Source organism: Hyla sarda, chromosome 11, assembly GCF_029499605.1.
Source record: "Hyla sarda isolate aHylSar1 chromosome 11, aHylSar1.hap1, whole genome shotgun sequence".
NCBI classification, from domain to species: Eukaryota; Metazoa; Chordata; class Amphibia; order Anura; family Hylidae; genus Hyla; species Hyla sarda.
Genome location: NC_079199.1, coordinates 79,359,417 through 79,503,595, shown reverse-complemented (window position 1 = coordinate 79,503,595; position 144,179 = coordinate 79,359,417).

Here is a 144,179-nt window from a genome sequence, read left to right as displayed (position 1 = left end):
GACAGGACAGCGGGAGGGCCCCTTCCTGCCTCCTCGCTGTCCGATCGCCGAATGACTGCTCAGTGCCTGAGATCCAGGCATGAGCAGTCATCCGACAGAATCGTTGATCACTGGTTTCTTATGAGAAACCAGTGATCAACATAGAAGATCAGTGTGTGCAGTGTTATAGGTCCCTATGGGACCTATAACACTGCAAAAAAAAAGTGAAAAAAAAAGTGAATAAAGATCATTTAACTCCTCCCCTATTAAAAGTTTGAATCACCCCCCTTTTCCAATAAAAAAAAAAAACACAGTGTAAATAAAAATAAAAATAAACATATGTGGTATCACCGCGTGCGGAAATGTCCGAATTATAAAAATATATCATTAATTAAACCGCTCGGTCAATGGCGTGCGCGCAAAAAAATTCCAAAGTCCAAAATAGTGCATTTTTGTTCACTTTTTATATCATTTAAAAATGAATAAAAAGTGATCAATAAGTCCTATCAATGCAAAAATGGTACCGTTAAAAACTTCAGATCACGGCGCAAAAAATGAGCCCTCATACCGCCCCATACACGGAAAAATAAAAAAGTTATAGGGGTCAGAAGATGACAATTTTAAACGTATTAATTTTCCTGCATGTAGTTATGATTTTTTCCAGAAGTCCGACAAAATCAAACCTATATAAGTAGGGTATCATTTTAATCGTATGGACCTACAGAATACATATCAGGTGTCAGTTTTACCGAAAAATGTACTACGTAGAAACGGAAGCCCCCAAAAGTTACAAAACAGCGTTTTTTTTTTTCAATTTTGTCGCACAATGATTTTTTTTCCCGCTTCACCATAGATTTTTGGGCAAAATGACTGACGTCATTACAAAGTAGAATTGGTGGCGCAAAAAATAAGCCATCATATGGATTTTTAGGTGTAAATTTGAAAGAGTTATGATTTTTTAAAGGCAAGGAGCAAAAAACGAAAATGCAAAAATGGAAAAACCTCCGGTCCTTAAGGGGTTAAGTTGCCATATGCTGCTATTCTTTCATCGATTTGTGTTTATACACCTATGTTCCCAAACCATCATACACTCATATTGTTTTCACTTTGCCAAGTTATCGGACAACCTGGCCCCAAAATTATGGATTATAAAAGGATAGCAGCATAAGGGAAAAATACACATTTTGAACCCAAAAACCCATTTGAGTTTTTAAGTTCAAAATACAGGCCTACCTCCTCCCCTACAGCCTGCCTGTCCATCTCCAAAAATACCCTTTTTAATAATTATACGCTCCTCCTTTGCATTGAAAAAAATGCAAACAGTAAAGTTGCCAGATGCGGCCATCCTTTCATCCATTTGTCCTTCTGCATCTATTTTCCCAAACCATGCACTCATACTGTTATTATGTCGCCAAGTAATTAGACTACCTGGCCCAAAAATTTGGGATTATAAAAGGATAGCAGCATTAGTGAAAAATACACATTTTGAACCCAAAAACCCATTTGGGTTTTTAAGTTCAAAATACAGGCCTACCTCCTCCCCTACAGCCTGCCTGTCCATCTCCAAAAATACCCTTTTTAATAATTATACGCTCCTCCTTTGCATTGAAAAAAAGCAAACAGTAAAGTTGCCAGATGCGGCCATCCTTTCATCCATTTGTCGTTCTGCATCTATTTTCCCCAAATCATGCACTCATACTGTTATTATGTCGCCAAGTAATTAGACTACCAGGCCCAAAAATTATGGATTATAAAAGGATAGCAGCATTAGTGAAAAATACACATTTTGAACCCAAAAACCGATTTGAGTTTTTAAGTTCAAAATACAGGCCTACCTCCTCCCCATCAGCCTGCCTGTCCATCTCCAAAAATACCCTTTTTTAATAATTATGCACTCTTCATTTGCTTTGGAAAAACAAACAGTTAAGTTGCCATATGCTGCTATCCTTTCATCGAATTGTGCTTCTACACCTATGTTCCCAAACCATCATACACTCATACTGTTTTCACTTTGCCAAGTTATCAGACAACCTGGCCCAAAAATTATGGATTATAAAAGGATAGCAGCATTAGCGAAAAATACACATTTTTAACCCAAAAACCCATTTGAGTTTTTAAGTTCAAAATACAGGCCTACCTCCTCCCCTACAGCCTGCCTGTCCATCTCCAAAAATATCCTTTTAATAATTATACGCTCCTCCTTTGCATTGAAAAAAAGCAAACAGTAAAGTTGCCAGATGCGGCCATCCTTTCATCCATTTGTCCTTCTGCATCTATTTTCCCAAACCATGCACTCATACTGTTATTATGTCGCCAAGTAATTAGACTACCTGGCCCAAAAATTTGGGATTATAAAAGGATAGCAGCATTGTTGAAAAATACACATTTTGAACCCAAAAACCCATTTGAGTTTTTAAGTTCAAAATACAGGCCTAATTCCTCCCCATCAGCCTGCCTGTCCATCTCCAAAAATACCCTTTTTTTAATAATTATGCACTCTTCATTTGCTTTGGAAAAACAAACAGTTAAGTTGCCATATGCTGCTATCCTTTCATCGAATTGTGCTTCTACACCTATGTTCCCAAACCATCATACACTCATACTATTTTCACTTTGCCAAGTTATCGGACAACCTGGCCCCAAAATTATGGATTATAAAAGGATAGCAGCATAAGGGAAAAATACACATTTTGAACCCAAAAACCCATTTGAGTTTTTAAGTTCAAAATACAGGCCTACCTCCTCCCCTACAGCCTGCCTGTCCATCTCCAAAAATACCCTTTTTAATAATTATACGCTCCTCCTTTGCATTGAAAAAAATGCAAACAGTAAAGTTGCCAGATGCGGCCATCCTTTCATCCATTTGTCCTTCTGCATCTATTTTCCCAAACCATGCACTCATACTGTTATTATGTCGCCAAGTAATTAGACTACCTGGCCCAAAAATTTGGGATTATAAAAGGATAGCAGCATTAGTGAAAAATACACATTTTGAACCCAAAAACCCATTTGGGTTTTTAAGTTCAAAATACAGGCCTACCTCCTCCCCTACAGCCTGCCTGTCCATCTCCAAAAATACCCTTTTTAATAAATATACGCTCCTCCTTTGCATTGAAAAAAAGCAAACAGTAAAGTTGCCAGATGCGGCCATCCTTTCATCCATTTGTCGTTCTGCATCTATTTTCCCCAAATCATGCACTCATACTGTTATTATGTCGCCAAGTAATTAGACTACCAGGCCCAAAAATTATGGATTATAAAAGGATAGCAGAATTAGTGAAAAATACACATTTTGAACCCAAAAACCCATTTGAGTTTTTAAGTTCAAAATACAGGCCTACCTCCTCCCCTACAGCCTGCCTGTCCATCTCCAAAAATACCCTTTTAATAATTATACGCTCCTCCTTTGCATTGAAAAAAAGCAAACAGTAAAGTTGCCAGATGCGGCCATCCTTTCATCCATTTGTCCTTCTGCATCTATTTTCCCAAACCATGCACTCATACTGTTATTATGTCGCCAAGTAATTAGACTACCTGGCCCAAAAATTATGGATTATAAAAGGATAGCAGCATAAGGAAAAAATACACATTTTGAACCCAAAAACCCATTTGAGTTTTTAAGTTCAAAATACAGTCCTACCTCCTCCTCTACAGCCTGCCTGTCCATCTCCAAAAATACCCTTTTTAATAATTATACGCTCCTCCTTTGCATTGAAAAAAAGCAAACAGTAAAGTTGCCAGATGCGGCCATCCTTTCATCCATTTGTCCTTCTGCATCTATTTTCCCAAACCATGCACTCATACTGTTATTATGTCGCCAAGTAATTAGACTACCTGGCCCAAAAATTATGGATTATAAAAGGGTAGCAGCATAAGGGAACATTACCGTATTTATTGGGGTGTACCACGCATCCGCCTATAACACACACCCTCATTTTACCAAGGATATTTGGGTAAAAAAAGTTTTTACCCAAATATCCTTCATAAAATGAGGGTGCGTGTGTGTGCATGTGTATACCCCGATACACTGCTTCTCACCCCACAGAGCCCCCAGGAAAGGCAGGGGGAGAGAGGCCGTCGCTGCCTGCTTCTCTCCCCCTGCCTTTCCTGGGGTCTAGAGCCCTGCTACCGCCGCTTCTCTCCCCCTGCTATCGGCGCCGCTGCCCCTTCTCTCCCCCTGGCTATCGGTGCCGCTGTCCCATTGCCAGCGCCGATAGCCAGGTGGAGAGAAGCGGTGTCGGCAATGGGGCAGCTGCACCGATAGCCAGGGGGAGATAAGGGGCAGCGGCACCCATTGCCGTCACCGCTGCCCCGTTGCCTCCCCCATCCCTAGGTGTATAATTACCTGTTGCAGGGGTCGGGTCCGCGCTGCTTCAGGCCTCCGGTGTGGTTCACCTGAATCATTGCTATGCGTTGCGAGACGCAATGACGAGTGACGTCACTCGTCATTGCGCCGCGCCATGCAGCGCATAGCAACGACGCAGGGGATGCACACCGGAGGCCTGAAGCAGCGCTGACCCGACCCCAGCAACAGGTAATTATACAACGGGGGATGGGGGAGGCAACGGGGCAGCGGCGCCGGCAATGGGTGCCGCTGCCCATTCTTTCTTTCTACCTCCTCCCCTACAGCCTGCCTGTCCATCTCCAAAAATACCCTTTTTAATAATTATACGCTCCTCCTTTGCATTGAAAAAAAGCAAACAGTAAAGTTGCCAGATGTGGCCATCCTTTCATCCATTTGTCCTTCTGCATCTATTTTCCCAAACCATGCACTCATACTGTTATTATGTCGCCAAGTAATTAGACCGCCAGGCCCAAAAACTATGGATTATAAAAGGATAGCAGCATTAGTGAAAAATACACATTTTGAACCCAAAACCCCATTTGAGTTTTTAAGTTCAAAATACAGGCCTACCTCCTCCCCTTCAGCCTGCCTGTCCATCTCCAAAAACACCTTTTTTAATAATTATACACTCTTTGTTTGCTTTGGAAAACAAACAGTTAAGTTGCCATATGCTGCTATTCTTTCATCGATTTGTGCTTCTACATCTATGTTCCCAAACCATCATACACTCATACTGTTTTCTCTTTGCCAAGTTATCGAACAACCTGGCCCCAAAATTATGGATTATAAACGGATAGCAGCATTAGTGAAAAATACACATTTTGAACCCAAAACCCCATTTGAGTTTTTAAGTTCAAAATACAGGCCTACCTCCTCCCCTTCAGCCTGCCTGTCCATCTCCAAAAACACCTTTTTTAATAATTATACACTCTTTGTTTGCTTTGGAAAACAAACAGTTAAGTTGCCATATGCTGCTATTCTTTCATCGATTTGTGCTTCTACACCTATGTTCCCAAACCATCATACACTCATACTGTTTTCTCTTTGCCAAGTTATCGAACAACCTGGCCCCAAAATTATGGATTATAAACGGATAGCAGCATTAGTTAAAAATATACATTTTGAACCCAAAACCCCATTTGAGTTTTTAAGTTCAAAATACAGGCCTACCTCCTCCCCTACAGCCTGCCTGTCCATCTCCAAAAATACCCTTTTCAATAATTATAAGCTCCTCCACTGCATTGAAAAAAATCAAACAGTAAACTTGCCATATGCGGCCATCCTTTCATCGAATTGTGCTTCAACACCTATGTTCCAAAACCATCATACACTCATACTGTTCTCACTTTAACAAGTTATCGGAGTACCTAGCCCCAAAATTATGGATTTTAAAAGGATAGCAGCATAAGGGAAAAATACACATTTTGAACCCAAAAACCCATTCAAAATACAGGCCTACGTCCTCCCCTTCAGCCTGCCTGTCCATCTCCAAATATACAGTTTTTAATAATTTTACGCTCCTCCTTTGCATTGAAAAAAAGCAAACAGTAAAGTTGCCATATGCAGCCATCCTTTCATCCATTTGTCCTTCTGCACCTATTTTCCGAAACCATGCACTCATACTGTTATCATGTCGCCAAGTTATTAGACTACCTGGCCCAAAAATTATGGATTATAAAAGGGTAGAAGCATAAGGGAAAATTACTGTATTTATCTGGATGTACCACGCACCGGCCTATAATACGCACCCTCATTTTACCGAGGATATTTGGGTAAAAAAAGTTTTTTACCCAAATATCCTTCATAAAATGAGGGTGCGAGTGTGTGCATGTATATAACCCGATACACTGCTTATCACCCCACAGAGCCCCCAGGAAAGGCAGGGGGAGAGATGCCGTCGCTGTCTGCTTTTCTCCCCCTGCCTTTCCTAGGGTCTAGAGCAATGCTACCGCCGCTTGTCTCCCCCTGCTATCATCGCCGCTGCCCCTTCTCTCTCCCTGGCTATCGGTGCCGCTGTCCCATTGTCAGCGCCGATAACCAGGGGAGAGATGCGGCGACGGCAATGGGGCAACGGCACCGATAGCCAGGGGGGGATAAGGGGCAGCGGCACCCATTGCCGGCGCCGCTGCCCCGTTGCCTCCCCCATCCCTAGTTGTATAATTACCTGTTGCGGGGGTTGGGTCTGCGCTGCTTCAGGCCTCCGGTGTTCGTCCCCTGCATCATTGCTATGCGTTGCGAGACGCAATGACAAGTGACGTCTCTCGTCATTGCGCCGCGCCATGCAAAGCATAGCAACGACGCAGGGGATGCACACCGGATGCCTGAAGCAGCGCTGACCCGACCCCAGCAACAGGTAATTATACAACCGGGGATGGGGGAGGCAACGGGGCAGCGGCGCCGGCAATGGGTGCCGCTGCCCCTTCTTTCTTTCTTTCTACCTCCTCCCCTACAGCCTGCGTGTCCATCTCCAAAAATACCCTTTTTAATAATTATACGCTCCTCCTTTGCATTGAAAAAAAGCAAACAGTAAAGTTGCCAGATGTGGCCATCCTTTCATCCATTTGTCCTTCTGCATCTATTTTCCCAAACCATGCACTCATTTTGTTATTATGTCGCCAAGTAATTAGACTACCTGGCCCAAAAATTATGGATTATAAAAGGATAGCAGCATAAGGGAAAAATACATATTTTGAACCCAAAAACCCAGTTGAGTTTTTAAGTTCAAAATACAGGCCTACCTCCTCCCCATCAGCCTGCCTGTCCATCTCCAAAAATACCCTTTTTTAATAATTATGCACTCTTCATTTGCTTTGGAAAAACAAACAGTTAAGTTGCCATATGCTGCTATCCTTTCATCGATTTGTGCTTCTACACCTATGTTCCCAAACCATCATACACTCATACTGTTTTCACTTTGCCAAGTTATCGGACAACTTGGCCCCAAAATTATGGATTATAAAAGGATAGCAGCATAAGGGGAAAATACACATTTTGAACCCAAAAACCCATTTGAGTTTTTAAGTTCAAAATACAGGCCTACCTCCTCCCCTACAGCCTGCCTGTCCATCTCCAAAAATACCCTTTTTAATAATTATACGCTCCTCCTTTGCATTGAAAAAAAGCAAACAGTAAAGTTCCCAGATGCGGCCATCCTTTCATCCATTTGTCCTTCTGCATCTATTTTCCCAAACCATGCACTCATACTGTTATTATGTCGCCAAGTAATTAGACTACCTGGCCCAAAAATTATGGATTATAAAAGGGTAGCAGCATAAGGGAACATTACCGTATTTATCGGGGTGTACCACGCATCTGCCTATAACACACACCCTCATTTTATCAAGGATATTTGGGTAAAATAATTTTTTTACCCAAATATCCTTCATAAAATGAGGGTGCGTGTGTGTGCATGTGTCTACCCCGATACACTGCTTCTCACCCCACAGAGCCCCCAGGAAAGGCAGGGGGAGAGAGGCCGTCGCTGCCTGCTTCTCTCCCCCTGCCTTTCCTGGGGTCTAGAGCCCTGCTACCGCCGCTTCTCTCCCCCTGCTATTGGCGCCGCTGCCCCTTCTCTCCCCCTGGCTATCGGTGCCGCTGTCCCATTGCCAGCGCCGATAGCCAGGGGGAGAGAAGCGGTGTCGGCAATGGGGCAGCTGCACCGATAGCCAGGGGGAGATAAGGGGCAGCGGCACCCATTGCCGTCGCCGCTGCCCCGTTGCCTCCCCCATCCCTAGTTGTATAATTACCTGTTGCCGGGGTCGGGTCCGCGCTGCTTCAGGCCTCCGGTGTGCGTCCCCTACATCATTGCTATGTGTTACGAGACGCAATGACGAGTGATGTCACTCGTCATTGCGCCGCGCCATGCTGCGCATAGCAACGACGCAGGGGATGCACCCCGGAGTCCTGAAACAGCGCTGACCCGACCCCAGCAACAGGTAATTATACAACTGGGGATGGGGGAGGCAACAGGGAAGCGGCGCCGGCAATGGGTGCCGCTGCCCCTTCTTTCTTTCTTTCTACCTTCTCCCCTACAGCCTGCCTGTTCATCTCCAAAAATATCCTTTTTAATAATTATACGCTCCTCCTTTGCATTGAAAAAAAGCAAACAGTAAAGTTGCCAGATGCGGCCATCCTTTCATCCATTTGTCCTTCTGCATCTATTTTCCCAAACCATGCACTCATACTGTTATTATGTCGCCAAGTAATTAGACTACATTGCCCAAAAATTATGGATTATAAAAGGATAGCAGCATTAGTGAAAAATACACATTTTGAACCCAAAAACCCATTTGAGTTTTTAAGTTCAAAATACAGGCCTACCTCCTCCCCTACAGCCTGCCTGTCCATCTCCAAAAATACCCTTTTTAATAATTTTATGCTCCTCCTTTGCATTGAAAAAAAATTAAACAGTAAAGTTGCCAGATGCGGCCATCCTTTCATCCATTTGTCCTTCTGCATCTATTTTCCCAAACCATGCACTCATACTGTTATTATGTCGCCAAGTAATTAGACTACCTGGCCCAAAAATTATGGATTATAAAAGGGTAGCAGCATAAGGGAACATTACCGTATTTATCGGGGTGTACCACGCATCCGCCTATAACACACACCCTCATTTTATCAAGGATATTTGGGTAAAAGAATTTTTTTACCCAAATATCCTTCATAAAATGAGGGTGCGTGTGTGTGCATGTGTATACCCCGATACACTGCTTCTCACCCCACAGAGCCCCCAGGAAAGGCAGGGGGAGAGAGGCCGTCGCTGCCTGCTTCTCTCCCCCTGCCTTTCCTGGGGTCTAGAGCCCTGTTACCGCCGCTTCTCTCCCCCTGCTATCGGCGCCGCTGCCCCTTCTCTCCCCCTGGCTATCGGTGCCGCTGTCCCATTGCCAGCGCCGATAGCCAGGGGGAGAGAAGCGGTGTCGGCAATGGGGCAGCTGCACCGATAGCCAGGGGGAGATAAGGGGCAGCGGCACCCATTGCCATCGCCGCTGCCCCGTTGCCTCCCCCATCCCTAGTTGTATAATTACCTGTTGCCGGGGTCGGGTCCGCGCTGCTTCAGGCCTCCGGTGTGCGTCCCCTACATCATTGCTATGCGTTGCGAGACGCAATGACGAGCGATGTCACTCGTCATTGCGCCGCGCCATGCAGCGCATAGCAACGACGCAGGGGATGCACCCCGGAGGCCTGAAGCAGCGCTGACCCGACCCCAGCAACAGGTAATTATACAACCGGGGATGGGGGAGGCAACAGGGAAGCATCGCCGGCAATGGGTGCCGCTGCCCCTTCTTTCTTTCTTTCTACCTCCTCCCCTACAGCCTGCCTGTCCATCTCCAAAAATACCCTTTTTAATAATTATACGCTCCTCCTTTGCATTGAAAAAAAGCAAACAGTAAAGGTGCCAGATGCGGCCATCCTTTCATCCATTTGTCCTTCTGCATCTATTTTCCCAAACCATGCACTCATACTGTTATTATGTCGCCAAGTAATTAGACTACCTGGCCCAAAAATTATGGATTATAAAAGGATAGCAGCATAAGGGAAAAATACATATTTTGAACCCAAAAACCCATTTGAGTTTTTAAGTTCAAAATACAGGCCTACCTCCTCCACATCAGCCTGCCTGTCCATCTCCAAAAATACGCTTTTTTAATAATTATGCACTCTTCATTTGCTTTGGAAGAACAAACAGTTAAGTTGCCATATGCTGCTATCCTTTCATCGGTTTGTGCTTCTACACCTATGTTCCCAAACCATCATACACTCATACTGTTTTCACTTTGCCAAGTTATCGGACAACCTGGCCCCAAAATTATGGATTATAAAAGGATAGCAGCATAAGGGAAAAATACACATTTTGAACCCAAAAACCCATTTGAGTTTTTAAGTTCAAAATACAGGCCTACCTCCTCCCCTACAGCCTGCCTGTCCATCTCCACAAATACCCTTTTAAATAATTATACGCTCCTCCTTTGCATTGAAAAAAAGCAAACAGTAAAGTTGCCAGATGCGGCCATCCTTTCATCCATTTGTCCTTCTGCATCTATTTTCCCAAACCATGCACTCATACTGTTATTATGTCGCCAAGTAATTAGACTACCTGGCCCAAACATTATGAATTATAAAAGGATAGCAGCATTAGTGAAAAAAACACATTTTGAACCCAAAAACCCATTTGAGTTTTTAAGTTCAAAATACAGGCCTACCTCCTCCCCTACAGCCTGCCTGTCCATCTCCAAAAATACGATTTTTAATAATTATACGCCTCTCCTTTGCATTGAAAAAAAGCAAACAGTAAAGTTGCCAGATGCGGCCATCCTTTCATCCATTTGTCCTTCTGCATCTATTTTCCCAAACCATGCACTCATACTGTTATTATGTGACCAAGTATTTAGACTACCTGGAACAAAAATTATGGATTATAAAAGGATAGCAGCATTAGTGAAAAATACACATTTTGAACCCAAAAACCCATTTGAGTTTTTAAGTTCAAAATATAGGCCTACCTCTTCCCCTAAAGCCTGCCTGTCCATCTCCAAAAATACGATTTTTAATAATTATACGCTTCTCCTTTGCATTGAAAAAAAGCAAACAGTAAAGTTGCCAGATGCGGCCATCCTTTCATCCATTTGTCCTTCTGCATCTATTTTCCCAAACCATGCACTCATACTGTTATTATGTCGCCAAGTAATTAGACTACCTGGCCCAAAAATTATGGTTTATAAAAGGATAGCAGCATAAGTGAAAAATACACATTTTGAACCCAAAAACCCATTTGAGTTTTTAAGTTCAAAATACAGGCCTACCTCCTCCCCTACAGCCTGCCTGTCCATCTCCAAAAATACCCTTTTAATAATTATACACTCCTCCTTTGCATTGAAAAAAAACAAACAGTAAAGGTGCCAGATGCGGCCATCCTTTCATCCATTTGTCCTTCTGCATCTATTTTCCCAAACCATGCACTCATACTGTTATTATGTCGCCAAGTAATTAGACTACCTGGCCCAAAAATTATGGATTATAAAAGGATAGCAGCATAAGGCAAAAATACATATTTTGAACCCAAAAACCTATTTGAGTTTTTAAGTTTAAAATACAGGCCTACCTCCTCCCCATCAGCCTGCCTGTCCATCTCCAAAAATACCCTTTTTTAATAATTATGCACTCTTCATTTGCTTTGGAAAAACAAACAGTTAAGTTGCCATATGCTGCTATCCTTTCATCGATTTGTGCTTCTACACCTATGTTCCTGTCACGATGCCGGCTGGCAGGTAGTGGATCCTCTGTGCCAGAGAGGGATTGGCGTGGACCGTGCTAGAGGATCGGTTCTAAGTCACTACTGGTTTTCACCAGAGCCCGCCGCAAAGCGGGATGGTCTTGCTGCGGCGGTAGTGACCAGGTCGTATCCCCTAGCAACGGCTCAACCTCTCTGGCTGCTGAAGATAGGCGCGGTACAAGGGAGTAGACAGAAGCAAGGTCGGACGTAGCAGAAGGTCGGGGCAGGCAGCAAGGATCGTAGTCAGGGGCAACGGCAGGAGGTCTGGAACACAGGCTAGGAACACACAAGGAAACGCTTTCACTGGCACTAAGGCAACAAGATCCGGCGAGGGAGTGAAGGGGAAGTGAGGTGATATAGGGAAGTGCACAGGTGTAAACACTAATTGGAACCACTGCGCCAATCAGCGGCGCAGTGGCCCTTTAAATCGCAAAGACCCGGCGCGCGCGCGCCCTAGGGAGCGGGGCCGCGCGCGCCGGGACAGAACTGACGGAGAGCGAGTCAGGTACGGGAGCCGGGGTGCGCATCGCGAGCGGGCGCTACCCGCATCGCGAATCGCATCCCGGCCAGAGGCGGTATCGCAGCGCCCCGGGTCCGTGGAACCGACCGGAGCGCTGCAGTGAGAGGAGTGTAGCGAGCGCTCCGGGGAGGAGCGGGGACCCGGAGCGCTCGGCGTAACAGTACCCCCCCCCCTTGGGTCTCCCCCTCTTCTTGGAGCCTGAGAACCTGAGGACCAGACTTTTGTCCAGGATATTGTCCTCAGGTTCCCAGGACCTCTCTTCTGGACCACAACCCTCCCAATCCACTAAAAAGAAGGTTTTCCCTCTGACCTTTTTAGATGCTAAAATTTCTTTGACGGAGAAGATGTCCGAGGAGCCGGAGACAGGAGTGGGGGGAACAGATTTGGGAGAGAAACGGTTAATGATAAGTGGTTTAAGAAGAGAAACATGAAAGGCATTAGGAATACGAAGAGAAGGAGGAAGAAGAAGTTTGTAAGAGACAGGATTAATCTGGCGCAAAATCTTGAAAGGACCAAGATAGCGTGGTCCCAACTTATAGCTAGGGACACGGAAGCGGACATATTTGGCGGAGAGCCATACCTTGTCTCCAGGGGAAAAAATGGGAGGAGCTCTTCTTTTCTTATCCGCGAATCTCTTCATGCGTGAAGAAGCCTGTAAGAGAGAATTTTGGGTCTCTCTCCATATGATGGAAAGATCACGAGAAATTTCATCCACAGCGGGCAGACCAGAGGGCAAGGGGGTAGGGAGGGGGGGAAGAGGGTGACGGCCGTACACCACGAAAAACGGGGATTTGGAGGAAGATTCAGAGATTCTGAAATTATACGAGAATTCGGCCCAAGGTAGAAGATCTGCCCAGTCATCCTGGCGGGAGGAAACAAAATGTCGTAAATAGTCACCCAAGATCTGGTTAATTCTTTCTACTTGTCCATTGGATTGAGGATGGTATGCAGAAGAAAAATTTAATTTAATCTTGAGTTGTTTACAGAGAGCCCTCCAGAATTTAGACACAAATTGGACGCCTCTATCCGAGACGATCTGCGTAGGCAACCCGTGAAGACGAAAAATGTGTACAAAAAATTGTTTAGCCAACTGAGGCGCTGAAGGAAGACCAGGAAGAGGGATGAAATGTGCCATTTTGGAGAATCGATCAACGACCACCCAAATAACAGTGTTGCCATGGGATGGAGGTAAGTCAGTAATAAAATCCATACCAATCAGAGACCAAGGTTGTTCGGGAACAGGCAGAGGAAGAAGAAAACCAGCGGGCTTCTGGCGAGGAGTCTTATCCCGGGCACAGATAGTGCAGGCTCGCACAAAGTCCACCACATCAGTCTCAAGAGTCGGCCACCAATAGAAGCGAGAGATGAGTTGCACAGATTTCTTGATGCCCGCATGACCTGCGAGATGGGAGGAGTGACCCCATTTGAGGATTCCGAGGCGTTGGCGTGGAGAAACAAAGGTCCTTCCTGGAGGAGCTTGCCTGATGGAGGCTGGAGAAGTGGAAATCAGGCAGTCAGGAGGAATGATGTGTTGAGGAGAGAGTTCAATTTCAGAAGCATCTGAGGAACGAGAGAGAGCATCGGCCCTAATGTTCTTATCAGCAGGCCGAAAGTGAATTTCAAAATTAAATCGGGCAAAGAACAGAGACCACCTGGCCTGACGAGGATTCAGCCGTTGGGCAGACTCGAGGTATGAGAGGTTCTTGTGATCGGTGTAAATAATAACTGGAAATCTTGATCCCTCCAGCAGATGCCTCCATTCCTCAAGTGCTAATTTAATGGCTAGAAGCTCTCGATCCCCGATGGAGTAGTTCCTCTCCGCCGGAGAGAAGGTCCTAGAAAAAAAACCACAAGTAACAGCATGCCCGGAAGAGTTTTTTTGTAGAAGGACAGCTCCAGCTCCCACTGAGGAGGCATCAACCTCCAATAGGAAGGGTTTAGATGGGTCAGGTCTGGAGAGCACGGGAGCCGAAGAGAAGGCAGACTTGAGTCGTTTAAAGGCGTCTTCCGCTTGAGGAGGCCAAGACTTGGGATCGGCATTTTTTTTGGTTAAAGCCACAATAGGAGCCACAATGGTAGAAAAATGTGGAATAAATTGCCTGTAATAATTGGCGAACCCCAAAAAACGTTGGATGGCACGGAGTCCGGAGGGGCGTGGCCAATCTAAGACGGCAGAGAGTTTATCTGGATCCATTTGTAGTCCCTGGCCAGAGACCAAGTATCCTAGAAAAGGAAGAGATTGGCATTCAAACAGACATTTCTCAATTTTAGCATAGAGTTGATTGTCACGAAGTCTCTGAAGAACCATACGGACATGCTGGCGGTGTTCTTCTAGATTGGCCGAAAAAATTAGGATATCATCAAGATATACAACAACACAGGAGTATAACAGATCACGAAAAATTTCATTAACAAAGTCCTGGAAGACAGCAGGGGCGTTGCACAGGCCAAAGGGCATGACCAGATACTCAAAGTGTCCATCTCTGGTGTTAAATGCTGTTTTCCACTCATCCCCCTCTCTGATGCGGATGAGGTTATAGGCGCCTCTTAAGTCCAATTTAGTAAAGATGTGGGCACCTTGGAGGCGATCAAAGAGTTCAGAGATGAGGGGTAAGGGATAGCGGTTCTTAACCGTGATTTTATTAAGTCCGCGGTAGTCAATGCAAGGACGTAGAGAGCCATCTTTTTTGGACACAAAGAAAAATCCGGCTCCGGCAGGAGAGGAGGATTTACGGATAAAGCCCTTTTTTAGATTCTCCTGGACGTATTCAGACATGGCAAGAGTCTCTGGGGCAGAGAGAGGATAAATTCTGCCCCGGGGTGGAGTAGTGCCCGAGAGGAGGTCGATAGGACAATCATAAGGCCTGTGAGGAGGTAGAGTCTCCGCTTGTTTTTTGCAGAAAACATCCGCGAAGTCCATATAGGCCTTAGGGAGACCGGTTACTGGAGGAAGTACAGAGTTACGGCAAGGGTTACTGGGAACCGGTTTTAGACAGTCCTTGGAACAAGAGGGCCCCCAACTCTTGATCTCCCCAGTGGACCAATCCAGGGTTGGGGAATGAAGTTGAAGCCAGGGAAGTCCAAGGAGAATTTCCGAGGTGCAATTGGGGAGGACCAAAAGTTCAATCCTCTCGTGATGAGATCCGATGCTCATTAGAAGGGGCTCCGTGCGGAAACGTATGGAACAGTCCAATCTTTCATTGTTTATACAATTGATGTAAAGGGGTCTGGTGAGACTGGTCACTGGGATGTTGAACCTGTTGACGAGAGAGGCCAAAATAAAATTTCCTGCAGATCCAGAGTCCAAGAAGGCCACAGAAGAGAAGGAGAAGGCAGAGGCAGACATCCGCACAGGCACAGTAAGACGTGGAGAAGCAGAGTGGACATCAAGGATTGTCTCACCTTTGTGCGGAGTCAGGGTACGTCTTTCCAGGCGGGGAGGGCGGATAGGACAATCCCTCAGGAAGTGTTCGGTACTAGCACAGTACAGGCAGAGGTTCTCCATGCGGCGTCGTGTCCTCTCTTGAGATGTCAGGCGAGACCGGTCGACCTGCATAGCCTCCACGGCGGGAGGCACAGGAACAGATTGCAGGGAACCAGAGGAGAGAGGAGCCGAGGAGAAGAAACGCCTCGTGCGAACAGAGTCCATATCTTGGCGGAGCTCCTGACGCCTTTCGGAAAAACGCATGTCAATGCGAGTGGCTAGGTGAATAAGTTCATGAAGATTAGCAGGCATTTCTCGTGCGGCCAGAACATCTTTAATGTTGCTGGATAGGCCTTTTTTAAAGGTCGCGCAGAGGGCCTCATTGTTCCAGGATAACTCAGAAGCAAGAGTACGGAATTGTACGGCATACTCGCCAACGGAAGAATTACCCTGGACCAGGTTCAACAGGGCAGTCTCAGCAGAAGAGGCTCGGGCAGGTTCCTCAAAGACACTTCGAATCTCCGAGAAGAAGGAGTGTACAGAGGCAGTGACGGGGTCATTGCGGTCCCAGAGCGGTGTGGCCCAAGCCAGGGCTTTTCCAGACAGCAGGCTGACTACGAAAGCCACCTTAGACCTTTCAGTGGGGAACTGGTCCGACATCATCTCCAAGTGTAATGAACATTGGGAAAGGAAGCCACGGCAAAGCTTAGAGTCCCCATCAAATTTATCCGGCAAGGATAGTCGTAGTCCAGAAGCGGCCACTCGCTGCGGAGGAGGTACAGGAGCTGGCGGAGGAGATGGTTGCTGGAGCTGTGGTAGTAACTGTTGTAGCATAACAGTCAGTTGAGACAGCTGTTGGCCTTGTTGCGCAATCTGTTGTGACTGCTGGGCGACCACCGTGGTGAGGTCAGCGACAACTGGCAGAGGAACTTCAGCGGGATCCATGGCCGGATCTACTGTCACGATGCCGGCTGGCAGGTAGTGGATCCTCTGTGCCAGAGAGGGATTGGCGTGGACCGTGCTAGAGGATCGGTTCTAAGTCACTACTGGTTTTCACCAGAGCCCGCCGCAAAGCGGGATGGTCTTGCTGCGGCGGTAGTGACCAGGTCGTATCCCCTAGCAACGGCTCAACCTCTCTGGCTGCTGAAGATAGGCGCGGTACAAGGGAGTAGACAGAAGCAAGGTCGGACGTAGCAGAAGGTCGGGGCAGGCAGCAAGGATCGTAGTCAGGGGCAACGGCAGGAGGTCTGGAACACAGGCTAGGAACACACAAGGAAACGCTTTCACTGGCACTAAGGCAACAAGATCCGGCGAGGGAGTGAAGGGGAAGTGAGGTGATATAGGGAAGTGCACAGGTGTAAACACTAATTGGAACCACTGCGCCAATCAGCGGCGCAGTGGCCCTTTAAATCGCAAAGACCCGGCGCGCGCGCGCCCTAGGGAGCGGGGCCGCGCGCGCCGGGACAGAACTGACGGAGAGCGAGTCAGGTACGGGAGCCGGGGTGCGCATCGCGAGCGGGCGCTACCCGCATCGCGAATCGCATCCCGGCCAGAGGCGGTATCGCAGCGCCCCGGGTCCGTGGAACCGACCGGAGCGCTGCAGTGAGAGGAGTGTAGCGAGCGCTCCGGGGAGGAGCGGGGACCCGGAGCGCTCGGCGTAACAGTTCCCAAACCATCATACACTCATACTGTTTACACTTTGCCAAGTTATCGGACAACCTGGCCCCAAAATTATGGATTATAAAAGGATAGCAGCATAAGGGAAAAATACACATTTTGAACCCAAAAACCCATTTGAGTTTTTAAGTTCAAAATACAGGCCTACCTCCTCCCCTACAGCCTGCCTGTCCATCTCCAAAAATACCCTTTTTAATAATTATACGCTCCTCCTTTGCATTGAAAAAAAGCAAACAGTAAAGTTGCCAGATGCGGCCATCCTTTCATCCATTTGTCCTTCTGCATCTATTTTCCCAAACCATGCACTCATACTGTTATTATGTCGCCAAGTAATTAGACTACCTGGCCCAAAAATTATGGATTATAAAAGGGTAGCAGCATAAGGGAACATTACCGTATTTATCGGGGTGTACAACGCACCGGCCTATAACACGCACCCTCATTTTACCAAGGATACTTGGGTAAAAAAAGTTTTTACCCAAATATCCTTCATAAAATGAGGGTGCGTGTGTGTGCATGTGTGTACCCCGATACACTGCTTCTCAACCCACAGAGCCCCCAGGAAAGGCAGGGGGAGAGAGGCCGTCGCTGCCTGCTTCTCTCCCCCTGCCTTTCCTGGGGTCTAGAGCCCTGCTACTGCCGCTTCTCTCCCCCTGCTATCGGCGCCGCTGCCCCTTCTCTCCCCCTGGCTATCGGTGCCGCTGTCCCATTGCCAGCGCCGATAGCCAGGGGGAGAGAAGCGGCGCCGGTAATGGGGCAACGGCACCGATAGCCAGGGGGCATAAGGGGCAGCGGCACCCATTGCCGGCGCCGCTGCCCCGTTGCCTCCCCCATCCCTAGTTGTATAATTACCTGTTGCCGGGGTCGGGTCCGAGCTGCTTCAGGCCTCTGTTGTGCGTCCCCTGCATCATTGCTATGCATTGCGAGACTCAATGACGAGTGACGTCTCTCGTCATTGCGCCGCACCATGCAAAGCATAGCAACGACGCAGGGAATGCACACTGGAGGAGTGAAGCAGCGCTGACCCGACCCCAGCAACAGGTAATTATACAACCGGGGATGGGGGAGGCAACGGGGCAGCGGCGCCGGCAATGGGTGCCGCTGCCCCTTCTTTCCCGCTGTCTGTCGACATCGCTGCCCCATTGCCGGCGCCGTTTCTCTCCCCCAGGCTATCGGCGCCGGCAATGGGGCAGCGGCACTGATAGCCAGGGGGAGAGAAGGGGCAGCAGCGCCGATAGCAGGGGTAACCATCATACACTCATACTGTCTTCACTTTGCCAAGTAATTAGACTACCTGGCCCAAAAATTATGGATTATAAAAGGATAGCAGCATAAGGGAAAAATACACATTTTGAACCCAAAAACTCATTTGAGTTTTTAAGTTCAAAATACAGGCCTACCTCCTCCCCTACAGCCTGCCTGTCCATCTCCAAAAATACCCTTTTAATAATTATACGCTCCTCCTTTGCATTGAAAAAAAGCAAACAGTAAAGTTGCCAGATGCGGCCATCCTTTCATCCATTTGTCCTTCTGCATCTATTTTCCCAAACCATGCACTCATACTGTTATTGTGTCGCCAAGTAATTAGACTACCTTGCCCAAAAATTATGGATTATAAAAGGATAGCAGCATTAGTGAAAAATACACATTTTGAACCCAAAAACCCATTTGAGTTTTTAAGTTCAAAATACAGGCCTACCTCCTCCCCTACAGCCTGCCTGTCCATCTCCAAAAATACCCTTTTTAATAATTATACGCTCCTCCTTTGCATTGAAAAAAAGTAAACAGTAAAGTTGCCAGATGCGGCCATCCTTTCATCCATTTGTCCTTCTGCATCTTTTTTCCCAAACCATGCACTCATACTGTTATTATGTCGCCAAGTAATTAGACTACCTGGCCCAAACATTATGAATTATAAAAGGATAGCAGCATTAGTGAAAAAAACACATTTTGAACCCAAAAACCCATTTGAGTTTTTAAGTTCAAAATACAGGCCTACCTCCTCCCCTACAGCCTGCCTGTCCATCTCCAAAAATACCATTTTTAATAATTATACGCTCCTCCTTTGCATTGAAAAAAAGCAAACAGTAAAGTTGCCAGATGCGGCCATTCTTTCATCCATTTGTCCTTCTGCATCTATTTTCCCAAACCATGCACTCATACTGTTATTATGTCGCCAAGTAATTAGACTACCTGGCCCAAAAATTATGGATTATAAAAGGGTAGCAGCATAAGGGAACATTACCGTATTTATCGGGGTGTACAACGCACCGGCCTATAACACGCACCCTCATTTTACCAAGGATATTTGGGTAAAAAAAGTTTTTACCCAAATATCCTTCATAAAATGAGGGTGCGTGTGTGTGCATGTGTGTACCCCGATACACTGCTTCTCAACCCACAGAGCCCCCAGGAAAGGCAGGGGGAGAGAGGCCGTCGCTGCCTGCTTCTCTCCCCCTGCCTTTCCTGGGGTCTAGAGCCCTGCTACTGCCGCTTCTCTCCCCCTGCTATCGGCGCCGCTGCCCCTTCTCTCCCCCTGGCTATCGGTGCCGCTGTCCCATTGCCAGCGCCGATAGCCAGGGGGAGAGAAGCGGCGCCGGTAATGGGGCAACGGCACCGATAGCCAGGGGGCATAAGGGGCAGCGGCACCCATTGCCGGCGCCGCTGCCCCGTTGCCTCCCCCATCCCTAGTTGTATAATTACCTGTTGCCGGGGTCGGGTCCGAGCTGCTTCAGGCCTCTGTTGTGCGTCCCCTGCATCATTGCTATGCATTGCGAGACTCAATGACGAGTGACGTCTCTCGTCATTGCGCCGCGCCATGCAAAGCATAGCAACGACGCAGGGAATGCACACTGGAGGCCTGAAGCAGCGCTGACCCGACCCCAGCAACAGGTAATTATACAACCGGGGATGGGGGAGGCAACGGGGCAGCGGCGCCGGCAATGGGTGCCGCTGCCCCTTCTTTCCCGCTGTCTGTCGACATCGCTGCCCCATTGCCGGCGCCGTTTCTGTCCCCCAGGCTATCGGCGCCGGCAATGGGGCAGCGGCACTGATAGCCAGGGGGAGAGAAGGGGCAGCAGCGCCGATAGCAGGGGTAACCATCATACACTCATACTGTCTTCACTTTGCCAAGTAATTAGACTACCTGGCCCAAAAATTATGGATTATAAAAGGATAGCAGCATAAGGGAAAAATACACATTTTGAACCCAAAAACTCATTTGAGTTTTTAAGTTCAAAATACAGGCCTACCTCCTCCCCTACAGCCTGCCTGTCCATCTCCAAAAATACCCTTTTAATAATTATACGCTCCTCCTTTGCATTGAAAAAAAGCAAACAGTAAAGTTCCCAGATGCGGCCATCCTTTCATCCATTTGTCCTTCTGCATCTATTTTCCCAAACCATGCACTCATACTGTTATTGTGTCGCCAAGTAATTAGACTACCTTGCCCAAAAATTATGGATTATAAAAGGATAGCAGCATTAGTGAAAAATACACATTTTGAACCCAAAAACCCATTTGAGTTTTTAAGTTCAAAATACAGGCCTACCTCCTCCCCTACAGCCTGCCTGTCCATCTCCAAAAATACCCTTTTTAATAATTATACGCTCCTCCTTTGCATTGAAAAAAAGTAAACAGTAAAGTTGCCAGATGCGGCCATCCTTTCATCCATTTGTCCTTCTGCATCTTTTTTCCCAAACCATGCACTCATACTGTTATTATGTCGCCAAGTAATTAGACTACCTGGCCCAAACATTATGAATTATAAAAGGATAGCAGCATTAGTGAAAAAAACACATTTTGAACCCAAAAACCCATTTGAGTTTTTAAGTTCAAAATACAGGCCTACCTCCTCCCCTACAGCCTGCCTGTCCATCTCCAAAAATAAGATTTTTAATAATTATACGCTTCTCCTTTGCATTGAAAAAAAGCAAACAGTAAAGTTGCCAGATGCGGCCATCCTTTCATCCATTTGTCCTTCTGCATCTATTTTCCCAAACCATGCACTCATACTGTTATTATGTCGCCAAGTAATTAGACTACCTGGCCCAAAAATTATGGATTATAAAAGGATAGCAGCATTAGTGAAAAATACACATTTTGAACCCAAAAACCCATTTGAGTTTTTAAGTTCAAAATACAGGCCTACCTCCTCCCCTACAGCCTGCCTGTCCATCTCCAAAAATACCTTTTTTAATAATTATACGCTCCTCCTTTACATTGAAAAAAAGCAAACAGTAAAGTTGCCAGATGCGGCCATCCTTTTTATCCATTTGTCCTTCTGCATCTATTTTCCCAAACCATGCACTCATACTGTTATTATGTCGCCAAGTAATTAGACTACCTGGCCCAAACATTATGAATTATAAAAGGATAGCAGCATTAGGGAAAAAAACACATTTTGAACCCAAAAACCCATTTGAGTTTTTAAGTTCAAAATACAGGCCTACCTCCTCCCCTACAGCCTGCCTGTCCATCTCCAAAAATACCCTTTTTAATAATTATACGCTCCTCCTTTGCATTGAAAAAAAGCAAACAGTAAAGTTCCCAGATGCGGCCATCCTTTCATCCATTTGTCCTTCTGCATCTATTTTCCCAAACCATGCACTCATACTGTTATTATGTCGCCAAGTAATTAGACTACCTGGCCCAAAAATTATGGATTATAAAAGGGTAGCAGCATAAGGGAACATTACCGTATTTATCGGGGTGTACAACGCACCGGCCTATAACACGCACCCTCATTTTACCAAGGATATTTGGGTAAAAAAAGTTTTTACCCAAATATCCTTCATAAAATGAGGGTGCGTGTGTGTGCGCATGTGTGTACCCCGATACACTGCTTCTCAACCCACAGAGCCCCCAGGAAAGGCAGGGGGAGAGAGGCCATCGCTGCCTGCTTCTCTCCCCCTGCCTTTCCTGGGGTCTAGAGCCCTGCTACCGCCGCTTCTCTCCCCCTGCTATCGGTGCCGCTGCCCCTTCTCTCCCCCTGGCTATCGGTGACGCTGTCCCATTGCCAGCGCCGATAGCCAGGGGGAGAGAAGCGGCGCCGGTAATGGGGCAACGGCACCGATAGCCAGGGGGGCTTAAGGGGCAGCGGCACCCATTGCCGTCGCCGCTGCCCCGTTGCCTCCCCCATCCCTAGTTGTATAATTACCTGTTGCCGGGGTCGGGTCCGAGCTGCTTCAGGCCTCTGTTGTGCGTCCCCTGCATTATTGCTATGCGTTGCGAGACGCAATGACGAGTGACGTCTCTCGTCATTGCGCCGCGCCATGCAAAGCATAGCAACGACGCAGGGAATGCACACGGGAGGCCTGAAGCAGCGCTGACCCGACTCCAGCAACAGGTAATTATACAACCGGGGATGGGGGAGGCAACGGGGCAGCGGCGCCGGCAATGGGTGCCGCTGCCCCTTCTTTCCCCCTGTCTGTCGACATCGCTGCCCCATTGCCGGCGCCGTTTCTCTCCCCCTGGCTATCGGCGTCGGCAATGGGGCAGCGGCACTGATAGCCAGGGGGAGAGAAGGGGCAGCAGCGCCGATAGCAGGGGTAACCATCATACACTCATACTGTTTTCACTTTGCCAAGTTATCGGACAACCTGGCCCCCAAAATTATGGATTATAAAAGGATAGCAGCATAAGGGAAAAATACACATTTTGAACCCAAAAACCCATTTGAGTTTTTAAGTTCAAAATACAGGCCTACCTCCTCCCCTACAGCCTGCCTGTCCATCTCCAAAAATAGCTTTTAATAATTATACGCTCCTCCTTTGCATTGAAAAAAAGCAAACAGTAAAGTTGCCAGATGCGGCCATCCTTTCATCCATTTGTCCTTCTGCATCTATTTTCCCAAACCACGCACTCATACTGTTATTATGTCGCCAAGTAATTAGACTACCTTGCCCAAAAATTATGGATTATAAAAGGATAGCAGCATTAGTGAAAAATACACATTTTGAACCCAAAAACCCATTTGAGTTTTTAAGTTCAAAATACAGGCCTACCTCCTCCCCTACAGCCTGCCTGTCCATCTCCAAAAATAGCCTTTTAATAATTATACGCTCCTCCTTTGCATTGAAAAAAAGCAAACAGTAAAGTTGCCAGATGCGGCCATCCTTTCATCCATTTGTCCTTCTGCATCTATTTTCCCAAACCACGCACTCATACTAATATTATGTCGCCAAGTAATTAGACTACCTTGCCCAAAAATTATGGATTATAAAAGGATAGCAGCATTAGTGAAAAATACACATTTTGAACCCAAAAACCCATTTGAGTTTTAAGTTCAAAATACAGGCCTACCTCCTCCCCTACAGCCTGCCTGTCCATCTCCAAAAATACCTTTTTTAATAATTATACGCTCCTCCTTTACATTGAAAAAAAGCAAACAGTAAAGTTGCCAGATGCGGCCATCCTTTCATCCATTTGTCCTTCTGCATCTATTTTCCCAAACCATGCACTCATACTGTTATTATGTCGCCAAGTAATTAGACTACCTGGCCCAAAAATTATGGATTATAAAAGGGTAGCAGCATTAGGGAACATTACCGTATTTATCGGGGTGTACAACGCACCGGCCTATAACACGCACCCTCATTTTACCAAGGATATTTGGGTAAAAAAAGTTTTTACCCAAATATCCTTCATAAAATGAGGGTGCGTGTGTGTGCATGTGTGTACCCCGATACACTGCTTCTCAACCCACAGAGCCCCCAGGAAAGGCAGGGGGAGAGAGGCCGTCGCTGCCTGCTTCTCTCCCCCTGCCTTTCCTGGGGTCTAGAGCCCTGCTACTGCCGCTTCTCTCCCCCTGCTATCGGCGCCGCTGCCCCTTCTCTCCCCCTGGCTATCGGTGCCGCTGTCCCATTGCCAGCGCCGATAGCCAGGGGGAGAGAAGCGGCGCCGGTAATGGGGCAACGGCACCGATAGCCAGGGGGCATAAGGGGCAGCGGCACCCATTGCCGGCGCCGCTGCCCCGTTGCCTCCCCCATCCCTAGTTGTATAATTACCTGTTGCCGGGGTCGGGTCCGAGCTGCTTCAGGCCTCTGTTGTGCGTCCCCTGCATCATTGCTATGCATTGCGAGACTCAATGACGAGTGACGTCTCTCGTCATTGCGCCGCGCCATGCAAAGCATAGCAACGACGCAGGGAATGCACACTGGAGGCCTGAAGCAGCGCTGACCCGACCCCAGCAACAGGTAATTATACAACCGGGGATGGGGGAGGCAACGGGGCAGCGGCGCCGGCAATGGGTGCCGCTGCCCCTTCTTTCCCGCTGTCTGTCGACATCGCTGCCCCATTGCCGGCGCCGTTTCTGTCCCCCAGGCTATTGGCGCCGGCAATGGGGCAGCGGCACTGATAGCCAGGGGGAGAGAAGGGGCAGCAGCGCCGATAGCAGGGGTAACCATCATACACTCATACTGTCTTCACTTTGCCAAGTAATTAGACTACCTGGCCCAAAAATTATGGATTATAAAAGGATAGCAGCATAAGGGAAAAATACACATTTTGAACCCAAAAACTCATTTGAGTTTTTAAGTTCAAAATACAGGCCTACCTCCTCCCCTACAGCCTGCCTGTCCATCTCCAAAAATACCCTTTTAATAATTATACGCTCCTCCTTTGCATTGAAAAAAAGCAAACAGTAAAGTTCCCAGATGCGGCCATCCTTTCATCCATTTGTCCTTCTGCATCTATTTTCCCAAACCATGCACTCATACTGTTATTGTGTCGCCAAGTAATTAGACTACCTTGCCCAAAAATTATGGATTATAAAAGGATAGCAGCATTAGTGAAAAATACACATTTTGAACCCAAAAACCAATTTGAGTTTTTAAGTTCAAAATACAGGCCTACCTCCTCCCCTACAGCCTGCCTGTCCATCTCCAAAAATACCCTTTTTAATAATTATACGCTCCTCCTTTGCATTGAAAAAAAGTAAACAGTAAAGTTGCCAGATGCGGCCATCCTTTCATCCATTTGTCCTTCTGCATCTTTTTTCCCAAACCATGCACTCATACTGTTATTATGTCGCCAAGTAATTAGACTACCTGGCCCAAACATTATGAATTATAAAAGGATAGCAGCATTAGTGAAAAAAACACATTTTGAACCCAAAAACCCATTTGAGTTTTTAAGTTCAAAATACAGGCCTACCTCCTCCCCTACAGCCTGCCTGTCCATCTCCAAAAATAAGATTTTTAATAATTATACGCTTCTCCTTTGCATTGAAAAAAAGCAAACAGTAAAGTTGCCAGATGCGGCCATCCTTTCATCCATTTGTCCTTCTGCATCTATTTTCCCAAACCATGCACTCATACTGTTATTATGTCGCCAAGTAATTAGACTACCTGGCCCAAAAATTATGGATTATAAAAGGATAGCAGCATTAGTGAAAAATACACATTTTGAACCCAAAAACCCATTTGAGTTTTTAAGTTCAAAATACAGGCCTACCTCCTCCCCTACAGCCTGCCTGTCCATCTCCAAAAATACCTTTTTTAATAATTATACGCTCCTCCTTTACATTGAAAAAAAGCAAACAGTAAAGTTGCCAGATGCGGCCATCCTTTTTATTCATTTGTCCTTCTGCATCTATTTTCCCAAACCATGCACTCATACTGTTATTATGTCGCCAAGTAATTAGACTACCTGGCCCAAACATTATGAATTATAAAAGGATAGCAGCATTAGGGAAAAAAACACATTTTGAACCCAAAAACCCATTTGAGTTTTTAAGTTCAAAATACAGGCCTACCTCCTCCCCTACAGCCTGCCTGTCCATCTCCAAAAATACCCTTTTTAATAATTATACGCTCCTCCTTTGCATTGAAAAAAAGCAAACAGTAAAGTTCCCAGATGCGGCCATCCTTTCATCCATTTGTCCTTCTGCATCTATTTTCCCAAACCATGCACTCATACTGTTATTATGTCGCCAAGTAATTAGACTACCTGGCCCAAAAATTATGGATTATAAAAGGGTAGCAGCATAAGGGAACATTACCGTATTTATCGGGGTGTACAACGCACCGGCCTATAACACGCACCCTCATTTTACCAAGGATATTTGGGTAAAAAAAGTTTTTACCCAAATATCCTTCATAAAATGAGGGTGCGTGTGTGTGCATGTGTGTACCCCGATACACTGCTTCTCAACCCACAGAGCCCCCAGGAAAGGCAGGGGGAGAGAGGCCATCGCTGCCTGCTTCTCTCCCCCTGCCTTTCCTGGGGTCTAGAGCCCTGCTACCGCCGCTTCTCTCCCCCTGCTATCGGTGCCGCTGCCCCTTCTCTCCCCCTGGCTATCGGTGACGCTGTCCCATTGCCAGCGCCGATAGCCAAGGGGAGAGAAGCGGCGCCGGTAATGGGGCAACGGCACCGATAGCCAGGGGGGCTTAAGGGGCAGCGGCACCCATTGCCGTCGCCGCTGCCCCGTTGCCTCCCCCATCCCTAGTTGTATAATTACCTGTTGCCGGGGTCGGGCCTGAGCTGCTTCAGGCCTCTGTTGTGCGTCCCCTGCATCATTGCTATGCGTTGCGAGACGCAATGACGAGTGACGTCTCTCGTCATTGCGCCGCGCCATGCAAAGCATAGCAACGACGCAGGGAATGCACACGGGAGGCCTGAAGCAGCGCTGACCCGACTCCAGCAACAGGTAATTATACAACCGGGGATGGGGGAGGCAACGGGGCAGCGGCGCCGGCAATGGGTGCCGCTGCCCCTTCTTTCCCCCTGTCTGTCGACATCGCTGCCCCATTGCCGGCGCCGTTTCTCTCCCCCTGGCTATCGGCGTCGGCAATGGGGCAGCGGCACTGATAGCCAGGGGGAGAGAAGGGGCAGCAGCGCCGATAGCAGGGGTAACCATCATACACTCATACTGTTTTCACTTTGCCAAGTTATCGGACAACCTGGCCCCCAAAATTATGGATTATAAAAGGATAGCAGCATAAGGGAAAAATACACATTTTGAACCCAAAAACCCATTTGAGTTTTTAAGTTCAAAATACAGGCCTACCTCCTCCCCTACAGCCTGCCTGTCCATCTCCAAAAATAGCTTTTAATAATTATACGCTCCTCCTTTGCATTGAAAAAAAGCAAACAGTAAAGTTGCCAGATGCGGCCATCCTTTCATCCATTTGTCCTTCTGCATCTATTTTCCCAAACCACGCACTCATACTGTTATTATGTCGCCAAGTAATTAGACTACCTTGCCCAAAAATTATGGATTATAAAAGGATAGCAGCATTAGTGAAAAATACACATTTTGAACCCAAAAACCCATTTGAGTTTTTAAGTTCAAAATACAGGCCTACCTCCTCCCCTACAGCCTGCCTGTCCATCTCCAAAAATACCTTTTTTTAATAATTATACGCTCCTCCTTTACATTGAAAAAAAGCAAACAGTAAAGTTGCCAGATGCGGCCATCCTTTCATCCATTTGTCCTTCTGCATCTATTTTCCCAAACCACGCACTCATACTGTTATTATGTCGCCAAGTAATTAGACTACCTTGCCCAAAAATTATGGATTATAAAAGGATAGCAGCATTAGTGAAAAATACACATTTTGAACCCAAAAACCCATTTGAGTTTTTAAGTTCAAAATACAGGCCTACCTCCTCCCCTACAGCCTGCCTGTCCATCTCCAAAAATACCCTTTTTAATAATTATACGCTCCTCCTTTGCATTGAAAAAAAGCAAACAGTAAAGTTGCCAGATGCGGCCATCCTTTCATCCATTTGTCCTTCTGCATTTATTTTCCCAAACCATGCACTCATACTGTTATTATGTCGCCAAGTAATTAGACTACCTGGCCCAAACATTATGAATTATAAAAAGGATAGCAGCATTAGGGAAAAAAACACATTTTGAACTCAAAAACCCATTTGAGTTTTTAAGTTCAAAATACAGGCCTACCTCCTCCCCTACAGCCTGCCTGTCCATCTCCAAAAATACCCTTTTTAATAATTATACGCTCCTCCTTTGCATTGAAAAAAAGCAAACAGTAAAGTTCCCAGATGCGGCCATCCTTTCATCCATTTGTCCTTCTGCATCTATTTTCCCAAACCATGCACTCATACTGTTATTATGTCGCCAAGTAATTAGACTACCTGGCCCAAAAATTATGGATTATAAAAGGGTAGCAGCATAAGGGAACATTACCGTATTTATCGGGGTGTACAACGCACCGGCCTATAACACGCACCCTCATTTTACCAAGGATATTTGGGTAAAAAAAGTTTTTACCCAAATATCCTTCATAAAATGAGGGTGCGTGTGTGTGCATGTGTGTACCCCGATACACTGCTTCTCAACCCACAGAGCCCCCAGGAAAGGCAGGGGGAGAGAGGCCATCGCTGCCTGCTTCTCTCCCCCTGCCTTTCCTGGGGTCTAGAGCCCTGCTACCGCCGCTTCTCTCCCCCTGCTATCGGCGCCGCTGCCCCTTCTCTCCCCCTGGCTATCGGTGCCGCTGTCCCATTGCCAGCGCCGATAGCCAGGGGGAGAGAAGCGGCGCCGGTAATGGGGCAACGGCACCGATAGCAAGGGGGGCTTAAGGTGCAGCGGCATCCATTGCCGTCGCCGCTGCCCCGTTGCCTCCCCCATCCCTAGTTGTATAATTACCTGTTGCCGGGGTCGGGTCCGCGCTGCTTCAGGCCTCCGGTGTGCGTCCCCTACATCATTGCTATGCGTTGCGAGACACAATGACGAGTGATGTCACTCGTCATTGCGCCGCGCCATGCAGTGCATAGCAACGACGCAGGGGATGCACCCCGGAGGCCTGAAGCAGCGCTGACCCGACCCCAGCAACAGGTAATTATACAACCGGGGATGGGGGAGGCAACAGGGAAGCGGCTCCGGCAATGGGTGCCGCTGCCCCTTCTTTCTTTCTTTCTTTCTACCTCCTCCCCTACAGCCTGCCTGTCCATCTCCAAAAATACCCTTTTTAATAATTATACGCTCCTCCTTTGCATTGAAAAAAAGCAAACAGTAAAGGTGCCAGATGCGGCCATCCTTTCATCCATTTGTCCTTCTGCATCTATTTTCCCAAACCATGCACTCATACTGCTATTATGTCGCCAAGTAATTAGACTACCTGGCCCAAAAATTATGGATTATAAAAGGATAGCAGCATAAGGGAAAAATACATATTTTGAACCCAAAAACCCATTTGAGTTTTTAAGTTCAAAATACAGGCCTACCTCCTCCCCATCAGCCTGCCTGTCCATCTCCAAAAATACCCTTTTTTAATAATTATGCACTCTTCATTTGCTTTGGAAAAACAAACAGTTAAGTTGCCATATGCTGCTATCCTTTCATCGATTTGTGCTTTTACACCTATGTTCCCAAACCATCATACACTCATACTGTTTTCACTTTGCCAAGTTATCGGACAACCTGGCCCCAAAATTATGGATTATAAAAGGATAGCAGCATAAGGGAAAAATACACATTTTGAACCCAAAAACCCATTTGAGTTTTTAAGTTCAAAATACAGGCCTACCTCCTCCCCTACAGCCTGCCTGTCCATCTCCAAAAATACCTTTTTTAATAATTATACGCTCCTCCTTTACATTGAAAAAAAGCAAACAGTAAAGTTGCCAGATGCGGCCATCCTTTTTATTCATTTGTCCTTCTGCATCTATTTTCCCAAACCATGCACTCATACTGTTATTATGTCGCCAAGTAATTAGACTACCTGGCCCAAACATTATGAATTATAAAAGGATAGCAGCATTAGGGAAAAAAACACATTTTGAACCCAAAAACCCATTTGAGTTTTTAAGTTCAAAATACAGGCCTACCTCCTCCCCTACAGCCTGCCTGTCCATCTCCAAAAATACCCTTTTTAATAATTATACGCTCCTCCTTTGCATTGAAAAAAAGCAAACAGTAAAGTTCCCAGATGCGGCCATCCTTTCATCCATTTGTCCTTCTGCATCTATTTTCCCAAACCATGCACTCATACTGTTATTATGTCGCCAAGTAATTAGACTACCTGGCCCAAAAATTATGGATTATAAAAGGGTAGCAGCATAAGGGAACATTACCGTATTTATCGGGGTGTACAACGCACCGGCCTATAACACGCACCCTCATTTTACCAAGGATATTTGGGTAAAAAAAGTTTTTACCCAAATATCCTTCATAAAATGAGGGTGCGTGTGTGTGCATGTGTGTACCCCGATACACTGCTTCTCAACCCACAGAGCCCCCAGGAAAGGCAGGGGGAGAGAGGCCATCGCTGCCTGCTTCTCTCCCCCTGCCTTTCCTGGGGTCTAGAGCCCTGCTACCGCCGCTTCTCTCCCCCTGCTATCGGTGCCGCTGCCCCTTCTCTCCCCCTGGCTATCGGTGACGCTGTCCCATTGCCAGCGCCGATAGCCAAGGGGAGAGAAGCGGCGCCGGTAATGGGGCAACGGCACCGATAGCCAGGGGGGCTTAAGGGGCAGCGGCACCCATTGCCGTCGCCGCTGCCCCGTTGCCTCCCCCATCCCTAGTTGTATAATTACCTGTTGCCGGGGTCGGGCCTGAGCTGCTTCAGGCCTCTGTTGTGCGTCCCCTGCATCATTGCTATGCGTTGCGAGACGCAATGACGAGTGACGTCTCTCTTCATTGCGCCGCGCCATGCAAAGCATAGCAACGACGCAGGGAATGCACACGGGAGGCCTGAAGCAGCGCTGACCCGACTCCAGCAACAGGTAATTATACAACCGGGGATGGGGGAGGCAACGGGGCAGCGGCGCCGGCAATGGGTGCCGCTGCCCCTTCTTTCCCCCTGTCTGTCGACATCGCTGCCCCATTGCCGGCGCCGTTTCTCTCCCCCTGGCTATCGGCGTCGGCAATGGGGCAGCGGCACTGATAGCCAGGGGGAGAGAAGGGGCAGCAGCGCCGATAGCAGGGGTAACCATCATACACTCATACTGTTTTCACTTTGCCAAGTTATCGGACAACCTGGCCCCCAAAATTATGGATTATAAAAGGATAGCAGCATAAGGGAAAAATACACATTTTGAACCCAAAAACCCATTTGAGTTTTTAAGTTCAAAATACAGGCCTACCTCCTCCCCTACAGCCTGCCTGTCCATCTCCAAAAATAGCTTTTAATAATTATACGCTCCTCCTTTGCATTGAAAAAAAGCAAACAGTAAAGTTGCCAGATGCGGCCATCCTTTCATCCATTTGTCCTTCTGCATCTATTTTCCCAAACCATGCACTCATACTGTTATTATGTCGCCAAGTAATTAGACTACCTTGCCCAAAAATTATGGATTATAAAAGGATAGCAGCATTAGTGAAAAATACACATTTTGAACCCAAAAACCCATTTGAGTTTTTAAGTTCAAAATACAGGCCTACCTCCTCCCCTACAGCCTGCCTGTCCATCTCCAAAAATACCTTTTTTTAATAATTATACGCTCCTCCTTTACATTGAAAAAAAGCAAACAGTAAAGTTGCCAGATGCGGCCATCCTTTCATCCATTTGTCCTTCTGCATCTATTTTCCCAAACCACGCACTCATACTGTTATTATGTCGCCAAGTAATTAGACTACCTTGCCCAAAAATTATGGATTATAAAAGGATAGCAGCATTAGTGAAAAATACACATTTTGAACCCAAAAACCCATTTGAGTTTTTAAGTTCAAAATACAGGCCTACCTCCTCCCCTACAGCCTGCCTGTCCATCTCCAAAAATACCCTTTTTAATAATTATACGCTCCTCCTTTGCATTGAAAAAAAGCAAACAGTAAAGTTGCCAGATGCGGCCATCCTTTCATCCATTTGTCCTTCTGCATTTATTTTCCCAAACCATGCACTCATACTGTTATTATGTCGCCAAGTAATTAGACTACCTGGCCCAAACATTATGAATTATAAAAAGGATAGCAGCATTAGGGAAAAAAACACATTTTGAACTCAAAAACCCATTTGAGTTTTTAAGTTCAAAATACAGGCCTACCTCCTCCCCTACAGCCTGCCTGTCCATCTCCAAAAATACCCTTTTTAATAATTATACGCTCCTCCTTTGCATTGAAAAAAAGCAAACAGTAAAGTTCCCAGATGCGGCCATCCTTTCATCCATTTGTCCTTCTGCATCTATTTTCCCAAACCATGCACTCATACTGTTATTATGTCGCCAAGTAATTAGACTACCTGGCCCAAAAATTATGGATTATAAAAGGGTAGCAGCATAAGGGAACATTACCGTATTTATCGGGGTGTACAACGCACCGGCCTATAACACGCACCCTCATTTTACCAAGGATATTTGGGTAAAAAAAGTTTTTACCCAAATATCCTTCATAAAATGAGGGTGCGTGTGTGTGCATGTGTGTACCCCGATACACTGCTTCTCAACCCACAGAGCCCCCAGGAAAGGCAGGGGGAGAGAGGCCATCGCTGCCTGCTTCTCTCCCCCTGCCTTTCCTGGGGTCTAGAGCCCTGCTACCGCCGCTTCTCTCCCCCTGCTATCGGCGCCGCTGCCCCTTCTCTCCCCCTGGCTATCGGTGCCGCTGTCCCATTGCCAGCGCCGATAGCCAGGGGGAGAGAAGCGGCGCCGGTAATGGGGCAACGGCACCGATAGCAAGGGGGGCTTAAGGTGCAGCGGCATCCATTGCCGTCGCCGCTGCCCCGTTGCCTCCCCCATCCCTAGTTGTATAATTACCTGTTGCCGGGGTCGGGTCCGCGCTGCTTCAGGCCTCCGGTGTGCGTCCCCTACATCATTGCTATGCGTTGCGAGACGCAATGACGAGTGATGTCACTCGTCATTGCGCCGCGCCATGCAGTGCATAGCAACGACGCAGGGGATGCACCCCGGAGGCCTGAAGCAGCGCTGACCCGACCCCAGCAACAGGTAATTATACAACCGGGGATGGGGGAGGCAACAGGGAAGCGGCTCCGGCAATGGGTGCCGCTGCCCCTTCTTTCTTTCTTTCTTTCTACCTCCTCCCCTACAGCCTGCCTGTCCATCTCCAAAAATACCCTTTTTAATAATTATACGCTCCTCCTTTGCATTGAAAAAAAGCAAACAGTAAAGGTGCCAGATGCGGCCATCCTTTCATCCATTTGTCCTTCTGCATCTATTTTCCCAAACCATGCACTCATACTGCTATTATGTCGCCAAGTAATTAGACTACCTGGCCCAAAAATTATGGATTATAAAAGGATAGCAGCATAAGGGAAAAATACATATTTTGAACCCAAAAACCCATTTGAGTTTTTAAGTTCAAAATACAGGCCTACCTCCTCCCCATCAGCCTGCCTGTCCATCTCCAAAAATACCCTTTTTTAATAATTATGCACTCTTCATTTGCTTTGGAAAAACAAACAGTTAAGTTGCCATATGCTGCTATCCTTTCATCGATTTGTGCTTTTACACCTATGTTCCCAAACCATCATACACTCATACTGTTTTCACTTTGCCAAGTTATCGGACAACCTGGCCCCAAAATTATGGATTATAAAAGGATAGCAGCATAAGGGAAAAATACACATTTTGAACCCAAAAACCCATTTGAGTTTTTAAGTTCAAAATACAGGCCTACCTCCTCCCCTACAGCCTGCCTGTCCATCTCCAAAAATAGCCTTTTAATAATTATACGCTCCTCCTTTGCATTGAAAAAAAGCAAACAGTAAAGTTGCCAGATGCGGCCATCCTTTCATCCATTTGTCCTTCTGCATCTATTTTCCCAAACCATGCACTCATACTGTTATTATGTCGCCAAGTAATTAGACTACCTGGCCCAAAAATTATGGATTATAAAAGGATAGCAGCATTAGTGAAAAATACACATTTTGAACCCAAAAACCCATTTGAGTTTTTAAGTTCAAAATACAGGCCTACCTCCTCCCCTACAGCCTGCCTGTCCATCTCCAAAAATACCCTTTTTAATAATTATACGCTCCTCCTTTGCATTGAAAAAAAGCAAACAGTAAAGTTGCCAGATGCGGGCATCCTTTCATCCATTTGTCCTTCTGCATCTATTTTCCCAAACCATGCACTCATACTGTTATTATGTCGACAAGTAATTAGACTACCTGGCCCAAACATTATGAATTATAAAAGGATAGCAGCATTAGTGAAAAAAACACATTTTGAACCCAAAAACCCATTTGAGTTTTTAAGTTCAAAATACAGGCCTACCTCCTCCCCTACAGCCTGCCTGTCCATCTCCAAAAATACAATTTTTAATAATTATACGCTCCTCCTTTGCATTGAAAAAAAGCAAACAGTAAAGTTGCCAGATGCGGCCATCCTTTCATCCATTTGTCCTTCTGCATCTATTTTCCCAAACCATGCACTCATACTGTTATTATGTCGCCAAGTAATTAGACTACCTGGCCCAAAAATTATGGATTATAAAAGGGTAGCAGCATAAGGGAACATTACCGTATTTATCGGGGTGTACAACGCACCGGCCTATAACACGCACCCTCATTTTACCAAGGATATTTGGGTAAAAAAAGTTTTTACCCAAATATCCTTCATAAAATGAGGGTGCGTGTGTGTGCATGTGTGTACCCCGATACACTGCTTCTCAACCCACAGAGCCCCCAGGAAAGGCAGGGGGAGAGAGGCCATCGCTGCCTGCTTCTCTCCCCCTGCCTTTCCTGGGGTCTAGAGCCCTGCTACCGCCGCTTCTCTCCCCCTGCTATCGGCGCCGCTGCCCCTTCTCTCCCCCTGGCTATCGGTGACGCTGTCCCATTGCCAGCGCCGATAGCCAGGGGGAGAGAAGCGGCGCCGGTAATGGGGCAACGGCACCGATAGCCAGGGGGGCTTAAGGGGCAGCGGCACCCATTGCCGTCGCCGCTGCCCCGTTGCCTCCCCCATCAATAGTTGTATAATTACCTGTTGCCGGGGTCGGGTCCGAGCTGCTTCAGGCCTCTGTTGTGCGTCCCCTGCATCATTTCTATGCGTTGCGAGACGCAATGACGAGTGACGTCTCTCGTCATTGCGCCGCGCCATGCAAACATAGCAACGACGCAGGGAATGCACACCGGAGGCCTGAAGCAGCGCTGACCCGACCCCAGCAACAGGTAATTATACAACCGGGGATGGGGGAGGCAACGGGGCAGCGGCGCCGGCAATGGGTGCCGCTGCCCCTTCTTTCCCCCTGTCTGTCGACATCGCTGCCCCATTGCCGGCGCCGTTTCTCTCCCCCTGGCTATCGGCGTCGGCAATGGGGCAGCGGCACTGATAGCCAGGGGGAGAGAAGGGGCAGCAGCGCCGATAGCAGGGGTAACCATCATACACTCATACTGTTTTCACTTTGCCAAGTTATCGGACAACCTGGCCCCAAAATTATGGATTATAAAAGGATAGCAGCATAAGGGAAAAATACACATTTTGAACCCAAAAACCCATTTGAGTTTTTAAGTTCAAAATACAGGCCTACCTCCTCCCCTACAGCCTGCCTGTCCATCTCCAAAAATAGCCTTTTAATAATTATACGCTCCTCCTTTGCATTGAAAAAAAGCAAACAGTAAAGTTGCCAGATGCGGCCATCCTTTCATCCATTTGTCCTTCTGCATCTATTTTCCCAAACCACGCACTCATACTAATATTATGTCGCCAAGTAATTAGACTACCTTGCCCAAAAATTATGGATTATAAAAGGATAGCAGCATTAGTGAAAAATACACATTTTGAACCCAAAAACCCATTTGAGTTTTAAGTTCAAAATACAGGCCTACCTCCTCCCCTACAGCCTGCCTGTCCATCTCCAAAAATACCTTTTTTAATAATTATACGCTCCTCCTTTACATTGAAAAAAAGCAAACAGTAAAGTTGCCAGATGCGGCCATCCTTTCATCCATTTGTCCTTCTGCATCTATTTTCCCAAACCATGCACTCATACTGTTATTATGTCGCCAAGTAATTAGACTACCTGGCCCAAAAATTATGGATTATAAAAGGGTAGCAGCATAAGGGAACATTACCGTATTTATCGGGGTGTACAACGCACCGGCCTATAACACGCACCCTCATTTTACCAAGGATATTTGGGTAAAAAAAGTTTTTACCCAAATATCCTTCATAAAATGAGGGTGCGTGTGTGTGCATGTGTGTACCCCGATACACTGCTTCTCAACCCACAGAGCCCCCAGGAAAGGCAGGGGGAGAGAGGCCGTCGCTGCCTGCTTCTCTCCCCCTGCCTTTCCTGGGGTCTAGAGCCCTGCTACTGCCGCTTCTCTCCCCCTGCTATCGGCGCCGCTGCCCCTTCTCTCCCCCTGGCTATCGGTGCCGCTGTCCCATTGCCAGCGCCGATAGCCAGGGGGAGAGAAGCGGCGCCGGTAATGGGGCAACGGCACCGATAGCCAGGGGGCATAAGGGGCAGCGGCACCCATTGCCGGCGCCGCTGCCCCGTTGCCTCCCCCATCCCTAGTTGTATAATTACCTGTTGCCGGGGTCGGGTCCGAGCTGCTTCAGGCCTCTGTTGTGCGTCCCCTGCATCATTGCTATGCATTGCGAGACTCAATGACGAGTGACGTCTCTCGTCATTGCGCCGCGCCATGCAAAGCATAGCAACGACGCAGGGAATGCACACTGGAGGCCTGAAGCAGCGCTGACCCGACCCCAGCAACAGGTAATTATACAACCGGGGATGGGGGAGGCAACGGGGCAGCGGCGCCGGCAATGGGTGCCGCTGCCCCTTCTTTCCCGCTGTCTGTCGACATCGCTGCCCCATTGCCGGCGCCGTTTCTGTCCCCCAGGCTATCGGCGCCGGCAATGGGGCAGCGGCACTGATAGCCAGGGGGAGAGAAGGGGCAGCAGCGCCGATAGCAGGGGTAACCATCATACACTCATACTGTCTTCACTTTGCCAAGTAATTAGACTACCTGGCCCAAAAATTATGGATTATAAAAGGATAGCAGCATAAGGGAAAAATACACATTTTGAACCCAAAAACTCATTTGAGTTTTTAAGTTCAAAATACAGGCCTACCTCCTCCCCTACAGCCTGCCTGTCCATCTCCAAAAATACCCTTTTAATAATTATACGCTCCTCCTTTGCATTGAAAAAAAGCAAACAGTAAAGTTCCCAGATGCGGCCATCCTTTCATCCATTTGTCCTTCTGCATCTATTTTCCCAAACCATGCACTCATACTGTTATTGTGTCGCCAAGTAATTAGACTACCTTGCCCAAAAATTATGGATTATAAAAGGATAGCAGCATTAGTGAAAAATACACATTTTGAACCCAAAAACCCATTTGAGTTTTTAAGTTCAAAATACAGGCCTACCTCCTCCCCTACAGCCTGCCTATCCATCTCCAAAAATACCCTTTTTAATAATTATACGCTCCTCCTTTGCATTGAAAAAAAGTAAACAGTAAAGTTGCCAGATGCGGCCATCCTTTCATCCATTTGTCCTTCTGCATCTTTTTTCCCAAACCATGCACTCATACTGTTATTATGTCGCCAAGTAATTAGACTACCTGGCCCAAACATTATGAATTATAAAAGGATAGCAGCATTAGTGAAAAAAACACATTTTGAACCCAAAAACCCATTTGAGTTTTTAAGTTCAAAATACAGGCCTACCTCCTCCCCTACAGCCTGCCTGTCCATCTCCAAAAATAAGATTTTTAATAATTATACGCTTCTCCTTTGCATTGAAAAAAAGCAAACAGTAAAGTTGCCAGATGCGGCCATCCTTTCATCCATTTGTCCTTCTGCATCTATTTTCCCAAACCATGCACTCATACTGTTATTATGTCGCCAAGTAATTAGACTACCTGGCCCAAAAATTATGGATTATAAAAGGATAGCAGCATTAGTGAAAAATACACATTTTGAACCCAAAAACCCATTTGAGTTTTTAAGTTCAAAATACAGGCCTACCTCCTCCCCTACAGCCTGCCTGTCCATCTCCAAAAATACCTTTTTTAATAATTATACGCTCCTCCTTTACATTGAAAAAAAGCAAACAGTAAAGTTGCCAGATGCGGCCATCCTTTTTATTCATTTGTCCTTCTGCATCTATTTTCCCAAACCATGCACTCATACTGTTATTATGTCGCCAAGTAATTAGACTACCTGGCCCAAACATTATGAATTATAAAAGGATAGCAGCATTAGGGAAAAAAACACATTTTGAACCCAAAAACCCATTTGAATTTTTAAGTTCAAAATACAGGCCTACCTCCTCCCCTACAGCCTGCCTGTCCATCTCCAAAAATACCCTTTTTAATAATTATACGCTCCTCCTTTGCATTGAAAAAAAGCAAACAGTAAAGTTCCCAGATGCGGCCATCCTTTCATCCATTTGTCCTTCTGCATCTATTTTCCCAAACCATGCACTCATACTGTTATTATGTCGCCAAGTAATTAGACTACCTGGCCCAAAAATTATGGATTATAAAAGGGTAGCAGCATAAGGGAACATTACCGTATTTATCGGGGTGTACAACGCACCGGCCTATAACACGCACCCTCATTTTACCAAGGATATTTGGGTAAAAAAAGTTTTTACCCAAATATCCTTCATAAAATGAGGGTGCGTGTGTGTGCATGTGTGTACCCCGATACACTGCTTCTCAACCCACAGAGCCCCCAGGAAAGGCAGGGGGAGAGAGGCCATCGCTGCCTGCTTCTCTCCCCCTGCCTTTCCTGGGGTCTAGAGCCCTGCTACCGCCGCTTCTCTCCCCCTGCTATCGGTGCCGCTGCCCCTTCTCTCCCCCTGGCTATCGGTGACGCTGTCCCATTGCCAGCGCCGATAGCCAAGGGGAGAGAAGCGGCGCCGGTAATGGGGCAACGGCACCGATAGCCAGGGGGGCTTAAGGGGCAGCGGCACCCATTGCCGTCGCCGCTGCCCCGTTGCCTCCCCCATCCCTAGTTGTATAATTACCTGTTGCCGGGGTCGGGTCCGAGCTGCTTCAGGCCTCTGTTGTGCGTCCCCTGCATCATTGCTATGCGTTGCGAGACGCAATGACGAGTGACGTCTCTCGTCATTGCGCCGCGCCATGCAAAGCATAGCAACGACGCAGGGAATGCACACGGGAGGCCTGAAGCAGCGCTGACCCGACTCCAGCAACAGGTAATTATACAACCGGGGATGGGGGAGGCAACGGGGCAGCGGCGCCGGCAATGGGTGCCGCTGCCCCTTCTTTCCCCCTGTCTGTCGACATCGCTGCCCCATTGCCGGCGCCGTTTCTCTCCCCCTGGCTATCGGCGTCGGCAATGGGGCAGCGGCACTGATAGCCAGGGGGAGAGAAGGGGCAGCAGCGCCGATAGCAGGGGTAACCATCATACACTCATACTGTTTTCACTTTGCCAAGTTATCGGACAACCTGGCCCCCAAAATTATGGATTATAAAAGGATAGCAGCATAAGGGAAAAATACACATTTTGAACCCAAAAACCCATTTGAGTTTTTAAGTTCAAAATACAGGCCTACCTCCTCCCCTACAGCCTGCCTGTCCATCTCCAAAAATAGCTTTTAATAATTATACGCTCCTCCTTTGCATTGAAAAAAAGCAAACAGTAAAGTTGCCAGATGCGGCCATCCTTTCATCCATTTGTCCTTCTGCATCTATTTTCCCAAACCACGCACTCATACTGTTATTATGTCGCCAAGTAATTAGACTACCTTGCCCAAAAATTATGGATTATAAAAGGATAGCAGCATTAGTGAAAAATACACATTTTGAACCCAAAAACCCATTTGAGTTTTTAAGTTCAAAATACAGGCCTACCTCCTCCCCTACAGCCTGCCTGTCCATCTCCAAAAATACCTTTTTTAATAATTATACGCTCCTCCTTTACATTGAAAAAAAGCAAACAGTAAAGTTGCCAGATGCGGCCATCCTTTCATCCATTTGTCCTTCTGCATCTATTTTCCCAAACCACGCACTCATACTGTTATTATGTCGCCAAGTAATTAGACTACCTTGCCCAAAAATTATGGATTATAAAAGGATAGCAGCATTAGTGAAAAATACACATTTTGAACCCAAAAACCCATTTGAGTTTTTAAGTTCAAAATACAGGCCTACCTCCTCCCCTACAGCCTGCCTGTCCATCTCCAAAAATACCCTTTTTAATAATTATACGCTCCTCCTTTGCATTGAAAAAAAGCAAACAGTAAAGTTGCCAGATGCGGCCATCCTTTCATCCATTTGTCCTTCTGCATTTATTTTCCCAAACCATGCACTCATACTGTTATTATGTCGCCAAGTAATTAGACTACCTGGCCCAAACATTATGAATTATAAAAGGATAGCAGCATTAGGGAAAAAAACACATTTTGAACTCAAAAACCCATTTGAGTTTTTAAGTTCAAAATACAGGCCTACCTCCTCCCCTACAGCCTGCCTGTCCATCTCCAAAAATACCCTTTTTAATAATTATACGCTCCTCCTTTGCATTGAAAAAAAGCAAACAGTAAAGTTCCCAGATGCGGCCATCCTTTCATCCATTTGTCCTTCTGCATCTATTTTCCCAAACCATGCACTCATACTGTTATTATGTCGCCAAGTAATTAGACTACCTGGCCCAAAAATTATGGATTATAAAAGGGTAGCAGCATAAGGGAACATTACCGTATTTATCGGGGTGTACAACGCACCGGCCTATAACACGCACCCTCATTTTACCAAGGATATTTGGGTAAAAAAAGTTTTTACCCAAATATCCTTCATAAAATGAGGGTGCGTGTGTGTGCATGTGTGTACCCCGATACACTGCTTCTCAACCCACAGAGCCCCCAGGAAAGGCAGGGGGAGAGAGGCCATCGCTGCCTGCTTCTCTCCCCCTGCCTTTCCTGGGGTCTAGAGCCCTGCTACCGCCGCTTCTCTCCCCCTGCTATCGGCGCCGCTGCCCCTTCTCTCCCCCTGGCTATCGGTGCCGCTGTCCCATTGCCAGCGCCGATAGCCAGGGGGAGAGAAGCGGCGCCGGTAATGGGGCAACGGCACCGATAGCAAGGGGGGCTTAAGGTGCAGCGGCATCCATTGCCGTCGCCGCTGCCCCGTTGCCTCCCCCATCCCTAGTTGTATAATTACCTGTTGCCGGGGTCGGGTCCGCGCTGCTTCAGGCCTCCGGTGTGCGTCCCCTACATCATTGCTATGCGTTGCGAGACGCAATGACGAGTGATGTCACTCGTCATTGCGCCGCGCCATGCAGTGCATAGCAACGACGCAGGGGATGCACCCCGGAGGCCTGAAGCAGCGCTGACCCGACCCCAGCAACAGGTAATTATACAACCGGGGATGGGGGAGGCAACAGGGAAGCGGCTCCGGCAATGGGTGCCGCTGCCCCTTCTTTCTTTCTTTCTACCTCCTCCCCTACAGCCTGCCTGTCCATCTCCAAAAATACCCTTTTTAATAATTATACGCTCCTCCTTTGCATTGAAAAAAAGCAAACAGTAAAGGTGCCAGATGCGGCCATCCTTTCATCCATTTGTCCTTCTGCATCTATTTTCCCAAACCATGCACTCATACTGCTATTATGTCGCCAAGTAATTAGACTACCTGGCCCAAAAATTATGGATTATAAAAGGATAGCAGCATAAGGGAAAAATACATATTTTGAACCCAAAAACCCATTTGAGTTTTTAAGTTCAAAATACAGGCCTACCTCCTCCCCATCAGCCTGCCTGTCCATCTCCAAAAATACCCTTTTTTAATAATTATGCACTCTTCATTTGCTTTGGAAAAACAAACAGTTAAGTTGCCATATGCTGCTATCCTTTCATCGATTTGTGCTTTTACACCTATGTTCCCAAACCATCATACACTCATACTGTTTTCACTTTGCCAAGTTATCGGACAACCTGGCCCCAAAATTATGGATTATAAAAGGATAGCAGCATAAGGGAAAAATACACATTTTGAACCCAAAAACCCATTTGAGTTTTTAAGTTCAAAATACAGGCCTACCTCCTCCCCTACAGCCTGCCTGTCCATCTCCAAAAATAGCCTTTTAATAATTATACGCTCCTCCTTTGCATTGAAAAAAAGCAAACAGTAAAGTTGCCAGATGCGGCCATCCTTTCATCCATTTGTCCTTCTGCATCTATTTTCCCAAACCATGCACTCATACTGTTATTATGTCGCCAAGTAATTAGACTACCTGGCCCAAAAATTATGGATTATAAAAGGATAGCAGCATTAGTGAAAAATACACATTTTGAACCCAAAAACCCATTTGAGTTTTTAAGTTCAAAATACAGGCCTACCTCCTCCCCTACAGCCTGCCTGTCCATCTCCAAAAATACCTTTTTTAATAATTATACGCTCCTCCTTTACATTGAAAAAAAGCAAACAGTAAAGTTGCCAGATGCGGCCATCCTTTCATCCATTTGTCCTTCTGCATCTATTTTCCCAAACCACGCACTCATACTGTTATTATGTCGCCAAGTAATTAGACTACCTTGCCCAAAAATTATGGATTATAAAAGGATAGCAGCATTAGTGAAAAATACACATTTTGAACCCAAAAACCCATTTGAGTTTTTAAGTTCAAAATACAGGCCTACCTCCTCCCCTACAGCCTGCCTGTCCATCTCCAAAAATACCCTTTTTAATAATTATACGCTCCTCCTTTGCATTGAAAAAAAGCAAACAGTAAAGTTGCCAGATGCGGCCATCCTTTCATCCATTTGTCCTTCTGCATTTATTTTCCCAAACCATGCACTCATACTGTTATTATGTCGCCAAGTAATTAGACTACCTGGCCCAAACATTATGAATTATAAAAGGATAGCAGCATTAGGGAAAAAAACACATTTTGAACTCAAAAACCCATTTGAGTTTTTAAGTTCAAAATACAGGCCTACCTCCTCCCCTACAGCCTGCCTGTCCATCTCCAAAAATACCCTTTTTAATAATTATACGCTCCTCCTTTGCATTGAAAAAAAGCAAACAGTAAAGTTCCCAGATGCGGCCATCCTTTCATCCATTTGTCCTTCTGCATCTATTTTCCCAAACCATGCACTCATACTGTTATTATGTCGCCAAGTAATTAGACTACCTGGCCCAAAAATTATGGATTATAAAAGGGTAGCAGCATAAGGGAACATTACCGTATTTATCGGGGTGTACAACGCACCGGCCTATAACACGCACCCTCATTTTACCAAGGATATTTGGGTAAAAAAAGTTTTTACCCAAATATCCTTCATAAAATGAGGGTGCGTGTGTGTGCATGTGTGTACCCCGATACACTGCTTCTCACCCCACAGAGCCCCGAGGAAAGGCAGGGGGAGAGAGGCCATCGCTGCCTGCTTCTCTCCCCCTGCCTTTCCTGGGGTCTAGAGCCCTGCTACCGCCGCTTCTCTCCCCCTGCTATCGGCGCCGCTGCCCCTTCTCTCCCCCTGGCTATCGGTGCCGCTGTCCCATTGCCAGCGCCGATAGCCAGGGGGAGAGAAGCGGCGCCGGTAATGGGGCAACGGCACCGATAGCAAGGGGGGCTTAAGGTGCAGCGGCATCCATTGCCGTCGCCGCTGCCCCGTTGCCTCCCCCATCCCTAGTTGTATAATTACCTGTTGCCGGGGTCGGGTCCGCGCTGCTTCAGGCCTCCGGTGTGCGTCCCCTACATCATTGCTATGCGTTGCGAGACGCAATGACGAGTGATGTCACTCGTCATTGCGCCGCGCCATGCAGTGCATAGCAACGACGCAGGGGATGCACCCCGGAGGCCTGAAGCAGCGCTGACCCGACCCCAGCAACAGGTAATTATACAACCGGGGATGGGGGAGGCAACAGGGAAGCGGCTCCGGCAATGGGTGCCGCTGCCCCTTCTTTCTTTCTTTCTACCTCCTCCCCTACAGCCTGCCTGTCCATCTCCAAAAATACCCTTTTTAATAATTATACGCTCCTCCTTTGCATTGAAAAAAAGCAAACAGTAAAGGTGCCAGATGCGGCCATCCTTTCATCCATTTGTCCTTCTGCATCTATTTTCCCAAACCATGCACTCATACTGCTATTATGTCGCCAAGTAATTAGACTACCTGGCCCAAAAATTATGGATTATAAAAGGATAGCAGCATAAGGGAAAAATACATATTTTGAACCCAAAAACCCATTTGAGTTTTTAAGTTCAAAATACAGGCCTACCTCCTCCCCATCAGCCTGCCTGTCCATCTCCAAAAATACCCTTTTTTAATAATTATGCACTCTTCATTTGCTTTGGAAAAACAAACAGTTAAGTTGCCATATGCTGCTATCCTTTCATCGATTTGTGCTTTTACACCTATGTTCCCAAACCATCATACACTCATACTGTTTTCACTTTGCCAAGTTATCGGACAACCTGGCCCCAAAATTATGGATTATAAAAGGATAGCAGCATAAGGGAAAAATACACATTTTGAACCCAAAAACCCATTTGAGTTTTTAAGTTCAAAATACAGGCCTACCTCCTCCCCTACAGCCTGCCTGTCCATCTCCAAAAATAGCCTTTTAATAATTATACGCTCCTCCTTTGCATTGAAAAAAAGCAAACAGTCAAGTTGCCAGATGCGGCCATCCTTTCATCCATTTGTCCTTCTGCATCTATTTTCCCAAACCATGCACTCATACTGTTATTATGTCGCCAAGTAATTAGACTACCTGGCCCAAAAATTATGGATTATAAAAGGATAGCAGCATTAGTGAAAAATACACATTTTGAACCCAAAAACCCATTTGAGTTTTTAAGTTCAAAATACAGGCCTACCTCCTCCCCTACAGCCTGCCTGTCCATCTCCAAAAATACCCTTTTTAATAATTATACGCTCCTCCTTTGCATTGAAAAAAAGCAAACAGTAAAGTTGCCAGATGCGGGCATCCTTTCATCCATTTGTCCTTCTGCATCTATTTTCCCAAACCATGCACTCATACTGTTATTATGTCGCCAAGTAATTAGACTACCTGGCCCAAACATTATGAATTATAAAAGGATAGCAGCATTAGTGAAAAAAACACATTTTGAACCCAAAAACCCATTTGAGTTTTTAAGTTCAAAATACAGGCCTACCTCCTCCCCTACAGCCTGCCTGTCCATCTCCAAAAATACAATTTTTAATAATTATACGCTCCTCCTTTGCATTGAAAAAAAGCAAACAGTAAAGTTGCCAGATGCGGCCATCCTTTCATCCATTTGTCCTTCTGCATCTATTTTCCCAAACCATGCACTCATACTGTTATTATGTCGCCAAGTAATTAGACTACCTGGCCCAAAAATTATGGATTATAAAAGGGTAGCAGCATAAGGGAACATTACCGTATTTATCGGGGTGTACAACGCACCGGCCTATAACACGCACCCTCATTTTACCAAGGATATTTGGGTAAAAAAAGTTTTTACCCAAATATCCTTCATAAAATGAGGGTGCGTGTGTGTGCATGTGTGTACCCCGATACACTGCTTCTCAACCCACAGAGCCCCCAGGAAAGGCAGGGGGAGAGAGGCCATCGCTGCCTGCTTCTCTCCCCCTGCCTTTCCTGGGGTCTAGAGCCCTGCTACCGCCGCTTCTCTCCCCCTGCTATCGGCGCCGCTGCCCCTTCTCTCCCCCTGGCTATCGGTGCCGTTGTCCCATTGCCAGCGCCGATAGCCAGGGGGAGAGAAGCGGCGCCGGTAATGGGGCAAAGGCACCGATAGCCAGTGGGGCATAAGGGGCAGCGGCACCCATTGCCGGCGCCGCTGCCCCTTTGCCTCCCCCACCCCTAGTTGTATAATTACCTGTTGCCGGGGTCGGGTCCGAGCTGCTTCAGGCCTCTGTTGTGCGTTCCCTGCATCATTGCTATGTGCTGCGAGACGCAATGACGAGTGACGTCTCTCGTCATTGCACCGCGCCATGCAAAGCATAGCAACGACGCAGGGAATGCACACCGGAGGCCTGAAGCAGCGCTGACCCGACCCCAGCAACAGGTAATTATACAACCGGGGATGGGGGAGGCAACGGGGCAGCGGCGCCGGCAATGGGTGCCGCTGCCCCTTCTTTCCCCCTGTCTGTCGACATCGCTGCCCCATTGCCGGCGCCGTTTCTCTCCCCCTGGCTATCGGCGTCTGCAATGGGGCAGCGGCACTGATAGCCAGGGGGAGAGAAGGGGCAGCAGCGCCGATAGCAGGGGTAACCATCATACACTCATACTGTTTTCACTTTGCCAAGTTATCGGACAACCTGGCCCCAAAATTATGGATTATAAAAGGATAGCAGCATAAGGGAAAAATACACATTTTGAACCCAAAAACCCATTTGAGTTTTTAAGTTCAAAATACAGGCCTACCTCCTCCCCTACAGCCTGCCTGTCCATCTCCAAAAATAGCCTTTTAATAATTATACGCTCCTCCTTTGCATTGAAAAAAAGCAAACAGTAAAGTTGCCAGATGCGGCCATCCTTTCATCCATTTGTCCTTCTGCATCTATTTTCCCAAACCACGCACTCATACTGTTATTATGTCGCCAAGTAATTAGACTACCTGGCCCAAAAATTATGGATTATAAAAGGATAGCAGCATAAGGGAAAAATACACATTTTGAACCCAAAAACCCATTTGAGTTTTTAAGTTCAAAATACAGGCCTACCGCCTCCCCTACAGTCTGCCTGTCCATCTCCAAAAATACCCTTTTTAATAATTATACGCTCCTCCTTTGCATTGAAAAAAAGCAAACAATAAAGTTCCCAGATGCGGCCATCCTTTCATCCATTTGTCCTTCTGCATCTATTTTCCCAAACCATGCACTCATTATGTTGCCAAATTATTAGACTACCTGGCCCAAAAATTATGGATTATAAAAGGGTAGCAGCATGAGGGAAAATTACCGTATTTATCGGGGTGTACCACGCACCGGCCTATAACACACACCCTCATTTTACCAAGGATATTTGGGTAAAAAAAGTTTTTTTACCCAAATATCCTTCATAAAATGAGGGTGCGTGTGTGTGCATGTGTATACCCCGATACACTGCTTCTCACCCCACAGAGCCCCCAGGAAAGGCAGGGGGAGAGAGGCCGTCGCTGCCTGCTTCTCTCCCCCTGCCTTTCCTGGGGTCTAGAGCCCTGCTACCGCCGCTTCTCTCCGCCTACTATCGGCGCCGCTGCCCCTTCTCTCCCCCTGGCTATCGGTGCCGCTGTCCCATTGCCAGCGCCGATAGCCAGGGGGAGAGAAGCGGAACCGGCAATGGGGCAACGGCAACGATAGCCAGGGGGGGATAAGGGGCAGCGGCACCCATTGCCGGCGCCGCTGCCCCGTTGCCTCCCCCATCCCTAGTTGTATAATTACCTGTTGCCGGGGTCGGGTCCGCGCTGCTTCAGGCTTCCGGTGTGCGTCCCCTACATCATTGCTATGCGTTGCGAGACGCAATGACGAGTGACGTCTCTTGTCATTGCGCCACGCCATGCAAAGCATAGCAGCGACGCAGGGAATGCACACCGGAGGCCTGAAGCAGCGCTGACCCGACCCCAGCAACAGGTAATTATACGACCGGGGATGGGGGAGGCAACGGGGCAATGGGTGCCGCTGCCCCTTCTTTCCCCCTGTCTGTCGACGCCGCTGCCCCATTGCCGGCGCTGTTTCTCTCCCCCTGGCTATCGGCGCCGGCAATGGGGCAGCGGCACTGATAGCCAGGGGGAGAGAAGGGGCAGCGGCACTGATAGCCAGGGGGAGAGAAGGGTCAGCAGCGCCGATAGCAGGGGTAATCATCATACACTCATACTGTTTTCACTCTGCCAAGTTATCGGACAACCTGGCCCCAAAATTATGGATTATAAAAGGATGGCAGCATTAGGGAAAAATACACATTTTGAACCCAAAAACCCATTTGAGTTTTTAAGTTCAAAATACAGGCCTACCTCCTCCCCTACAGCCTGCCTGTCCATCTCCAAAAATAGCCTTTTAATAATTATACGCTCCTCCTTTGCATTGAAAAAAAGCAAACAGTAAAGTTGCCAGATGCGGCCATCCTTTCATCCATTTGTCCTTCTGCATCTATTTTCCCAAACCATGCACTCATACTGTTATTATGTCGCCAAGTAATTAGACTACCTTGCCCAAAAATTATGGATTATAAAAGGATAGCAGCATTAGTGAAAAATACACATTTTGAACCCAAAAACCCATTTGAGTTTTTAAGTTCAAAATACAGGCCTACCTCCTCCCCTACAGCCTGCCTGTCCATCTCCAAAAATACCCTTTTTAATAATTATACGCTCCTCCTTTGCATTGAAAAAAAGCAAACAGTAAAGTTGCCAGATGCGGCCATCCTTTCATCCATTTGTCCTTCTGCATCTATTTTCCCAAACCATGCACTCATACTGTTATTATGTCGCCAAGTAATTAGACTACCTGGCCCAAACATTATGAATTATAAAAGGATAGCAGCATTAGTAAAAAAAACACATTTTGAACCCAAAAACACATTTGAGTTTTTAAGTTCAAAATACAGGCCTACCTCCTCCCCTTCAGCCTGCCTGTCCATCTTCAAAAATACCCTTTTTTAATAATTATGCACTCTTCGTTCGCTTTGGAAAAACAAACAGTTAAGTTGCCATATGCTGCTATCCTTTCATCGATTTGTGCTTCTACACCTATGGTCCCAAACCATCATACACTCATACTGTTTTCACTTTGCCAAGTTATCGGACAACCTGGCCCCAAATAATGGATTATAAAAGGATAGCAGCATAAGGGAAAAATACACATTTTGAACCCAAAAACCCATTTGAGTTTTTAAGTTCAAAATACAGGCCTACCTCCTCCCCTACAGCCTGCCTGTCCATCTCCAAAAATACCCTTTTTAATAATTATACGCTCCTCCTTTGCATTGAAAAAAAGCAAACAGTAAAGTTGCCAGATGCGGCCATCCTTTCATCCATTTGTCCTTCTGCATCTATTTTCCCAAACCATGCACTCATACTGTTATTATGTCGCCAAGTAATTAGACTACCATGCCCAAAAATTATGGATTATAAAAGGATAGCAGCATTAGTGAAAAATACACATTTTGAACCCAAAAACCCATTTGAGTTTTTAAGTTCAAAATACAGGCCTACCTCCTCCCCTACAGCCTGCCTGTCCATCTCCAAAAATACCCTTTTTAATAATTATACGCTCCTCCTTTGCATTGAAAAAAAGCAAACAGTAAAGTTCCCAGATGCGGCCATCCTTTCATCCATTTGTCCTTCTGCATCTATTTTCCCAAACCATGCACTCATACTGTTATTATGTCGCCAAGTAATTAGACTACCTGGCCCAAAAATTATGGATTATAAAAGGATAGCAGCATTAGTGAAAAATACACATTTTGAACCCAAAAACCCATTTGAGTTTTTAAGTTCAAAATACAGGCCTACCTCCTCCCCTACAGCCTGCCTGTCCATCTCCAAAAATACCCTTTTTAATAATTATACGCTCCTCCTTTGCATTGAAAAAAAGCAAACAGTAAAGGTCCCAGATGCGGTCATCCTTTCATCCATTTGTCCTTCTGCATCTATTTTCCCAAACCATGCACTCATACTGTTATTATGTCGCCAAGTAATTAGACTACCTGGCCCAAAAATTATGGATTATAAAAGGGTAGCAGCATAAGGGAACATTACCGTATTTATCAGGGTGTACCACGCATCGGCCTATAACACACACCCTCATTTTACCAAGGATATTTGGGTAAAAGAATTTTTTTACCCAAATATCCTTCATAAAATGAGGGTGCGTGTGTGTGCATGTGTATACCCCGATACACTGCTTCTCACCCCACAGAGCCCCCAGGAAAGGCAGGGGGAGAGAGGCCGTCGCTGCCTGCTTCTCTCCCCCTGCCTTTCCTGGGGTCTAGAGCCCTGCTACCGCCGCTTCTCTCCCCCTGCTATCGGCGCCGCTGCCCCTTCTCTCCCCCTGGCTATCGGAGCCGCTGTCCCATTGCCAGCACCGATAGCCAGGGGGAGAGAAGCGGTGTCGGCAATGGGGCAGCTGCACCGATAGCCAGGGGGAGATAAGGGGCAGCGGCACCCATTGCCGTCGCCGCTGCCCCGTTGCCTCCCCCATCCCTAGTTGTATAATTACCTGTTGCCGGGGTCGGGTCCGCGCTGCTTCAGGCCTCCGGTGTGTGTCCCCTACATCATTGCTATGCGTTGCGAGACGCAATGACGAGTGATGTCACTCGTCATTGCGCCGCGCCATGCAACGCATAGCAACGACGCAGGGGATGCACCCCGGAGGCCTGAAGCAGCGCTGACCCGACCCCAGCAACAGGTAATTATACAACCGGGGATGGGGGAGGCAACGGGGAAGCCGCGCCGGCAATGGGTGCCGCTGCCCCTTCTTTCTTTCTTTCTACCTTCTCCCCTACAGCCTGCCTGTCCATCTCCAAAAATACCCTTTTTTAATAATTATACGCTCCTCCTTTGCATTGAAAAAAAGCAAACAGTAAAGTTGCCAGATGCGGCCATCCTTTCATCCATTTGTCCTTCTGCATCTATTTTCCCAAACCACGCACTCATACTGTTGTTATGTCGCCAAGTAATTAGACTACCTGGCCCAAAAATTATGGATTATAAAAGGATAGCAGCATAAGGGAAAAATACACATTTTGAACCATAAAACCCATTTGAGTTTTTAAGTTCAAAATACAGGCCTACCTCCTCCCCTACAGCCTGCCTGTCCATCTCCAAAAATACCCTTTTTAATAATTATACGCTCCTCCTTTGCATTGAAAAAAAGCAAACAGTAAAGTTGCCAGATGCGGCCATCCTTTCATCCATTTGTCCTTCTGCATCTATTTTCCCAAACCATGCACTCATACTGTTATTATGTCGCCAAGTAATTAGACTACCTGGCCCAAAAATTATGAATTATAAAAGGATAGCAGCATTAGTGAAAAATACACATTTTGAACCCAAAAACCCATTTGAGTTTTTAAGTTCAAAATACAGGCCTACCTCCTCCCCTACAGCCTGCCTGTCCATCTCCAAAAATACCCTTTTTAATAATTATACGCTCCTCCTTTGCATTGAAAAAAAGCAAACAGTAAAGTTGCCAGATGCGGCCTTCCTTTCATCCATTTGTCCTTCTGCATCTATTTTCCCAAACCATGCACTCATACTGTTATTATGTCGCCAAGTAATTAGACTACCTGGCCCAAAAATTATGGTTTATAAAAGGATAGCAGCATTAGTGAAAAATACACATTTTGAACCCAAAAACCCATTTGAGTTTTTAAGTTCAAAATACAGGCCTACCTCCTCCCCTACAGCCTGCCTGTCCATCTCCAAAAATACCCTTTTTAATAATTATGCGCTCCTCCTTTGCATTGAAAAAAAGCAAACAGTAAAGTTCCTAGATGCGGCCATCCTTTCATCCATTTGTCCTTCTGCATCTATTTTCCCAAACCATGCACTCATACTGTTATTATGTCGCCAAGTAATTAGACTACCTGGCCCAAAATTTATGGATTATAAAAGGGTAGCAGCATAAGGGAACATTACCGTATTTATCGGGGTGTACCACGCATCCGCCTATAACACACACCCTCATTTTACCAAGGATATTTTGGTAAAATAATTTTTTTACCCAAATATCCTTCATAAAATGAGGGTGCGTGTGTGTGCATGTGTATACCCCGATACACTGCTTCTCACCCCACAGAGCCCCGAGGAAAGGCAGGGGGAGAGAGGCCGTCGCTGCCTGCTTCTCTCCCCCTGCCTTTCCTGGGGTCTAGAGCCCTGCTACCGCCGCTTCTCTCCCCCTGCTATCGGCGCCGCTGCCCCTTCTCTCCCCCTGGCTATCGGTGCCGCTGTCCCATTGCCAGCGCCGATAGCCAGGGGGAGAGAAGCAGTGTCGGCAATGGGGCAGTTGCACCGATAGCCAGGGGGAGATAAGGGGCAGCGGCATCCAAACCATCATACACTCATACTGTTTTCACTTTGCCAAGTTATCGGACAACCTGGCCCCAAAATTATGGATTATAAAAGGATAGCAGCATAAGGGAAAAATACACATTTTGAACCCAAAAACCCATTTGAGTTTTTAAGTTCAAAATACAGGCCTACCTCCTCCCCTACAGCCTGCCTGTCCATCTCCAAAAATACCCTTTTTAATAATTATACGCTCCTCCTTTGCATTGAAAAAAAGCAAACAGTAAAGTTGCCAGATGCGGCCATCCTTTCATCCATTTGTCCTTCTGCATCTATTTTCCCAAACCATGCACTCATACTGTTATTATGTCGCCAAGTAATTAGACTACCTGGCCCAAAAATTATGGATTATAAAAGGATAGCAGCATTAGTGAAAAATACACATTTTGAACCCAAAAACTCATTTGAGTTTTTAAGTTCAAAATACAGGCCTACCTCCTCCCCTACAGCCTGTCTGTCCATCTCCAAAAATACCCTTTTTAATAATTATACGCTCCTCCTTTGCATTGAAAAAAAGCAAACAGTAAAGTTGCCAGATGCGGCCATCCTTTCATCCATTTGTCCTTCTGCATCTATTTTCCCAAACCATGCACTCATACTGTTATTATGTCGCCAAGTAATTAGACTACCTGGCCCAAAAATTATGGATTATAAAAGGATAGCAGCATTAGTGAAAAATACACATTTTGAAGCCAAAAACCCATTTGAGTTTTTAAGTTCAAAATACAGGCCTACCTCCTCCCCATCAGCCTGCCTGTCCATCTCCAAAAATACCTTTTTTAATAATTATACACTCTTCGTTTGCTTTGGAAAACAAACAGTTAAGTTGCCATATGCTGCTATCCTTACATCGATTTGTGCTTCTACACCTATGTTCCCAAACCATCATACACTCATACTATTTTCACTTTGCCAAGTTATCGGACAACCTGGCCCCAAAATTATGGATTATAAAAGGATAGCAGCATGAGGGAAAAATACACATTTTGAACCCAAAAACCCATTTGAGTTTTTAAGTTCAAAATACAGGCCTACCTCCTCCCCTACAGCCTGCCTGTCCATCTCCAAAAATACCCTTTTCAATAATTATAAGCTCCTCCACTGCATTGAAAAAAATCAAACAGGAAACTTGCCATATGCGGCCATCCTTTCATCGAATTGTGCTTCAACACCTATGTTCCAAAACCATCATACACTCATACTGTTCTCACTTTAACAAGTTATCGGAGTACCTATCCCCAAAATTATGGATTTTAAAAGGATAGCAGCATAAGGGAAAAATACATATTTTGAACCCAAAAACCCATTCAAAATACAGGCCTACGTCCTCCCCTTCAGCCTGCCTGTCCATCTCCAAATATACCCTTTTTAATAATTTTACGCTCCTCCTTTGCATTGAAAAAAAGCAAACAGTAAAGTTCCCAGATGCGGCCATCCTTTCATCCATTTGTCCTTCTGCACCTATTTTCCGAAACCATGCACTCATACTGTTATTATGTCGCCAAATAATTAGACTACCTGGCCCAAAAGTTATGGATTATAAAAGGGTAGCAGCATAAGGGAAAATTACCATATTTATCGGGGTGTACCAAGCACCGGCCTATAACACGCACCCTCATTTTACCAAGGATATTTGGGTAAAAAAAGTTTTTTACCCAAATATCCTTCATAAAATGAGGGTGCGTGTGTGTGCATGTGTATACCCCGATACATTGCTTCTCACCCCACAGAGCCCCCAGGAAAGGCAGGGGGAGAGAGGCCGTCGCTGCCTGATTCTCTCCCCCTGCCTTTCCTGGGGTCTAGAGCCCTTCTACCGCCGCTTCTCTCCCCCTGCTATCGGCGCCGCTGCCCCTTCTCTCCCCCTGGCTATTGGTGCCGCTGTCCCATTGCTAGCGCCGATAGCCAGGGGGGAGAAGCGGCGCCGGCAATGGGGCAACGGCACGGATAGCCAGGGGGGATAAGAGGCAGCGGCACCCATTGCCGGCGCCGCTGCCCCGTTGCCTCCCCCATCCCTAGTTGTATAATACCTGTTGCCGGGGTCGGGTCCGCGCTGCTTCAGGCCTCCGGTGTGCGTCCCCTGCATCATTGCTATGCGTTGCGAGACGCAATGACGAGTTACGTCTCCCGTTATTGTGCCGCGCCATGCAAAGCAAAGCAACGACGCAGGGAATGCACACCGGAGGCCTGAAGCAGCGCTGACCCGACCCCAGCAACAGGTAATTATACAACCGGGGATGGGGGAGGCAACGGGGCAGCGGCGCCGGCAATGTGTGCTGCTTCCCCTTCTTTCCCCCGTCTGTCGACACCGCTGCCCCATTGCCGGCGCCGTTTCTCTCCCCCTGGCTATCGGCGCCGGCAATGGGGCAGCGGCACTGATAGTCAGGGGGAGAGAAGGGGCAGCAGCGCCGATAGCAGGGGTAACCATCATACACTCATACTGTTTTCACTTTGCCAAGTTATCGGACAACCTGGCCCCAAAATTATGGATTATAAAAGGATAGCAGCATGAGGGAAAAATACACATTTTGAACCCAAAAACCCATTTGAGTTTTGAAATTCAAAATACAGGCCTAGCTACTCCCCTTCACCCTGCCTGTCCATCTTTAACCCCTTAAGGACTCAGGGTTTTTCCGTTTTTGCACTTTCGTTTTTTCCTCCTTACCTTTTAAAAATCATAACCCTTTCAATTTTCCACCTAAAAATCCATATTATGGCTTATTTTTTGCGTCGCCAATTCTACTTTGCAGTGACATTAGTCATTTTACCCAAAAATGCACGGCGAAACGGAAAAAAAAATCATTGTGCGACAAAATCGAAAAAAAAACGCCATTTTGTAACTTTTGGGGGCTTTCGTTTCTACGCAGTGCATATTTCGGTAAAAATTACACCTTATCATTATTCTGTAGGTCCATACGGTTAAAATGATACCCTACTTATATAGGTTTGATTTTGTCGCACTTCTGGAAAAAATCATAACTACATGCAGGAAAATTTATACATTTAAAAATGTCATCTTCTGACCCCTATAACTTTTTTATTTTTCCACGTATGGGGTGGTATGAGGACTCATTTTTTGCGCCGTGATCTGAAGTTTTTATTGGTATGATTTTTATTTTGATCGGACTTTTTGATCACTTTTTATTCATTTTTTAATGATATAAAAAGTGACCAAAATACGCTTTTTTGGACTTTGGAATTTTTTTGCGCGTACGCCATTGACCGTACGGCTTAATTAATGATATATTTTTATAGTTCGGACATTTACGCACGCGGCGATACCACATATGTTTATTTTTAATTTTTTTTACACTGTTTTATTTTTTTTATGGGAAAAGGGGGGTGATTCAAACTTTTATTAGGGAAGGGGTTAAATGACCTTTATTAACACTTTTTTTTTACATTTTTTTTGCAGTGTTATAGGTCCCATAGGGACCTATAACACTGCACACACTGATCTCTAATGCTGATCACTGGCGTGCATTAACACGCCTGTGATCAGCATTATCGGCGCTTGACTGCTCCTGCCTGGATCTCAGGCACGGAGCAGTCATTCGTCGATCGGACACCGGGGAGGCAGGTAAGAGCCCTCCCGGTGTCCGATCAGCTGTTCGGGACGCCGCGATTTCACCGCGGCGGTCCCGAACAGCCCGACTGAGCAGCCGGGTCACTTTCACTTTCACTTTAGAAGCGGCGGTCAGCTTTGACCGCCGCTTCTAAAGGGTTAATACCGCACATCGCCGCGATCGGCGATGTGTGGTATTAGCCGCGGGTCCCGGCCGTTGATTACCGCCGGGACCGACGCGATATGATGCGGGATCGCGGCGCGATCCCGCTTCATATCGCGGGAGCCGGCGCAGGACGTAAATATACGTCCTGCGTCGTTAAGGGGTTAAAGGGGTACTCCGGTGAAAAACTTTTTTTTTTTTAAATCAACTGGTGCCAGAAAGTTAAACAGATTTGTAAATGACTTCTATTAAAAAATATTAATCCTTCCTGTACTTATTAGCTGCTGAATACTACAGCAAAAATTATTTTCTTTTTGAAACACAGAACTGTCTGCTGACATCACGAGCACAGTGCTCTCTGCTGACATCTCTGTCCATTTTATGAACTGTCCAGAACAGCATATGTTTGCTATGGGGATTTCCTTTTACCCTGGACAGTTCCTAAAATGGAAAGAGATGTCAGCAGAGACCACTGTGCTCATAATGTCAGCAGAATTTCCACTGTAGTATTCAGCAGTTGTCAGCAGAATTTCCACTGTAGTATTCAGCAGAAAAAAGTTTTTCACCGGAGTACCCCTTTAACTTCTTGGGGACGGAGCCCATTATAACCCTAAGGACGGGAGCATTTTTTGCAATTCTGACCACTGTCACTTTAAGCATTAATAACTCTGGGATGCCTTTACTTTTCATTCTGATTCTGAGATTGTTTTTTCTGGACATATTCTACTTTATGTTAGTGGTAATTTTTTGTCGATTCTTGCATCATTTCTTGGTGAAAAATTCAAAAATTTGATGAAAAAATTGAAAATGTTGCATTTTTCTAACTTTGAAGCTCTCTGCTTGTAAGGAAAACAGACATTCCAAATAAATGATATATTGATTTACAAATACAATATGTCTACTTTATGTTTGCATCATAAAGTTGACATGTTTTTACTTTTGGAAAACATCAGAGGGCTTAAAAGTTCAGAAGCAATTTTTCAGGGGCCAGTTCAGTTTTGAAGTGTATTTGAAGGGCCTTCATATTAGAAATACCCCATAAATTACCCCATTATAAAAACTGCACCACTCAAAGTATTCAAAATGACATTCAGTAAGTTTGTTAACCCTTTAGGTGTTTCACCGGAATAGCAGAAAAGTGAAGGAGAAAATTCAAAATCTTCATTTTTTACACTCGCATGCTCTTGTAGACCCAGTTTTTGAAATTTTACAAGGGGGAATAGGAGAAAAAGCCCCCCAAAATGTGTAACCCAATTTCTCTCAAGTATGGAAATGCCTCATATGTGTATGTCAAGTGTTTGGCGGGCGCAGTAGAGGGCTCAGAATGGAAGGAGCGACAATGGGATTTTGGAGAGTGAATTTTGCTGAAATTGTTTTTGGGGGCATGTCACATTTAGGAAGCCCCTATGGTGCCAGAACAGCAAAAAAAAAAAAAAAAACACATGGCATACTATTTAGGAAACTACACCCCTCAAGGCATGTAACAAGGGGTCCGGTGAGCCTTAACACCCCACAGGTGTTTGACGACTTTTTTGTTAAATTCGGATGTGTAAATGAAAAAAAAAGATTTCACTAAAGTGCAGTTTTTTTCCCCAAATGTACCATTTCTACAAAGGGTAATAGGAGAAAAATCCCCCCAAAATTTGGAACACAATTTCTCCCGAGTATGGAGATACCCCATATGTGGCCCTAAACTGTTGCCTTGAAATACGACAGGGCTCTGAAGTGCGCATTTGAGGCCTGAATAAGGAATTTTCAATAGGGGCGGACCCGGTTACAAGGACGGGGCTTGTCTCCACCAAAACCCTACAGCAGTGTTTCCCAAACAGGGTGCCTCCAGCTGTTGCAAGACTCCCAGCCTGTCAGGACAGTCTATGGCTGTCCGGCAACACTGGGAGTTGTGGTTTTGCAACAGCTGGAGGCGCCATTTAGGAAACACTGCCGTATGAGACGTTTTTCATTTTTATTGGGGGGGGGGGGCGACGTGCAAGGGGGTGTATATGTAGCGTTTTATTTTTTATTATTTGTTAGTGTAGTGTTTTTAGGGTATATTCACACAGGCAGGGGTTCACAATGGGGGGCATTTACTAATCTTTTACTATGTAGTCTGGTTTTTACCCTGTTTTTTTCTACTTCATTTTTGACTATGTGCGACAAATTTACTAAATTGTTGCACGGCATTAATAAATTTGGCGCACATAGGCAAAAGTGGGAAATTTACTTCATGTAGTAGAAAAAATAGTCTGTTCCTTTTTCCTGCTGTCTGAATAGGTTTGGCTGCTGGTTTCCTTCTGGATCTTTTGTTTTTGAGTTTTTTTTTAGCTTTTTCACCACATCTAAATAATTCAATAACTACAGTGGTCCCTCAAGTTACAATATTAATTGGTTCCAGGAAAACCATTGTAAGTTGAAACCATTGTATGTTGAGACCATAACTCTATGGAAACAGGGTAATTGGTTCTAAAGGCACCAAAATGTCATCCAAAAATAGGAAAAAGTGACAAAGAAAAATAAGTAGATAACTGATATAGATAAAGCAAATCCTTACATATAAAAGTAATAAAGATCTGCTGGGAGCTGTAAATCACTGTCTATGTCAGTATTTCCCAAGCAGGGAGCCTCCAGCTGTTGCAAAACTATAACTCCCAGCATGCCTGGACAGCCAAAGGCTGTCCGGGCATGCTGGGAGTTGTAGTTTTGCAAAAAATGGGGCCACCCTGCTTGGCAAACACTGGTCTATGTAGAGGACAGGAGCTTCTTCAGGGGTCCTGTACAGTACAGGCAATGTCCAAAACAAGTAATGGAGTTGCCCTCACCTGGTGTCCAAAAGAGCAGTTAACCCTGATACAGGTAAAGTGTACAGAACATGTAATACCAGTCAGTGCAAAAACTTCAGTAATACAGGGGTTTTACCAGTGAATGCCCATTTTGATTGGTTGGTTCTTCCAGCCATTGACACGTTTTACAGATCTGGACTGTCTGTAGCATTGTATGTTGAGTCTGGTTTCAACTTACGATGGTCCAGAAAAGACCATTGTATGTTGAAACTATTGTATGTTGAGGCCATTGTAAGTTGAGGGATCACTGTAAATTGTAGTCATGGCTCAGAAGTGGTAAACAGCGTTTAGTGTGTGTGTGTGTGTGTGTGTTTATTACATTTTTTTAACACAGTTTTTTTCTCCCTAAATGTACTTACACTTTTTTTTTTTTGGTTACTTCTTCTACAGATCTGTGTATCCTGTGGACTCCTTCGGATTCGGTGGACTACTTCGATGACCAGCGTTTTTCTTTGCTTGATGTTAATAAAATGGTTAACGAGGGCTTGTGGGGGAGTGTTTTTTGTAATAAATTTTTTTTAAAACCTGTTGTGTTTTATTTTTATTTTACTTTACTAGACAGGCTTAGTAGTGGAAGCTGTCTTATAGACTGAGTCCATTACTAAGCCGGGCTTAGCGTTAGCCACAAAAACAGCTAGCGCTAACCCCCAATTATTACCCCGGTACCCAACACACAGGGGTGCCGGGAAGAGCCGGTACCAACAGGCCCGGAGCGTCAAAAATGGCGCTCCTGGGCCTAGGCGGTAACAGGCTGGCGTTATTTAGGTTGGGGAGGGCCAGTAACAATGGTCTTCGCCCACCCTGGTAACGTCAGGCTGTTACTGTTTGGTTGGTATTTGGTTGAGAATAAAAATAGGGGGACCCTATGCGTTTTTTAAATATATTTAATTATTTATTTAAAAAAAAAAACGCATAGGGTCCCCCCTATTTTCATTCTCAGCCAAATACCAACCAAACAGTAACAGCCTGACGTTCCCAGGGTGGGCGAGGACCATTGTTACTGGCCCTCCCCAGCCTAAATAACGCCAGCCTGTTACCGCCTAGGCCCAGGAGCGCCATTTTTGACGCTCCAGGCCTGTTGGTACCGGCTCTTCCCGGCACCCCTGTGGCGTTGGGTACCGGGGTAATAATAGGGGGTTAGCGCTAGCTGTTTTTGTGGCTAGTGCTAAGCCCAGGTTAGTAATGGACTCTGTCTATAAGACAGCTTCCACTACTAAGCCTGTCTAGTAAAGTAAGAAAAAAACACAACAGGTTTTAAAAAATTTTTATTACAAAAAACACTCCCCCACAAGCCCTCGTTAACCATTTTATTAAAATCAAACAAAGAAAAACGCTGGTCATCGAAGTAGTCCACCGAATCCGAAGGAGTCCACAGGATAAACGGATCTGAAATGAGAAGAAAACAAAAAAAATGGGTTAGTACATTTATTATCACCTGCTCACACATCTCCCGCCCCGCACGACTACAACTGCCAGCATTCCCTTACAGTAAGGACATGCTTGGAGTTGTAGTTGTGTGGTGCAGGAGATGTGTGAGCAGGTGATAATAAATGTGACAAGCTTGTCCCCTGCCCCCAGCTGCAGGACTACAACTCCCAGCATGCCCTTACAGTAAGGTGGGGCGGAGGCCGGGCACAGTGTTTCCCAACCTGGGACTTGTATTTTTGCAACATCTGGAGGCACCCTGGTTGGGAAACACTGTTTTAGGCCAGTGTTTCCCAACCAGGGTGCCTCCAGATGTTGCAAAACTACAAGCCCCAGCATGCCTGGACAGTCAAAGGCTGTCTAGGCATGCTGGGAGTTGTAGTTTTGCAACATCTGGAGGCAACCTGGCTGGGAAACACTGGCCTAAAACAGTGTTTCCCAACCAGGGTGCCTCCAGATGTTGCAAAACTACAAGTCCCAGCATGCCTGGACAGTCAAAGGCTGTCTAGGCATGCTGGGAGTTGTAGTTTTGCAACATCTGGAGGCAACCTGGCTGGGAAACACTGGAATAAAACAGTGTTTCCCAACCAAGGTGCCTCCAGATGTTGCAAAACTACAAGTCCCAGCATGCCTGGACAGTCAAAGGCTGTCTAGGCATGCTGGGAGTTGTAGTTTTGCAACATCTGGAGGCAACCTGGCTGGGAAACACTGGCCTAAAACAGTGTTTCCCAACCAGGGTGCCTCCAGATGTTGCAAAACTACAAGCCCCAGCATGCCTGGACAGTCAAAGGCTGTCCAGGCATGCTGGGAGTTGTAGTCTTGCAACAACTGGAGGCACCCTGGTTGGGAAGCCTGCGCAACTTACCGGCTTCCGTAGGATCCAGCGCTGCACGACACTGCCGCGCGACACTGCCGCGCGACACTGCCGCGCGACAGTGCCGCGCGACGATCTCCGACAGCGATCGTCGCTGGAGCCTCGGAAGGGTAAGTGAACCTCTTCGCCGGTCCCCTTCAGCTGTTTAGTTTTGCAACAGCTGGAGGACTACAGTTTACAGACCACAAACCAGGGGTCTGCAAACTGTGGCCCTCCAGCTGTTGCAAAACTACAACTCCCAGCATGCCTGGACAGCCAATGGCTGTCCAGGCATGCTGGGAGTTGTAGTCTTGCAACATCTGGAGGCACCCTGGTTGGGAAACACTGTTTTAGGCCAGTGTTTCCCAACAAGGGTGCCTCCAGCTGTTGCAAAACTACAACTCCCAGCATGCCCGGACAGCCAATGGCTGTCCAGGCATGCTGGGAGTTGTAGTCTTGCAACATCTGGAGGCACCCTGGTTGGGAAACACTGTTTTAGGCCAGTGTTTCCCAACAAGGGTGCCTCCAGCTGTTGCAAAACTACAACTCCCAGCATGCCCGGACAGCCAATGGCTGTCCAGGCATGCTGGGAGTTGTAGTCTTGCAACATCTGGAGGCACCCTGGTTGGGAAACACTGTTTTAGGCCAGTGTTTCCCAGCAAGGGTGCCTCCAGCTGTTGCAAAACTACAACTCCCAGCATGCCCGGACAGCCAAAGGGTGTCCAGGCATGCTGGAAGTTGTAGTCTTGCAACATTTGGAGGCACCCTGGTTGGGAAGCTTGCGCAACTTACCGGCTTCCGTAGGATCCAGCGCTGCACGACACTGCCGCGCGACACTGCCGCGCGACAGTGCCGCGCGACGATCTCCGACAGCGATCGTCGCTGGAGCCTCGGAAGGGTAAGTGAACTTCTTCGCCGGTCCCCTTCAGCTGTTTAGTTTTGCAACAGCTGGAGGACTACAGTTTACAGACCACACACCAGTGGTCTGCAAACTGTGGCCCTCCAGCTGTTGCAAAACTACAACACCCAGCATGCCCTGACAGCCAAAGCCTATGGCTCTCAGGGCAGGAGCCCGGGCTGACATTACAGTGCAGCCGCCCGGGCTCCTCATACGGTCTCCCCGCTACCCCCCTTGTCTCCCGCCCGGGCTCCTCATACGGCCTCCCCGCTACCCCCCCCCCCCCTTGTCTCCCGCCCGCGCCGCTCAGCTCCCGCTGCTACAAGACTACAACTCCCAGCATGTCCTCACTGTAAGGGCATGCTGGGACTTGTAGTCTTGCAACAGCAGACAGATGGGAGTTGTGTGGCGCTGGCAGGTGAGAGGGGGGGGATATAAATCACTGTAGTGTCCCGGTAGCGCAGTGAGGGTAGCGGGGAGAAAGTATGTCGGAGCCCGGGCGGCAGCAGCTTTTCCTGCTCCATGTTGGAGCTGGAGTAAATTTAGTCAATTTTTATGGCCGTTGCGACAGTTTATTGCGCAACTGCGACTGTCTCAGTTAATAAATTCCTGACCACTGCAAGTAAAAACTGAAAACTTGCGTAAATTAAGCGGGAAATTTTTTTTTGACTTTCTAGCTCTTGCTAGGGAAAGTCGCACAATTTATAGGGTAGGCGCAATTGCGACAATTTTGCGCCAAAAATAGTCAGAAAAAAATGACTAAACCCCTTAGTAAATGCCCCCCTATAAGTTTCCTTGAAGGAAACCCACTGTAGATCCGCCTGTGTGAATGTACCCTGTACATTCACAGGGGGGGGGGGCGCCCCAAACCTTCAGCGGTGGCAAAATGACAACTCCCAGAATGCACTGACAGACCGTACATGCTGGGAGTTGTAGTTTTACAACAGCTGTAGGCACACTGGTGGGGAATCACTGAGTTAGAAAACAGACTTTAGCTCAGTGATTCCAACCCATGTGCCTCCAGCTGTTGCAAGACTACAACTCCCAGCATGTACGGTCTGTCAGTGCACTCTGGGAGTTGTAGTTTTGCAACAGCTGGATGCACACGGGTTGGAATCACTGAGTTAGGAAACAGACTCTTGCTCAGTGTTTCCCAACCAGTGTGCCTACAGCTGTTGCAAAACTACAGTTCCCAGCGTGGCCAGACAGTCAGGGATGCTGGGCATGTAGTTCTGCAATATCTGGCCCTTCAGATGTTGCAGAACTACAACTCCCAGCATGCCTGGACAGTCTGGGCATGCTAGGAGTTGTAGTTATGCAACAACTGGGGAAGAACAGTTTGGAGACCGCTATGTAGTGGCCTCCAAACTGTAGCCCTCCAGATGTTGCAAAACTACAACTCCAAGCATGCCCAGACTGTCCAGGCATGTTGGGAGTTGTAGTTCTGCAACATTTGAAGGGCCAGATATTGCAGAACTACACGCCCAGCATCCCTGACTGTCTGGGCATGCTGGGAGTTGTAGTTTTGCAACATCTGGAGGGCTACAGTTTGGAGACCACCATATAGTGGTCTCCAAACTGTGCCACTTCAGATGTTGCAAAATTACAACTCCCAGCATGCCCAGACATTCAGTGAATGCTGAAATTTGTAGTTTTGCAACATCTGGAGGACCACAGTTTAGAGACCACTACACAGTGGTCTCCAAACTGTGACCCTCCAGATGCTGCAAAACTACAACTCCCAGCATGCCCAGACAGCCTTTGGCTGTGTGGGCATGCTGGGAGTTGTAGTTTTGCAGCTTATAGAAGGCCACAGTGAAGATCACTTATGTGCGATCTTCACTGCAGCCTTCTCCGCCGCACTTTCCGGCCGCCGTTCTTCCTGCTTGCGCCACTGCTACGGGATGCCGCCTCCGAAGGTCCGGGTAAGCCGAGCCATGCTCCCCCCTCTCCGCTCGTGTTCCCCGCTCTGTACCGACTTCCGATCGGTGGCCAGGGCGGGGGAAATTAACTCTAACCCCCTAGCTCTGCTACATACACACACTCACACACCTGCCTCTGCTACATACACATACTAACACATATACATAGACCTAACAGCGATATCTTCTTGTCTCTCCCTGCACATACAGTGGTATATTCTTAGCTGTGGTCACCATGGTTACACTACACAGGTGCAATCTCCTGCACTCATCAAGAGCAGCTGGGGAGTTTGAATTTTACACAGTTTGAAGTCTGAACTGTGCCGGAAGTATTTCACCTGCACTATAACCTGATGTATTTTCCAGTTGAATCAGGTTAGACTGCGGGTGAAGGGGTGATCATAAGTGGTCTATAATCATTTCATTTTTTTTAAAAGGTACATGAAAAAGATTTTAAGTATCACAGAGATAATCTGACTGGCGACAAAAGCATAGTAATCTCCGCAATCCAAATGGAAAATTAAATGCATGATTTAGAGCATCTTGCTAAGTGCAGTCCAAGATGGCTTTAAAAATATGGTCATCCCGCAAGATTTCTGTCGGTAAATGAAATGTACGCAGTTAATAAATTTGTGTGTACTAAATATGTCACTCCAAGGTACACCAAAACTTACACATCTGGAGGAAATGCTCCACCAGAATGTGCGCAAAAAAAGACGCAAAAAAACTGCTTGCGCAAAACTTTGCGCAAAAAATTTAACACAATGTGTGTAAGCACTCCCTTCTCCAATTTCCCCAAATAGCAGGGGGGTGAAAGATATTGTAGGGAAAGAGTATAAAGAAAAAGGGGGAGGTGTAGAATGCATTTGACTGATTTCACATTGGGGTGACCAAAACTAGGCAACCAGTACTACTCGCCAAGTTCGCACAAAAAAAGTCCCCTCCAGGAGCTCACAATTTATCAAAACCTGTGCAGAGGAAATGTTGCCCAGTTGCCCATAGCAACCAATCAGCTTGCTTATTTTATTTTTAACAAGGCCTCTGCAAAATTAATTTTAATCTGACAATGAAAATTAATCTGATTGGTTGCTATTGGCAACTGGTCAACTTTTCCTTTGCACAGATTTTGATAAATCTCACCAAAAATCTCTAAAGGATGAAAGATGATACTCTTCCTGTACATAGGTTTTGATAAATATCCCATGTGTCTAGAAGTTCAGCACTGAGGCCATTGAAATGATTGTGTTAGTTACATGAATCTGGTGTTAATAGTGAGAAATGTATAGAAAAACATGTAGTGTCCTACCTGTGCCGTCCATCAGATGAATGTTGCTGCATCCTAGGAGTTTGTTAAAAGGGAATAGAAAACAGAGCTATTTGTTTCCAAAAACAGCACCATACCTGTCCTCATGTTGTATGTAATATTACAAGTTTTCTCCATTCCCTTTTGAAGAATTGAGCAGCGATATCACACACAACATTAGGACAGAGGTGGTGCAGTTTTCAGAAGAAATCAGCTCTGATTTTCTCATCCTGGATTACCCCTTTCAACTTCTCTTTGCTGAATGTTTTCTTTATCCTGTCCTAGGCATTTTGAAGGCATGCTAGGAACCAATCTTCTTGGTTTGTTGGTTGTATTCGGCTGCTCCTGGCCATCCTCCCTCTGATCCTTGAAATGTCTTGTCTTCTTTGTTGCCTGATTATAAGAAAGGCAAAGATATAGCTAATCCCTTGTGAGGTCACATGTGTGATGTCACCAACCTTGTCTCACAGTTCTATAAGCGAGGGAAGAAATGTAAAACACACACACACATATAATATATATATAGATAGATAGATACTTGTCTCTATTGCTATGGAAAAGGGTAATTTTTGAATTTTTCTGCCATTTTCTTCTACATAGTAGTTCTATTCTGCATGCTTTAATATATATATATATATATATATGTATAAAAACTCAATCGGGGAGATTTATCAAAACCTGTGCAGAGGAAAAGTTGCCCAGTTGCCCATAGCAACCAATCAGATCACTTATTTCATTTTGCAGAGGCCTTCCTAAAAATGAAAGAAGCGATCCGATTGGTTGCTATGGGCAACTCAGCAACTTTTCCTCTGGACAGGTTTTGATAAATCTCCCCCAATGTGTGTATGTGTGTACGTTCCGGCATCACGTCCAAACGGCTAAAGATATTAACATGAAACTTGGTACATATGTTACTTATATGTCAACAACAAACATAGGATAGGTGATTTAACCCTTACTCACCCCCATTTGCCAGGGGCGGGGTTTATGCTTAAAGTCCCATACAAGTCAATGGGAAATGTGTGTTCCCACATAACTTCAAGAGATATTTCAATACCTGGTACACATATTACTGGTCGGGATAGGAGGTCGGGATATGAGGACAGGAAAGGAGGATGGGATAGGAGGTCGGGATAGGAGGACGGGATAGGAGGACCAGGATAAGAGGTCGGGATAGGAGGTCGGGATAGGAGGTCGAGATAGGAGGACGGGATAGGAGGACGGGATATGAGGACGGGATAGGAGGATGGGATATGAGAACGTGATAGGAGGAAGAGATAGGGGACGGGATAGGAGGTCGAGATAGATGGACTGGATAGGAGGTCAGGATAGGAAGTCGGGATAGGAGGTCGAGATAGGAGGACGGGATAGAAGGACAAGATAGGAGGACGAGATAGGAGGACGGGATAGGAGGTCGAGATAGGAGGTTGGGATATGAGGATGGGATATGGGGTTGGGATATGACAACAATATATGAGGAGGGGATATGAAATCAAAAGCTTCCTCCTTTGTTTATTTTCCTCCCCAACAAGGATTAGAAAGGAAAAACCGGGCAATGCCGGGTATTCAGCTAGTATATATATATATATATATATATATATATATATATATATATATATATAAAACTCAATGGGAGAGATTTAACAAAACTTGTGCAGAGCAAGAGTGGTGCAGTTGCCCTTGGCAACCAATCAGATTGCTTCTTTCATTTTACAGAGGCCTTTTTAAAAAAGGAAAGAAGCAAGCTGATTGGTTGCTATGGGCAACTGGGCAACTTTTCCTGTGGACAGGTTTTGATAAATCTCCCCCAATGTGAGTGTGTGTATGTATGTGTGTATGTTCCGGCATCACGTCCAAACGGCAAAAGATATTAACATGAAACTTGGCACACATGTTACTTATATGTCAACAACAAAGATAGGATAGGTGATTTAACCCTTACTCAACCCCATTTGCCAGGGTCAGGGTTTTTGTTTAAAGTCCCATACAAGTCTATGGAAAATATATGTTACTGCATAACTTTTGAAATGGCTGGAGATATTTCGATAATACCCTTAACTACCCCATTTGTGAGGGTCAGGGTTTTTGTTTAACCCCCTCACGACGAGTGACGTACATGTACGGCGCCACGAAGTGACACTTGGCGTGCGGCGACGTACATGTACGTCGCGGGGTTCCGGGAGCGCCGCGTCACCGGTAGCGGTGATCGGGCCGGGATGACTGCTGTTATCCAACAGCAGGCATCCCGGCACATCGCCGAGGGGGTACTGAGACCCCCCCATGACCGCGATGGGCGCCAATCGCAGGTCAATTCAGACCTGCGATCTGTGCGATTCCGGGTCATACGGGTCACTGGTGACCCGGTGACCTGGAAAATAAGAGGGTTCGGGGGTGTCCGAGACACTCTTGATCCCCCTGAAGGGATAGGTGCCACCCCTCCTATCCCTGCTATTGGTCGGCCGAGCAACCGACCAATAGCAGACCGGGGGAAGGGGGGGGGGTTAAAGTTCGGTTTCCCCGCTTTGCCCACCTATCGGTGTCCGGGCAAAATGGGGGAACTGTCCAGGGACCGGCGCCGAAGGTCCCTTACCTGGATCCCGGAGCGCGATCCTCCATGCGGGGATCCACCACGTGCGGTGGCAGCAGCAATTCATCCGGGTCCTGCCAGGTGAGTTGTTGCCTAGCAACATCCGGAGGACCACAGTTTACAGAGGGGTTCAGGTTGTAGATCACTATACAGTGGTCTCAAACTGTAGACCTCCAGATGTTGCAAAACTACAACTCTCAGCATGCCCAGACAGCAGTTTGCTGTCTGGGCATGCTGCGAGTTGTAGTTTTGCAACATCTGGAGGGCCACAGTTTAGAGACCACTGGACAGTGATTTACAACCTGAACCCCTCTAAATCTTGCAAAACTACAACTCCCAGCATTCAGGAACAGCATAAGGCTGTCTTGGCATGCTGGGAGTTGTACTTGCGTGCCTCCAGCCGTTGCATAACTACATCTTCCAGCATTCCCTTCCGCAATCAGAACATGCTGGGAGTTGTAGTTTTACAACAGCTGGAGGCACACTGGTTGGAAAATACTGAGTTAGGTCATAGAACCTAATTCAAGGTTTTCCAACCAGTGTGCCTCCAGCTGTTGCAAAACTACAACTCCCAGCATGCATGGTCTGTCAGTGTATGCTGGGAGTTGTAGTTTTGACCCCCCCTCCCATGTGAATGTACAGGCTACATTCACACTGGCGGCAGATTACAGTGAGTTCCCCGCTTCAAGTTTGAGCTGCAGCAAATTTTCTGCCGCAGCTCAAACTCCTAGCGGGAGACTCAGTGTAATCTGCCTCCAGTGTGAATGCAACCTAAAAACACTACACTACACTAACATAAAATAAAGAGTAAAACACTACATATACACACATACACTGCCCCCCCCTACCACCCCCCTTCCCCAATGAAAATGAAAAACGTATTGTTCGGCAGTGTTTCTAAGATGGAGCCTCCAGCTGTTGCAAAACGAAAACTTCCAGCATTTCTGGACAGCAATTGACTGTCCAAGCATGCTGGGAGTTTTACAACAGCTGGAGGCACCCTGTTTGGGAATCACTGGCATAAAATACCCCTATGTCCCTAATTCAGGCCTCAAATGCGCATGGCGCTCTCATTTTGAAGCCCTGTTGTATTTCAAGGCAACAGTATAGGGTCACATATGGGGTATCCCTGTACTCGGGAGAAACTGCCTAACAAATTTTGGGGGGCTTTTTCTCCTTTTACCCCTTATGAAAAGGAACAGTTGGGGTCTACACCAGCATGTTAGTGTAAAAAAATAAACATTTTTACACTAACATGCTGGTGTTGCCCTATACTTTTCATTTTCACAAGAGGTAAAAGGGAAAAACGCCCCCCAAAATTTGTAACGCAATTTCTCCCGAGTAAGGAGATACCCCATATGTGGGCGCAAAGTGCTCTGGGGCACACAACAAGGCCCAGAAGGGAGAGTGCGCCATGTACATTTGAGGTGATTTGCACAGGGGTGGCTGATTGTTACAGCGGTTCTGACAAAACACACCCACATGTGACCCCATTTTGGAAATTACACCCCTCACAGATTTTCCTTACAAGCAGAGAGCTTCAAAGTTAGAAAAATGCAAAATATTTATTTTTTTCATCAAATTTGGGGATTTTTCACCAAGAAAGGATGCAAGTTACCACAAAAATTTACCACTATGCTAAAGTAGAATATGTCACGAAAATACAATCTCAGAATCAGAATGATAAGTAAAAGCATTCCAGAGTTATTAATGTTTAAAGTGACAGTGGTCAGATTTGCAAAAAAGGGCTTCGTCCCAGAGGTGAAAATGGGCTGCGTCCTTAAGGGGTTAAAGTCCCATGCAAATCATTGGGAAATGTATGTTCCCACATAACTTCCGTACAGGTGGAGATATTTCAATAATACCTGGTACACATATTACTTATATGTCAAATAAAAAGATATGATAGTTAAATTAACCCTTACATACACCCTTATATAAAAGATGGGTTTTTGTTTCAAGTCCCATGCAAGTATATGGGTCTTCCAGTACCTTACTCCACAAGCTCCGTTCTGCATCTCCTGGTGAATGTGTCAATCTGGCTTGCAAGCCACACCCCATCTCACATAGACAAGCCCACATTTTAAGCCCCACTCCTTATATTATCTACCCTTATTGTGCATCGGTCTGGCTTGCAAATCACACCCAGTCCCACAAAGCCACGTCCCCTTCTATTTTCAGCTTACAATATCTTCACCACAAATCAGTCCCATCTGAGGACAGGATATGAGGATGGGACATAAGGAAGGGATATGAGGTCGGGATATGAGGACAGGATATGAGGATGGGATATAAGGATGGTATATGAGGTCGGGATACAAAGACGGGATGTGGGGACAGGATATGAGGATGGGATATAAGGTCGGGATATGAGGATGGGATATGTAGTCAAGATAGGAGGTGGGAATATGAGGACAGGATATAATGATGGGATATGAGGTTGAGATATGAGGACAGAATATGAGAATGGAATATGAGGACGGGATAGAAGGTCGAGTTATGAGGACAGGATTTGAGGATGGGATATGAGGTTGGGACATAAGGACGGGATATGAGGATAGCATATGAGGACAGGATATGAGGATGGGACATAAGGATGGGATATGAGGTTGTGATATGAGGATGGGATATGAGGACAGGATATGAGGATGGGATGTGAGGACGGGATAGGAGGATGGGATATTAGGTCTGGATAGGAGGACGGGATATGAGGACAGGATAAGAGGATGGGATATAAGGTCGGGATATGAAATAGGGATATGAGGACAAGATGTGAGGATGGGATGTGAGGTCGGGATATGAGGACAGGATATTAGGTCGTGATAAGAGGATGGATATGAGGACAGGATATGAGGTCGGGATATGAGGAAGGGATATGAGGATTGGATTGGAGGTCGAGATAGGAGGTCGGGATAGGAGGTCGAGATAGGAGGATGGGATATGAGGACGGGATAGGAGGACGGGATAGAAGGACGGAATAGGAGGTCGGGATAGGAGGTCGAGATATGATGACGGGATAGGAGATTGGGATATGAGGACGTGATATGGGGTTGGGATATGAAACAATATATGAGGACGGGATATGAAGTCAAAAGCTTCCTCCTTTGTTTATTTTCCTCCCCAACAAGCATTAGGAAGGAAAAACCGGGCAATGATGGGTATTCAGCTAGTATATATATATAAAACTCAATGAGGGAGATTTATCAAAACTTGTGCAGAGCAAGAGTGGTGCAGTTGCCCATGGCAACCAATCAGATTGCTTCTTTCATTTTACAGAGGCCTTATTAAAAACGGAAAGAAGCAAGCCAATTGGTTGCTATGGGCAACTGAACAACTGGACAACTTTTCCTGTGGACAGGTTTTGATAAATCTCCTCCAATGTGTGTGTGTGTGTGTGTGTATGTATGTGTGTGTATGTTCCAGCATCACGTCCAAAAGGCAAAAGATATAAACATGAAACTTGGCACACACGTTACTTATATGTCAACAACAAAGATATGATAGGTGATTTAACCCTTACTCCCCATTACACCCCATTTGCCAGGGTCAGGGTTTTTGTTTAAAGTCCCATACAAGTCTATGGAAAATATATGTTACTGCATAACTTTCCAAAATGGCTTGAGATATTTCGATAATACTTGGTCACATGTTACTTATATGACCACTTAAACTATAGGATAATTAATTTAACCCTTAACTACCCCCATTTGTCAGGGTCGGGGTTTTTGTTTAAAGTCCCATGCAAATCATTGGGAAATGTATGTTCCGACATAACTTCCGTACAGCTGGAGATATTTCAATAATACCTGGTACACATATTACTTATATGTCAAATAAAAAGATATGATAGTTAAATTAACCTTATATAAAAGATGGGTTTTTGTTTCAAGTCCCATGCAAGTATATGGAACTTCCAGTACCTTACTCCACAAGCTCCGTTCTGCATCTCCTGGTGAATGTGTCAATCCGGCTTGTAAGCCATACTCCATCTCACATAGACAAGCCCACATTTTAAGCCCCACTCCTTATATTATCTACCTTTTATGTGCATCGGTCTGGCTTGCAAATCATGCCCAGTCCCACAAAGCCACGTCCCCTTCTATTTTCAGCTTACAATATCTTCATCACAAATCAGTCCCATCTGAGGACAGGATATGAGGATGGGATATAAGGTCGGGATATGAGGATGGGATATGAGGTCAAGATAGGAGGTGGGAATATGAGGACAGGATATAAGGATGGGATATGAGGTTGAGATATGAGGACAGAATATGAGAATGAAATATGAGGACGGGATAGGAGGATGGGAGATAAGGACGGGATATGAGGATGGGATATGAGGACAGGATATGAGGTCGGGATATGAGGATGGGATATGAGGACGAGATAGGAGGATGGGATATTAGGTCTGGATAGGAGGAGAGCATATGAGGATGGCATACGAGGTCGGGATATGAGAATGGGATATAAGGACAGGATATGAGGTACAGGATAAGATGATGGGATATAAGGTCGGGATATGAGGTAGGGATATGAGGACAAGATGTGAGGACAGGATGTGAGGTCGGGATATGAGGACAGGATATTAGGTCGTGACAAGAGGATTGATATGAGGACAGAATATGAGGTTGGGATGCACTAATACTCTTCTCACTTTGCCAAGTTATCGGACAACCTGGCCCCAAAATTATGGATTATAGAAGGATAGCAGCATAAGGGAAAAATACACATTTTGAACCGAAAAACCAATTCAAAATACAGGCCTACGTCCTCTCCTTCAACCTGCCTGTCCATCTACAAATATACCCTTTTTAATAATAATAATACACTCCTCCTTTGCATTGAAAAAAAGCAAACAGTAAAGTTGCCACATGCAGCCATCCTTTCATCCATTTGTCCTTCTGCACCTATTTTCCCAAACCATGCACTCATACTGTTCTCATTTTGCCAAGTTATCGGACAACCTGGCCCCAAAATTATGGATTATAAAAGGGTAGCAGCATAAGGAAAAATTACAGTATTTATTGGGGTATACCACGCACCGGCCTATAACACGCACATAACATTTTACCAAAGATATTTGGGTAAAAAAAAGTTTTATACCCCAATATCCTTCATTAAATGAGGGTGCGTGTGTGTGCATGTGTATACCCCGATACACTGCTTCTGACCCCACAGAAGCCCCAGAAAAGGCAGGGGGAGAGAGGCCGTTGCTGCCCGCTTCTCTCCCCCTGCCTTTCCTGGGGTCTAGAGCCCTGCTACCGCCGCTTCTCTCCCTCTGCTATCGGCGCCGCTGCCCCTTCTCTCCCCCTGGCTATTGGTGCTGCTGCCCCCTTGCCGGCGCCGATAGCCAGAGGGAGAGAAGCGGTGCCGGCAATGGGGCAGCGGCACCGATAGCCAGGGGGAGAGAAGGGGCAGCGGCACCCATTGCCGGCGCCGCTGCCCCGTTGCCTCCTCCATCCCTGGTTGTATAATTACCTGTTGCCAGGGTCGGGTCCGCGCTGCTAAAGGCCTCCGGTGTGCGTCCCCTGCGTCATTGCTATGTGCTGCGAGACGCAATGACGAGTGACGTCACTCGTCATTGCGCCGCGCCATGCAGCGCACAGCAACGACGCAGGGTATGCACACTGGAGGCCTGAAGCAGCCCATACCCGACCCAAGCAACAGGTAATTATACAACCGGGGATGGGGGAGGCAACGGGGCAGCGGCGCAGGCAATGGGTGCCGCTGCACCTTTTCTCCCCGTCTGTCGGCGCCGCTGCCCCATTGCCGGCGCCACTTCTCTCCCCCTGGCTATCGGTGCCGGCAATGGGGCAGCGGCGCCGATAGCAGGGGTAGAGAAGCCGTCAGCGACGGCAGGTCTCTGCACCTGCAAAAGCCGCTGCAGTTCATTGATGTAAAGCGCCCGCTTTAAATCACTGAACTGCAGCGGCTTATCGGCGTATAACACGCAGATAGACTTTAGGCTAAAAATTTTAGCCTAAAAAATGTGTGTTATACGCCGATAAATAAGGTACACATTTTGAACCGAAAAACCCATTTGAGTTATTACGTTCAAAATACAGGCCAACCTCCTCCCCTTCTGCCTGCCTGTCCATCTCCAAATATACTCTTTTTAATAATTTTACGCTCCTCCTTTGCATTGAAAAAAAGCAAACAGTAAAGTTGCCATATGCAGCCATCCTTTAATCCATTTGTCCTTCTGCACCTATTTTCCCAAACCATGCACTCATACTGTTATCATGTCGCCAAGTTATTAGACTACCTGGCTCAAAAATTATGGATTATAAAAGGGTAGCAGCATAAGGGAAAATTACCATATTTATATGGGTATACCACGTACATGCCTATAACACGCACCTTCATGTTACCAAGGATATTTGGGCAAAATTTTTTTTTACCCAAATATCCTTGATAAAATGAGGGTGCATTTGTGTGCATGTGTACACCCCGATACACTGTTTCTGACCCCACAAAAGCCTCCAGGAAAGGCAGGGGGAGAGAGGCCGTCGCTGCCCGCTTCTCTCCCTCTGCCTTTCCTGTGGTCTAGAACCCTGCTACCGCCGCTTCTCTCCCCCTGCTATAGGCGCCACTGCCCCTTCTCTCCCCCTGGCTATCGGTGCCGCTGCCCCATTGCCAGCGCCGATAGCCAGGGGAGAGAAGCGGCGCCGGCAATGGGGCAGCGGCGCCGATAGCCAGGGGGAGAGAAAGGGCAGCGGCAGCCATTGCCGGTGACGGTGCGCTGCTTCAGGCCTCCGGCGTGCGTCCCCTGCGTCGTTGCTATGCGCTGCGAGACGCAATGACGAGTGACGTCACTCGTCATTGCGAAGCGCCGTGCAGTGCATAGCAACGACGCAGGGGATGCACACCGGAGGCCTGAAGCAGCGCTGACCTGACCCCGGCAACAGGTAATTATACAACATTATACAATGGCTGCAGCTGCCCCTTCTCTCCCCCTGTCTGTTGGCGCCTTTGCCCCATTGCCGGCGCCGCTTCTCTCCCCCTGGCTATCGGTGCCGGCAATGGGGCAGCGGCACCGATAGCCAGGGGGAGAGAAGGGGCAGCGGTGCCGATAGCAGGGGGAGAGAAGCAGTCAGCGACAGCAGGTCTCTGCAACTGCAAAAGCTGCTGCAGTTCATTGATTTAAAGCGCCCGCTTTAAATCACTGAACTGCATCGGCTTATCGGCGTATAACACGCAGATAGACTTTAGGCTAAAAATTTTAGCCTAAAAAATGCGTGTTATACGCCGATAAATACGGTACACATTTTGAGCCGAAAAACCCATTTGAGTTATTATGTTCAAAAAACAGGCCTACCTCCTCCCCTACAGCCTGCCTGTCCATCTCCAAAAATAAATTTTTTAACAATTATACGCTCTTCTTTTACTTTGGTAAAACTAATAAACAGTTGAGTTGCCATATGCTGCTATCCTTTCATCGATCTGTGCTTCTACACCTATGTTCCGAAACCATCATACACTCATACTGTTTTCACTTTGCCAAGTTATTGGACAACCTGGCCCCAAAATTATGGATTATAAAAGGATAGCAGCATAAGGGAAAAATACACATTTTGAACACAAAAAACCATTTGAGTTTTTAAGTTCAAAATACAGGCCTACCTCCTCCCCTTCAGCCTGCCTGTCCATCTCCCTTCTGCTTTGGGGCAATTTTCTCCAGATCCTTTAGTTAGAATACATCTTTAGTTTCGAAAAATATTTCCATCATCTTCGTTCTTTTTTTCATCGACACTCAGACCTCTTTTCTTAGACATTCTGCCGCTAGTCACGCGGGAAACCCGAGAACTGTAAAGATACTGATACCTTTTTTAATAATCATATACTCTTCTTTGCTTTGGAAAAACAAACAGTTAAGTTGCCATATGCAACTATCCTTTCATCGATTTGTGCTTCTACACCTATGTTCCCAAACCATGCACTCATACTGTTTTCACTTTGCCAAGTTATCGGATAACCTGGCCCAAAAATTATGGATTATAAAAGGATAGCAGCATAAGGGAAAAATACAGATTTTGAACCCAAAAACCCATTTGAGTTTTTAAGTTCAAAATACAGGCCTACCTCCTCCCCTACAGCCTGCCTGTCCATCTCCAAAAATACCCTTTTTAATAATTATACGCTCCTCCTTTGCATTGAAAAAAAGCAAACAGTAAAGTTGCAAGATGCGGCCATCCTTTCATCCATTTGTCCTTCTGCATCTATTTTCCCAAACCATGCACTCATACTGTTATTATGTCGCCAAGTAATTAGACTACCTGGCCCAAAAATTATGGATTATAAAAGGATAGCAGCATTAGTGAAAAATACACAATTTGAACCCAAAAACCCATTTGAGTTTTTAAGTTCAAAATACAGGCCTACCTCCTCCCCTACAGCCTGCCTGTCCATCTCCAAAAATACCCTTTTTAATAATTATACGCTCCTCCTTTGCATTGAAAAAAAGCAAACAGTAAAGTTGCCAGATGCAGCCATCCTTTCATCTATTTGTCGTTCTGCATCTATTTTCCCAAATCATGCACTCATACTGTTATTATGCCGCCAAGTAATTAGACTACCAGGCCCAAAAATTATGGATTATAAAAGGATAGCAGTATTAGTGAAAAATACACATTTTGAACCCAAAAACCCATTTGAGTTTTTAAGTTCAAAATACAGGCCTACCTCCTCCCCATCAGCCTGCCTGTCCATCTCCAAAAATACCCTTTTTTAATAATTATGCACTCTTAATTTGCTTTGGAAAAACAAACAGTTAAGTTGCCATATGCTGCTATCCTTTCATCGATTTGTGCTTCTACACCCATGTTCCCAAACCATCATACACTCATACTGTTTTCACTTTGCCAAGTTATCGGACAACCTGGCCCCCAAATTATGGATTATAAAACGATAGCAGCATAAGGGAAAAATACACATTTTGAACCCAAAAACCCATTTGAGTTTTTAAGTTCAAAATACAGGCCTACCTCCTTCCCTACAGCCTGCCTGTCCATCTCCAAAAATACCCTTTTTAATAATTATACGCTCCTCCTTTGCATTGAAAAAAAGCAAACAGTAAAGTTGCCAGATGCGGCCATCCTTTCATCCATTTGTCCTTCTGCATCTATTTTCCCAAACCATGCACTCATACTGTGATATGTCGCCAAGTAATTAGACTACCTGGCCCAAAAATTATGGATTATAAAAGGATAGCAGCATTAGTGAAAAATACACATTTTGAACCCAAAAACCCATTTGAGTTTTTAAGTTCAAAATACAGGCCTACCTCATCCCCTACAGCCTGCCTGTCCATCTCCAAAAATACCCTTTTTAATAATTATACACTCCTCCTTTGCATTGAAGAAAAGCAAACAGTAAAGTTGCCAGATGCGGCCATCCTTTCATCCATTTGTCCTTCTGCATCTATTTTCCCAAACCATGCACTCATACTGTTATTATGTCGCCAAGTAATTAGACTACCTGGCCCAAAAATTATGGATTATAAAAGGGTAGCAGCATAAGGGAACATTACCGTATTTATCGGGGTGTACAACGCACCGGCCTATAACACGCACCCTCATTTTACCAAGGATATTTGGGTAAAAAAAGTTTTTACCCAAATATCCTTCATAAAATGAGGGTGCGTGTGTGTGCATGTGTATATCCCGATACACTGCTTCTCACCCCACAGAGCCCCCAGGAAAGGCAGGGGGAGAGAGGCCGTCGCTGCCTGCTTCTCTCCCCCTGCCTTTCCTGGGGTCTAGAGCCCTGCTACCGCCGCTTCTCTCCCCCTGCTATCGGCGCCGCTGCCCCTTCTCTCCCCCTGGCTATCGGTGCCGCTATCCCATTGCCAGCGCCGATAGCCAGGGGGAGAGAAGCGGCGCCGGTAATGGGGCAACGGCACCGATAGCCAGGGGGGCATAAGGGGCAGCGGCACCCATTGCCGGCGCTGCTGCCCTGTTGCCTCCCCCATATCTAGTTGTATAATTACCTGTTGCCGGGGTCGGGTCCGAGCTGCTTCAGGCCTCTGTTGTGCGTCCCCTGCATCATTGCTATGCGTTGCGAGACGCAATGACGAGTGACGTCTCTCATCATTGCGCCGCGCCATGCAAAGCATAGCAACGACGCAGGGAATGCACACCGGAGGCCTGAAGCAGCGCTGACCCGACCCCAGCAACAGGTAATTATACAACCGGGGATGGGGGAGGCAACGGGGCAGCGGCGCCGGCAATGGGTGCCGCTGCCCCTTCTTTCCCCCTGTCTGTCGACATCGCTGCCCCATTGCCGGCGCCGTTTCTCTCCCCCTGGCTATCGGCGCCGGCAATGGGGCAGCGGCACTGATAGCCAGGGGGAGAGAAGGGGCAGCAGCGCCGATAGCAGGGGTAACCATCATACACTCATACTGTTTTCACTTTGCCAAGTTATCGGACAACCTGGCCCCAAAAATATGGATTATAAAAGGATAGCAGCATAAGGGAAAAATACACATTTTGAACCCAAAAACCCATTTGAGTTTTTAAGTTCAAAATACAGGCCTACCTCCTCCCCTACAGCCTGCCTGTCCATCTCCAAAAATACCCTTTTTAATAATTATACGCTCCTCCTTTGCATTGAAAAAAAGCAAACAGTAAAGTTGCCAGATGCGGCCATCCTTTCATCCATTTGTCCTTCTGCATCTATTTTCCCAAACCATGCACTCATACTGTTATTATGTCGCCAAGTAATTAGACTACCATGCCCAAAAATTAGGGATTATAAAAGGATAGCAGCATTAGTGAAAAATACACATTTTGAACCCAAAACCCCATTTGAGTTTTTAAGTTCAAAATACAGGCCTACCTCCTCCCCTACAGCCTGCCTGTCCATCTCCAAAAATACCCTTTTTAATAATTATACGCTCCTCCTTTGCATTGAAAAAAAGCAAACAGTAAAGTTGCCAGATGCGGCCATCCTTTCATCCATTTATCCTTCTGCATCTATTTTCCCAAACCATGCACTCATACTGTTATTATGTCGCCAAGTAATTAGACTACCTGGCCCAAACATTATGAATTATAAAAGGATAGCAGCATTAGTGAAAAAAACACATTTTGAACCCAAAAACCCATTTGAGTTTTTAAGTTCAAAATACAGGACTACCTCCTCCCCTACAGCCTGCCTGTCCATCTCCAAAAATACGATTTTTAATAATTATACGCCTCTCCTTTGCATTGAAAAAAAGCAAACAGTAAAGTTGCCAGATGCGGCCATCCTTTCATCCATTTGTCCTTCTGCATCTATTTTCCCAAACCATGCACTCATACTGTTATTATGTCGCCAAGTAATTAGACTACCTGGCCCAAAAATTGTGGTTTATAAAAGGGGAGCAGCATTAGTGAAAAATACACATTTTGAACCCAAAAACCCATTTAAGTTTTTAAGTTCAAAATACAGGCCTACCTCCTCCCCTACAGCCTGCCTGTCCATCTCCAAAATTACCCTTTTAATAATTATACGCTCCTCCTTTGCATTGAAAAAAGCAAACAGTAAAGTTGCCAGATGCGGCCATCCTTTCATCCATTTGTCCTTCTGCATCTATTTTCCCAAACCATGCACTCATACTGTTATTATGTCGCCAAGTAATTAGACTACCTGGCCCAAAAATTATGGATTATAAAAGGGTAGCAGCATAAGGGAACATTACCGTATTTATCGGGGTGTACAACGCACCGGCCTATAACACGCACCCTCATTTTACCAAGGATATTTGGGTAGAAAAAGTTTTTACCCAAATATCCTTCATAAAATGAGGGTGCGTGTGTGTGCATGTGTGTACCCCGATACACTGCTTCTCAACCCACAGAGCCCCCAGGAAAGGCAGGGGGAGAGAGGCCGTCGCTGCCTGCTTCTCTCCCCCTGCCTTTCCTGTGGTCTAGAGCCCTGCTACCGCTGCTTCTCTCCCCCTGCTATCGGCGCCGCTGCCCCTTCTCTCCCCCTGGCTATCGGTGCCGCTGTCCCATTGCCAGCGCCGATAGCCAGGGGGAGAGAAGCGGCGCCGGTAATGGGGCAACGGCACCGATAGCCAGGGGGGCATAAGGGGCAGCGGCACCCATTGCCGTCGCCGCTGCCCCATTGCCTCCCCCATCCCTAGTTGTATAATTACCTGTTGCCGGGGTCGGGTCCGCGCTGCTTCAGGCCTCCGGTGTGCGACCCCTACATCATTGCTATGCGTTGCGAGACGCAATGACGAGTGATGTCACTCAACATTGCGCCGCGCCATGCAGCGCATAGCAACGACGCAGCGGATGCACACCGGAGGCCTGAAGCAGCGCTGACCCGACCCCAGCAACAGGTAATTATACAACCGGGGATGGGGGAGGCAACAGGGAAGCGGCGCCGGCAATGGGTGCCGCTGCCCCTTCTTTCTTTCTTTCTACCTCCTCCCCTACAGCCTGCCTGTCCATCTCCAAAAATACCCTTTTTAATAATTATACGCTCCTCCTTTGCATTGAAAAAAAGCAAACAGTAAAGTTGCCAGATGCGGCCATCCTTTCATCCATTTGTCCTTCTGCATCTATTTTCCCAAACCATGCACTCATACTGTTATTATGTCGCCAAGTAATTAGACTACCTGGCCCAAAAATTATGGTTTATAAAAGGATAGCAGGATTAGTGAAAAATACATATTTTGAACCCAAAAACCCATTTGAGTTTTTAAGTTCAAAATACAGGCCTACCTCCTCCCCATCAGCCTGTCTGTCCATCTCCAAAAATACCCTTTTTAAATAATTATGCACTCTTCATTTGCTTTGGAAAAACAAACAGTTAAGTTGCCATATGCTGCTATCCTTTCATCGATTTGTGCTTCTACACCTATGTTCCCAAACCATCATACACTCATACTGTTTTCACTTTGCCAAGTTATCGGACAACCTGGCCCAAAATTATGGATTATAAAAGGATAGCAGCATAAGGGAAAAATACACATTTTGAACCCAAAAACCCATTTGAGTTTTTAAGTTCAAAATACAGGCCTACCTCCTCCCCTACAGCCTGCCTGTCCATCTCCAAAAATACTCTTTTTAATAATTATACGCTCCTCCTTTGCATTGAAAAAAAGCAAACAGTAAAGTTGCCAGATGAGGCCATCCTTTCATCCATTTGTCCTTCTGCATCTATTTTCCCAAACCATGCACTCATACTGTTATTATGTCGCCAAGTAATTAGACTACCTGGCCCAAAAATTATGGTTTATAAAAGGATAGCAGGATTAGTGAAAAATACACATTTTGAACCCAAAAACCCATTTGAGTTTTTAAGTTCAAAATACAGGTCTACCGCCTCCCCTACAGCCTGCCTGTCCATCTCCAAAAATACCCTTTTAATAATTATACGCTCCTCCTTTGCATTGAAAAAAAGCAAACAGTAAAGTTGCCAGATGTGGCCATCCTTTCATCCATTTGTCCTTCTGCATCTATTTTCCCAAACCATGCACTCATACTGTTATTATGTCGCCAAGTAATTAGACTACCTTGCCCAAAAATTATGGATTATAAAAGGATAGCAGCACTAGTGAAAAATACACATTTTGAACCCAAAAACCCATTTGAGTTTTTAAGTTCAAAATACAGGCCTACCTCCTCCCCTACAGCCTGCCTTTCCATCTCCAAAAATACCCTTTTTAATAATTATACGCTCCTCCTTTGCATTGAAAAAAAGCAAACAGTAAAGTTGCCAGATGCGGCCATCCTTTCATCCATTTGTCCTTCTGCATCTATTTTCCCAAACCATGCACTCATACTGTTATTATGTCGCCAAGTAATTAGACTACCTGGCCCAAACATTATGAATTATAAAAGGATAGCAGCATTAGTGAAAAAAAACCATTTTGAACCCAAAAACCCATTTGAGTTTTTAAGTTCAAAATACAGGCCTACCTCCTCCCCTACAGCCTGCCTGTCCATCTCCAAAAATACGATTTTTAATAATTATACGCCTCTCCTTTGCATTGAAAAAAAGCAAACAGTAAAGTTGCCAGATGCGGCCATCCTTTCATCCATTTGTCCTTCTGCATCTATTTTCCCAAACCATGCACTCATACTGTTATTATGTCGCCAAGTAATTAGACTACCTGGCCCAAAAATTATGGTTTATAAAAGGATAGCAGCATTAGTGAAAAATACACATTTTGAACCCAAAAACCCATTTGAGTTTTTAAGTTCAAAATACAGGCCTACCTCCTCCCCTACAGCCTGCCTGTCCATCTCCAAAAATACCCTTTTAATAATTATACGCTCCTCCTTTGCATTGAAAAAAAGCAAACAGTAAAGTTGCCAGATGCGGCCATCCTTTCATCCATTTGTCCTTCTGCATCTATTTTCCCAAACCATGCACTCATACTGTTATTATGTCGCCAAGTAATTAGACTACCTTGCCCAAAAATTATGGATTATAAAAGGATAGTAGCATTAGTGAAAAAAACACATTTTGAACCCAAAAACCCATTTGAGTTTTTAAGTTCAAAATACAGGCCTACCTCCTCCCCTACAGCCTGCCTGTCCATCTCCAAAAATACCATTTTTAATAATTATACGCTCCTCCTTTGCATTGAAAAAAAGCAAACAGTAAAGTTGCCAGATGCGGCCATCCTTTCATCCATTTGTCCTTCTGCATCTATTTTCCCAAACCATGCACTCATACTGTTATTATGTCGCCAAGTAATTAGACTACCTGGCCCAAAAATTATGGATTATAAAAGGGTAGCAGCATAAGGGAACATTACCGTATTTATCGGGGTGTACAACGCACCGGCCTATAACACGCACCCTCATTTTACCAAGGATATTTGGGTAAAAAAAGTTTTTACCCAAATATCCTTCATAAAATGAGGCTGCGTTTGTGTGCATGTGTGTACCCCGATACACTGCTTCTCAACCCACAGAGCCCCCAGGAAAGGCAGGGGGAGAGAGGCCGTCGCTGCCTGCTTCTCTCCCCCTGCCTTTCCTGGGGTCTGGAGCCCTGCTACCGCCGCTTCTCTCCCCCTGGCTATCGGTGCCGCTGTCCCATTGCCAGCGCCGATAGCCAGGGGGAGAGAAGCGGCGCCGGTAATGGGGCAACGGCACCGATAGCCAGGGGGCATAAGGGGCAGCGGCACACATTGCCGGTGCCGCTGCCCCGTTGCCTCCCCCATCCCTAGTTGTATAATTACCTGTTACCGGGGTCGGGTCCGAGCTGCTTCAGGCCTCTGTTGTGCGTCCCCTGCATCATTGCTATGCGTTGCGAGATGCAATGACGAGTGACGTCTCTCGTCATTGCGCCGCGCCATGCAAAGCATAGCAACGACGCAGGGAATGCACACCGGAGGCCTGAAGCAGCGCTGACCCGACCCCAACAACAGGTAATTATACAACCGGGGATGGGGGAGGCAACGGGGCAGCGGCGCCGGCAATGGGTGCCGCTGCCCCTTCTTTCCCCCTGTCTGTCGACATCGCTGCCCCATTGCCGCCGCCGTTTCTCTCCCCCTGGCTATCGGCGCCGGCAATGGGGCAGCGGGACTGATAGCCAGGGGGAGAGAAGGGGCAGCAGCGCCGATAGCAGGGGTAACCATCATGCACTTATACTGTTTTCACTTTGCCAAGTTATCGAACAACCTGGCCCCAAAATTATGGATTATAAAAGGATAGCAGCATGAGGGAAAAATACACATTTTGAACCCAAAAACCCATTTGAGTTTTTAAGTTCAAAATACAGGCCTACCTCCTCCCCTACAGCCTGCCTGTCCATCTCCAAAAAAAACCTTTTTAATAATTATACGCTCCTCCTTTGCATTGAAAAAAAAGCAAACAGTAAAGGTGCCAGATGCGGCCATCCTTTCATCCATTTGTCCTTCTGCATCTATTTTCCCAAACCATGCACTCATACTGTTATTATGTCGCCAAGTAATTAGACTACCTTGCCCAAAAATTATGGATTATAAAAGGATAGTAGCATTAGTGAAAAAAACACATTTTGAACCCAAAAACCCATTTGAGTTTTTAAGTTCAAAATACAGGCCTACCTCCTCCCCTACAGCCTGCCTGTCCATCTCCAAAAATACCATTTTTAATAATTATACGCTCCTCCTTTGCATTGAAAAAAAGCAAACAGTAAAGTTGCCAGATGCGGCCATCCTTTCATCCATTTGTCCTTCTGCATCTATTTTCCCAAACCATGCACTCATACTGTTATTATGTCGCCAAGTAATTAGACTACCTGGCCCAAAAATTATGGTTTATAAAAGGATAGCAGCATTAGTGAAAAATACACATTTTGAACCCAAAAACCCATTTGAGTTTTTAAGTTCAAAATACAGGCCTACCTCCTCCCCTACAGCCTGCCTGTCCATTTCCAAAAATACCCTTTTTAATAATTATACGCTCCTCCTTTGCATTGAAAAAAAGCAAACAGTAAAGTTGCCAGAAGCGGCCATCCTTTCATCCATTTGTCCTTCTGCATCTATTTTCCCAAACCATGCACTCATACTGTTATTATGTCGCCAAGTAATTAGACTACCTGGCCCAAAAATTATGGATTATAAAAGGGTAGCAGCATAAGGGAACATTACCGTATTTATCGGGGTGTACAACGCACCGGCCTATAACACGCACCCTCATTTTACCAAGGATATTTGGGTAAAAAAAGTTTTTACCCAAATATCCTTCATAAAATGAGGCTGCGTTTGTGTGCATGTGTGTACCCCGATACACTGCTTCTCAACCCACAGAGCCCCCAGGAAAGGCAGGGGGAGAGAGGCCGTCGCTGCCTGCTTCTCTCCCCCTGCCTTTCCTGGGGTCTGGAGCCCTGCTACCGCCGCTTCTCTCCCCCTGGCTATCGGTGCCGCTGTCCCATTGCCAGCGCCGATAGCCAGGGGGAGAGAAGCGGCGCCGGTAATGGGGCAACGGCACCGATAGCCAGGGGGCATAAGGGGCAGCGGCACACATTGCCGGTGCCGCTGCCCCGTTGCCTCCCCCATCCCTAGTTGTATAATTACCTGTTGCCGGGGTCGGGTCCGAGCTGCTTCAGGCCTCTGTTGTGCGTCCCCTGCATCATTGCTATGCGTTGCGAGATGCAATGACGAGTGACGTCTCTCGTCATTGCGCCGCGCCATGCAAAGCATAGCAACGACGCAGGGAATGCACACCGGAGGCCTGAAGCAGTGCTGACCCGACCCCAACAACAGGTAATTATACAACCGGGGATGGGGGAGGCAACGGGGCAGCGGCGCCGGCAATGGGTGCCGCTGCCCCTTCTTTCCCCCTGTCTGTCGACATCGCTGCCCCATTGCCGCCGCCGTTTCTCTCCCCCTGGCTATCGGCGCCGGCAATGGGGCAGCGGGACTGATAGCCAGGGGGAGAGAAGGGGCAGCAGCGCCGATAGCAGGGGTAACCATCATGCACTTATACTGTTTTCACTTTGCCAAGTTATCGAACAACCTGGCCCCAAAATTATGGATTATAAAAGGATAGCAGCATGAGGGAAAAATACACATTTTGAACCCAAAAACCCATTTGAGTTTTTAAGTTCAAAATACAGGCCTACCTCCTCCCCTACAGCCTGCCTGTCCATCTCCAAAAAAAAACTTTTTAATAATTATACGCTCCTCCTTTGCATTGAAAAAAAAGCAAACAGTAAAGGTGCCAGATGCGGCCATCCTTTCATCCATTTGTCCTTCTGCATCTATTTTCCCAAACCATGCACTCATACTGTTATTATGTCACCAAGTAATTAGACTACCTGGCCCAAAAATTATGGATTATAAAAGGGTAGCAGCATAAGGGAACATTACCGTATTTATCGGGGTGTACCACGCATCCGCCTATAACACACACCCTCATTTTATCAAGGATATTTGGGTAAAATAATTTTTTTACCCAAATATCCTTCATAAAATGAGGGTGCGTGTGTGTGCATGTGTATACCCCGATACACTGCTTCTCACCCCACAGAGCCCCCAGGAAAGGCAGGGAGAGAGGCCGTCGCTGCCTGCTTCTCTCCCCCTGCCTTTCCTGGGGTCTAGAGCCCTGCTACCGCCGCTTCTCTCCCCCTGCTATCGGCACCGCTGCCCCTTCTCTCCCCCTGGCTATCGGTGCCGCTGTCCCATTGCCAGCGCCGATAGCCAGGGGGAGAGAAGCGGTGTCGGCAATGGGGCAGCTGCACCGATAGCCAGGGGGAGATAAGGGGCAGCGGCACCCATTGCCGTCGCCGCTGCCCCGTTGCCTCCCCCATCCCTAGTTGTATAATTACCTGTTGCCAGGGTTGGGTCCGCGCTGCTTCAGGCCTCCGGTGTGCGTCCCCTACATCATTGCTATGCGTTGCGAGACGCAATGACGAGTGATGTCACTCGTCATTGCGCCGTGCCATGCAGCGCATAGCAATGACGCAGGGGATGCACCCCGGAGGCCTGAAGCAGCGCTGACCCGACCCCAGCAACAGGTAATTATACAACCGGGGATGGGGGAGGCAACAGGGAAGCGGCGCCGGCAATGGGTGCCGCTGCCCCTTTTTTCTTTCTTTCTACCTCCTCCCCTACAGCCTGCCTGTCCATCTCCAAAAATACCCTTTTTAATAATTATACGCTCCTCCTTTGCATTGAAAAAAAGCAAACAGTTAAGGTGCCAGATGCGGCCATCCTTTCATCCATTTGTCCTTCTGCATCTATTTTCCCAAACCATGCACTCATACTGTTATTATGTCGCCAAGTAATTAGACTACCTGGCCCAAAAATTATGGATTATAAAAGGATAGCAGCATAAGGGAAAAATACATATTTTGAACCCAAAAACCCATTTGAGTTTTTAAGTTCAAAATACAGGCCTACCTCCTCCCCATCAGCCTGCCTGTCCATCTCCAAAAATACCCTTTTTTAATAATTATGCACTCTTCATTTGCTTTGGAAAAACAAACAGTTAAGTTGCCATATGCTGCTATCCTTTCATCGATTTGTGCTTCTACACCTATGTTCCCAAACCATCATACACTCATACTGTTTTCACTTTGCCAAGTTATCGGACAACCTGGCCCCAAAATTATGGATTATAAAAGGATAGCAGCATAAGGGAAAAATACACATTTTGAACCCAAAAACCCATTTGAGTTTTTAAGTTCAAAATACAGGCCTACCTCCTCCCCTACAGCCTGCCTGTCCATATCCAAAAATAGCCTTTTAATAATTATACGCTCCTCCTTTGCATTGAAAAAAAGCAAACAGTAAAGTTGCCAGATGCGGCCATCCTTTCATCCATTTGTCCTTCTGCATCTATTTTCCCAAACCACGCACTCATACTGTTATTATGTCGCCAAGTAATTAGACTACCTTGCCCAAAAATTATGGATTATAAAAGGATAGCAGCATTAGTGAAAAATACACATTTTGAACCCAAAAACCCATTTGAGTTTTTAAGTTCAAAATACAGGCCTACCTCCTCCCCTACAGCCTGCCTGTCCATCTCCAAAAATACCCTTTTTAATAATTATACGCTCCTCCTTTGCATTGAAAAAAAGCAAACAGTAAAGTTGCCAGATGCGGCCATCCTTTCATCCATTTGTCCTTCTGCATCTATTTTCCCAAACCATGCACTCATACTGTTATTATGTCACCAAGTAATTAGACTACCTGGCCCAAAAATTATGGATTATAAAAGGGTAGCAGCATAAGGGAACATTACCGTATTTATCGGGGTGTACCACGCATCCGCCTATAACACACACCCTCATTTTATCAAGGATATTTGGGTAAAATAATTTTTTTACCCAAATATCCTTCATAAAATGAGGGTGCGTGTGTGTGCATGTGTATACCCCGATACACTGCTTCTCACCCCACAGAGCCCCCAGGAAAGGCAGGGGGAGAGAGGCCGTCGCTGCCTGCTTCTCTCCCCCTGCCTTTCCTGGGGTCTAGAGCCCTGCTGCCGCCGCTTCTCTCCCCCTGCTATCGGCACCGCTGCCCCTTCTCTCCCCCTGGCTATCGGTGCCGCTGTCCCATTGCCAGCGCCGATAGCCAGGGGGAGAGAAGCGGTGTCGGCAATGGGGCAGCTGCACCGATAGCCAGGGGAGATAAGGGGCAGCGGCACCCATTGCCGTCGCCGCTGCCCCATTGCCTCCCCCATCCCTAGTTGTATAATTACCTGTTGCCAGGGTCGGGTCCGCGCTGCTTCAGGCCTCCGGTGTGCGTCCCCTACATCATTGCTATGCGTTGCGAGACGCAATGACGAGTGATGTCACTCGTCATTGCGCCGCGCCATGCAGCGCATAGCAATGACGCAGGGGATGCACCCCGGAGGCCTGAAGCAGCGCTGACCCGACCCCAGCAACAGGTAATTATACAACCGGGGATGGGGGAGGCAACAGGGAAGCGGCGCCGGCAATGGGTGCCGCTGACCCTTCTTTCTTTCTTTCTACCTCCTCCCCTACAGCCTGCCTGTCCATCTCCAAAAATACCCTTTTTAATAATTATACGCTCCTCCTTTGCATTGAAAAAAAGCAAACAGTAAAGGTGCCAGATGCGGCCATCCTTTCATCCATTTGTCCTTCTGCATCTATTTTCCCAAACCATGCACTCATACTGTTATTATGTCGCCAAGTAATTAGACTACCTGGCCCAAAAATTATGGATTATAAAAGGATAGCAGCATAAGGGAAAAATACATATTTTGAACCCAAAAACCCATTTGAGTTTTTAAGTTCAAAATACAGGCCTACCTCCTCCCCATCAGCCTGCCTGTCCATCTCCAAAAATACCCTTTTTTAATAATTATGCACTCTTCATTTGCTTTGGAAAAACAAACAGTTAAGTTGCCATATGCTGCTATCCTTTCATCGATTTGTGCTTCTACACCTATGTTCCCAAACCATCATACACTCATACTGTTTTCACTTTGCCAAGTTATCGGACAACCTGGCCCCAAAATTATGGATTATAAAAGGATAGCAGCATAAGGGAAAAATACACATTTTGAACCCAAAAATCCATTTGAGTTTTTAAGTTCAAAATACAGGCCTACCTCCTCCCCTACAACCTGCCTGTCCATCTCCAAAAATACCCTTTTTAATAATTATACGCTCCTCCTTTGCATTGAAAAAAGCAAACAGTAAAGTTGCCAGATGCGGCCATCCTTTCATCCATTTGTCCTTCTGCATCTATTTTCCCAAACCATGCACTCATACTGTTATTATGACGCCAAGTAATTAGACTACCTGGCCCAAAAATTATGGTTTATAAAAGGATAGCAGCATTAGTGAAAAATACACATTTTGAACCCAAAAACCCATTTAAGTTTTTAAGTTCAAAATACAGGCCTACCTCCTCCCCTACAGCCTGCCTGTCCATCTCCAAAAATAGCCTTTTAATAATTATACGCTCCTCCTTTGCATTGAAAAAAAGCAAACAGTAAAGTTGCCAGATGCGGCCATCCTTTCATCCATTTGTCCTTCTGCATCTATTTTCCCAAACCACGCACTCATACTGTTATTATGTCGCCAAGTAATTAGACTACCTGGCCCAAAAATTATGGATTATAAAAGGATAGCAGCATAAGGGAAAAATACACATTTTGAACCCAAAAACCCATTTGAGTTTTTAAGTTCAAAATACAGGCCTACCTCCTCCCCATCAGCCTGCCTGTCCATCTCCAAAAATACCCTTTTTTTTTAATAATTATGCACTCTTCATTTGCTTTGGAAAAACAAACAGTTAAGTTGCCATATGCTGCTATCCTTTCATCGATTTGTGCTTCTACACCTATGTTCCCAAACCATCATACACTCATACTGTTTTCACTTTGCCAAGTTATCGGACAACCTGGCCCCAAAATTATGGATTATAAAAGGATATCAGCATAAGGGAAAAATACACATTTTGAACCCAAAAACCCATTTGAGTTTTTAAGTTCAAAATACAGGCCTACCTCTTCCCCTACAGCCTGCCTGTCCATCTCCAAAAATACTCTTTTTAATAATTATACGCTCCTCCTTTGCATTGAAAAAAAGCAAACAGTAAAGTTGCCAGATGAGGCCATCCTTTCATCCATTTGTCCTTCTGCATCTATTTTCCCAAACCATGCACTCATACTGTTATTATGTCGCCAAGTAATTAGACTACCTGGCCCAAAAATTATGGTTTATAAAAGGATAGCAGGATTAGTGAAAAATACACATTTTGAACCCAAAAACCCATTTGAGTTTTTAAGTTCAAAATACAGGCCTACCGCCTCCCCTACAGCCTGCCTGTCCATCTCCAAAAATACCCTTTTAATAATTATACGCTCCTCCTTTGCATTGAAAAAAAGCAAACAGTAAAGTTGCCAAATGTGGCCATCCTTTCATCCATTTGTCCTTCTGCATCTATTTTCCCAAACCATGCACTCATACTGTTATTATGTCGCCAAGTAATTAGACAACCTTTCCCAAAAATTATGGATTATAAAAGGATAGCAGCATTAGTGAAAAATACACATTTTGAACCCAAAAACCCATTTGAGTTTTTAAGTTCAAAATACAGGCCTACCTCCTCCCCTACAGCCTGCCTTTCCATCTCCAAAAATACCCTTTTTAATAATTATACGCTCCTCCTTTGCATTGAAAAAAAGCAAACAGTAAAGTTGCCAGATGCGGCCATCCTTTCATCCATTTGTCCTTCTGCATCTATTTTCCCAAACCATGCACTCATACTGTTATTATGTCGCCAAGTAATTAGACTACCTGGCCCAAACATTATGAATTATAAAAGGATAGCAGCATTAGTGAGAAAAAAACCATTTTGAACCCAAAAACCCATTTGAGTTTTTAAGTTCAAAATACAGGCCTACCTCCTCCCCTACAGCCTGCCTGTCCATCTCCAAAAATACGATTTTTAATAATTATACGCCTCTCCTTTGCATTGAAAAAAAGCAAACAGTAAAGTTGCCAGATGCGGCCATCCTTTCATCCATTTGTCCTTCTGCATCTATTTTCCCAAACCATGCACTCATACTGTTATTATGTCGCCAAGTAATTAGACTACCTGGCCCAAAAATTATGGATTATAAAAGGATAGCAGCATAAGGGAAAAATACATATTTTGAACCCAAAAACCCATTTGAGTTTTTAAGTTCAAAATACAGGCCTACCTCCTCCCCATCAGCCTGTCTGTCCATCTCCAAAAATACCCTTTTTAAATAATTATGCACTCTTCATTTGCTTTGGAAAAACAAACAGTTAAGTTGCCATATGCTGCTATCCTTTCATCGATTTGTGCTTCTACACCTATGTTCCCAAACCATCATACACTCATACTGTTTTCACTTTGCCAAGTTATCGGACAACCTGGCCCAAAATTATGGATTATAAAAGGATAGCAGCATAAGGGAAAAATACACATTTTGAACCCAAAAACCCATTTGAGTTTTTAAGTTCAAAATACAGGCCTACCTCCTCCCCTACAGCCTGCCTGTCCATCTCCAAAAATACTCTTTTTAATAATTATACGCTCCTCCTTTGCATTGAAAAAAAGCAAACAGTAAAGTTGCCAGATGAGGCCATCCTTTCATCCATTTGTCCTTCTGCATCTATTTTCCTAAACCATGCACTCATACTGTTATTATGTCGCCAAGTAATTAGACTACCTTGCCCAAAAATTATGGATTATAAAAGGATAGTAGCATTAGTGAAAAAAACACATTTTGAACCCAAAAACCCATTTGAGTTTTTAAGTTCAAAATACAGGCCTACCTCCTCCCCTACAGCCTGCCTGTCCATCTCCAAAAATACCATTTTTAATAATTATACGCTCCTCCTTTGCATTGAAAAAAAGCAAACAGTAAAGTTGCCAGATGCGGCCATCCTTTCATCCATTTGTCCTTCTGCATCTATTTTCCCAAACCATGCACTCATACTGTTATTATGTCGCCAAGTAATTAGACTACCTGGCCCAAAAATTATGGTTTATAAAAGGATAGCAGCATTAGTGAAAAATACACATTTTGAACCCAAAAACCCATTTGAGTTTTTAAGTTCAAAATACAGGCCTACCTCCTCCCCTACAGCCTGCCTGTCCATTTCCAAAAATACCCTTTTTAATAATTATACGCTCCTCCTTTGCATTGAAAAAAAGCAAACAGTAAAGTTGCCAGAAGCGGCCATCCTTTCATCCATTTGTCCTTCTGCATCTATTTTCCCAAACCATGCACTCATACTGTTATTATGTCGCCAAGTAATTAGACTACCTGGCCCAAAAATTATGGATTATAAAAGGGTAGCAGCATAAGGGAACATTACCGTATTTATCGGGGTGTACAACGCACCGGCCTATAACACGCACCCTCATTTTACCAAGGATATTTGGGTAAAAAAAGTTTTTACCCAAATATCCTTCATAAAATGAGGCTGCGTTTGTGTGCATGTTTGTACCCCGATACACTGCTTCTCAACCCACAGAGCCCCCAGGAAAGGCAGGGGGAGAGAGGCCGTCGCTGCCTGCTTCTCTCCCCCTGCCTTTCCTGGGGTCTGGAGCCCTGCTACCGCCGCTTCTCTCCCCCTGGCTATCGGTGCCGCTGTCCCATTGCCAGCGCCGATAGCCAGGGGGAGAGAAGCGGCGCCGGTAATGGGGCAACGGCACCGATAGCCAGGGGGCATAAGGGGCAGCGGCACACATTGCCGGTGCCGCTGCCCCGTTGCCTCCCCCATCCCTAGTTGTATAATTACCTGTTGCCGGGGTCGGGTCCGAGCTGCTTCAGGCCTCTGTTGTGCGTCCCCTGCATCATTGCTATGCGTTGCGAGATGCAATGACGAGTGACGTCTCTCGTCATTGCGCCGCGCCATGCAAAGCATAGCAACGACGCAGGGAATGCACACCGGAGGCCTGAAGCAGCGCTGACCTGACCCCAACAACAGGTAATTATACAACCGGGGATGGGGGAGGCAACGGGGCAGCGGCGCCGGCAATGGGTGCCGCTGCCCCTTCTTTCCCCCTGTCTGTCGACATCGCTGCCCCATTGCCGGCGCCGTTTCTCTCCCCCTGGCTATCGGCGCCGGCAATGGGGCAGCGGGACTGATAGCCAGGGGGAGAGAAGGGGCAGCAGCGCCGATAGCAGGGGTAACCATCATGCACTTATACTGTTTTCACTTTGCCACGTTATCGAACAACCTGGCCCCAAAATTATGGATTATAAAAGGATAGCAGCATGAGGGAAAAATACACATTTTGAACCCAAAAACCCATTTGAGTTTTTAAGTTCAAAATACAGGCCTACCTCCTCCCCTACAGCCTGCCTGTCCATCTCCAAAAAAAACCTTTTTAATAATTATACGCTCCTCCTTTGCATTGAAAAAAAAGCAAACAGTAAAGGTGCCAGATGCGGCCATCCTTTCATCCATTTGTCCTTCTGCATCTATTTTCCCAAACCATGCACTCATACTGTTATTATGTCACCAAGTAATTAGACTACCTGGCCCAAAAATTATGGATTATAAAAGGGTAGCAGCATAAGGGAACATTACCGTATTTATCGGGGTGTACCACGCATCCGCCTATAACACACACCCTCATTTTATCAAGGATATTTGGGTAAAAGAATTTTTTTACCCAAATATCCTTCATAAAATGAGGGTGCGTGTGTGTGCATGTGTATACCCCGATACACTGCTTCTCACCCCACAGAGCCCCCAGGAAAGGCAGGGGGAGAGAGGCCGTCGCTGCCTGCTTCTCTCCCCCTGCCTTTCCTGGGGTCTAGAGCCCTGCTACCGCCGCTTCTCTCCCCCTGCTATCGGCACCGCTGCCCCTTCTCTCCCCCTGGCTATCGGTGCCGCTGTCCCATTGCCAGCGCCGATAGCCAGGGGGAGAGAAGCGGTGTCGGCAATGGGGCAGCTGCACCGATAGCCAGGGGGAGATAAGGGCCAGCGGCACCCATTGTCGTCGCCGCTGCCCCGTTGACTCCCACATCCCTAGTTGTATAATTACCTGTTGCCAGGGTTAGGTCCGCGCTGCTTCAGGCCTCCGGTGTGCGTCCCCTACATCATTGCTATGCGTTGCGAGACGCAATGACGAGTGATGTCACTCGTCATTGCGCCGCGCCATGCAGCGCATAGCAATGACGCAGGGGATGCACCCCGGAGGCCTGAAGCAGCGCTGACCCGACCCCAGCAACAGGTAATTATACAACCGGGGATGGGGGAGGCAACAGGGAAGCGGCGCCGGCAATGGGTGCCGCTGCCCCTTCTTTCTTTCTTTCTACCTCCTCCCCTACAGCCTGCCTGTCCATCTCCAAAAATACCCTTTTTAATAATTATACGCTGCTCCTTTGCATTGAAAAAAAGCAAACAGTTAAGGTGCCAGATGCGGCCATCCTTTCATCCATTTGTCCTTCTGCATCTATTTTCCCAAACCATGCACTCATACTGTTATTATGTCGCCAAGTAATTAGACTACCTGGCCCAAAAATTATGGATTATAAAAGGATAGCAGCATAAGGGAAAAATACATATTTTGAACCCAAAAACCCATTTGAGTTTTTAAGTTCAAAATACAGGCCTACCTCCTCCCCATCAGCCTGCCTGTCCATCTCCAAAAATACCCTTTTTTAATAATTATGCACTCTTCATTTGCTTTGGAAAAACAAACAGTTAAGTTGCCATATGCTGCTATCCTTTCATCGATTTGTGCTTCTACACCTATGTTCCCAAACCATCATACACTCATACTGTTTTCACTTTGCCAAGTTATCGGACAACCTGGCCCCAAAATTATGGATTATAAAAGGATAGCAGCATAAGGGAAAAATACACATTTTGAACCCAAAAACCCATTTGAGTTTTTAAGTTCAAAATACAGGCCTACCTCCTCCCCTACAGCCTGCCTGTCCATCTCCAAAAATAGCCTTTTAATAATTATACGCTCCTCCTTTGCATTGAAAAAAAGCAAACAGTAAAGTTGCCAGATGCGGCCATCCTTTCATCCATTTGTCCTTCTGCATCTATTTTCCCAAACCACGCACTCATACTGTTATTATGTCGCCAAGTAATTAGACTACCTGGCCCAAAAATTATGGATTATAAAGGGATAGCAGCATAAGGGAAAAATACACATTTTGAACCCAAAAACCCATTTGAGTTTTTAAGTTCAAAATACAGGCCTACCTCCTCCCCTACAACCTGCCTGTCCATCTCCAAAAATACCCTTTTTAATAATTATACGCTCCTCCTTTGCATTGAAAAAAGCAAACAGTAAAGTTGCCAGATGCGGCCATCCTTTCATCCATTTGTCCTTCTGCATCTATTTTCCCAAACCATGCACTCATACTGTTATTATGACGCCAAGTAATTAGACTACCTGGCCCAAAAATTATGGTTTATAAAAGGATAGCAGCATTAGTGAAAAATACACATTTTGAACCCAAAAACCCATTTAAGTTTTTAAGTTCAAAATACAGGCCTACCTCCTCCCCTACAGCCTGCCTGTCCATCTCCAAAAATAGCCTTTTAATAATTATACGCTCCTCCTTTGCATTGAAAAAAAGCAAACAGTAAAGTTGCCAGATGCGGCCATCCTTTCATCCATTTGTCCTTCTGCATCTATTTTCCCAAACCACGCACTCATACTGTTATTATGTCGCCAAGTAATTAGACTACCTTGCCCAAAAATTATGGATTATAAAAGGATAGCAGCATTAGTGAAAAATACACATTTTGAACCCAAAAACCCATTTGAGTTTTTGAGTTCAAAATACAGGCCTACCTCCTCCCCTACAGCCTGCCTGTCCATCTCCAAAAATACCCTTTTTAATAATTATACGCTCCTCCTTTGCATTGAAAAAAAGCAAACAGTAAAGTTGCCAGATGCGGCCATCCTTTCATCCATTTGTCCTTCTGCATCTATTTTCCCAAACCATGCACTCATACTGTTATTATGTCACCAAGTAATTAGACTACCTGGCCCAAAAATTATGGATTATAAAAGGGTAGCAGCATAAGGGAACATTACCGTATTTATCGGGGTGTACCACGCATCCGCCTATAACACACACCCTCATTTTATCAAGGATATTTGGGTAAAATAATTTTTTTACCCAAATATCCTTCATAAAATGAGGGTGCGTGTGTGTGCATGTGTATACCCCGATACACTGCTTCTCACCCCACAGAGCCCCCAGGAAAGGCAGGGGGAGAGAGGCCGTCGCTGCCTGCTTCTCTCCCCCTGCCTTTCCTGGGGTCTAGAGCCCTGCTGCCGCCGCTTCTCTCCCCCTGCTATCGGCACCGCTGCCCCTTCTCTCCCCCTGGCTATCGGTGCCGCTGTCCCATTGCCAGCGCCGATAGCCAGGGGGAGAGAAGCGGTGTCGGCAATGGGGCAGCTGCACCGATAGCCAGGGGAGATAAGGGGCAGCGGCACCCATTGCCGTCGCCGCTGCCCCGTTGCCTCCCCCATCCCTAGTTGTATAATTACCTGTTGCCAGGGTCGGGTCCGCGCTGCTTCAGGCCTCCGGTGTGCGTCCCCTACATCATTGCTATGCGTTGCGAGACGCAATGACGAGTGATGTCACTCGTCATTGCGCCGCGCCATGCAGCGCATAGCAATGACGCAGGGGATGCACCCCGGAGGCCTGAAGCAGCACTGACCCGACCCCAGCAACAGGTAATTATACAACCGGGGATGGGGGAGGCAACAGGGAAGCGGCGCCGGCAATGGGTGCCGCTGACCCTTCTTTCTTTCTTTCTACCTCCTCCCCTACAGCCTGCCTGTCCATCTCCAAAAATACCCTTTTTTAATAATTATACGCTCCTCCTTTGCATTGAAAAAAAGCAAACAGTAAAGGTGCCAGATGCGGCCATCCTTTCATTCATTTGTCCTTCTGCATCTATTTTCCCAAACCATGCACTCATACTGTTATTATGTCGCCAAGTAATTAGACTACCTGGCCCAAAAATTATGGATTATAAAAGGATAGCAGCATAAGGGAAAAATACATATTTTGAACCCAAAAACCCATTTGAGTTTTTAAGTTCAAAATACAGGCCTACCTCCTCCCCATCAGAATGCCTGTCCGTCTCCAAAAATACCCTTTTTTAATAATTATGCACTCTTCATTTGCTTTGGAAAAACAAACAGTTAAGTTGCCATATGCTGCTATCCTTTCATCGATTTGTGCTTCTACACCTATGTTCCCAAACCATCATACACTCATACTGTTTTCACTTTGCCAAGTTATCGGACAACCTGGCCCCAAAATTACTGTCACGATTCGGCTCACAGGTAGTGGATCCTCTGTGTCAGCGAGGGATTGGCGTGGACCGTGCTAGTGGACCGGTTCTAAGAGGCTACTGGTTTTCACCAGAGCCCGCCGCAAAGCGGGATGATCTTGCTGCGGCAGTAGCAACCAGGTCGTATCCACTAGCAACGGCTCAACCTCGCTGACTGCTGAGAAGGCGTGGGACAGAAGGACTAGGCAGAGGCAAGGTCAGACGTAGCAGAAGGTCGGGGGCAGGCGGCAAGGTTCGTAGTCAGGATGGATAGCAGAAGTTCAGGTACACAGGCTTTGGACACACTAAACGCTTTCACTGGCACAAGGCAACAAGATCCGGCAAGGGAGTGCAAGGGAGGAGATCAGATATAGCCAGGGAGCAGGTGGAAGCCAATTAAGCTAATTGGGCCAGGCACCAATCATTGGTGCACTGGCCCTTTAAGTCTCAGAGAGCTGGCGCGCGTGCGCCCTAGAGAGCGGAGCCGCGCGCACCAGCACATGACAGCAGGGGACCGAGACGGGTAAGTGACCTGGGATGCGATTCGCGAGCGGGCGCGTCCCGCTGTGCGAATGGCATCCCCGACGGCCATGACAGTGCAGCGCTCCCGGTCAGCAGGACTGACCGGGGCGCTGCAGGGAGAAAGACGCCGTGAGCGCTCCGGGGAGGAGCGGGGACCCGGAGCGCTAGGCGTAACAGTACCCCCCCCCTTAGGTCTCCCCTTTTTTTTGTCCGGTAACTGCCTCCCCTGGGATGAGGACACCGGGAAAGAATGGAGGGTTTCCTCAACGGCAGGCAGTACAGCAGGAGTTGGAATGGGGAGGGAGGGCAGAGGGTGAAGCTTGGCACGGGGCAGGGAGACACAAGGACGGGAGCCATGAGGAGGCACAGAGGCTTGCCTGACGGGACTGGGAGGGGGGGAGAGGCACTTCCTATGGCAGGCAGAGTCCCAGTTCTTGATCTCCCCGGTGGTCCAATCAAGGGTGGGAGAATGAAGCCGGAGCCATGGCAGACCGAGGAGGACCTCAGAGGTACAGTTGGGGAGAACGAAGAGCTCAATCCTTTCGTGGTGGGGTCCAATACACATCAGGAGGGGTTCTGTGCGGTAACGCACGGTGCATTCCAGTCTGACTCCATCGACCGCGGAAATGTAGAGCGGCTTGACGAGACGGGTCACCGGGATGCGGAATTTATTCACAAAAGACTCCAAAATAAAATTCCCAGAGGCACCAGAGTCCAAGCAGGCCATGGCTGAGAGGGAGGAGTTGGCTGAAGGAGAAATCCGCACGGGCACCGTGAGACGTGGAGAAGCAGACCTAGAACCAAGAGACGCCACACCCACGTGAGCTGGGTGCGTGCGTGCGTTACCCAGACGTGGAGGACGGATAGGGCAATCCACCAAGAAATGCTCGGTACTGGCACAGTAAAGACAAAGATTTTCTTCCCTACGGCGATTCCTCTCTTCCTGGGTCAGGCGAGACCGATCCACTTGCATGGCCTCCTCGGCGGGAGGCCCAGGCGTAGATTGCAACGGATACTGTGGGAGAGGTGCCCAGAGATCTAAGTCTTTTTCCTGGCGGAGCTCTTGGTGTCGCTCAGAAAAACGCATGTCAATGCGGGTAGCCAAATGGATGAGTTCTTGGAGGTTGGCAGGAATCTCTCGTGCGGCCAGCACATCCTTGATGCGACTGGATAGGCCTTTTTTAAAGGTCGCGCAGAGAGCCTCGTTGTTCCATGATAACTCGGAAGCAAGAGTACGAAATTGGATGGCGTACTCGCCCACTGAAGAATTACCCTGGACCAGGTTCAACAGGGCAGTCTCGGCAGAAGAAGCTCGGGCTGGCTCCTCGAAGACACTCCGGACTTCAGCGAAGAAGGACTGGACTGTGGCTGTGGCAGGATCATTGCGGTCCCAGAGCGGTGTGGCCCAAGACAAGGCCTTTCCTGAAAGAAGGCTTACTACGAACGCCACCTTAGACCGTTCTGTAGGAAACAAGTCCGACAACATCTCCATATGCAGGGAACACTGAGACAAAAATCCACGGCAGAGTTTAGAGTCCCCATCAAATTTGTCCGGCAGGGACAAGCGGAGGCTAGGAGCGGCCACTCGCTGCGGAGGAGGTGCAGGAGCTGGCGGAGGAGATGGTTGCTGCTGTAGCAGAGGCAGAAGTTGCTGTAACATGGCGGTCAACTGCGACAGCTGCTGTCCTTGTTGGGCAATCTGCTGCGATTGCTGAGCGACCACCGTGGGAAGGTCAGCGAGACTTGGCAGCGGCACCTCAGCGGGATCCATGGCCGGATCTACTGTCACGATTCGGCTCACAGGTAGTGGATCCTCTGTGTCAGCGAGGGATTGGCGTGGACCGTGCTAGTGGACCGGTTCTAAGAGGCTACTGGTTTTCACCAGAGCCCGCCGCAAAGCGGGATGATCTTGCTGCGGCAGTAGCAACCAGGTCGTATCCACTAGCAACGGCTCAACCTCGCTGACTGCTGAGAAGGCGTGGGACAGAAGGACTAGGCAGAGGCAAGGTCAGACGTAGCAGAAGGTCGGGGGCAGGCGGCAAGGTTCGTAGTCAGGATGGATAGCAGAAGTTCAGGTACACAGGCTTTGGACACACTAAACGCTTTCACTGGCACAAGGCAACAAGATCCGGCAAGGGAGTGCAAGGGAGGAGATCAGATATAGCCAGGGAGCAGGTGGAAGCCAATTAAGCTAATTGGGCCAGGCACCAATCATTGGTGCACTGGCCCTTTAAGTCTCAGAGAGCTGGCGCGCGTGCGCCCTAGAGAGCGGAGCCGCGCGCACCAGCACATGACAGCAGGGGACCGAGACGGGTAAGTGACCTGGGATGCGATTCGCGAGCGGGCGCGTCCCGCTGTGCGAATGGCATCCCCGACGGCCATGACAGTGCAGCGCTCCCGGTCAGCAGGACTGACCGGGGCGCTGCAGGGAGAAAGACGCCGTGAGCGCTCCGGGGAGGAGCGGGGACCCGGAGCGCTAGGCGTAACAATTATGGATTATAAAAGGATAGCAGCATAAGGGAAAAATACACATTTTGAACCCAAAAATCCATTTGAGTTTTTAAGTTCAAAATACAGGCCTATCTCCTCCCCTACAACCTGCCTGTCCATCTCCAAAAATACCCTTTTTAATAATTATACGCTCCTCCTTTGCATTGAAAAAAGCAAACAGTAAAGTTGCCAGATGCGGCCATCCTTTCATCCATTTGTCCTTCTGCATCTATTTTCCCAAACCATGCACTCATACTGTTATTATGACGCCAAGTAATTAGACTACCTGGCCCAAAAATTATGGTTTATAAAAGGATAGCAGCATTAGTGAAAAATACACATTTTGAACCCAAAAACCCATTTAAGTTTTTAAGTTCAAAATACAGGCCTACCTCCTCCCCTACAGCCTGCCTGTCCATCTCCAAAAATAGCCTTTTAATAATTATACGCTCCTCCTTTGCATTGAAAAAAAGCAAACAGTAAAGTTGCCAGATGCGGCCATCCTTTCATCCATTTGTCCTTCTGCATCTATTTTCCCAAACCACGCACTCATACTGTTATTATGTCGCCAAGTAATTAGACTACCTGGCCCAAAAATTATGGATTATAAAAGGATAGCAGCATAAGGGAAAAATACACATTTTGAACCCAAAAACCCATTTGAGTTTTTAAGTTCAAAATACAGGCCTACCTCCTCCCCATCAGCCTGCCTGTCCATCTCCAAAAATACCCTTTTTTTAATAATTATGCACTCTTCATTTGCTTTGGAAAAACAAACAGTTAAGTTGCCATATGCTGCTATCCTTTCATCGATTTGTGCTTCTACACCTATGTTCCCAAACCATCATACACTCATACTGTTTTCACTTTGCCAAGTTATCGGACAACCTGGCCCCAAAATTATGGATTATAAAAGGATAGCAGCATAAGGGAAAAATACACATTTTGAACCCAAAAACCCATTTGAGTTTTTAAGTTCAAAATACAGGCCTACCTCTTCCCCTACAGCCTGCCTGTCCATCTCCAAAAATACTCTTTTTAATAATTATACGCTCCTCCTTTGCATTGAAAAAAAGCAAACAGTAAAGTTGCCAGATGAGGCCATCCTTTCATCCATTTGTCCTTCTGCATCTATTTTCCCAAACCATGCACTCATACTGTTATTATGTCGCCAAGTAATTAGACTACCTGGCCCAAAAATTATGGTTTATAAAAGGATAGCAGGATTAGTGAAAAATACACATTTTGAACCCAAAAACCCATTTGAGTTTTTAAGTTCAAAATACAGGCCTACCGCCTCCCCTACAGCCTGCCTGTCCATCTCCAAAAATACCCTTTTAATAATTATACGCTCCTCCTTTGCATTGAAAAAAAGCAAACAGTAAAGTTGCCAAATGTGGCCATCCTTTCATCCATTTGTCCTTCTGCATCTATTTTCCCAAACCATGCACTCATACTGTTATTATGTCGCCAAGTAATTAGACAACCTTGCCCAAAAATTATGGATTATAAAAGGATAGCAGCATTAGTGAAAAATACACATTTTGAACCCAAAAACCCATTTGAGTTTTTAAGTTCAAAATACAGGCCTACCTCCTCCCCTACAGCCTGCCTTTCCATCTCCAAAAATACCCTTTTTAATAATTATACGCTCCTCCTTTGCATTGAAAAAAAGCAAACAGTAAAGTTGCCAGATGCGGCCATCCTTTCATCCATTTGTCCTTCTGCATCTATTTTCCCAAACCATGCACTCATACTGTTATTATGTCGCCAAGTAATTAGACTACCTGGCCCAAACATTATGAATTATAAAAGGATAGCAGCATTAGTGAAAAAAAAACCATTTTGAACCCAAAAACCCATTTGAGTTTTTAAGTTCAAAATACAGGCCTACCTCCTCCCCTACAGCCTGCCTGTCCATCTCCAAAAATACGATTTTTAATAATTATACGCCTCTCCTTTGCATTGAAAAAAAGCAAACAGTAAAGTTGCCAGATGCGGCCATCCTTTCATCCATTTGTCCTTCTGCATCTATTTTCCCAAACCATGCACTCATACTGTTATTATGTCGCCAAGTAATTAGACTACCTGGCCCAAAAATTATGGATTATAAAAGGATAGCAGCATAAGGGAAAAATACATATTTTGAACCCAAAAACCCATTTGAGTTTTAGAGTTCAAAATACAGGCCTACCTCCTCCCCATCAGCCTGTCTGTCCATCTCCAAAAATACCCTTTTTAAATAATTATGCACTCTTCATTTGCTTTGGAAAAACAAACAGTTAAGTTGCCATATGCTGCTATCCTTTCATCGATTTGTGCTTCTACACCTATGTTCCCAAACCATCATACACTCATACTGTTTTCACTTTGCCAAGTTATCGGACAACCTGGCCCAAAATTATGGATTATAAAAGGATAGCAGCATAAGGGAAAAATACACATTTTGAACCCAAAAACCCATTTGAGTTTTTAAGTTCAAAATACAGGCCTACCTCCTCCCCTACAGCCTTCCTGTCCATCTCCAAAAATACTCTTTTTAATAATTATACGCTCCTCCTTTGCATTGAAAAAAAGCAAACAGTAAAGTTGCCAGATGAGGCCATCCTTTCATCCATTTGTCCTTCTGCATCTATTTTCCCAAACCATGCACTCATACTGTTATTATGTCGCCAAGTAATTAGACTACCTGGCCCAAAAATTATGGTTTATAAAAGGATAGCAGGATTAGTGAAAAATACACATTTTGAACCCAAAAACCCATTTGAGTTTTTAAGTTCAAAATACAGGTCTACCGCCTCCCCTACAGCCTGCCTGTCCATCTCCAAAAATACCCTTTTAATAATTATACGCTCCTCCTTTGCATTGAAAAAAAGCAAACAGTAAAGTTGCCAGATGTGGCCATCCTTTTATCCATTTGTCCTTCTGCATCTATTTTCCCAAACCATGCACTCATACTGTTATTATGTCGCCAAGTAATTAGACTACCTTGCCTAAAAATTATGGATTATAAAAGGATAGCAGCATTAGTGAAAAATACACATTTTGAACCCAAAAACCCATTTGAGTTTTTAAGTTCAAAATACAGGCCTACCTCCTCCCCTACAGCCTGCCTTTCCATCTCCAAAAATACCCTTTTTAATAATTATACGCTCCTCCTTTGCATTGAAAAAAAGCAAACAGTAAAGTTGCCAGATGCGGCCATCCTTTCATCCATTTGTCCTTCTGCATCTATTTTCCCAAACCATGCACTCATACTGTTATTATGTCGCCAAGTAATTAGACTACCTGGCCCAAACATTATGAATTATAAAAGGATAGCAGCATTAGTGAAAAAAAACCATTTTGAACCCAAAAACCCATTTGAGTTTTTAAGTTCAAAATACAGGCCTACCTCCTCCCCTACAGCCTGCCTGTCCATCTCCAAAAATACGATTTTTAATAATTATACGCCTCTCCTTTGCATTGAAAAAAAGCAAGCAGTAAAGTTGCCAGATGCGGCCATCCTTTCATCCATTTGTCCTTCTGCATCTATTTTCCCAAACCATGCACTCATACTGTTATTATGTCGCCAAGTAATTAGACTACCTGGCCCAAAAATTATGGTTTATAAAAGGATAGCAGCATTAGTGAAAAATACACATTTTGAACCCAAAAACCCATTTGAGTTTTTAAGTTCAAAATACAGGCCTACCTCCTCCCCTACAGCCTGCCTGTCCATCTCCAAAAATACCCTTTTAATAATTATACGCTCCTCCTTTGCATTGAAAAAAAGCAAACAGTAAAGTTGCCAGATGCGGCCATCCTTTCATCCATTTGTCCTTCTGCATCTATTTTCCCAAACCATGCACTCATACTGTTATTATGTCGCCAAGTAATTAGACTACCATGCCCAAAAATTATGGATTATAAAAGGATAGTAGCATTAGTGAAAAAAACACATTTTGAACCCAAAAACCAATTTGAGTTTTTAAGTTCAAAATACAGGCCTACCTCCTCCCCTACAGCCTGCCTGTCCATCTCCAAAAATACCATTTTTAATAATTATACGCTCCTCCTTTGCATTGAAAAAAGCAAACAGTAAAGTTGCCAGATGCGGCCATCCTTTCATCCATTTGTCCTTCTGCATCTATTTTCCCAAACCATGCACTCATACTGTTATTATGTCGCCAAGTAATTAGACTACCTGGCCCAAAAATTATGGTTTATAAAAGGATAGCAGCATTAGTGAAAAATACACATTTTGAACCCAAAAACCCATTTGAGTTTTTAAGTTCAAAATACAGGCCTACCTCCTCCCCTACAGCCTGCCTTTCCATCTCCAAAAATACCCTTTTTAATAATTATACGCTCCTCCTTTGCATTGAAAAAAAGCAAACAGTAAAGTTGCCAGATGCGGCCATCCTTTCATCCATTTGTCCTTCTGCATCTATTTTCCCAAACCATGCACTCATACTGTTATTATGTCGCCAAGTAATTAGACTACCTGGCCCAAACATTATGAATTATAAAAGGATAGCAGCATTAGTGAAAAAAAACCATTTTGAACCCAAAAACCCATTTGAGTTTTTAAGTTCAAAATACAGGCCTACCTCCTCCCCTACAGCCTGCCTGTCCATCTCCAAAAATACGATTTTTAATAATTATACGCCTCTCCTTTGCATTGAAAAAAAGCAAACAGTAAAGTTGCCAGATGCGGCCATCCTTTCATCCATTTGTCCTTCTGCATCTATTTTCCCAAACCATGCACTCATACTGTTATTATGTCGCCAAGTAATTAGACTACCTGGCCCAAAAATTATGGTTTATAAAAGGATAGCAGCATTAGTGAAAAATACACATTTTGAACCCAAAAACCCATTTGAGTTTTTAAGTTCAAAATACAGGCCTACCTCCTCCCCTACAGCCTGCCTGTCCATCTCCAAAAATACCCTTTTAATAATTATACGCTCCTCCTTTGCATTGAAAAAAAGCAAACAGTAAAGTTGCCAGATGCGGCCATCCTTTCATCCATTTGTCCTTCTGCATCTATTTTCCCAAACCATGCACTCATACTGTTATTATGTCGCCAAGTAATTAGACTACCTTGCCCAAAAATTATGGATTATAAAAGGATAGTAGCATTAGTGAAAAAAACACATTTTGAACCCAAAAACCCATTTGAGTTTTTAAGTTCAAAATACAGGCCTACCTCCTCCCCTACAGCCTGCCTGTCCATCTCCAAAAATACCATTTTTAATAATTATACGCTCCTCCTTTGCATTGAAAAAAAGCAAACAGTAAAGTTGCCAGATGCGGCCATCCTTTCATCCATTTGTCCTTCTGCATCTATTTTCCCAAACCATGCACTCATACTGTTATTATGTCGCCAAGTAATTAGACTACCTGGCCCAAAAATTATGGTTTATAAAAGGATAGCAGCATTAGTGAAAAATACACATTTTGAACCCAAAAACCCATTTGAGTTTTTAAGTTCAAAATACAGGCCTACCTCCTCCCCTACAGCCTGCCTGTCCATTTCCAAAAATACCCTTTTTAATAATTATACGCTCCTCCTTTGCATTGAAAAAAAGCAAACAGTAAAGTTGCCAGAAGCGGCCATCCTTTCATCCATTTGTCCTTCTGCATCTATTTTCGCAAACCATGCACTCATACTGTTATTATGTCGCCAAGTAATTAGACTACCTGGCCCAAAAATTATGGATTATAAAAGGGTAGCAGCATAAGGGAACATTACCGTATTTATCGGGGTGTACAACGCACCGGCCTATAACACGCACCCTCATTTTACCAAGGATATTTGGGTAAAAAAAGTTTTTACCCAAATATCCTTCATAAAATGAGGCTGCGTTTGTGTGCATGTGTGTACCCCGATACACTGCTTCTCAACCCACAGAGCCCCCAGGAAAGGCAGGGGGAGAGAGGCCGTCGCTGCCTGCTTCTCTCCCCCTGCCTTTCCTGGGGTCTGGAGCCCTGCTACCGCCGCTTCTCTCCCCCTGGCTATCGGTGCCGCTGTCCCATTGCCAGCGCCGATAGCCAGGGGGAGAGAAGCGGCGCCGGTAATGGGGCAACGGCACCGATAGCCAGGGGGCATAAGGGGCAGCGGCACACATTGCCGGTGCCGCTGCCCCGTTGCCTCCCCCATCCCTAGTTGTATAATTACCTGTTGCCGGGGTCGGGTCCGAGCTGCTTCAGGCCTCTGTTGTGCGTCCCCTGCATCATTGCTATGCGTTGCGAGATGCAATGACGAGTGACGTCTCTCGTCATTGCGCCGCGCCATGCAAAGCATAGCAACGACGCAGGGAATAAACACCGGAGGCCTGAAGCAGCGCTGACCCGACCCCAACAACAGGTAATTATACAACCGGGGATGGGGGAGGCAACGGGGCAGCGGCGCCGGCAATGGGTGCCGCTGCCCCTTCTTTCCCCCTGTCTGTCGACATCGCTGCCCCATTGCCGGCGCCGTTTCTCTCCCCCTGGCTATCGGCGCCGGCAATGGGGCAGCGGGACTGATAGCCAGGGGGAGAGAAGGGGCAGCAGCGCCGATAGCAGGGGTAACCATCATGCACTTATACTGTTTTCACTTTGCCAAGTTATCGAACAACCTGGCCCCAAAATTATGGATTATAAAAGGATAGCAGCATGAGGGAAAAATACACATTTTGAACCCAAAAACCCATTTGAGTTTTTAAGTTCAAAATACAGGCCTACCTCCTCCCCTACAGCCTGCCTGTCCATCTCCAAAAAAAACCTTTTTAATAATTATACGCTCCTCCTTTGCATTGAAAAAAAAGCAAACAGTAAAGGTGCCAGATGCGGCCATCCTTTCATCCATTTGTCCTTCTGCATCTATTTTCCCAAACCATGCACTCATACTGTTATTATGTCACCAAGTAATTAGACTACCTGGCCCAAAAATTATGGATTATAAAAGGGTAGCAGCATAAGGGAACATTACCGTATTTATCGGGGTGTACCACGCATCCGCCTATAACACACACCCTCATTTTATCAAGGATATTTGGGTAAAAGAATTTTTTTACCCAAATATCCTTCATAAAATGAGGGTGCGTGTGTGTGCATGTGTATACCCCGATACACTGCTTCTCACCCCACAGAGCCCCCAGGAAAGGCAGGGGGAGAGAGGCCGTCGCTGCCTGCTTCTCTCCCCCTGCCTTTCCTGGGGTCTAGAGCCCTGCTACCGCCGCTTCTCTCCCCCTGCTATCGGCACCGCTGCCCCTTCTCTCCCCCTGGCTATCGGTGCCGCTGTCCCATTGCCAGCGCCGATAGCCAGGGGGAGAGAAGCGGTGTCGGCAATGGGGCAGCTGCACCGATAGCCAGGGGGAGATAAGGGGCAGCGGCACCCATTGCCGTCGCCGCTGCCCCGTTGCCTCCCCCATCCCTAGTTGTATAATTACCTGTTGCCAGGGTTGGGTCCGCGCTGCTTCAGGCCTCCGGTGTGCGTCCCCTACATCATTGCTATGCGTTGCGAGACGCAATGACGAGTGATGTCACTCGTCATTGCGCCGCGCCATGCAGCGCATAGCAATGACGCAGGGGATGCACCCCGGAGGCCTGAAGCAGCGCTGACCCGACCCCAGCAACAGGTAATTATACAACCGGGGATGGGGTGGCAACAGGGAAGCGGCGCCGGCAATGGGTGCCGCTGCCCCTTCTTTCTTTCTTTCTACCTCCTCCCCTACAGCCTGCCTGTCCATCTCCAAAAATACCCTTTTTAATAATTATACGCTGCTCCTTTGCATTGAAAAAAAGCAAACAGTTAAGGTGCCAGATGCGGCCATCCTTTCATCCATTTGTCCTTCTGCATCTATTTTCCCAAACCATGCACTCATACTGTTATTATGTCGCCAAGTAATTAGACTACCTGGCCCAAAAATTATGGATTATAAAAGGATAGCAGCATAAGGGAAAAATACATATTTTGAACCCAAAAACCCATTTGAGTTTTTAAGTTCAAAATACAGGCCTACCTCCTCCCCATCAGCCTGCCTGTCCATCTCCAAAAATACCCTTTTTTAATAATTATGCACTCTTCATTTGCTTTGGAAAAACAAACAGTTAAGTTGCCATATGCTGCTATCCTTTCATCGATTTGTGCTTCTACACCTATGTTCCCAAACCATCATACACTCATACTGTTTTCACTTTGCCAAGTTATCGGACAACCTGGCCCCAAAATTATGGATTATAAAAGGATAGCAGCATAAGGGAAAAATACACATTTTGAACCCAAAAACCCATTTGAGTTTTTAAGTTCAAAATACAGGCCTACCTCCACCCCTACAGCCTGCCTGTCCATCTCCAAAAATAGCCTTTTAATAATTATACGCTCCTCCTTTGCATTGAAAAAAAGCAAACAGTAAAGTTGCCAGATGCGGCCATCCTTTCATCCATTTGTCCTTCTGCATCTATTTTCCCAAACCACGCACTCATACTGTTATTATGTCGCCAAGTAATTAGACTACCTGGCCCAAAAATTATGGATTATAAAGGGATAGCAGCATAAGGGAAAAATACACATTTTGAACCCAAAAACCCATTTGAGTTTTTAAGTTCAAAATACAGGCCTACCTCCTCCCCTACAACCTGCCTGTCCATCTCCAAAAATACCCTTTTTAATAATTATACGCTCCTCCTTTGCATTGAAAAAAGCAAACAGTAAAGTTGCCAGATGCGGCCATCCTTTCATCCATTTGTCCTTCTGCATCTATTTTCCCAAACCATGCACTCATACTGTTATTATGACGCCAAGTAATTAGACTACCTGGCCCAAAAATTATGGTTTATAAAAGGATAGCAGCATTAGTGAAAAATACACATTTTGAACCCAAAAACCCATTTAAGTTTTTAAGTTCAAAATACAGGCCTACCTCCTCCCCTACAGCCTGCCTGTCCATCTCCAAAAATAGCCTTTTAATAATTATACGCTCCTCCTTTGCATTGAAAAAAAGCAAACAGTAAAGTTGCCAGATGCGGCCATCCTTTCATCCATTTGTCCTTCTGCATCTATTTTCCCAAACCACGCACTCATACTGTTATTATGTCGCCAAGTAATTAGACTACCTTGCCCAAAAATTATGGATTATAAAAGGATAGCAGCATTAGTGAAAAATACACATTTTGAACCCAAAAACCCATTTGAGTTTTTAAGTTCAAAATACAGGCCTACCTCCTCCCCTACAGCCTGCCTGTCCATCTCCAAAAATACCCTTTTTAATAATTATACGCTCCTCCTTTGCATTGAAAAAAAGCAAACAGTAAAGTTGCCAGATGCGGCCATCCTTTCATCCATTTGTCCTTCTGCATCTATTTTCCCAAACCATGCACTCATACTGTTATTATGTCACCAAGTAATTAGACTACCTGGCCCAAAAATTATGGATTATAAAAGGGTAGCAGCATAAGGGAACATTACCGTATTTATCGGGGTGTACCACGCATCCGCCTATAACACACACCCTCATTTTATCAAGGATATTTGGGTAAAAGAATTTTTTTACCCAAATATCCTTCATAAAATGAGGGTGCGTGTGTGTGCATGTGTATACCCCGATACACTGCTTCTCACCCCACAGAGCCCCCAGGAAAGGCAGGGGGAGAGAGGCCGTCGCTGCCTGCTTCTCTCCCCCTGCCTTTCCTGGGGTCTAGAGCCCTGCTGCCGCCGCTTCTCTCCCCCTGCTATCGGCACCGCTGCCCCTTCTCTCCCCCTGGCTATCGGTGCCGCTGTCCCATTGCCAGCGCCGATAGCCAGGGGGAGAGAAGCGGTGTCGGCAATGGGGCAGCTGCACCGATAGCCAGGGGAGATAAGGGGCAGCGGCACCCATTGCCGTCGCCGCTGCCCCGTTGCCTCCCCCATCCCTAGTTGTATAATTACCTGTTGCCAGGGTCGGGTCCGCGCTGCTTCAGGCCTCCGGTGTGCGTCCCCTACATCATTGCTATGCGTTGCGAGACGCAATGACGAGTGATGTCACTCGTCATTGCGCCGCGCCATGCAGCGCATAGCAATGACGCAGGGGATGCACCCCGGAGGCCTGAAGCAGCGCTGACCCGACCCCAGCAACAGGTAATTATACAACCGGGGATGGGGGAGGCAACAGGGAAGCGGCGCCGGCAATGGGTGCCGCTGACCCTTCTTTCTTTCTTTCTACCTCCTCCCCTACAGCCTGCCTGTCCATCTCCAAAAATACCCTTTTTAATAATTATACGCTCCTCCTTTGCATTGAAAAAAAGCAAACAGTAAAGGTGCCAGATGCGGCCATCCTTTCATCCATTTGTCCTTCTGCATCTATTTTCCCAAACCATGCACTCATACTGTTATTATGTCGCCAAGTAATTAGACTACCTGGCCCAAAAATTATGGATTATAAAAGGATAGCAGCATAAGGGAAAAATACATATTTTGAACCCAAAAACCCATTTGAGTTTTTAAGTTCAAAATACAGGCCTACCTCCTCCCCATCAGCCTGCCTGTCCATCTCCAAAAATACCCTTTTTTAATAATTATGCACTCTTCATTTGCTTTGGAAAAACAAACAGTTAAGTTGCCATATGCTGCTATCCTTTCATCGATTTGTGCTTCTACACCTATGTTCCCAAACCATCATACACTCATACTGTTTTCACTTTGCCAAGTTATCGGACAACCTGGCCCCAAAATTATGGATTATAAAAGGATAGCAGCATAAGGGAAAAATACACATTTTGAACCCAAAAATCCATTTGAGTTTTTTAAGTTCAAAATACAGGCCTACCTCCTCCCCTACAACCTGCCTGTCCATCTCCAAAAATACCCTTTTTAATAATTATACGCTCCTCCTTTGCATTGAAAAAAGCAAACAGTAAAGTTGCCAGATGCGGCCATCCTTTCATCCATTTGTCCTTCTGCATCTATTTTCCCAAACCATGCACTCATACTGTTATTATGACGCCAAGTAATTAGACTACCTGGCCCAAAAATTATGGTTTATAAAAGGATAGCAGCATTAGTGAAAAATACACATTTTGAACCCAAAAACCCATTTAAGTTTTTAAGTTCAAAATACAGGCCTACCTCCTCCCCTACAGCCTGCCTGTCCATCTCCAAAAATAGCCTTTTAATAATTATACGCTCCTCCTTTGCATTGAAAAAAAGCAAACAGTAAAGTTGCCAGATGCGGCCATCCTTTCATCCATTTGTCCTTCTGCATCTATTTTCCCAAACCACGCACTCATACTGTTATTATGTCGCCAAGTAATTAGACTACCTGGCCCAAAAATTATGGATTATAAAAGGATAGCAGCATAACCCATTTGAGTTTTTAAGTTCAAAATACAGGCCTACCTCCTCCCCTACAGCCTGCCTGTCCATCTCCAAAAATAGCCTTTTAATAATTATACGCTCCTCCTTTGCATTGAAAAAAAGCAAACAGTAAAGTTGCCAGATGCGGCCATCCTTTCATCCATTTGTCCTTCTGCATCTATTTTCCCAAACCACGCACTCATACTGTTATTATGTCGCCAAGTAATTAGACTACCTGGCCCAAAAATTATGGATTATAAAGGGATAGCAGCATAAGGGAAAAATACACATTTTGAACCCAAAAACCCATTTGAGTTTTTAAGTTCAAAATACAGGCCTACCTCCTCCCCTACAACCTGCCTGTCCATCTCCAAAAATACCCTTTTTAATAATTATACGCTCCTTCTTTGCATTGAAAAAAGCAAACAGTAAAGTTGCCAGATGCGGCCATCCTTTCATCCATTTGTCCTTCTGCATCTATTTTCCCAAACCATGCACTCATACTGTTATTATGACGCCAAGTAATTAGACTACCTGGCCCAAAAATTATGGTTTATAAAAGGATAGCAGCATTAGTGAAAAATACACATTTTGAACCCAAAAACCCATTTAAGTTTTTAAGTTCAAAATACAGGCCTACCTCCTCCCCTACAGCCTGCCTGTCCATCTCCAAAAATAGCCTTTTAATAATTATACGCTCCTCCTTTGCATTGAAAAAAAGCAAACAGTAAAGTTGCCAGATGCGGCCATCCTTTCATCCATTTGTCCTTCTGCATCTATTTTCCCAAACCATGCAATCATACTGTTATTATGTCACCAAGTAATTAGACTACCTGGCCCAAAAATTATGGATTATAAAAGGGTAGCAGCATAAGGGAACATTACCGTATTTATCGGGGTGTACCACGCATCCGCCTATAACACACACCCTCATTTTATCAAGGATATTTGGGTAAAAGAATTTTTTTACCCAAATATCCTTCATAAAATGAGGGTGCGTGTGTGTGCATGTGTATACCCCGATACACTGCTTCTCACCCCACAGAGCCCCCAGGAAAGGCAGGGGGAGAGAGGCCGTCGCTGCCTGCTTCTCTCCCCCTGCCTTTCCTGGGGTCTAGAGCCCTGCTGCCGCCGCTTCTCTCCCCCTGCTATCGGCACCGCTGCCCCTTCTCTCCCCCTGGCTATCGGTGCCGCTGTCCCATTGCCAGCGCCGATAGCCAGGGGGAGAGAAGCGGTGTCGGCAATGGGGCAGCTGCACCGATAGCCAGGGGAGATAAGGGGCAGCGGCACCCATTGCCGTCGCCGCTGCCCCGTTGCCTCCCCCATCCCTAGTTGTATAATTACCTGTTGCCAGGGTCGGGTCCGCGCTGCTTCAGGCCTCCGGTGTGCGTCCCCTACATCATTGCTATGCGTTGCGAGACGCAATGACGAGTGATGTCACTCGTCATTGCGCCGCGCCATGCAGCGCATAGCAATGACGCAGGGGATGCACCCCGGAGGCCTGAAGCAGCGCTGACCCGACCCCAGCAACAGGTAATTATACAACCGGGGATGGGGGAGGCAACAGGGAAGCGGCGCCGGCAATGGGTGCCGCTGACCCTTCTTTCTTTCTTTCTACCTCCTCCCCTACAGCCTGCCTGTCCATCTCCAAAAATACCCTTTTTAATAATTATACGCTCCTCCTTTGCATTGAAAAAAAGCAAACAGTAAAGGTGCCAGATGCGGCCATCCTTTCATCCATTTGTCCTTCTGCATCTATTTTCCCAAACCATGCACTCATACTGTTATTATGTCGCCAAGTAATTAGACTACCTGGCCCAAAAATTATGGATTATAAAAGGGTAGCAGCATAAGGGAACATTACCGTATTTATCGGGGTGTACAACGCACCGGCCTATAACACGCACCCCCATTTTACCAAGGATATTTGGGTAAAAAAAGTTTTTACCCAAATATCCTTCATAAAATGAGGGTGCGTTTGTGTGCATGTGTGTACCCCGATACACTGCTTCTCAACCCACAGAGCCCCCAGGAAAGGCAGGGGGAGAGAGGCCGTCGCTGCCTGCTTCTCTCCCCCTGCCTTTCCTGGGGTCTTGAGCCCTGCTACCGCCGCTTCTCTCCCCCTGGCTATCGGTGCCGCTGTCCCATTGCCAGCGCCGATAGCCAGGGGGAGAGAAGCGGCGCCGGTAATGGGGCAACGGCACCGATAGCCAGGGGGCATAAGGGGCAGCGGCACACATTGCCGGTGCCGCTGCCCCGTTGCCTCCCCCATCCCTAGTTGTATAATTACCTGTTGCCGGGGTCGGGTCCGAGCTGCTTCAGGCCTCTGTTGTGCGTCCCCTGCATCATTGCTATGCGTTGCGAGATGCAATGACGAGTGACGTCTCTCGTCATTGCGCCGCGCCATGCAAAGCATAGCAACGACGCAGGGATTGCACACCGGAGGCCTGAAGCAGCGCTGACCCGACCCCAACAACAGGTAATTATACAACCGGGGATGGGGGAGGCAACGGGGCAGCGGCGCCGGCAATGGGTGCCGCTGCCCCTTCTTTCCCCCTGTCTGTCGACATCGCTGCCCCATTGCCGGCGCCGTTTCTCTCCCCCTGGCTATCGGCGCCGGCAATGGGGCAGCGGGACTGATAGCCAGGGGGAGAGAAGGGGCAGCAGCGCCGATAGCAGGGGTAACCATCATGCACTCATACTGTTTTCACTTTGCCAAGTTATCGGACAACCTGGCCCCAAAATTATGGATTATAAAAGGATAGCAGCATAAGGGAAAAATACACATTTTGAACCCAAAAACCCATTTGAGTTTTTAAGTTCAAAATACAGGCCTACCTCCCCCCCCTACAGCCTGCCTGTCCATCTCCAAAAATACCCTTTTTAATAATTATACGCTCCTCCTTTGCATTGAAAAAAAGCAAACAGTAAAGTTGCCAGATGAGGCCATCCTTTCATCCATTTGTCCTTCTGCATCTATTTTCCCAAACCATGCACTCATACTGTTATTATGTCGCCAAGTAATTAGACTACCTGGCCCAAAAATTATGGATTATAAAAGGGTAGCAGCATAAGGGAACATTACAGTATTTATCGGAGTGTACAACGCACCGGCCTATAACACGCACCCTCATTTTACCAAGGATATTTGGGTAAAAAAAGTTTTACCCAAATATCCTTCATAAAATGAGGGTGCGTGTGTGTGCATATGTATACCCCGATAAACTGCTTCTCACCCCACAGAGCCCCCAGGAAAGGAAGGGGGAGAGAGGCCGTCGCTGCCTGCTTATCTCCCCCTGCCTTTCCTGGGGTCTAGAGCCCTGCTATCGACGCTTCTCTCCCCCTGCCCCTTCTCTCCCCCTGGCTATCGGTGCCGCTGTTCCATTGCCAGTGCCGATAGCCAGGGGGAGAGAAGCGGCGCCGGCAATGGGGCAGCGGCACCGATAGCCAGGGGGAGATAAGGGGCAGCGGCACCCATTGCCGGCGCCACGGCCCTGTTGCCTCCCCCATCCCTAGTTGTATAATTACCTGTTGCCGGGGTCGGGTCCGCGCTGCTTCAGGCCTCCGGTGTGCGTTCCCTGCATCATTGCTATGCGTTGCGAGACGCAATGACGAGTGACATCACTCGTCATTGCGCCGCGCCATACAGCGCATAGCAACGACGCAGGGGATGCACACCGGAGGCCTGAAGCAGCGCTGACCCGACCCCAGCAACAGGTAATTATACAACCGGGGATGGGGGAGGCAACGGGGCAGCGGCGCCGGCAATGGGTGCCGCTGCCCCTTCTTTCTTTCTACCTCCTCCCTAACAGCCTGCCTGTCCATCTCCAAAAATACCCTTTTTAATAATTATACGCTTCTCCTTTGCAATTGAAAAAAAGCAAACAGTAAAGTTGCCAGATGCGGCCATCCTTTCATCCATTTGTCCTTCTGCATCTATTTTCCCAAACCATGCACTCATACTGTTGTTATGTCGCCAAGTAATTAGACTATCAGGCCCAAAAATTATGGATTATAAAAGGATAGCAGCATTAGTGAAAAATACACATTTTAAACCCAAAAACCCATTTGAGTTTTTAAGTTCAAAATACAGGCCTACCTCCTCCCCTTCAGCCTGCCTGTCCATCTCCAAAAATACTTTTTTTTAATAATTATACACTCTTCGTTTGCTTAGGAAAACAAACAGTTAAGTTGCCATATGCTGCTATCCTTTCATCGATTTGTGCTTCTACACCTATGTTCCCAAACCATCATACACTCATACTGTTTTCACTTTGCCAAGTTATCGGACAACCTGGCCCCAAAATTATGGATTATAAAAGGATAGCAGCATAAGGGAAAAATACACATTTTGAACCCAAAAACCCATTTGAGTTTTTAAGTTCAAAATACAGGCCTACCTTCTCCCCTACAGCCTGCCTGTCCATCTCCAAAAATACCCTTTTTAATAATTATACGCTCCTCCTTTGCATTGAAAAAAAGCAAACAGTAAAGTTGCCAGATGCGGCCATCCTTTCATCCATTTGTCCTTCCGCATCTATTTTCCCAAACCATGCACTCATACTGTTATTATGTCGCCATGTAATTGGACTACCTGGAACAAAAATTATGGATTATAAAAGGATAGCAGCATTAGTGAAAAATACACATTTTGAACCCAAAAACCCATTTGAGTTTTTAAGTTTAAAATACAGGCCTACCTCCTCCCCATCAGCCTGCCTGTCCATCTCCAAAAATACCCTTTTTTAATAATTATGCACTCTTCATTTGCTTTGGAAAAACAAACAGTTAAGTTGCCATATGCTGCTATCCTTTCATCGATTTGTGCTTCTACACCTGTGTTCCCAAACCATCATACACTCATACTGTTTTCACTTTGCCAAGTTATCGGACAACCTTGCCCAAAAATTATGGATTATAAAAGGATAGCAGCATTAGTGAAAAAAACACATTTTGAACCCAAAAACCCATTTGAGTTTTTAAGTTCAAAATACAGGCCTACCTCCTCCCCTACAGCCTGCCTGTCCATCTCCAAAAATACAATTTTTTAATAATTATACGCTCCTCCTTTGCATTGAAAAAAAGCAAACAGTAAAGTTGCCAGATGCGGCCATCCTTCCATCCATTTGTCCTTCTGCATCTATTTTCCCAAACCATGCACGCATACTGTTATTATGTCGCCAAGTAATTAGACTACCTGGCCCAAACATTATGAATTATAAAAGGATAGCAGCATTAGTGAAAAAAAACACATTTTGAACCCAAAAACCCATTTGAGTTTTTAAGTTCAAAATACAGGCCTACCTCCTCCCCTACAGCCTGCCTGTCCATCTCCAAAAATACCCTTTTTAATAATTATACGCTCCTCCTTTGCATTGAAAAAAAGCAAACAGTAAAGTTGCCAGATGCGGCCATCCTTTCATCCATTTGTCCTTCTGCATCTATTTTCCCAAACCATGCACTCATACTGTTATTATGTCGCCAAGAAATTAGACTACCAGGCCCAAAAATTATGGATTATAAAAGGATAGCAGCATTAGTGAAAAATACACATTTTGAACTCAAAAACCCATTTGAGTTTTTAAGTTCAAAATACAGGCCTACCTCCTCCCCTTCAGCCTGCCTGTCCATCTCCAAAAATACCTTTTTTAATAATTATACACTCTTCGTTTGCTTTGGAAAACAAGCAGTTAAGTTGCCATATGCTGCTATCCTTTCATCGATTTGTGCTTCTACACCTATGTTCCCAAACCATCATACACTCCTACTGTTTTCACTTTGCCAAGTTATCGGACAACCTGGCCCCAAAATTATGGATTATAAAAGGATAGCAGCATGAGGGAAAAATATACATTTTGAACCCAAAAGCCCATTTGAGTTTTTAAGTTCAAAATACAGGCCTACCTCCTCCCCTACAGCCTGCCTGTCCATCTCCAAAAATACCCTTTTTAATAATTATAAGCTACTTCACTGCATTGAAAAAAATCAAACAGTAAACTTGCCATATGCGGCCATCCTTTCATCGAATTGTGCTTCAACACCTATGTTCCAAAACCATCATACACTCATACTGTTCTCACTTTAACAAGTTATCGGAGTACCTAGCCCCAAAATTATGGATTTTAAAAGGATAGCAGCATAAGGGAAAAATACACATTTTGAACCCAAAAATCCATTTGAGTTTTTAAGTTCAAAATACAGGCCTACCTCCTCCCCTTCAGCCTGCCTGTCCATCTCTAAAAATAGCCTTTTCCGAAATCATCCTACACTAATACTGTGCTCTTGCCGCAAAGTTTTCGGTCTACCTTTCCCAAAAATTATGGATTATATAAGGGTAGCAGCATATGGGAAAATTACACATTTTGAACCCAAAAACACATGAGGGTTTTCAAGTTCAAAATGTAGGCCTCCTCCTCCCCTTCAGCCTTCCTCTCCATCTCCAAAATTGGACTTTTTACCAATTTTACACTCCTTTGCTTTGAAAAAAGTATCCATATGTTGCCATCCTTTCATCCATTTGTCCTTCTACACAGATTTTCCCAAACCATCCTACACTCATACTCTTCTCATTTCATCAAATTATCAGAATACCTGGCCCAAAAAATTATGGATTATGAAAGGGTAGAAGCATAATGGAAAATTACATATTTTGAACACAAAAACCCATTTGAGTTTTTAAGTTCAAAATACAGGCCTACTTTCTCCCCGTCAGCCTGCCTGTCCATCTTTAAAGGGGTACTCCGGTGAAAAACTTTTTTTTTTTAAATCAACTGGTGCCAGAAAGTTAAACAGATTTGTAAATGACTTCTATTAAAAAAATATTAATCCTTCCTGTACTTATTAGCTGCTGAATACTACAGCAAAAATTATTTTCTTTTTGAAACACAGAACTGTCTGCTGACATCTCTGTCCATTATGAACTGTCCAGAACAGCATATGTTTGCTATGGGGATTTCCTTTTACCCTGGACAGTTCCTAAAATGGAAAGAGATGTCAGCAGAGACCACTGTGCTCATGATGTCAGCAGAATTTTCACTGTAGTATTCAGCAGTTGTCAGCAGAATTTCCACTGTAGTATTCAGCAGAAAAAAGTTTTTCACCGGAGTACCCCTTTAACTCCTTGGGGACGGAGCCCATTATAACCCTAAGGACGGGAGCATTTTTTGCAATTCTGACCACTGTCACTTTAAGCATTAATAACTCTGGGATGCCTTTACTTTTCATTCTGATTCTGAGATTGTTTTTTCGTGACATATTTTACTTTATGTTAGTGGTAATTTTTTGTCGATTCTTGCATCATTTCTTGGTGAAAAATTCCAAAATTTGATGAAAAAATTTAAAATGTAGCATTTTTCTAACTTTGAAGCTCTCTGCTTGTAAGGAAAACAGACATTCCAAATAAATTATATATTGATTTACAAATACAATATGTCTACTTTATGTTTGCATCATAAAGTTGACATGTTTTTACTTTTGGAAAACATCAGAGGGCTTAAAAGTTCAGAAGCAATTTTTCAGGGGCCAGTTCAGTTTTGAAGTGGATTTGAAGGGCCTTCATATTAGAAATACCCCATAAATAACCCCATTATAAAAACTGCACCCCTCAAAGTATTCAAAATGACATTCAGTAAGTTTGTTAACCCTTTAGGTGTTTCACAGGAATAGCAGCAAAGTGAAGGAGAAAATTCAAAATCTTCATTTTTTACACTCGCATGTTCTTGTAGACCCAGTTTTTGAAATTTTACAAGGGGGAATAGGAGAAAAAGCCCCCCAAAATGTGTAACCCAATTTCTCTCAAGTATGGAAATGCCTCATATGTGTATGTCAAGTGTTCGGCGGGCGCAGTAGAGGGCTCAGAAGGGAAGGAGCGACAATGGGATTTTGGAGAGTGAATTTTGCTGAAATGGTTTTTGGGGGCATGTCACATTTAGGAAGCCCCTATGGTGCCAGAACAGCAAAAAAACAAAACACATGGCATACTATTTTGGAAACTACACCCCTCAAGGCACATAACAAGGGGTCCAGTGAGCCTTAACACCCCACAGGTGTTTGACGACTTTTTTGTTAAATTCGGATGTGTAAATGAAAAAAAAAATTTCCACTAAAGTGCAGTTTTTTTTCCCAAATGTACAATTTCTACAAAGGGTAATGGGAGAAAAATCCCCCCAAAATTTGTAACACAATTTCTCCTGAGCACAGAGATACCCCATATGTGGCCCTAAACTGTTGCCTTGAAATACGACAGGGCTCTGAAGTGCGCATTTGAGGCCTGAATAAGGAAATTTCAATAGGGGCGGACCCGGTTACAAGGACGGGGCTTGTCTCCACCAAAACCCTACAGCAGTGTTTCCCAAACAGGGTGCCTCCAGCTGTTGCAAGACTCACAGCCTGTCAGGACAGTCTATGGCTGTCCGGCAACACTGGGAGTTGTGGTTTTGCAACAGCTGGAGGCGCCATTTAGGAAACACTGCCGTATGAGACGTTTTTCATTTTTATTGGGGGGGGGGGGGGCGACGTGTAAGGGGGTGTATATGTAGTGTTTTATTTTTTATTATTTGTTAGTGTAGTGATTTTAGGGTACATTCACACAGGCAGGGGTTCACAATAAGTTTCCTTGAAGGAAACCCACTGTAGATCCGCCTGTGTGAATGTACCCTGTACATTCACATGGGGGGGGGGGGGGGGCCCAAACCTTCAGCGGTGGCAAAATGACAACTCCCAGAATGCACTGACAGACCGTACATGCTGGGAGTTGTAGTTTTACAACAGCTGTAGGCACACTGGTGGGGAATCACTGAGTTAGGAAACAGACTCTAGCTCAGTGTTTCCCAACCAGTGTGCCTACAGCTGTTGCAAAACTACAATTCCCAGCGTGGCCAGACAGTCAGGGATGCTGGGCATGTAGTTCTGCAATATCTGGCCCTTCACATGTTGCAGAACTACAACTCCCAGCATGCCTGGACAGTCTGGGCATGCTAGGAGTTGTAGTTATGCAACAACTGGGGAAGAACAGTTTGGAGACCGCTAAGTAGTGGCCTCCAAACTGTAGCCCTCCAGATGTTGCAAAACTACAACTCCAAGCATGCCCAGACTGTCCAGGCATGTTGGGAGTTGTAGTTCTGCAACATCTGAAGGGCTAGATATTGTAGAACTACACGCCCAGCATCCCTGACTGTCTGGGCATGCTGGGAGTTGTAGTTTTGCAACATCTGGAGGGCTACAGTTTGGAGACCACCATATAGTGGTCTCCAAACTGTGCCACTTCAGATGTTGCAAAACTACAACTCCCAGCATGCCCAGACAGTCAGTGCATGCTGAAAGTTGTAGTTTTGCAACATCTGGAGGACCACAGTTTAGAGACCACTACACAGTGGTCTCCCAACTGTGACCCTCCAGATGTTGCAAAACTACAACTCCCAGCATGCCCAGACAGCCTTTGGCTGTGTGGGCATGCTGGGAGTTGTAGTTTTGCAGCTAATAGAAGGCCACAGTGAAGATCACTTATCGCGATCTTCACTGCAGCCTTCTCCGCCGCACTTTCCGGCCGCCGCTCATCCTGCTTGCGCCACTGCTACAGGATGCCGCCTCCGAAGGTCCGGGTAAGTCGGGTCATGCTCCCCCCTCTCCGCCCGTGTTCCCCCGCTCTGTACCGACTTCCGATCGGTGGCCAGAGCGGGGGAAATTAACTCTAACCCCCCGCCCCCCTCCTGCCATTGGTGGTCAGCCTGACCGACCAATGGCAGAGGATAGGAGGGGGTGGCAACACTGCCACCTCGCTCCTATCCTTTAGGAGATCGGGTCTGAATTGACTTGCGATTTGCTGCGATTGCCAATATGGGGGGGGTCTAAGGACCCCCCTAGGCATTGCCACGGGATGCCTGCTGATAGATATCAGCAGTCATCATGGTCCGATCACCGCCAGGCGAGCGGCAGTGATCGGAAATGCCGAGGGCGTATGGATACGCCCTCCGCCCTTAAGTGACGGGACGCGAGGGCTTATGCATACGGAGTTAAAAATAGCCTTTTTCCCAAACCATCCTACACTCATACTTTTTTCGTGTAAACCGATGACCTGAACCTAAAAATTATCAATATTGCCAAGTCAAAAATGATAAAGATGGCTAAGTCATCGGACTACTTGGCCCAAAAATTATTGAATATAAAAGGATAGTAGCATAAGGGAAAATTACATATTTTGAACTCAATACTTATGTGGGTATTTGTATAATTTAACATATTGCTAAATAATTTAACAACATAAGCTTAAAAAGTGAAGTCAAATTTTCCAGTATGTTATTCCTCAAGAGGCACTGGTTTAACCAGTTGGAGACGCAGGGTGTACAAGTACGCTCCCATTCCTGGAAATGTCCACTAGCCCCACAAAGATTAAAGCGGTGGCTGCGCAGGTAATGGTACGTTCCATCCATTCTAGGAAAAATTGTGTCTACATTCCCGCTAAAATGTCTGGCTGGTTATCATGGCAACAGAAAGCTAGTGGATAGCTTTCTGTCTTCTCAGTATGGGAGCCTGTAAGGTCCAGTGCTAGCCTGGACCATACAGGGAACTGTCATAACAGTTATACCATACTGCAGTAAATTTGTACTGCAGTATAGTATAACAGGTGAAAAGTGTGAAAATAAAATGTTTTTCAATAAACAGTGTAAAAAATTATATAAATACCCCTTTTCTAATAAAGCCCTGTATTACTAAATAATAATAAAAAAAAAACTATACATAATAGGTATTGCCACATTCATAATGACTTTTACTTTAAAATGATGTTATTTGTCCCGCACAGTAAACATTGGTAACAAAAAACCCTACATAAAAATGCAAAATTTGCTAATTTTGTTTAAAAAACTGGAATAAAAAGGATCAAAAGGTAACATGTGTCCCAACAATAATACTAATAAAAAGTATGGCTTGTCCTGCAAAAAATAAGCCCTTGCACAATGAGGTTGGATGAAAATTAAAAAGTTATGGCCACACAAACAGGGAAACCACGTGATTTAATGAGATAAAAAGACATTCACCTACACCACTCTTGATGAATACCCCCCCCCCCCCCAGTAAATAGACCCAGAAGGGCATGACTCTGTTCATTACATAAGAAAAGAATTATAAAACGGGCAGCGCTTATCCAAACAGTCACTTATGCCATTTATGTAGTAGAACTCACCTGGTATATAGAGAGGGACACAGTTGACACGACACCTGTTGAGCCAAGACAATGGGGGACATATATCATTAGGTGTCTATTGTAGACACAGTTCTACCCTTTACACTGCTTGTCTAATTTACACTCTTGCTCAAGATTTACTAAAGTTGTGCATGTACTTTGATAAATTTTGTGCAAATAAAGAAAGGCCCCCCTCGCTCTACTGTGCATCCTTCTCTACCTCACACGGTACACTGCTCACTGCTCATAGCTAGAAGTTCTGGAGCAGCAGTGTGCGCCCAACAAAACTTTGCAGAATAGTAAAATCATAATTCTTTATCAAGTACACAGAGGGGAAGATTATCAAAGAATTTTGCGTAAAAAAAACTATTTTGGCGCAAAAAGTATCGACCACATTTTCGAAGAGCTTTGTGCCGCGGTTTACGCTGTTCATGTCAGTTTTGTAAAAGTGGGTGTGTCCACGTATATTGTCTGCTTAATATGATATTTTCAAAGGGGTGAGAGTCCAGTTTACATCAAAACTTTCACACCAGCTTTTTGATAGTGTAGAAATCAAAGAAATGGTTGTAGTTTTATTGTTTCGTTGACTTTTTTCTTTTTTTTGGGGGGGGGGGGGGGGGGAAAGGTGTCATGTAAGTAATTATTAAAAATTTATATATATATATATATATATATATATATATATATATACTTTTATATATTTTTTTCTTGGTCACTGCACCTGCACTCACATTTAAGCTCAGAAAGGTTTTATTTATACAGTTATTGCTTGTCTGGGCACTAGTAACCATGGAATATTTTGTGAGATGTTTCCAACAGAATTTTCTTGGATGTAAAAGTTGGCACAAAAATTGCCGATTTTGGCACCAAACTCGGCAATTTTGGCATAAAAAATTCTCATGGTTGCAACAAAAAATATTTTGGTGCAAAAAAATAAAGAAAAGTGGCACAAAAATGAATTTTCACATATTTTCAAAGCAACAAAAGAGACCTTTGAAAATGTGAGGAGAAAAAAAAGGTGTGAATAATAACAGTAGTTTTTGAGAATCTCCCCCAGAATGTCTGGGTTTAAAAAATATGTAATTTTGCTGAACAATCTGTCCCCTTAACTCTAAATCAGTGTTTACCAACCAGAATGCCTCCAAGTTTTGCAATACTTGGCATGCTGGGAGTTGAAGTTCTGCAAAAGCTGGAGGCACCCTGTTAGCAGAAATTAGTGTGCAACATGGGTATGTAGCAGAGCTGAATGTGATTATGTGTAAGCATGACCACACACACACTCAACATTGTTACATACACCTGATCACACACTCAGGTCTGCTAAATACACCTGATCACACACTCAGCTCTGCCTAATATACACACTCACACACTCAACTCTGCTACATACACACAACCAAACACTCAGCACTGCTACATGCACACATTCACATACTCAGCTCTGCTACATACATACATTCACACACTCAGCTCTGCTACATGCACACACACACTCAGCTCTGCTACATATACACACTCACACACTCAGCTCTGCTACATACACACAATCACACACTCAACTTTGCTACATACACACACTTACACACTTAGCTCTGCTACATACACACACTCACACACTTAGCTCTGCTACACACGCACTTATACACTCAGTTCTGCTACATACACACACACACACTCAACTTTGCTACATACACACACTTACACACTCAACTCTGCTACATACACACATTCACACACTCAAATCTGCTACATACACACACTCAACTTTGCTACATAAACACACTCAGCTCTGCTACATACACACACTCACACACTCCACTCTGCTACATACACTCACACACTCAACTCTGCTACATACACACAACCAAACACTCAGCACTGCTACATACACACATTCACATACTCAGCTCTGCTACATACATACATTCACACACTCAGCTCTGCTACATGCACACACACACTCAGCTCTGCTACATATACACACTCACACACTCAGCACTGCTACATACACACACTCACACACTCAACTTTGCTACATACACACACTTACACACATAGCTCTGCTAGATACACACACTCACACACTTAGCTCTGCTACACACACTCTTATACAGTCAGTTCTGCTACATACACACTCACACACTCAACTTTGCTACATACACAAATTCACACACTCAAATCTGCTACATACACACACTCAACTTTGCTACATAAACACAATCATCTCTGCTACATACACACATTTACACATTCAACTCTTCTACATACACACTCACACTCAACTCTGCTCCATATACACACTCAGCTCTGCTACATACACACACACACTCCACTCTGCTACATACACACACTCACACATTCAACTCTGCTACATACACACACTCACACTCAACTATGCTGCATATACATACTCAGCTTTGCTACATACACACATTCACACTTAACTCTGCTACATACACACATTAACACACTCAACTCTGCTACATATACACACTCAGCTCTGCTACATACACACATTCACACACTCAGGTCTGCTACATTCACACTCTTATATACTCAGCTTTGCTACATACACACACTTACACACTCAGCTCTGCTACATGCACATACTCACACACTCATTTCTGCTACATACACACACTCGACTCTGCTACATACACTCACTCAACACTGCTACATACACACACTTACAAACTCAGCTCTATTACACACACTCAACTTTGCTACATACACACACTCAAACACTCAACTCTGCTACATACACACACTCACGCACTAAACTCTGCTACATACATTCACACACTAAACTCTGCTACATACACACACACTCAACTCTGCTACATACACACATTCACACACTCAACTCTGCTATATATACACACTCAGCTCTGCTACATATACACATTCACACACTCAACTCTGCTACATACACTCAGTCACACACTCAGCTCTGCTACATACACACACTTACACACTCAGCTCTGCTACATACACACACTTGCCTCTGCTACATACACATACTCACACATATACATAGACCTAACAGCGATATCTTCTTGTCTCTCCCTGCACATACAGTGGTATATTCTTAGCTGTGGTCACCATGGTTACACTACACAGGTGCAATCTCCTGCACTCATCAAGACCAGCTGGGGAGTTTGAATTTTACACAGTTTGAAGTCTGAACTGTGCCGGAAGTATTTCACCTGCACTATAACCTGATGTATTTTCCAGTTGAATCAGGTTAGACTGCGGGTGAAGGGGTGATCATAAGTGGTCTATAATCATTTCATTTTTTTTAAAAGGTACATGAAAAAGATTTTAAGTATCACAGAGATAATCTGACTGGCGACAAAAGCATAGTAATCTCCGCAATCCAAATGGAAAATTAAATGCATGATTTAGAGCATCTTGCTAAGTGCAGTCCAAGATGGCTTTAAAAATATGGTCATCCCGCAAGATTTCTGTCGGTAAATGAAATGTACGCAGTTAATAAATTTGTGTGTACTAAATATGTCATTTCAAGGTACACCAAAACTTACACATCTGGAGGAAATGTGCGCAAAAAAAGACGCAAAAAAACAGCTTGCGCAAAACTTTGCGCAAAAAATTAAACACAATGTGTGTAAGCACTCCCTTCTCCAATTTCCCCAAATAGCAGGGGGGTGAAAGATATTGTAGGGAAAGAGTATAAAGACAAAGGGGGGAGGTGTAGAATGCATTTGACTGATTTCACATTGGGGTGACCAAAACTAGGCAACCAGTACTACTCGCCAAGTTCGCACAAAAAAAGTCCCCTCCAGGAGCTCACAATTTATCAAAACCTGTGCAGAGGAAATGTTGCCCATAGCAACCAATCAGCTTGCTTATTTTATTTTTAACAAGGCCTCTGCAAAATGTATTTGAATCTGAAAATGAAAATTAATCTGATTGGTTGCTATTGGCAACTGGTCAACTTTTCCTTTGCACAGATTTTGATAAATCTCACCAAAAATCTCTAAAGGATGAAAGATGATACTCTTCCTGTACATAGGTTTTGATAAATATCCCATGTGTCTAGAAGTTCAGCACTGAGGCCATTGAAATGATTGTGTTAGTTACATGAATCTGGTGTTAATAGTGAGAAATGTATAGAAAAGCATGTAGTGTCCTACCTGTGCCGTCCATCAGATGAATGTTGCTGCATCCTAGGAGTTTGTTAAAAGGGAATAGAAAACAGAGCTATTTGTTTCCAAAAACAGCACCATACCTGTCCTCATGTTGTATGTAATATTACAAGTTTTCTCCATTCCCTTTTGAAGAATTGAGCAGCGATATCACACACAACATTAGGACAGAGGTGGTGCAGTTTTCAGAAGAAATCAGCTCTGATTTTCTCATCCTGGATTACCCCTTTCTACTTCTCTTTGCTGAATGTTTTCTTTATCCTGTCCTAGGCATTTTGAAGGCATGCTAGGAACCAATCTTCTTGGTTTGTTGGTTGTATTCGGCTGCTCCTGGCCATCCTCCCTCTGATCCTTGAAATGTCTTGTCTTCTTTGTTGCCTGATTATAAGAAAGGCAAAGATATAGCTAATCTCTTGTGAGGTCACATGTGTGATGTCACCAACCTTGTCTCACAGTTCTATAAGCGAGGGAAGAAATGTAAAAAACACACACACATATAATATATATATATAGATAGATACTTGTCTCTATTGCTATGGAAAAGGGTAATTTTTGAATTTTTCTGCCATTTTCTTCTACATAGCAGTTCTATTCTGCATGCTTTAATATATATATATCTATCTATATATATGTGTGTATGTGTGTACGTTCCGGCATCACGTCCAAACGGCTAAAGATATTAACATGAAACTTGGTACACATGTTACTTATATGTCAACAACAAACATAGGATAGGTGATTTAACCCTTACTCACCCCCATTTGCCAGGGGCGGGGTTTATGTTTAAAGTCCCATACAAGTCAATGGGAAATGTATGTTCCCACATAACTTCAAGAGATATTTCAATACCTGGTACACATATTACTGGTTGGGATAGGAGGTCGGGATATGAGGACTGGAAAGGAGGATGGGATAGAAGGTCGGGATAGGAGGACGGGATAGGAGGACCAGGATAAGAGGTCGGGATAGGAGGTCGATATAGGAGGACGGGATATGAGGACGGGATATGAGGATGGGATATGAGAACGTGATAGGAGGAAGGGATAGGGGACTGGATAGGAGGTCGGGATAGGAGGTCGAGATAGGAGGACGGGATAGGAGGTCAAGATAGGAGGTCGAGATAGGAGGTCGAGATAAGAGGTCAAGATAGGAGGTCAAGATATGATGACGAGATAGGAGGTCGGGATAGGAGGTTGGGATATGAGGATGGGATATGGGGTTGGGATATGACAACAATATATGAGGAGGGGATATGAAATCAAAAGCTTCCTCCTTTGTTTATTTTCCTCCCCAACAAGGATTAGAAAGGAAAAACCGGGCAATGCCGGGTATTCAGCTAGTATATATATAAAACTCAATGGGGGAGATTTAACAAAACTTGTGCAGAGCAAGAGTGGTGCAGTTGCCCTTGGCAACCAATCAGATTGCTTCTTTCATTTTACAGAGGCCTTTTAAAAAAAGGAAAGAAGCAAGCTGATTGGTTGCTATGGGCAACTGGGCAACTTTTCCTGTGGACAGGTTTTGATAAATCTCCCCCAATGTGAGTGTGTGTATGTATGTGTGTATGTTCCAGCATCACGTCCAAACGGCAAAAGATATTAACATGAAACTTGGCACACACGTTACTTATATGTCAACAACAAAGATAGGATAGGTGATTTAACCCTTACTCAACCCCATTTGCCAGGATTAGGGTTTTTGTTTAAAGTCCCATACAAGTCTATGGAAAATACTGCATAACTTTTGAAATGGCTGGAGATATTACATATTCGATAATACCCTTAACTACCCCCATTTGTGAGGGTCAGGGTTTTTGTTTAACCCCTTCACAACGAGTGACGTACATGTACGGCGCCACAAAGTGTCACTTGGCGCGCGGCGACGTACATGTACGCCGCGGGGTTCCGGGAGCGCCACGTCACCGGTAGCGGATGACGTCACCGGTTATCTAACAGCAGGCATCCCAGCACATCGCCGAGGGGGGTACTGAGACCCCCCCATGACCGCGATGGGCACAAATAGCAGGTCAATTCAGACCTGCGATCTGCGCGATTCCGGGTCATACGGGTCACTGGTGACCCGGAAAATAAGAGGGATCGGGGGTGTCCGAGACACTCTTGATCCCCCTGAAGGGATAGGAGTTTGGTGGCAGGGGTGCCACCCCTCCTATCCCTGCTATTGGTCGGCCGAGCAACCGACCAATAGCAGACCGGGGGAGGGGGGTTAAAGTTTGGTTTCCCCGCTTTGCCCACCTATCGGTGTCCGGGCAAAATGGGGGAACTGTCCAGGGACTGGCGCTGAAGGTCCCTTACCTGGATCCCGGAACCCGGAGCGCGATCCTCCATGCGGGGATCCCCCATGTGCGGCGGCGGCAACAATTCATCCGGGTCCTGCCAGGTGAGTTGTTGCCTAGCAACATCCGGAGGACCACAGTTTACAGAGGGGTTCAGGTTGTAGATCACTATGCAGTGGTCTCAAACTGTAGACCTCCAGATGTTGCAAAACTACAACTCTCAGCATGCCCAGAAAGCAGTTTGCTGTCTGTGCATGCTGCGAGTTGTAGTTTTGCAACATCTGGAGGGCCACAGTTTAGAGACCACTGGACAGTGATTTACAACCTGAACCCCTCTAAATCTTGCAAAACTACAACTCCCAGCATTCAGGAACAGCATAAGGCTGTCTTGGCATGCTGGGAGTTGTACTTGCGTGCCACCTGCCGTTGCATAACTACATCTCCCAGCATGCCCTTCCGCAATCAGTACATGCTGGGAGTTGTAGTTTTGCAACAGCTGGAGGCACACTGGTTGGAAAATACTGAGTTAGGTCATAGAACCTAATTCAAGGTTTTTCAACCAGTGTGCCCCCAGCTGTTGCAAAACTACAACTCCCAGCATGCATGGTCTGTCAGTGTATGCTGGGAGTTGTAGTTTTGACCCCCCTCCCATGTGAATGTACAGGCCACATTCACACTGGAGGCAGATTACAGTGAGTTCCCCGCTTCAAGTTTGAGCTGCAGCAAATTTTCCGCCGCAGCTCAAACTCCTAGCGGGAGACTCAGTGTAATCTGCCTCCAGTGTGAATGCAACCTAAAAACACTACACTACACTAACATAAAATAAAGAGTAAAACACTACATATACACACATACACTACCCCCCCTACCACCCCCCTTCCCCAATAAAAATGAAAAACTTATTGTACGGCAGTGTTTCTAAGATGGAGCCTCCAGCTGTTGCAAAACGAAAACTCCCAGCATTTCTGGCCAGCAATTGACTGTCCAAGCATGCTGGGAGTTTTACAACAGCTGGAGGCACCCTGTTTGGGAATCACTGGCATAAAATACCCCTATGTCCCTAATTCAGGCCTCAAATGCGCATGGCACTCTTATTTTGAAGCCCTGTTGTATTTCAAGGCAACAGTATAGGGTCACATATGGGGTATCCCTGTACTCGGGAGAAACTGCCTAACAAATTTTGGGGGGCTTTTTCTCCTTTTACCCCTTATGAAAAGGAACAGTTGGGGTCTACACCAGCATGTTAGTGTAAAAAAATAAACATTTTTACACTAACATGCTGGTGTTGTCCTATACTTTTCATTTTCACAAGAGGTAAAAGGGAAAAAAAAAAAAAAAAATTTGTAACGCAATTTCTCCCGAGTACGGAGATACCCCTAATGTGGGCGCAAAGTGCTCTGGGGCACACAACAAGGCCCAGAAGGGAGAGTGCGCCATGTACATTTGAGGCGATTTGCACAGGGGTGGCTGATTGTTACAGCAGTTCTGACAAACGCAGATACCCCATATGTGTCCCAAAACTGTTGCCCTGAAATACGACAGGGCTCCAAAGTGAGAGAGCGCCATGCGCATTTGAGGCCTGAATTAGGGATTTGCATAGGGGTATTCTATGCCAATGATTCCCAAACAGGGTGCCTCCAGCTGTTGCAAAACTCCCAGCATGCCTGGACAGTCAATGGCTGTCCGGCAATACTGGGAGTTATTATTTTGCAACAGCTGGAGGCTCCGTTTTGGAAACAGTAGCGTACCAGACGTTTTTCATTTTTTGGGGGGAGGGGGGCTGTGTAGGGGTATGTGTATATGTAGTGTTTTTTACTTTTTATTTTAGGTTAGTGTTAGTGTAGTGTAGTGTTTTTAGGGTACAGTCACATGGGCAGAGGTTCACAGCAAGTTTGCCGCTGGAAGTTTGAGCTGCAGCGCAAAATTTGCGCCATCTCAAACTTGCAGCACTCACTGTAAACCTCCGCCCATGTGAGTGTACCCTGTACATTCACATTGGGGGGGGGGGTCAAACATCCAGCTGTTGCAAACTCCGAGCATGCCCTTTGGCTGTCCGTGCATGCTGGGAGTTGTAGTTTTGCAACAGCTGGAGGAACGCTGGTTTGGAAACACTAAGTTAAGTAATAAACTTTCAAGTGTTTTGCAACCAAACTTAGTGTTTCCAAACCAGTGTGCCTCCAGCTGTTGCAAAACTACAACTCCCAGCATGCATGGTCTGTCAGTGCATGCTGGAAGTTATAGTTTTGCAACAATTGCAACAGCTGGAGGCACTGAGGTAGGAAACGGACAATTGTTTCCCAACTAGTGTGCCTCCAGTTGTTGCAAAACTACAACTCCCAGCATGCCCAGACTGCCCAGACTGCCCAGGCATGCTGGAAGTTGTAGTTCGGCAATATCTGAAGGATCAGATGTTGCCGAACTACAACTTCCAGCATGCTTGGGCAGTCTGGGCATGCTGGGAGTTGTAGTTTTGCAACATCTGGAGGTCCACAGTTTGGAGACCACTGTATAATGGTCTCCAATCTGTGCTCTTCCAGATGTTAGAGAACTACAACTCCCAGCATGCCTGGACAGACTGAGCATGCTGAGATTTGTAGTTTTGCAACATCTGGAAGAGCACAGATTGGAGACCATTATACAGTGGTCTCCAAACTGTGGACCTCCAGATGTTGAAAAACTACAACTCCCAGCATGCCCAGAAAGCCAAAGGCTGTCTGGGCATGCTGGGAGTTGCAGTTTTGAAACTCTCAGAGGCAGCAGTGAGATCGCTTTACGGCGATCTCACTGCTGCCAATGAAGATGCCGCCCTGCTGCCGGAAACTCACCTCCGGGACGCAGCGCAGCCAGGACCGCATGGAGGACGCCGGGACCGCCGGGACCGCTCGGGACACCGCTCGGACGGGTAAGTGACGCCGGGGGACGGGTTAGGGACACTTAGCAGAGCGGTGTGTGTCCCGATCCCCGTGATCGGGACTCACACACCGCGCTGCTAAGTATTTTCATAGCGAAACGCTTCTATCAGCTAGTCAGATTTGACCAGCTGATAGCAGCGATCGCTGGGGGGGGGTGGGGGATGAAACCCCCCGTGGTCGCACGGTAAGATGGCTGGCTATCAGTGATAGCCACCATCTTTCCGGGCGCTGCGGGGTGCCGCGAGTAGCGGCAGTAATGTTCATGACGTACCTGTATGTCATGGGTCGGGAACACCTTGCCACCCATGACGTACAGGTATGTCATAGGTCGGGAAGGGGTTAAAGTCCCATACAAGTCTATGGAAAATATATGTTACTGCATAACTTTCCAAAATGGCTTGAGATATTTCGATAATACTTGGTCACGTGTTACTTTTATGACCACTTAAACTATAGGATAGTTAATTTATCCCTTAACTACCCCCATTTGTCAGGGTCGGGGTTTTTGTTTAAAGTCCCATGCAAATCATTGGGAAATGTATGTTCCGACATAACTTCCGTACAGCTGGAGATATTTCAATAATACCTGGTACACATATTACTTATATGTCAAATGAAAAGATATGATAGTTAAATTAACCCTTACATACACCCTTTTTTTTTTAAATAAAAGATGGGTTTTTGTTTCAAGACCCATTCAAGTATATGGGACTTCCAGTACCTTACTCCACAAGCTCCGTTCTGCATCTCCTGGTGAATGTGTCAATCTGGCTTGCAAGCCATACCCCATCTCACATAGACAAGCCCACATTTTAAGCCCCACTCCTTATATTATCTACCCTTTTATGTGCATCGGTCTGGCTTGCAAATCATGCCCAGTCCAACAAAGCCATGTCCCCTTCTATTTTCAGCTTACAATATCTTCATCACAAATCAGTCCCATCTGAGGATAGGATATGAGGATGGGATATAAGGTCGGGATATGAGGATGGGATATGAGGTCAAGATAGGAGGTGGGAATATGAGGACAGGATATAAGGATGGGATATGAGGTTGAGATATGAGGACAGAATATGAGAATGAAATATGAGGACGGGATAGGAGGATGGGACATAAGGACGGGATATGAGGTTGTGATATGAGGATGGGATATGAGGACTGGATTGGAGGACGGGATTTTAGGTCTGGATAGGAGGACAGCATATGAGGATGGCCTATGAGGTCGGGATATGAGAATGGGATATGAGGACAGGATATGAGGTCGGGATATGAGGACAGGATAAGAGGAGGGGATATAAGGTCAGGATATGAGGTAGGGATATGAGGACAAGATGTGAGGACGGGATGTGAGGTCGGGATATGAGGACAGGATATTAGGTCGTGATAAGAGGATGGATATGAGGACAGAATATGAGGTTGGGATACACTAATACTGTTCTCACTTTGCCAAGTTATCGGACAACCTGGCCCCAAAATGATGGATTATAAAAGGATAGCAGCATAAGGGAAAAATACACATTTTGAACCCAAAAACTAGGAATCGACCGATATAGTTTTTTTAGGGCCGATACCGATAATCGGTGGAGGTTAGGGCCGATACCAGAATATCGGTATAAGTTATTGGCTATTTATCCCCCCTCGACACCGCTGCAGGTCATTGATTTAAAGCGGGCGCTTTAAATCAATGCACTGCAGTGGCTTTTGCGGTGCCATAGGCCGCCGCCACCCGCTTCTCTCCCCCTACCTGTCAGGGTGGTCCGGGCCATCCATCCTTCCTGTAGTGTCCGGTGTGAGGTGTTTTTTTGCGCCCCCGTAGATCAATGCGTCCGCTCCTCCCCCAGCTCTCCAAACATTTCCGAAGCTAGAACTGGGGGAGGGCAGAGCAAGGGGAGGGAGGAGGTTTACGCCCCCTCCCTCATCTCCCCTCACTGAGCTCGGCTGGACGCAGATCTCTACGGCACGCCCCCTCCCTGAGGACATAGATCTCCACGGCAGGTCCCCTCCCTCATCTCCCCTCCCTGAGGACGTAAATCTCCACGGCAGGTCCCCTCCCTCATCTCCCCGAGCTGAGGACGTAGAGCAGTGCTCCCAATGTGCTCTATGTGTAAAGGGGGACATGCTGCACGGGCTAAAGGGGGACATACTGCACGGGCTAAAGGGGGATATACTGCATGGGCTAAAGGGGACATACTGTATGGGCTAAAGGGGACATACTGTATGGGCTAAAGGGGGACATACTGCATGGGCTAAAGGGGACATACTGCATGGGCTAAAGGGGACATACTGCATGGGCTAAAGGGGACATACTGTATGGGCTAAAGGGGGACATACTGTTCAGGCTAAATGTTCCCCTTTAGCCCGTGCAGTATGTCCCCTTTTAGCCCATACAGTATGTCCCCCTTTAGCCCATACTGTATGTCCCCCTTTAGCCCGTACAGTATGTCCCCCTTTAGCCCATACAGTATGTCCCCCTTTAGCCCATACAGTATGTCCCCCTTTAGCCCGTACAGTATGTCCCCCTTTAGCCCATACAGTATGTCCCCCTTTAGCCCGTACAGTATGTCCCCCTTTAGCCCGTACAGTATGTCCCCCTTTAGCCCATACAGTATGTCCCCCTTTAGCCCATACAGTATGTCCCCCTTTACACATAGAGCTCATTGGGAGCACTGCTCTATGTCCTCAGCTCGGGGAGATGAGGGAGGGGACCTGCCGTGGAGATTTACGTCCTCAGGGAGGGAAGATGAGGGAGGGGACCTGCCGTGGAGATCTATGTCCTCAGGGAGGGGGCGTGCCGTAGAGATCTGCGCCCAGCCGAGCTCAGGGAGTTGAGGGAGGGGGCGTGAACCTCCTCCCTCCCCTTGCTCTGCCCTCCCCCAGTTCTAGCTTCGGAAATGTTCGGAGAGCTGGGGGAGGAGCGGACGCATCGATCTACGGGGGCGCAAAAAACCACCTCACACCGGCGGCATTCCGGGTGGAGGGTGAACCGGTCCGGGCTGTCCTTCTCCGGCGGTCATCTTCTCCACTTCGGGCAGGCTCCGGCCTAGTACGCTGCATAGACGCCGCTGCGCAGTGACGCCCGTGCGCAGAGACGCACCTGACTTCACGGCGTAGCGGCGTCTATGCAGCTACTAGGCCGGAGCCTGCCCGGAGTGGAGAAGATGACCGCCGGAGAAGAAGGACAGCCCGGACCGGTTCACCCTTCACCCGGAACGCCCCCGGACACCACAGGAACGATGGATGGCCCGGACCACCACCATTACAGGTAAGTTGAATTTTTTTAATTGACTCGGAGGGTGGGGGAGGGGCCCGACCGGTATAGCGGTATGGGCTAAAATCCATACCGTTATACCGCCCAGCATCACGGTGGGGGTGAGACGCGGTGCGGTGGGTCGGGGGGGTGGTCGCGGTGCGGTGGGTCGGGGGGGTGGTCGCGGTGCGGTTGGGGCGGCGCGGGGGCGGGGCATTATCGGCTTATCGGCAAGGTATCGGCAAAATCGTGATTATCGGCCGATAATATCGGCCATACCGATAATCGGTCGATCCCTACCAAAAACCCATTCAAAATACAGGCCTACGTCCTCCCCTTCAACCTGCCTGTCCATCTCCAAATATACCCTTTTTAATAATAATAATACGCTCCTCCTTTGCATTGAAAAAAGCAAACAGTAAAGTTGCCACATGCAGCCATCCTTTCATCCATTTGTCCTTCTCCACCTATTTTCCCAAACCATGCACTCATACTGTTCTCATTTTGCCAAGTTATCGGACAACCTGGCCCCAAAATTATGGACTATCAAAGGATAGCAGCATAAGGGAAAAATACACATTTTGAACCCAAAAACCCATTTGAGTTTTTAAGTTCAAAATACAGGCCTACCTCCTCCCCTACAGCCTGCCTGTCCATCTCCAAAAATAGCCTTTTAACAATTATATGCTCCTCTTTAGCTTTGAAAAAAAGCAAACAGTAAAGTTGCCATATGCTGCTATCCTTTCATCCATTTGTCCTTTTACACCTATTTTCCCAAACCATCATACACTCATACTGTTATCTTGTCGCCAAGTTATCGTACTACCTGGCCCAAAAATGATGGATTATAAGAGGGTAGCAGCATAAGGGAAAATTACACATTTTCAAACCGAAAAACCCATGAGGGTTTTCAGGTTCATAAAGTTGCCATATGCTGCCATCCTTTCATTTATTTGTCGGCACTGGTTTAACCAGTTGAAGACGTAGGGTGTACAGGTACGCTCCCATTCCTGGAAATGTCCACTAACCCCACAATGAGTAAAGCGGTGAATGCGTTCCATTCATTACAGGAAAAATTGTGTCTATATTCCCGCAAGATTGTCAACGCGACCTGGCTGATTACCATGGCAACAGAAAGCCAGTGGATAGCTTCCTATCTTCTCAGTATGGAAGAATGTAAGGTCCAGTCCTAGCCTGAATTGTACAGGTGAACTGTCATAGCAGTTATACTATACTGCAGTTAAGTTGTGCTGCAGTATAGTTTAACCCCTTAAGGACTGAGCCCTTTTTCACCTTAAGGACTCGGCCATTTTTTGCAAATCTGACCACTGTCACTTTAAACATTAATAACTATGGAATGCTTTTAGTTATCATTCTGATTCCGAGATTGTTTTTTCGTGACATATTCTACTTTAACGTAGTGGTAAAATTTTTTGGTAACTTGCATCCTTTCTTGGTGAAAAATCCCAAAATTTCATGAAAAATTTGAAAATTTTGCATTTTTCTAACTTTGAAGCTCTCTGCTTGTAAGGAAAATGGATATTCCAAATACTTTTTTTTTTTATTCACATATACAATATGTCTACTTTATATTTGCATCATAAAATTGATGAGTTTTTACTTTTGGAAGACACCAGAGGGCTTCAAAGTTCAGCAGCAATTTTCAAATTTTTCACAAAATTTTGAAACTCGCTTTTTTTCAGGGACCAGTTCAGGTTTGAAGTGGATTTGAAGGGTCTTCATATTAGAAATACCCCATAAATGACCCCATTATAAAAACTGCAACCCCCAAAGTATTCAAAATGACATTCAGTCAGCGTTTTAACCCTTTACGGGTTTCACAGGAATAGCAGCAAAGTGAAGGAGAAAATTCACAATCTTCATTTTTTACACTCGCATGTTCTTGTAGACCCAATTTTTGAATTTTTGCAAGGGGTAAAAAGGAGAAAATTTTTACTTGTATTTGAAACCCAATTTCTCTTGAGTAAGCACATACCTCATATGTCTATGTAAAGTGTTCGGCGGGCGCAGTAGAGGGCTCAGAAGGGAAGGAGCGTCAAATGGTTTTTGGGGGGCATGTCACATTTAGGAAGCCCCTATGGTGCCAGAACAGCAAAAAACCCCACATGGCATACCATTTTGGAAACTAGACCCCTCGGGGAACGTAACAAGGGGTAATGTGAACCTTAATACCCCACAGGTGATTCACGACTTTTGCATATGTAAAAAAAAAAAATATTTTTTTATCTAAAATGCTTGGTTTCCCTAAAGTTTTACATTTTTAAAAAGGGTAATAGCAGAAAATACCCCCCAAAATTTGAAGCCCAATTTCTCCCGATTCAGAAAACACCCCATATGGGGGTGAAAAGTGCTCTGCTGGCGCACTACAGGTCTCAGAAGAGAAGGAGTCACATTTGGCTTTTTGAAAGCAAATTTTTCTCTGGGGGCATGCCGCATTTAGGAAGCCCCTATGGTGCCAGGACCGCAAAAAAAGCCCACAGGCGTTTCACAACTATTGCATATGTAAAAAAAAATAAAAACATTTTACCTAAAATGCTTCTTTCCCAAAAACTTTACATTTTTAAAAAGGGTAAAAGCAGAAAATACCCCCCAAAATTTGAAGCCCAATTTCTCCCGAGTACGGCGATACCCCATATGTGACCCTAAACTGTTGCCTTGAAATACGACAGGGCTCCAAAGTGAGAGTGCCATGCGCATTTGAGGCCTAAATTAGGGATTTGCATAGGGGTGGACATAGGGGTATTCTACGCCAGTGATTCCCAAACAGGGTGCCTCCAGCTGTTGCAAAACTCCCAGCATGCCTGGACAGTCAACGGCTGTCCGACAATACTGGGAGTTGTTGTTTTGCAACAGCTGGAGGCTCCGTTTTGGAAACCGTGGCGTACCAGACGTTTTTCATTTTTATTGGGGAGGGGAGGGGGGCTGTGTAGGGGTATGTGTATATGTAGTGTTTTTTTACTTTTTATTTTATTTTTTGTGGTAGTGTAGTGTAGTGTAGTGTTTTTAGGGTACAGTCGCACGGGCGGGGGTTCACAGTAGTTTCTCGCTGGCAGTTTGAGCTGTTGCAGAAAATTTGCTGCAGCTCAAACTTGCAGCCCGATACTTACTGTAAGCCTCCGCCCATGTGAGTGTACCCTGTACATTCACATTGGGGGGGACATCCAGCTGTTGCAAAACTACAACTCCCAACATGCGCTGACAGACTGTACATGCTGAGAGTTTTAGTTTTGCAACAGCTGTAGGCACACTGGTTATGTATCACGGAATTTGTGACCTTACTCAGTGTTTCACAACCAGTGTGCCTTCAGCTGTTGCAAAACTACAACTCTCAGCAGTCACCGACAGCCAACGGGCATGCTGGGAGTTGTAGTTATGCAACCAGCAGATGCACCACTACAACTCCCAGCATGCACTTTAGCTGTTTGTGCAAGCTGGGAGTTGTAGTTTATACAACAGCTGAAGTACACTTTTCCATAGAAAAAATGTGCCTCCAGCTGTTGCAAAACCATAAGTCCCAGCATGCCCATAAGGGAATGCTGGGAGTTGTGGTGGTCTGCCTCCTGCTGTTGCATAACTACAGCTCCCAGCATGCCCTTTTTGCATGCTGGGAGCTGTTGCTAAGCAACAGCAGGAGGCTGTAACTCACCTCCTGCTGCTGCTTCATCACAGGATTGTCCCTCGCCGCCGCCGTCGCTCCTGGGGCCCCAATCCCAACAGGGGCGCCGGGGATCGGGGTCCCCAGCACCTGGGGTGCACGTCCCGCACCCGCTCACGTCCTCCGGAAGAGGGGCGGAGCGGGAGTGACACCCGCAGCAGGCGCCCTGATTGGCCGACCGGCCGACGAATCAGGGGGCGATCGTGAGGTGGCACCAGTGCCACCTCACCCCTGCACTCTCTGGCTGTTCGGGGCCGTCAGAGACGGCCCCGAACAGCCAGTAATTCCGGGTCACCGGGTCACTGGAGACCCGATTGACCCGGAATCGCCGCAGATCGCTGGACTGAATTGTCCAGCGATCTGCGGCGATCGCCGACATGGGGGGGCATAATGACCCCCCTGGGCGATATGCCGGGATGCCTGCTGAACGATTTCAGCAGGCATCCGGCTCCGGTCCCCAACCGGCTAGCGGTGGGGACCGAAATTCCCATGGGCGTATGGATACGCCCTGCGTCCTTAAGGACTCGGGATGCAGGGCGTATTCATACGCCCTGCGTCCTTAAGAGGTTAACAGGTAAAAAGTGTGAAAATAAAATGTTTTTCAATAAAAAGTGTAAAAAACTATATAAATGTCCCTTTTCTAATAAAGCCCTGTATTATAAAATAATAATTAAATAAAGTTATTTATCCCGCACAGTTAACACTATTAAAAAAAAGAAAAACCCTACATAAAAAGACTCTCTCCTAGGACTGTATCCACCTTTTCCAGCCCACCTGAGCACCTGAAAGCTATGCTAATTTATGCAGGCTAAAGTCAGCACCTGAAAGCTGAACTAATTTATGCAGGCTAAAGTCAGCAACTGCCGAGCTGAGGAGTTTGTGACGAATGAAATCACTGTAAGTTCGCTCATCTCTACACATGATTTAATAAGGTAAAGAAACGTTCACCTACACCACTCTTGATGAATACCCCCCAGTAAATAGACCCAGAAGGGCATGACTCTGTTCATTATGTAAGAAAAGAATTACAAAACGGGCAGCGCTCATCCAAACAGTCACTAATGCCATTTATGTAGTAGAACTCACCTGGTGTATATGAAGGGACACAGTTGACACGACACCTGTTGAGCCAAGACAATGTATGTAGGCACTCCCTTCTCCAATTTCCCCAAATAGCAGGGGAGTGAAAGATATGGTAGGAAAAGAGTATGAAAAGGGGGGAGGTGTAGAATGCATTTGACTGATTTCACATTGGGACTAACCGGCAGGCATCAGCGGAAGTAAGGAGGCGGCAAAGGAGCAGCGGTGGAGGCAGCCGTGAAGATCAGTGGTAAGTGATCTTCACTGCTGCCTTCTAGGAGTTGCCAAACTACAACTTCCAGCATGCCCAGAAAGCCAAAGGATGTCTGGGCATGCTGGAAGTTGTAGTTTTGCAACATCTGGAGGGCCACAGTTTGGAGACCACCATACAGTGGTGCCCAAGCTGTAGTCCTACAGATGTTGCAAAACTACCACTCCAAGCATGCCCAGACATGCTGGGAGTTATAGTTCTGTAACATCTGGCCCTTCAGATGTTGCAGAACTACAGCTTCCAGCATGCCTGGACAGTCTCACTACTTATATATACCGGCAGGGGGTATATATTTATTAATGCGCCGGCGGGGGGTATATATTTATTAATGCGCCGGCGGGGGGTATATATTTATTAAATGCGCCGGCGGGGGGTATATATTTATTAATGCGCCGGCGGGGGGTACATATGTATAAATGTGCCGGCAAGGGAATTTATGTATAAATGTGCCGGGGGGGTATATATGTATAAATGCGCCGGCGGGGGTCATATCTTTATTAATGTGCTGCAGGGGGCATATTATAAATGCACTGGGGGGCTAGATATATAGGCTATATGTCTGCCCCCCCCTGCAGCACTATATATATCTTGCCCCCACAGCGCTTTTAATATAGATATGGCCCCCTGCTACTCACAATGGTAATTTTTAAATCTCTCGCTGCGAGCCCTGAATGGCCCCTCGGTATCGGCCACAGGGTTGCAGAGTGCTATCAATCCCTCAGCCCCTGTACTACAACCCCATCATGGAACAGACTCTGTTCCATGATGGGGTAGTAGTACAAACACTAATGCAGCCTCCCCAGCTGTCTGCAGACTCCCGCAGCCGTGGAATTACTACTCCGATCATGGAAATAAGTCTGTTCCATAATGGGAGTAGTAGTAGTCCCTCAGCACTGCAGGAGTCTGCTGATGTCACCTCAGAAATAACGGATATTATAAACCAGGTGCAAACGGATGACATAAAGGCTCATCCGTTTGCCATAGACTTCAATGTTAAAAATAACGGCCGTTAATTTATCCGTTTCTTGTGACAGAAGAAAAATTAGTGCATGTGCCGTTAATTCTTCCATCACAATTAACGTCCGCTAGTCATGACGGACTATAATGGGTCATAACGGATAATCAAAAAATCCCGTAGACTTTAATGGGATTTTGTAATGGACGTTTAACATCCTTTTTTAAAGCTTTTCTAACGGACGTTTATAACAGATGAATTTTTATAGTGTGAAAGCAGCCTTAGTGTTAGCCCCAAAAACAGCTAGCGCTGACCTCCAAATATTACCCTGGTACCCATCGCCCCAGGGGTGCCGAGAAGCGACGGTACCAAAAGGGCCAGATCGTCAAACATGGCGCTCCTGGGCCTAGGCAATAACAGGCTGACATATCTTAGGCTGGGCAGGACCAATAATAATGGTCCTCGCCCACCCTGGTAATGTCAGGCTGTTGCTGCTTGGTTGGTATCTGGCTAATTTATTTATATTGGGGGGGGGGGGGGAACTGAATTGCTAAACAATTTAATACATGTGAAGACAAGACCTACATAAAGGACTTGAAGGAGAAGGGGGCGGGGAAGGAACATAAAAGATACCAAAACTGAAGTGTGCATCAAAAATGCCAACAAATAATAATGGATTTTGGTCCACAATGAAATAAAATAAAGTACCCGCCGCGCCACCCCCCGACCCGCCGCACCGCACCCCCCACCGTGATGCTGAGCGGTATACCGGTATGGATTTTTGCCCATACCGCTATACCGGTCGGGCCCCTCCCCCACCCTCCTAGTCAATAAAAAAATTTAACTTAATGGGGGTGGTCCGGGCCATCCATCCTTCCTGTAGTGTCCGGGGGCATTCCGGGTGAAGAGTGAACCAGTCCGGGCTGTCCTTCTTCTCCGGCGGTTATCTTCTCCACTCTGGGCAGGCTCCGGCCTAGTACACTGCATAGACGCCGCTACACCGTGACGTCAGGTGCGTCGCTGTGCACGGGCGTCACTGCGCAGCGGCGTCTATGCAGCGTACTAGGCCGGAGCCTGCCAGGAGTGGAGAAGATGACCGCCGGAGAAGGACAGCCCGGACCGGTTCACCCTCCACCCGGAACGCCCCCGGACACTACAGGAAGGAAGAATGGATGGCCCGGACCACCCTGACAGGTAGGGGGAGAGAAGCGGGTGGCGGCGGCGGCCTATGGCCCCGCAAAAGCCACTTCAGATCATTGATTTAAAGCGCCCGCTTTAAATCAATGATCTGCAGCGGTGTCGCAGGGGGTAAATAGCCGATAACTTATACCGGAATATCGGTATAAGTTATCGGCTATGGGCCCTAACCTGCACCGTTTATCGGTATCGGCCCTAAAAAAACTATATCGGTCGATCCCTAGTACCTAGCTTGAACCTCTTATATGGTATTAAAAAAACGATCATATACCAATGGTAAATGTATGGCAATTTAGTGTAGTACTATTTGCTGCATACTTTATTTCCCTCATTTGATGCCCTCTTTTTTCCCAATTTAGTGTAGTGTAGAGTACTGTTGTGTAAAAAGCAAAATAATATATTCTACAATCAGATATCAAAAACAAATGTTCACACAATGGAATTCCACACGGAGCATTGATATTAATGGGATTCTGCTGCATGGTTTACACAGCGGAATTTCCACTGCAGATGCTTCTGCTGCACAAATCCTGATTTTGCAGTCTGCAAAAAATGGGCGTGTCTATTCTTTCTGCAGAGTCTGCACAGAAATGCATTGCCATCTAGGAGATGCAGCATTTCCGAGCAGTCCTAGCGCTGGCTTGTTCTGCCAGCGTTCCGCTGTCGGGGAAATGTCTGCACAGAATTTTTCCATGTGGACATTGCCTGTGTGAACGTAGCCTTATGGTATAATGAAATTAGGGAGGTATTATCTTACAGAGTAATTAAAAAGTATGTAATATGGTATTATATGGTAAAAGATGATAATATGCACGCTCATATGGAGCGTGCGTGCATATGCCATAATTAACAAAAACAGAGTATATTCATGGTAAATATATATATATATATATATATATATATATATATATATATATATATATATATATATGAAACTCAATGTGTGTGTGTGTGTGTGTGTGTGTATGTATGTTCCAGCATCACCAAATGGCTAAAAATATTAAAATGAAACTTGGTACACATGTTACTTGTATGTCAACAACAAACATAGGATAGGTAATTTAGGTTTTTGTTTAAAGTCCCATACAAGTCTATGAGAATTACGGTATATGTTACTGCATAACTTCCAGCTGGAGATATTTTGATGATACTTGGTCACATGTTACTTTGTTCACAAAAAATATAGGATAGTTAATTTAACCCTAACCTACCCTTATTGCGAGGGTCAGGGTTTTTGTTTAACCCCTTAAGGACACAGGGTTTTTCCATTTATGCACTTTCGTTTTTTCCTCATCACCTTCTAAAAACCAATTTTGCACATACAGACCCATATGAGGGCTTTTTTATTGCGCCACCAAATGCACTTTATAATGACATCAATCACTTCACCACAACATTTTTGACGAAACCACAAAAAAAAAAAATATTTGTGGGGCAAAATTGAAAAACAAAAATGCAATTTTTGATAATTTTGTGGGGGATGACACCATGGAAGAGATTTATCAAAACCTGTGCAGAGGAAAAGTTGCTGAGTTGCCCATAGCAACCAATCAGATCCCTTCTTTCATTTTGCAGAGGGCTTGTTAAAAATGAAACAAGAAATCTGATACGGGTACGCAAAGTGCAATTTTGGACTTTTGAATTTTTTTACGTGTACGCCAAGCATATCAAACCCAAAGGTTAACATGGGCCAAAAAAAACAAGGTTTAAGTTTATGTGGGCCGCATCAAAAAAAAATAATTTAACTTTACTATATGTATCAAGACCCCAACCCCCCTGTACAATAACCCAACCCCCCCTGCACAAGACCCCATACCCTCCCTGCACAACACCCCATGTCCCCTGTGCACAACAAGCCATGCCCCCCTGCACAAAACCTCATGCCCCCCTACACATGATCCCATGCCCCCTTTGCACAAGATCCCATGCCCACCCTACACAAGACCCCATGCCTCCATGCACAACACCTCATAACCCCTTCACATGACCCCATGCCCCTTTTGTACAACACTCCATGCCCCTTTGCACAAGACCCCATGCCTCCCTGCACAAAAACCCATGCCCTCCTTTGCACAAGACCCCAT